Source organism: Lotus japonicus, chromosome 6 (genome assembly GCF_012489685.1).
Source record: "Lotus japonicus ecotype B-129 chromosome 6, LjGifu_v1.2".
Lineage (NCBI taxonomy): Eukaryota > Viridiplantae > Streptophyta > Magnoliopsida > Fabales > Fabaceae > Lotus > Lotus japonicus.
Genome location: NC_080046.1, coordinates 46502987 through 46646305, shown reverse-complemented (window position 1 = coordinate 46646305; position 143319 = coordinate 46502987). Strand labels below are relative to the sequence as shown.

At 34.7% G+C, this 143319-nt stretch overlaps 12 protein-coding genes, 2 long non-coding RNA genes, 1 other non-coding gene and 2 pseudogenes across 34 annotated transcripts; 3 read left to right on the top strand and 14 right to left on the bottom strand.

Annotated features, from left to right (window-relative positions):
• Positions 1–12720: 12720 nt before the first annotated feature.
• LOC130726754 (glutathione S-transferase F9-like) lies at positions 12721–14149 on the bottom strand. The gene is made up of 3 exons (XM_057578063.1): positions 13844–14149; positions 13670–13718; positions 12721–13382 (listed from the first exon to the last, which is right to left on the bottom strand). Exons 1-3 carry the CDS (start codon positions 13985–13987, stop codon positions 12928–12930), a joined length of 648 nt encoding a protein of 215 aa, XP_057434046.1. The 5' UTR covers positions 13988–14149; the 3' UTR covers positions 12721–12927.
• Positions 14150–25755: 11606 nt separating this feature from the next.
• LOC130723999 (transcription factor JUNGBRUNNEN 1-like) lies at positions 25756–28898 on the top strand. The gene is made up of 3 exons (XM_057575156.1): positions 25756–26058; positions 26636–26934; positions 28304–28898. The coding sequence occupies exons 1-3, from the start codon at positions 25854–25856 to the stop codon at positions 28700–28702; spliced, it is 903 nt and encodes a 300-aa protein (XP_057431139.1). The 5' UTR covers positions 25756–25853; the 3' UTR covers positions 28703–28898.
• Positions 28899–29883: 985 nt separating this feature from the next.
• Positions 29884–37128, bottom strand: LOC130723652 (uncharacterized). Its single transcript, XM_057574761.1, has 10 exons — positions 35410–37128; positions 35214–35321; positions 34801–34862; positions 34626–34709; positions 34483–34514; positions 34317–34398; positions 32633–32861; positions 31357–31584; positions 30899–31191; positions 29884–30568 (listed from the first exon to the last, which is right to left on the bottom strand). Exons 1-10 carry the CDS (start codon positions 35431–35433, stop codon positions 30253–30255), a joined length of 1458 nt encoding a protein of 485 aa, XP_057430744.1. The 5' UTR covers positions 35434–37128; the 3' UTR covers positions 29884–30252.
• Positions 37129–37586: 458 nt separating this feature from the next.
• On the bottom strand, positions 37587–40512 carry LOC130726473 (GDSL esterase/lipase At2g42990-like). The gene is made up of 3 exons (XM_057577753.1): positions 40055–40512; positions 38791–39283; positions 37587–37979 (listed from the first exon to the last, which is right to left on the bottom strand). Exons 1-3 carry the CDS (start codon positions 40436–40438, stop codon positions 37786–37788), a joined length of 1071 nt encoding a protein of 356 aa, XP_057433736.1. The 5' UTR covers positions 40439–40512; the 3' UTR covers positions 37587–37785.
• Positions 40513–46985: 6473 nt separating this feature from the next.
• On the top strand, positions 46986–53941 carry LOC130722411 (uncharacterized). Of its 12 annotated transcripts, none has more exons than XR_009013936.1 (11): positions 46986–47072; positions 47169–47273; positions 47382–47477; positions 47677–47751; positions 48196–48271; positions 48356–49289; positions 50041–50189; positions 50362–50416; positions 50497–50702; positions 51467–51605; positions 53610–53941. It is a non-coding gene; the product is annotated as an uncharacterized LOC130722411 (long non-coding RNA). The 12 variants fall into 12 exon arrangements; XR_009013942.1 differs by lacking the exon at positions 47677–47751 and adding an exon at positions 53370–53410 and having other exon boundaries at positions 51502–51605; positions 53610–53778; XR_009013935.1 differs by lacking the exon at positions 47677–47751 and adding an exon at positions 53370–53410 and having other exon boundaries at positions 53610–53778.
• A 7571-nt stretch (positions 53942–61512) lies between these two features.
• On the top strand, positions 61513–63792 carry LOC130722410 (protein ASPARTIC PROTEASE IN GUARD CELL 1). The gene has a single exon (XM_057573132.1). It carries the CDS (start codon positions 61887–61889, stop codon positions 63546–63548), a length of 1662 nt encoding a protein of 553 aa, XP_057429115.1. The 5' UTR covers positions 61513–61886; the 3' UTR covers positions 63549–63792.
• A 9892-nt stretch (positions 63793–73684) lies between these two features.
• On the bottom strand, positions 73685–75131 carry LOC130726181 (chalcone synthase 4-like; annotated as a pseudogene).
• Positions 75132–84766: 9635 nt separating this feature from the next.
• LOC130722103 (ERAD-associated E3 ubiquitin-protein ligase HRD1B-like) lies at positions 84767–91273 on the bottom strand. The gene is made up of 8 exons (XM_057572731.1): positions 91117–91273; positions 90219–90757; positions 89051–89227; positions 88607–88756; positions 88311–88519; positions 87672–87828; positions 85977–86235; positions 84767–85317 (listed from the first exon to the last, which is right to left on the bottom strand). The coding sequence occupies exons 2-8, from the start codon at positions 90749–90751 to the stop codon at positions 85153–85155; spliced, it is 1650 nt and encodes a 549-aa protein (XP_057428714.1). The 5' UTR covers positions 90752–90757; positions 91117–91273; the 3' UTR covers positions 84767–85152.
• Positions 91274–91985: 712 nt separating this feature from the next.
• Positions 91986–95789, bottom strand: LOC130722104 (uncharacterized). The gene is made up of 8 exons (XM_057572732.1): positions 95564–95789; positions 95372–95480; positions 95074–95189; positions 94511–94630; positions 94240–94329; positions 93727–93866; positions 92701–92959; positions 91986–92401 (listed from the first exon to the last, which is right to left on the bottom strand). The coding sequence occupies exons 1-8, from the start codon at positions 95765–95767 to the stop codon at positions 92249–92251; spliced, it is 1191 nt and encodes a 396-aa protein (XP_057428715.1). The 5' UTR covers positions 95768–95789; the 3' UTR covers positions 91986–92248.
• Positions 95790–96629: 840 nt separating this feature from the next.
• On the bottom strand, positions 96630–103024 carry LOC130726807 (uncharacterized). 4 transcript variants are annotated; one of them, XM_057578112.1, is made up of 15 exons: positions 102817–103024; positions 101886–102226; positions 101304–101408; positions 100889–101218; positions 100479–100747; positions 100321–100387; positions 99846–100246; positions 99563–99736; positions 99066–99459; positions 98878–98972; positions 98729–98772; positions 97798–97984; positions 97500–97644; positions 97196–97299; positions 96630–96952 (listed from the first exon to the last, which is right to left on the bottom strand). In XM_057578112.1, exons 3-15 carry the CDS (start codon positions 101347–101349, stop codon positions 96782–96784), a joined length of 2427 nt encoding a protein of 808 aa, XP_057434095.1. In that variant the 5' UTR covers positions 101350–101408; positions 101886–102226; positions 102817–103024; the 3' UTR covers positions 96630–96781. The 4 variants fall into 4 exon arrangements, with proteins under 4 accessions (XP_057434095.1, XP_057434098.1, XP_057434097.1 ...); XM_057578115.1 differs by having other exon boundaries at positions 98878–98897; XM_057578114.1 differs by having other exon boundaries at positions 100533–100747.
• A 982-nt stretch (positions 103025–104006) lies between these two features.
• On the bottom strand, positions 104007–109674 carry LOC130722670 (poly(ADP-ribose) glycohydrolase 1-like; annotated as a pseudogene).
• A 149-nt stretch (positions 109675–109823) lies between these two features.
• LOC130722671 (small RNA-binding protein 11, chloroplastic-like) lies at positions 109824–112241 on the bottom strand. 5 transcript variants are annotated; one of them, XM_057573480.1, is made up of 6 exons: positions 112092–112241; positions 111653–111776; positions 111319–111484; positions 110454–110522; positions 110268–110374; positions 109934–110157 (listed from the first exon to the last, which is right to left on the bottom strand). In XM_057573480.1, exons 2-6 carry the CDS (start codon positions 111707–111709, stop codon positions 110071–110073), a joined length of 486 nt encoding a protein of 161 aa, XP_057429463.1. In that variant the 5' UTR covers positions 111710–111776; positions 112092–112241; the 3' UTR covers positions 109934–110070. The 5 variants fall into 5 exon arrangements, with proteins under 5 accessions (XP_057429467.1, XP_057429466.1, XP_057429463.1 ...); XM_057573481.1 differs by having other exon boundaries at positions 112019–112209; XM_057573482.1 differs by lacking the exon at positions 112092–112241 and adding an exon at positions 111864–111986.
• A 2401-nt stretch (positions 112242–114642) lies between these two features.
• LOC130723333 (4-coumarate--CoA ligase 2-like) lies at positions 114643–116174 on the bottom strand. Its single transcript, XM_057574334.1, has 5 exons — positions 115970–116174; positions 115659–115804; positions 115482–115549; positions 115158–115260; positions 114643–115016 (listed from the first exon to the last, which is right to left on the bottom strand). Exons 1-5 carry the CDS (start codon positions 116157–116159, stop codon positions 114894–114896), a joined length of 630 nt encoding a protein of 209 aa, XP_057430317.1. The 5' UTR covers positions 116160–116174; the 3' UTR covers positions 114643–114893.
• A 1852-nt stretch (positions 116175–118026) lies between these two features.
• On the bottom strand, positions 118027–123895 carry LOC130726929 (uncharacterized). Of its 2 annotated transcripts, XR_009015054.1 has the most exons (5): positions 122640–123895; positions 122402–122515; positions 122233–122310; positions 120081–120145; positions 118027–118506 (listed from the first exon to the last, which is right to left on the bottom strand). It is a non-coding gene; the product is annotated as an uncharacterized LOC130726929 (long non-coding RNA). The 2 variants fall into 2 exon arrangements; XR_009015053.1 differs by having other exon boundaries at positions 122402–123893.
• A 2859-nt stretch (positions 123896–126754) lies between these two features.
• LOC130725426 (uncharacterized) lies at positions 126755–131421 on the bottom strand. Its single transcript, XM_057576654.1, has 6 exons — positions 131362–131421; positions 131188–131252; positions 129504–129732; positions 128228–128455; positions 127770–128062; positions 126755–127439 (listed from the first exon to the last, which is right to left on the bottom strand). The coding sequence occupies exons 1-6, from the start codon at positions 131419–131421 to the stop codon at positions 127124–127126; spliced, it is 1191 nt and encodes a 396-aa protein (XP_057432637.1). The 3' UTR covers positions 126755–127123.
• A 1817-nt stretch (positions 131422–133238) lies between these two features.
• On the bottom strand, positions 133239–136128 carry LOC130726609 (GDSL esterase/lipase At2g42990-like). The gene is made up of 3 exons (XM_057577915.1): positions 135706–136128; positions 134442–134934; positions 133239–133627 (listed from the first exon to the last, which is right to left on the bottom strand). Exons 1-3 carry the CDS (start codon positions 136087–136089, stop codon positions 133434–133436), a joined length of 1071 nt encoding a protein of 356 aa, XP_057433898.1. The 5' UTR covers positions 136090–136128; the 3' UTR covers positions 133239–133433.
• A 5428-nt stretch (positions 136129–141556) lies between these two features.
• On the bottom strand, positions 141557–141628 carry TRNAE-UUC (transfer RNA glutamic acid (anticodon UUC)). Its single transcript has one exon. It is a non-coding gene; the product is annotated as a tRNA-Glu (tRNA).
• Positions 141629–143319: the final 1691 nt, after the last annotated feature.

Genomic DNA, 143319 nt, shown 5'->3' with positions numbered 1-143319 from the left:
ATCTGGCACGACCGCTCAGCCCCTTTTCTAGCCGCTCAACGCCCTGTTACTTTAGGGATGAGTTTTCTTTAACCGCCTTGAAGACGCTCAGCCCCTTTCTTGGCCGCTCAACTCTTTTCTAACAGGATAAAAGGGGCTCAGCTGGTTTCTAAAGGGCTCAACAGTTTTTTCCCAAACCTTCCAAAACTCTTTATCTTCTCACCAAATCTTAATTTCTTCACTAGATTCATGTCCCTACAACAACAATTGAGATTGGATCTCTATTTAAACTCATTCTAATCAAAAGAGAGTCGATTTGCAAGATAATTCTCATGAATACAAAAGATAAGTGTCACAATAACAATTGAAAACATGGTCAATTAGACACTTATCAGTAATAGCTCCCTAAACTCCTCAGCACAATGATGTAGCTGATTGCTAATATGGTGAGACGCATGTTGAAGAGTAAAGATCTTCCAATAAAGTTGTGGGGAGAAGTTGTGTCCACAGCTGCCTATATCCTATATCGATGCCCTCCCAAGAAATTGAAATCCTTGACAACTGAAGAGGCTTGGACATGGATTAAGCCAATAGTGAAGCATTTTAGGATCTTTGGAGCGGTGGACAGGGATTAAGCCAATTCGCTCAAACTTGCTCTTTATTTGCAGTGAATAGGGCACACGAAGCATGAAGTAGAACAGGAAGAAAATTTCACATGTCTATTTTCCTAATCGAACCCAATCACAACCACATTCAACCATTGTCACCGCGCACCCACCACTCCGGTCATCTGCAACATACCAAGATCCACTACCCGCGACCAAACAAATTTAAGATAAGGGAGGATAAGCTTACGTTAACTTATTTAAGCTGAAAATCTTACTTGGGAGTCTGGGACAATATTCTATTTCTATGAAAAAGGAAACCGGTACAAGGCTGGCTTTGTCCATTTCTTCAAGATCGGATGCATTGTTAGAGTCTTCATGTCCGGAGGCATTGGTGGAGTTTAATGTATAATTTGTAGCCTCTGACTCCTCTGTAGAGTTAGCAGCTTCTAAAGGTTCCACCTACTCTTTAGACTTAGTACTATTGTATGTTTCCAGAAAAAACCAGAACCCTCAAATTCTTCATAGCCAGAGGCATTGTTGGAGTTTAATGAATAATTTGTAGCCTCTGACTTCTCTATAGAGTTAGCAGCTTCTAAAGGCTCCACATTCTCTTTAGACTTAGTATTATTGTATGTTTCCAGAAAAAACCAGAACCCTCATATTCTTCATAGCCGGAGGCATTGTTGGAGTATACTGTATAATTTGTAGCCTCTGACTTCTCTGCAGAGCTAGCAGCTTCTAAAGGCTCCATTTTCTCTTTAGACTTAGTACTATTGTATGTTTCCAGAAAAAACCAGAACCCTCAGATTCTTCATAGCCGGAGGCATTGTTGGAGTATACTCTATAATTTGTAGTCTCTGACTTCTCTGCAGAGCTAGCAGCTTCTGAAGGCTCTTTAGAGTGAGTACTACTGTATGTTTTCGGAGCAGAATCAAAACTCTTATAAGAAGAATTTGAAACCCTATTCTCTGTCCAGAACTGGAAGTTTTACATATAGTAAAATTATAATAAGCACAAAATAATCTTCCGGAAATTATATGCTTATTAATTTATTAGGAACTCTTTCCAAGTCCTTGTAATTAATTTTCTTTATTGCGTAGTTCATTCCATCCTTACGATTTTGGTACAACGTAACAACGCCATAAGCACCATGACCTATTTCCAATTCCAAACAAAATCTATTAGCAATCAAATAAAAATAAAACATTATTTCCAAATAAGAAGCTAAACTATAGTCATAAATTTTTTATGTATACATAACAGAAGTTCAAGAAGATCCTTTACCAAAAGGTTCGCATTGCTCCTCATATTCATGCAAATATTTACTTCTGAAAGACTTTAGGATACAAGCATAACTTTCATTTATGGTCCAAATACGTACAATTCCGTCTGAACAAGCTGTTAGGATATTCTCATTTTCCTTGGTACAAGGCTGGCTTAGTCCATTTCTTCAAGATCGGAGGCATTGTTGGAGTCTTCATGTCCGGAGGCATTGGTGGAGTTTAATGTATAATTTGTAGCCTCTGACTCTTCTGTAGAATTAGCAGCTTCTAAAGGTTTTACCTTCTCTTTAGACTTAGTACTATTGTATGTTTCTAGAAAAAATCAGAACCCTCAAATTCTTCATAGCCGGAGGCATTGTTGGAGTTTAATGTATAATTTGTAGCCTCTGACTTCTCTATAGAGTTAGCAGCTTCTAAAGGCTCAACATTCTCTTTAGACTTAGTATTATTGTATGTTTCCAGAAAAAACCAGAACCCTCATATTCTTCATAGCCGGAGGCATTGTTGGAGTATACTGTATAATTTGTAGCCTCTGACTTCTCCGCAGAGCTAGCAGCTTCTAAAGGCTCCACCTTCTCTTTAGACTTAGTACTATTGTATGTTTCCAGAAAAAACCAGAACCCTCAGATTCTTCATAGCCGGAGGCATTGTTGGAGTATACTCTATAATTTGTAGTCTCTGACTTCTCTGCAGAGCTAGCAGCTTTTGAAGGCTCTTTAGAGTGAGTACTACTGTATGTTTTCGGAGCAGAATCAAAACTCTTATCAGGAGAATTTTCAACCCTATTCTCTGTTCAGAACTAGAAGTTTTACATATAGTAAAATTATAATAAGCACAAAATAATCTTCCGGAAATTATATGCTTATTAATTTATTAGGATCTCTTTCCAAGTCCTTGTAATTAATTTTCTTTATTGCGTAGTTCATTCCATCCTTACGATTTTGGCACAACGTAACAACGCCATAAGCACCATGACCTATTTCCAATTCCAAACAAAATCTATTAGCAATCAAATAAAAATAAAGCATTATTTCCAAATAAGAAGCTAAACTATAATCATGAAATTTTTATGTATACATAACAGAAGTTCAAGAAGATCCTTTACCAAGAGGTTCGCCTTGCTCCTCATATTCATGCAAATATTTACTTCTGAAAGACTTTAGGATACAAGCATAACTTTCATTTATGGTCCAAATACGTACAATTCCGTCTGAACATGCTGTTAGGATATTCTCATTTTCCTTGGTACAAGGCTGGCTTAGTCCATTTCTTCAAGATCGGAGGCATTGTTGGAGTCTTCATGTCCGGAGGCATTGGTGGAGTTTAATGAATAATTTGTGGCCTCTGACTCCTCTGTAGAGTTAGCAGCTTCTAAAAGTTTCATCTTCTCTTTAGACTTAGTACTATTGTATGTTTCCAGAAAAAACCAGAACCCTCAAATTCTTCATAGCCGGAGGCATTGTTGGAGTTTAATGTATAATTTGTAGCCTCTGACTTCTCTATAAAGTTAGCAGCTTCTAAAGGCTCCACATTCTCTTTAGACTTAGTATTATTGTATGTTTCCAGAAAAAACCAGAACCCTCATATTCTTCATAGCCGGAGGCATTGTTGGAGTATACTGTATAATTTGTAGCCTCTGACTTCTCTATAAAGTTAGCAGCTTCTAAAGGCTCCACCTTCTCTTTAGACTTAATACTATTGTATGTTTCCAGAAAAAACCAAAACCCTCAGATTCTTCATAGCCGGAGGCATTGTTGGAGTATACTCTATAATTTGTAGTCTCTGACTTCTCTACAAAGCTAGCAGCTTCTGAAGGCTCTTTAGAGTGAGTACTACTGTATGTTTTCGGAGCAGAATCAAAACTCTTATCAGGAGAATTTGCAACCCTGTTCTCTGTTCAGAACTGGAAGTTTTACATATAGTAAAATTATAATAAGCACAAAATAATCTTCCGGAAATTATATGCTTATTAATTTATTAGGATCTCATTCCAAGTCCTTGTAATTAATTTTCTTTATTGCGTAGTTCATTCCATCCTTACGATTTTGGCACAACGTAACAACGCCATAAGCACCATGACCTATTTCCAATTCCAAACAAAATCTATTAGCAATCAAATAAAAATAAAGCATTATTTCCAAATAAGAAGCTAAACTATAATCATGAAATTTTTATGTATACATAACAGAAGTTCAAGAAGATCCTTTACCAAGAGGTTCGCCTTGCTCCTCATATTCATGCAAATATTTACTTCTGAAAGACTTTAGGATACAAGCATAACTTTCATTTATGGTCCAAATACGTACAATTCCGTCTGAACATGCTGTCAGGATATTCTCATTTTCCTTAAATTTTGCATCACAAACACAAGTTGAATGCTCTATGCTCATAACACAATGTAAAATTTTAAGATGAAAAAATTCATAGTTTCAAGCCACAAGTTACATAAGTTGCGCAAAAAAAGATAAGCAACAGATCATGTGAAGTAAAACAGATGCCTTTGACCTCTATAGCATGAAGCAAGATGTAATCAAGAGAATAATGATTCCCACACTTCACTCATGCATTAGTGAAGTGGAGGATGATTTAGAATAATGTAAATGAAAGAAAAATTGGTTTTGATGATTCCAATTTTGTGCATATAAGTATCTATGTATTTTCTGCTCAAGTGTCTCTTTATATAGAGATAAAACATCCCTTGGTGAAAGGAAATATCTCTTGGAGAAACTTCTGTCATAAACTGTTACATATTATTAATGGTCATCAATAGTCATGACCGATGTTGTAGTTCAACTGGCAACGCGTCTGGTACGTTATTAATAAGAGGTCGCGTGTTCGAATCACATCCACTAGACCAACTCACTATATTAACATAACCTAGAACATTAATTAATATAATACAATACATATTTCCAAGTATATATTTTGGAAATATTTCTTACAAAATTTACCTACTGTCATTTTTGATAATGATAAACTATTAGGGATGTTATGATATTTAGGTTTTATGCAACAATCATCTGAATTTTTTCTTTCTGATGTCGTTTCTTGATATGGTGGAAGAGCTGACAATGTGTAGAGATGTGGGAGATTCACAAGGCTTCAGTCCAAGTCGTTATTAAACTACCCACAAGTCATATGGTTACAAGTAGTTTATACACTGATAAATACTTTTTCTTTATTACTAGTGTCTGAGGAAGTAACCATATAGAATGCATCAGCATGCGTTCTCATCTTATTGTATATACACCTTCTATTTTCATAAATAATATTGAACGGTGTTAGACTAAATTAAGTTCGTTACCATCTAACAATTTTAGGTTCAACCAACACTACTTTAAAACTATGGGGCGGAAAATCTTGTTTATATACTTTTAAAAGTTGTTTGTTATGATAGAAAAAGAAGGGAAATATACCTTTTTGTATTTAAAAATACTTTTTTCTGGTAAATTTCAGCCGACTTGTAGCACTAGCACTGTCAAACAACTCGTAAAAATGATAAAAAAAATTCAAGTTAGTATAAATGAACTTTGGCGGCTATATAACGATTTCTAGTAGTTTTAGACCGCTAGAAAAATTACTCCCTCAAAGTCAGTGCTTAGGTTCTGGTCTAGACAAGGAACATGACATTTTGTCTTCTACGGTTGTCATGAAACTCTCAAGCAAAGTGACCCCACCCTTGGCATGGATCCCTTCGAACCTCACTTGCCACAAGAAGGGGCCGCATTCGACTATCACAATCTTAGTGTTGGATTTGAAAACTGGTAAGAAGCTCCACACCCTCAAGGGTCATCAAATCGCATGTCACTAGCATTGAATTCGGTCATGGGGATGTGGTTTCCGTTTCTGATGACGGGTGACCTTTTCTGCCTTGCTTTTAACATAATCAAACAATTTCTAATTTCCTTACCATCTTTTGTAATGCTTCTTCTTAACATAACCAATGTCTTATTTATCTCATGATAGTAAATTATCCATTAGAATATTTTGTTTCTAACTCTTGTTTCCTATCAACCAAATTGTTTCCATTTTGATCCATCTTTTGCAAACATTACTTACTGTCATATTTGATATTGATAAACTGCTAGAGATGTTAAGTTATTCTGGTTTTATGCAACAATGTGTAGAGATGTGAGAGATTCACAAGGCTTCAATCCAAGCCGTAATTAAGCTACCAACATGCGTTCACATCTTGTTGCGTATAAACCTTTTATTCTCGAAAATGATATTGAACGGTATTAGACTGAAGTAAGTTTGTTACCATCTAACAATTTTAGGTTCAACTGACACTACTTTAACGCTATGGGGCGGAAAAATTTGTTTACATACTTTCAAAAGTTATTTGGTATGATTTATGCTATGCTTCATTTTTCATTTTATTAATAATGTCAGTTATATAGTGTTCCTAATTATTTTGAGTTATATTCCCCCATCTTTTCTGATTTGGCACGTTATAAACCCTTTCTTCCAGCAACACTTGGTTGGAATATCTATGGACATATATCTTCTCTTTCTTAGCACTAAATTTGTTATTTATTTGATGGTTTGTTTATTTTGTCTTAGGCATCATCTACTCTACCACAATTTCGTAAATATGTAGGCTCAAATAGTAGATATTTGCATGATTTTGAGGAGCTAGACCCATAACCTCTTGGTATATGTTCTTCTTGAACTTCTTTTTGAGTTATATACATTTCTATGTGTGATTCTATATGTATTTTACCGTGGAGGTGGTTGAGTTTTTTCATTTTTATCTCAGCCAATTGAGTTCCTTCATTGCAAAGTTAACTTCCTCAATATTTTCATTGATTGTTCCATTGTGTCCATATTAGAGTAAGAGAGTAAGGTACCATGTACTAGTAGTTAGGTTTCCTTGTTTGTCAATTTCCTGTGGTTCTTCTTTCTTTTTCTATGGATGGTTCATAGTTTAAGTTACAATTTTTAGTGTGTATGTAAGCAAATAACACACCTATTTTCTTTAGTCTCCCCTTATATATACAAGAAATTTTAATGATTATCGTTTAGCTGGTTCTTTAGAAAGAATGTTTATTTCTATTTGATATTGTATGAAGTGTTTTGATGAGTATACTACAAGATAATTAAGTACGGTTTCTCATTTTTCTAATCCTTACTAATAGATGTTGCTTGGTTTTGGAAATCGGTTGTGGCGCTTATGACCTTGTTAAGTTGTGTAAAAATGTTCGGGATGGAAGGAAGTATGCAATAAAGAGAGTTAAGTACATAAGCGAAATACTTCCTGATAAAATATCAAGGTAGATTCATATTAGCTTGGAAGAAACTTATTGCTTTGGCAAAACTGTTACTTTAATGTGTGTAATTGTCACTAATGTAAATGGCTCGATGCATGAGTTTGTAGATATAGTCCATTCATTATTGCAATCATATTGATAAAGATTTGAAAATTTCACCTGATATTCTTCCTGTGAATGATCATTTTATTATTACAAAGTCGGATGTATCGTTCATCTTTTACTTTTAGACGTAACTCCTGCATGTTATGACCATGTTGTATGAAGTTTGATCCTTATTGCTCATATTATTCTAAGAAACAAAATTAATATTCAGCATAGGAAAGGCAGTTATGCCTGCAGTGTTTACACTTCAAGACCAATGGACTCGAGCCAGGATGCGTGTTAGAACGATAATATGGAAAATCATTTATGTGCCTTCACCCAACAATTTAACCATTTGAGATATTTGATTTATGAATGATACTTTTTTTCTGGAGCAGTTTAAGATTTTAGAGCTTAACCGTGTAATGTGATCTATATAACCAAACTCATTTAGTGAGATAAGTTTTTTGTTGTTGTAAGTATAAATCGAAGTTCAGTTTTTTTTTTTATTTGTCTTATCTCATGTTCTAATGTTATAATTTTTCCTTGTCAGCCTCCACTTGTTATTTTTTTTTTTGGAAAATAGAAAAAAAAAAGTAATTAATGCCACTTTTACTATTGCAAGTTGTGTCCATTTTGTTTTCTTTCTCTTTCGTGTATACTCGTTTTTTCATTCGCATTTATTACTTGTTTATCCATTTATCGCTAGTGTGAAAATCAGGGAAGTAAAAGCACTTTCTAAGTCGCAGCACCAACATGTGGTTCGATATTATCAGGTAAGAACTTTATTTTATGCACTTGTTGCTTATTTCTTGGACTTCCTAGTTTCTTATATCAATTTCTTTATTTCCTTATATTTTTACATTAATCCCACCCTTGTCTTTCACATGCTAACTTGTTGGGAATACTTTATTATTATATTCCAAAAGACATACAGTTTCTGGAAGAGTATACGGTTCTCATTTCCACTATATTTTGTGTCTATTATGATTTTAACATATGTAAAACTTCCAGACATAGTTAAAACATGGATCTATTTCTAATCCAACCACAGGTTGTAACTCTACATAAAAGGTAGAGCCTATAGATTCTACTGTAAAATTTACTCCTAAGGATAAATCTGCAAGCTCCAACAATGCTATTAGGTATGAAGAAAATGACAAACCATTGTGCCTTGAATCAGGGTACCTCTTCATACAAATGGATTTACTAGGTAGTATAGTAATGTGTATTTGAAATTATTCTAATTTTTTAAATAGAGATAATTTGAATGTGTCTAGCTTTAGCTTTGCTTCTTTAATGTTTCTCTTTTTGTTTTACTTTTTATTGTTTGTGTTTTCACTTTTTATCCTACATTAAGGAAGATTTTTATAGCATTTACCCTCTAACTTCTTTGGAATTATTCTCTTATTAAATTTCTTCATTGTATATAAAAAGGTCTTCCCATGTAGCAATTTATGTAGTATCATTGATTTCTAAGTTTTGGAGGTGATATTAGGAGCATTTACTACTCAACAGAAAAAATTTACAGTGTTATTGATAATTATCTAATAAAAAATCTTTCAAATTTTCACTGATTAAATCTTAGGTAGTTATATTTGCAAATCAATAACAACTAACAAGTTGAATCTAATTCTTTAGATAGTCATACCCTCTCAAATTCTATCCATTATTGTCCTTAACATTGTTCTCACTGCATTTCATTCCTTTCTCCCCTTTAGGGGCGATGTTGTTTGTTTTGAAGGACAACTGACAAGGTGTTGTTAGATGAATACACCACTATTGTTGCCGAAGAAAAGGCAAGGGATTGGTTTCACCAAATCGTGAAAGGCTTAGCGCACATACACACAAGGAGTGATTCACAGGGATCTCAAACCAAGTAACATATACTTCGATGGGTGTGGTGATATTAAAATAAGTGATTTTGGTTCAGGTAAGATCTGAATTTTTTAGTTCATTTTCTTTTTCATGAGTTCATATATGTTTCACCGTTGTTGTTTTTCAGCTAAGTTGTTGGCTGCGGAGGATACTCGAGTTTCTTGTAGTGACGAAGTTGGATCATTTTTCTACCTTGCTCTGGAAATCAAGAAACTATTAGTCATTAATTATAAGGTTTAATTTTTTTTTTTTAGCTAGTAGCTTTGATAGTGTTCAACAACATATTAATTCTTGTGTTTCTTGAGCTACAAGAGGACATTTATAGTTTGGGAGTAGTCTTTTTCAAGCTTTGGCACCCTTTTGAGGATTGAAGTATTAGCTGATCTAAAAAAAGGCAAAAATTCCATCTAAATGGGTTGATAAGTTTCCAGAAAAAGCATCATTTTTGTAAGGCTTAATTCCAGTTTGGGCCCCTGATGTTTCAAGAATGGGCGTTCTGTACCCCCCATGTCTAAAAGTTGCGGTCAAGCTCCTCTTTGTAACAAAACTGTGCTAACGAAGCCCTTCCGTTAGCTTCCGTTTGTTGACCTAACGGAAATGACTTACGTGTATTTTTAATTTCTCCTTCCTCCTACAACTCCATCGTCTCCATCTCTTTAATTAATAAAAAAAAAAATTTCTGATTAATTAATAAATAACCATACCCCTTTCTTCTTCCTCATCATCCTCACCAAGAAAACCCAGAAAATTAAAACACCCAAATAAACAAACCCACAAGCCAGTAATCCAATCTAGCCTCAGCCACTCATCACTTCCTTTTCTTTTCCTTTTTCTTTTATGTCTACCACCACCATGAACAAACATCGTCCTTGTTTCCATAAGAGGGGGAAGAGAACAAATATCGCCCCATTTCCATAAGAGGGGGAAGAAGTAACACTTCTGAAATTGGAGGAAAGTGGAATTCATAGTTAGGTTTTGGTCCAAAACCCCAAAATGGATTATGGCTGTCAATTTTTTTAGCATGAAAAAAGAAAGAAGTTTTGGAAACTCAAAAAACTCAGACCCAACGCAACATAACAAAAACCTTGTTAATCAATTACAACCTTGATTGAAAACAAAATGACAACTTCTTTATTTCATAATTTATTCTCACTTTAAACCCAGATCCACTACCAACCCAAATACAAAACAAAGAAGATAGAAAAATGGGGCAAATTTTAGAGCTCAGAGGATGCCCTTTTAGAAGAAGACGAAGGGGAAGAAGAACCAATGACAGAAGATTCAGTTTAGATCTAGACCCACTCTGAACAAGAGGAGGCGAACTATTCACTCGATCTAAAACCCAGATCTGGAGCTTTGGCAATTCTGGGTTGGTTCGAGGTCGGCGGGGAGGGTAGCTATGGCGAAGAGAGGTTTTGAAGAGAGAAAAGCATGAACCAGAGAGAGAAAGAGAGAACACAGTGGCAGGCTCTCCCCTTGCTTCTGCAATCACCCAAAAATCGAATCCATTACAGTGTCGGGTGAAGCAATAAGAGATGAAGAATGTAAATTAGTGTGGACTGTGGAAGCTTGGGGGGTTGTGATGGATATGTGGGACGATGGTGGAAGCCTGGGAGAGGTTTGGCTTGGTTATGGAGGTTTGTTGTGTAGAGGGAATTAGGGGTTTGGCTTGACTTAAAGAGGTAACCTTGTAATTCATGGATTCAAAAATGGGTGAAGGGGTGGAGACGATGGAGTTGTAGGAGGAAGAAGGAATTGGATCGGTGTTGATTTGGGTTAAAAATACACGTAAGCCATTTTCGTTTGGTCAACAGACGGAAGCTAACGGAAGGGCTTCGTTAGCACAATTTTGTTACAAAGGGGAGCTTGACTGCAACTTTTAGACATGGGGGGTGCAGAACGCTTATTCTTGAAACATCAGGGGCCCAAACTAGAATTAAGCCTTTTTGTAATGTTTACTATTAAAAAATCCTTCAGATCGCCCTTTTAGCATGGAATTTCTTCAGTAATCACATATGTAGTTGAGTTATTTGAAGACTATTATGGCCTTTATTGTGGCGGATCTTGGCCACAAGATTTTTCTTATGCACTTTCTTGATAGGTGGAAGAACTAGTCATGTATAGAGATGTAGGAGATTCACAAGGCTTATATCCAAGCCGTTATTAAGCATGCATCAACATGCGTTCTCATCTTCCTCTTTCAATTATGTATTTTTTTCCTGTGATTGAGAATATAATTTCTAACACTGATATCAAAGTTGATCTGGTGCCCTGAAAACCATGAATTGTTGAGTTGCGCATGAGGACATGAGAACCTTTAATGATTGGGAATATGAGCGTGAGGAGATGAGAATGCGATTTGGGTTAACGAGGAGCTATTGGCTGTGAATGCGGCGAAATTGAGGGTGGGACATGAATGAATCCAACATGCTCCCCATCCAAGCACTATATAAACCGTACCTGAGTGTAGGCCTGTCCAAAACAAACTGGACCGACCGAACCTGGTCAAACCGTGACTTTTTTATGAACCAGGCGGTTCGGCTCGGTTCACTAGTGGTTCGGTTAAAAAAGCCGGATTCAGGTGGTTTGGTCAGGTCGGTTTCGGTTTGAGTTTCAGACTGACCGAACCAGGTCTAAGAGAAAAAAAAACCGGCCCAGCCCAATACTAACCCTAGTCTCCTTTAGCCCAACCCACTATAAATAAACTCTTTTAACCCTCAACCTCTCAACTGGCCAACCCTAATTGCCACTCTCAACCTCAACCTCTCATCACTCTCAACCTCTTTCCCAACCCAAGTTGTTGTTTATCTCAATCTCTCATCACTCTCAATATCTCCAACCATAAACCCTAGCCGCCACACTCTCTCAATCTTTCATACTAACCCACATTTGTTCTTCTCTTCTCCTCACTCACAACATCAAAGATTCTAACTCATGACACATGTCAAAGTATTATTTAGCCACCTAATTGGATTTACCTAATATTTACCTTGCTTGGATGATTTAGACAAACTTCATTTTATTTTATTTTAATTCTTGTTACAATTATTTGATTAATTAATAATATCAACTAATATTTTATTTGACGTGAAAATTATTTTTAATATTCAATTTCATAAATTTAAATAAAAATTATTTGTAAATATAAAATTGAATATTGTTTAAGCTTAATTTTACTTTTAATTCTCTTTATATCTCGATTGTGTGAAGTAGGTCTATGTATTCTAAAACAAGTGATTGTGGTTGTTTGACATACACTTTTGCTCATTATGTTATTTCTCGGTCCAAAAATCAATAATCGTTATTACAATAATTGATTGTTTGAGCATCAAAAATTAGTATCGGCCGCAAGTCGATGTTAAATTCTCTATTTAGTGTCAGCTAAACAGACACAAAATTTCAAGTCGATGTTGGCGCCGACTAACGCTAATGTCACTAACCAATTTAGCATCACTCTACGTCCATATATCATTTGTGAAATTTCATTTTAACATTTCTTCCGTGACTAGATTTTGAGGACAAAATCAATAATACATTTTTACTGAGATCATATTTAGAATTTAGATTACTGCTGCATATCCAAATGCTTACGAGCTTTGAATTGAACAAACCAGCAAATTAGAAAGTAAACTATGGTTATGCATCATTTATTGTGAAAAACACTAAAGGCATTTCCCTCAAACCATATCTCTTATTGAGGTGGTTGTTGGAAATGTGATCATTGGAAAAATTTAGAGTTTGTTTCGATACCGATTGGTAAGTATGAAAATGAAAAATAACACATCCCGATACACTAATACTGGTTTCCAAGCTTGCTCTAAGCAGCTAGACAGGGTATTTGTAAAGCTGGAGCACCTTTTGCCAAGAAGGCCTGGTGCTAATATCATCCCACCAAGCACTCACATGCTTTCTCTCCCTCACCAAATTCTCTCTCCCAGTTTGGTTCACCAAATAATAACCAAATGGAAGATGACTCAGATCAGCAAGGCTGAAGAAATCTCCAGCCAAGTACTTGCTCTTTGACAATCTCTCCTCATATATATCAAGCACCTTCAAAAGCTTTACCTCACTCTCTTCAATCACTTTTGGGTCTGATGGAAAACCCCTTATTGGAGCAAACAGAACATGGAGAACTAGCTTGTGGAGTGGTGGATGAAAGTTTTGTGCTTCTACTTCAAGCCATTGCTCCACAAGACCCCTTTCTTCTATTGTCTTCCCCAACAACTCTGTCCCTTGGTTTTTATACTTCTCTGCCAAGTATCTATTTATTGCTCTAGATTCTGCACAAAAATTGTTACCAATTCAGTCCATTTCTAACCCACACAACTCAATAAATGTTTGTGAATCCTTCTAAAATCTATTCTGAAGTCAAAATCAATTCTAAAAATCTATGAATAGCTTACTAGCGGCAGAATTGATTTTAAATAAAAAGAAGCCAATCCAAACATACCTTACATCATTTCAAATATAAGGGCTCTCTACAAGGTAAATTGGCTACATAAAAAGACACAAGAAATAAATTGCAGAATGAGATAGTAAAAGTGTTATTAAGGGACTATTGACTAACCATAGAGTGTATAATCACCATCTTGAATTACAGGAATCTTTCCAAAAGGCTGCAAAACATAACAAATTTATGAGAAACAGGTGAATGAAAAGTAAACCCAATGAGGCAAAGGGGGTGACAAAGTAGAAGATTAAAAGGAACTTTTTTTAATAAAAAGAAAGTGAAAAACTGAACCTGAATCTTGAGGAACTCAGGTGTCTTGTTTTCCCCTTTGGAGAGGTCAACGGGCACTGATTCAAACTCAATTTCTTTCTCAATCAGACACATAACCACCCCTTTTGGAGCAGCATAGGTGGGACCATACACCTTCACCACCATATTTCCAGTTCCAGTTCACAGGAAAGAAGGTTTTGGAGCTTATCTTGTCTGTGTGTGTGTGTGTGTCTGAGCTAAGTTGTAGATCTTATACTGTCATTGAGGATGTGAAGTAAAGTTGTAGATCCTATACTTCAAAGGTCTCTTTTATTCGGATATATACCCTTCACTTTTTATAATGAAGTGTCTCACTGTCTATGAGTGTACATTTTAGACTGATGCAAATATTAAATCATACATGCCCTTATTCCACGCCATTCAATTATTTCAAAATTATTGTGGGGCAAAAATAGCTGAACTTATTATTGGTGATGATTTACTGGAATCTCCCTTTCCAAGACACTTTGAAATGAAATTTTATACAAATAAGCACGCACAGCACGATGATGGAATGACACCATTGGAATATTTTCCAAAAATAAAATTTATCACTATCGTAGTGATAAGTTTGAGAAATGAGTACAGAGAATAGAAAATTGCATCATCACGTAGCCAAGCTACAAGATGTAATTCCAAGCCTTCAATGATGATAATAATACTCAACGACAAACAAAGAATGTGTATATATCTTCCATTGTGATTTCTTTTACTATGCTGCAACCCTTGGGTTGCTTCCAGTTAATCTAGATGGTGATTATAATTGCACGTAGTTAAAAATGGCCAATTCAATTTTAATCTATCTCCTTCATTAATTCTGCAGAATCTCATTCAATACTGAGGTCCCAAGGAAGTGAAGGAACTGATTTGTTGGGTAACGAATGGAAGTTGAAGCCCACAACTTCTACCCAACAATCTTAACTTAGTGATGAATGTTCCGGTGGGCCCACTATTGGCCTTAATTTCATCAAACCAAAATCTGATTGAAGAGAGTGAAGAGCAAAACTCAATTTTATGGTATCTTCTATTAGAGTGATTACAGGTTTATTCTAACTATCTAATCCTTAAAATTAAGGACAGCCTATACTGCAGCTTTTTTTTTGGTCAACATATGTAGCTTCATCTTATGAGAGAAAACATTCTAGAATCTATAAACAAAACAGAGCAACATGCAAGCCCAGTTCAACAAATAGTTTTTCTGAGTTTGTTTGGGCCTATCTTAATGGGCTGGCCCAGTACTCTTGCTATCACACCACTAGTAATTTATAGTGTAATTAGTGATAAAAAAACATTGTAACTTGTTGACAAAAATAATTGTAACGTATCACAGAGTTTATGATAAGCTATATTTCTTTAAATCATAGACTACTTTTTGGATCAGATCATAGACTAGTTTATACTACAATAATGTGATTTTTTGGCTTGTTTAGCATCAGCTTTTGCTCATTTGCTAAAACTAACACATCATGAGATAAATATTTAATAGAGAGAGTATCAGCTCCCTGCTAGTAGTTGCATTCTCTGTAAAAAAAAAAACCTAGCAAAGAGGGGAAATCTTCTTCTATATATATAACCGCCACCTTGGGGTCTCCTTTCCCTCGTAATAGGTGTGCTCTCTACGTGGTTTTGCTATACTTAAATAAATGAGTTTTTTCGTCTTTTAGTATGAGTTTTCTCTATTTTCTCTCTGCTGCGACCACCTGATTTCTCTACCTTCACCCTGCCACTGCTACCTCTACCTTTACTGTCTCCGCCCTGACGCGTCTATCACCTCCGCCGTCGTCTCAACTGCTACCATCTCCACCACTGCTGCCACTAACTCCCTCTCCCTCCATGTTGTTTTTATGGTATGTGCTGAAGTCGTCTTCCCTTTTCGTGTTCTCAACGTTACGACTTGACTTTTTTCGATTTCGATGAAGTTGTGATATCGCCTTCTCTAGAGGCTATACAAATTGCAACTCTGATAGAGATGTAAGAGTTAGAGCTGATTTAAGAAAATGGAAAAATCTTTTCCGCTAAAAAGTCAACTTGTTGAATTATTAAATCTTGAGGTGCTTTAATTTATATGACTTTTAGTGTTTAGCTACTTATATATCAACTTGAGCTTGAGTAAGCATAATTTTTCTATCTGCATTTTAGAATCACTCTGTGGGGTTTTATTCCCACATGATATAAATGCCGCTCCATAATATCCTTTGGGTGGAGTACCCTTGAAAAGGAAAATAGAGGAAGTATCATGCAAACCGTAGATTTTTGTGGTATGTGTCAACGATGACTTACCTCTATAATTAGCAATCAATTTTCATAATTACAATTAACTGACACTAATTACGAAAAGGTGTGAAGAAAATGAATTGTCAAAATGAGATCAACCTGAAATCTTCATTGGTAGGTTTGTCCAGATATGAAGAACTAATTTTAACACGCAGTATGCTTGAGAGCAACCACTAGGTCCTGATGAGGTGATAGTGACGAAGTTGTGAAACATATACAGGTCAATTTGATCATAACTAGCATTAAGGAACCGTTTTATTCTATTTCAGGTGAATATAATCACAACTATTAACTAATATTGGTCACCCACTATATATGGGATCACATTTGGTTCAATTAAAAGTGTTAGGATTTAGGAAAAGTAAAGGATCAGGTCTTCCAAATGTTCACATTCACATTGTACCACATTTCACAGTATTGGTGGCTATATTTAAGGGACAACATGTACTTTGCAGGTTAAAAATTTGAATAAGATGACAAGATATTAAATTGCTATACAGTCTTTTCTTTTGGAAACCCACTCTTTAGGGGCTGGTACCCTATGTTTGGAGGCAGGATGAAGTAGAGAAAAGAAGAAACAGCCAAACAGGAGAGGAGAAAAAACTAGTAGGAAATATAGGTGTATTTAGATTAATGTTGCCATTGAGTGAAAATTAGAAAAGTTAAGTTTTCATTCAATTTGACTCCATCAAATAGTATGCATATCTATTGTTGGGAAGGAGAACACAAAATTGAATGTAATTACTTTGATTTCCAAATTACTTTTTTTCTCACCATTTCCAAATTACTTCTACACATCATTCTGGTAGCAAGTTAATTGGGCCATACAGAGCACCTTCTCACTTGAGGCCCAAGAGACTCAAACAAAACACAAATAATTGGATGCATTTAAATAGTTTCTGTTTTTTTGTTTTTTTTTTAATTGTTGAATTCTATGCATTTTAGAATATTTCCTGAGTACCAGAGTGCCGGTTAGGGATGACATCCATGCAGAGTGGTGGTGAGGAGTGTTTTTCTGCTCCCCGTCCCCGCCCTCAACCCTTGTTCTTGTAGTGAGGTGAATTTTTACCTCATTCTTGTTTCCCACTTCCTCGAGGATTCTTATATATGGGACTCCTCACTTTTCGTTATAAATTTAAATTAAATATATAAAATAACATAATTTTATACAATAAATTTAAGAGCCACAAGTGAGTGATAACACATTGTATATCAAATTCAATACAAATATATAATAAAGTTCAAATAACACTAACTAAAATTTAACTTAAAAAAAACATATTAATTAAAATTCATCACACACAATATGTCAAGTATACAAAATATGTAATTTGAAAAGTAAAGCTCAACAATCAACTCATCAAAAGTGTTAAGTCTAATACTCAAAATATTTTCTCGAGCGTTCAACTCATCCAGGTGAAGTCTTCATTGTAAGTAATTCATTTGTATGGGTATTATTGTATTTATATATATATATATATATATATATATATATATATGAGAAACCCCACAAAATATGAAGAGTGGTCTCAAACCCTACAAGAAAAATTCTCCATAATTAGTACCTCAAATGAGGCAATCCCCACGGGGATCCTCATCTTTAGAAGGGAATTGATATTTTAGTGTCAGACGCAATGGTTGTTCAAACCCTTGAGGTCGAAAGTTTGTTGATTAGGACCACCACTCTGAAAGAAACTTTTAGTTTTCACCATACTTAAATCACACAAAATTGCCTAAGTAAAAATTAAAAGACAAATATGATTAAAATCCAATAAAGAATATTTCCTAAGTGAGAATTGTGCCACTTTTTAGCCATTCTTTATGGAGATAGTTCTACGTTCTAACTATAAATTATATGGACGGATAGTAATGAAAATCACCTAGAAAATTGAGTTGCTGCTCTCACTTTTAATTTCTTCTTTTATTTTCTGCTTAGGCATTCTTAGTAAGTTCGCTTGCTAGAGAATTTCTTCCTATCACTCTCCCAAACACAAATTTATATTTTCAAACTTAATTTTACTTAGGCTTAAAGGGTCAATTGGCCCCTGAAATTGTAAAGGGAATCAGTTTTGGTCCCTGTAAAATTTTCGCATCAAATTGGGTCCTTTTAATTTATTTTTTAATCTAATTAAGGACAAAGTAGGTCAGCCGATGATGTGTCTTAATTTTTTCACTCTCACCTTTTCCACGTGGCTTTTTTATTTTTTTTAAATCTGAATAATGCCACATGTTATGATTAATTGAAAATCATTATCAATTCCTAGTTAAATCATCCCAGCTCCAATTAAGCCTTAATTAACTCATCTCAGCCCTAATTAAGCTCCAAACCCCACCTGCAAATACCACCAAACCCAGAATCAAACCAAAAGAACCCAAAATCAAACCAAGAGAACCCAGACGTTCCACACCTCATAAATCTGGATCGAACCCAGATTCTGTTTGCGGCGAAGGATTGAAGAAGGGTAACGAAACTATGAGACAAAGACTCTACACTTGAACCCATCTTACTTGGGTTCATATCTCTCATACTTAACATCATAGCTTGACTAATGTTTATTCCATTTGCCAAAGCTTAAGGACATGAGGCGACCCATAGTTAACAATCTGCTTAAATCTTAGAGAGTTACGCTCTTATATGTTTGTCTTGCTTCTACAAAATCATTTACAACTACCTTCTGCACTTCTGATCCAATAGAGTGGGGAAGTTGTCGTACAGTAGCTAAATACCACCTCAAAGCTTCTAAAGCTTCCACCAACATCATCTTCAACACATCATAATCAAAAAAAAAACCCAACCCAAATTTGCAAAGAAAAACTCAAATCTTCAAACAACACTGTCACACCACCCCCAACCCCACCCACACAAAGCCACCACCCCCAATCACCAACAATCCCCATAGAACCCCAAAACCCCATCTCAGATCTCCATGGTTGCGACGACGATGAAGCTTTTCCCTAGAGATAGAAAGCGAACACAGTAAGAGAGAGAAGGAGAAAGAGAAGAGGAGAAGAGTTTGGAACAATGGAATCGAAACCCAAAATCAATAATCTTGCTCCAGGCTGAGGTCGAGGCAGAGGCCAGCCGTGGTGGTGGAGATCAGAGGAGGAGGCGTTGATGTCGAGGTAGAAGCTAGCGGCGGTGGTGGCGAGATTACTCTCCTTCCCTTCTTCCTTCTCTTCTGCGTTCTTCTTTCGTCTCTTGCAGCTTTTTCCCCTTCCAGATTAGGTTAGTTAGGTTTAGTTTTAAGATTTAATTAGAATAAGTTTTATTTTTATTGAAATGAGATGGAATTAAAAATAAATGAATAACATTAGTTTCTAATTAAAGAAAAAGATAAAAGCCACATAAATTAAGTTTTGGAATTTTTCAATTAAAAAAAAAATAAAATACCACGTGGAAAAGCTGAGTAGGCTACACTTCAGCATCAAACACACTTTGTCCTTAATTGAATTAAATTTTTTTTATTAGGGACCCAATTTGATGCGAAAAAATTTCAGGCCCTGGAATTGATTCCCTTTACAATTTCAGGGGCCTTCTGATGTATTAAGCCTTTTACTTAAATGTAAAACAAATATATGACCCCAAGCTAGGCTCTAGAGTGCCAAACTGAAATTTCCTGGATGTTTCCTGGTGTCAATAATGACCATTCTTTCATTTTCATGGCTTTGAAATTTCTTTCCTTTTCCTTTCATTGTTATAAACTTATAACAATTGGCATACTAATGGAGGGAAGAAGTTGAGATCGCACATTAATTGACTCAGTCCCCACGCTAGAGTCCCTAAGCCAAAGTTCTAAAGACTTCAGTATTGTCAATTTCAGATGCTTCATTTTTCTTCCCATGGGTGATCTGTGTACGTAATAGTGCACTTTCAATAATGACAGAAAAATATGTGTTGGAAAACAGTTTTATTCCGTTATCATGTGTTCCCACCCATGTTAAGCAAACTGAAAAACGCGCAAAACAAAAACAAATTACAAACATTGTCCACAAGTATCTCTTCATCTAATATGTCTAATATGACCTTTAACCATATAATTTTCTTGCTCATTGTTGTATGCAAATAAGAGAAACTACCCTCAATTACCTTAGCTCATTTGGCTAAGGGACCAAAATCAAACACTTTTACAAACATAGGGACTGATATGACCTTTAACCCTATAATTTTTTTGCTCATTATCGTATTCCGCAATCTTATTAACCAATAAATTTTGTTGTTTGGAAAAAAACTATAAAATTGCTAACAAATAAAAACTATCACATAATGTAACATTTCAGCTGATGATAATGTCTAATGTGAATCATCTAGAAAAATGTCATAATTGAGGGTAGTTTTGAGATTTCTCCAACATTTAATTTTTTTTGTAATTTGCAAACAAGTCGTTTTGTCCCCACCACCTCCGACCACCTATTACACACCACTCAGGCCACCACGCAACGAGTTTTTGATGACCCAACATCATCTTCTAACACACCTAAATTTCCCCAACTTACGTTGTTTTGCAGGAACCTTCCATGTTGTACTTTGTTTGGCCAAACACTACATCAAATAGGGGGTGTCATTCACACTAAATGAACAAGAACCTAAAATTGTAGCGCAAGTTTTCACGTTTAGTGAATAATAACGCTGACCAAGTCAAAACCCTATCAGAAGTTAGAGTCATCCATTTCAATAAACCATCTCATTTTTATAGAGGTGTCTAACCCTAAATACATAAAATGGGCCTAGGTGCAAAATGTCTCATACAAACATAACCCACCCAAAAAAGGGAGATGGGATCACCTAAAACTAGTAAATAATACATGAATCGCCAACGAGGCAGTGAATATACAAAGACATGGAGGGATTGTCCACATAACAAAGAGGTCGCTGTAAGATGAGGAAGTGTTGGGGGAGACATGGGAGCCCAGGAAATCACTCGCCAAGTAAAGGAGACACTTCCCAAGTAGAGGAGTCACTATCCAGGTACCAAATAGTGGTGTTGCTCACCTAGTAGAGGAGTCGCTAAAGACTTGTCAAGTCACAAGCCCCCAAGAAATCGAGCCTGAAGCATGAAGGCGGAGTGTGTCTTTAAACTGGGTCACCTCGATCCTCTTCCTCAGGATTAGCTCACCATTCAAAAGATAAACACAAAGAAGAAAATATGCCGATTGAACTTTCCATAACCAAAGCATGTAATTCAGGCTAATTCTTTGAATTGAGGTAAAACTACAAGCACCAACCCAAAAACCATCAAGAAATAGCCTGAGCTCTAGCCTTGCTCTTATCTGCACTCTCCAAACTCGAGTGACTTTTCCCTCCTTGAATAGATCGGAGCACAACGTTGTCACAAGCCCCACTTTAATATTGCAACCTAGAAAATATTTTTCGTTTATACAATCTAACCTCTATCGATATCTCATTTCTCTTATTTCATGGTTGTCAATCTCTAGAGATTACCTAATCTCGTGAAGGGGAGGTAATCTCGTAATGTAATCTCGTAACGTAATCTCGTAAGAGATTACTTCGTGCAAAAATAATATTTTTAAAACCATAATAATGCTGAAGTCACACTAATAGTACTAAAAATATCCTAATCATTCAACAATGATAATTAGAATTAAGTATAAAATTACCAAATATTCAAATCTAAGGTACGTAAGTCATGACAAATTAACAAAACAGAAATACAAGTTATGATAAATATAAAACTAGAACAAATAAGTCACTAGAAGCCATGTGAGTGAAACAAACAATGGCTATGAATGCGAGAATGAGGATTGATTTTGCTGAAAACCCTAAATTGGTGGGTCAAATGTCTGAAATGTCTTTGTGATAATCATTTTTTGACATTTCTGACCAAGTAAGTTAATCTCGTAATCTCGTGGTAATCTCGCGATATTACAAGAGATTAAGAGATATCTCTAGAGATTACTCGAGATCTGAAAAAAAAAAAAAAGGTATTACCCTCTACTGATCTCGTTTTTGATACCTGATATCAAAATCTCGCAAGAGACCAAGATATCTCTAGATATTGACAATAATGCTTGTTTGAGTCGAAAATGTTCACATCATGGTAAAGTTAGATCTTTTAATGAGATTTTTCTTTGCATGGTACTTTAATCTGAGACCTAACTTAAGAAGAACAAATATGAACTACATGAGCCAGTCACCTATAGAGAGCTGTCAATTTGAGTTTCAACCCATTGGTTAAAATAAAGTTCAAACAGACCTTGGGCTAGTCTAACCCGTCTATTTACTTAACTTGCGAGTTAAGCAAGTTAGTCCGCGGGTTGGATTTTTTTTTTTAAAAAAGAGGAAATTGCTCTAAGAGTTATTAAATTATATTGGATTTGGATAATTTGGTTTTCACTTTACGCATTTAAACTATGTTGTAATGTTTACAATATTTTTTTCACCATTCTAAATTTTCCATAAGTAATCTTGTTTATCATTTTCAATTTTTTTTTCTTCTAATTTTTCCAATTTGTAGTTTTTTATTTTTTCTAAAACAAACGAGAGGATGCCCCCAACCCATCGATCGCGGCGAGTTGAGCCGTTGGTTCAATAATTTATGGCTCATTTAAATGCGAGTTGGACTGGATCAATCCTTTTTTTCCCAACCCCGATAAGCCGACCCATATGGACTTGACTGGCTTATATTGACAATTCTAATCATATTTTGGTAGTCTCTAATGAATTCTTCCATCATTGATTTAAGTGTTTCTAGTAGTGGTTTCCAACTAAAAACTAACTTACTAACTACTTATATGTGCCCTTTTTGTATAATAATGTGTGATCATGTCATTTAATGAACTTAATTTGTTATATGAGGCGTGTAACAAATCAAGTTCAATAAATATTATGTTAACACAAGATTGAATGATTTTTTTATACACACAAAGATTGAATAAAGTTTTACAACCACAATATGGGTGTAAATTAATGTAACTTTTTTTTAAACCTAAATTATGTAACTATTTGAACTCAAATCTCGTTCAATAATATTATGTCTTTTTTACATACGGAAAGAAATAATATTATATGTTTGATTAAGTTTATTTACTTTTCTCAATAAACATATTACCGGTTAGCTGTTTAGTGTAATGATTCAGTACTTCATCCCAGCATTTATCTTATAATATAAGCAATTCCATAAAGCTCTAGAAAAATTTTAAATTTCTACCACAGTTTTGATGTCTTTGAAAATATCCATTGACTTTTTCCCAATCGACAATGTTGTTACAATATTTTAATCAATACGTCAAATTGTCAAAATCTGATTGACTTTCCCAATTATCTCATTACTTTCCTAAATGGTATAGCAATGAAAGCTCAGTATGATTAAAAATGTCCAATGCCTTTGGCTCTTCACTTTCAACGCTTAATTGACTAATGATGCTCTCTCTATATATATTATTGTGAGTGTGAGAGAACCCCATATGCATCCTCCCAACCCCCAGCCACTTGTTAATTACTTTATAGTTTATACATATAATTTAATTTTATATCTTTAATTAAAAAAGTATCAACTAAGCAAAAAGTTAACAACTGAAATATAAAATATGACAATTCAAAAGAAAAAAATTATCATTGACATGTCATATTTTCAATTAAAAGGAAAAAAAGTAAACAAAAAATAGGTCATTCAAAAATCCCCTAAGAAGGGGTTGTCTAAATTACTCATGACAAAGTTTGGGTTAAATAACTCATCATTCAATCACATTGTGATTGAAAATAAGTGAGTTGAAATTTTTATATTTTATTTATTAATTTATTTCCAACTCATTTATCTCTAATGTGATTGGATGATGAGTTATTTAACCCAAATTTTGTCATGTGTCATTTAGACAACCCCAAATAAGAAACTTACCTTCAGGTTCAAATTAAAATAGGGAAGAGAAAAATAAAAACTTGATTATTGTTAGGAGAAAACTCTTGAGACCAACCATCTTAATTAAGACAATCCAAAAAAAAAACCATCTTAATTAAGGATTTGGGCCGGTTGGCATAGGGCATTATGTAAAGGTCACTCCAATAAGCCCACAAACAACAATGATATACATACACTTTATTTTATATTTTCTCTCTCTTACTTTTTCTTTTCTTCTTATCTCTCTACTCCTCCACCTCTTTCTACCTCATCTTTGAGGTGTGAATTCGAAGGTTCGCCCACAAATCATGAGCATTAACAAATTAAAGTGGTTTTGTTCTCGCACAATAACTTACTTCATCTCGGAACCAATACAATCAAATATTTTATTTTTGACATTAAATATATTTGAACTAAATGATAAGTGTTGTTTTTATGTATATTTAGATATTATTTTCAATGCTTATTTGACTTATATGTTTGCATTATAGATCATTTTATTAATTAATTAATTAATTAATTTTAGTATAAATATGTTTTTGTAAACATTAATTGTATAGAAATCATGTTTAATCACTTAATTTGTTGTAGGTTGGAAGCTTAAAAGAAGATCAAGAAAATTCAATCTTGAGAAAATGGTGTTGAGCGGATAAAAAGGCTGAAGAAACCTTGGTATGAAGAAAGCAGACGATAAGCACTCTAGAAAACCCAAGTCAGCATGAAGGGGGTTGAGCTCCATTTTTACCGCCCCAAACCCTATATAAGAGCAAGAACTTATTATTTTAGATCCTTTGTCATTTTCTCTCCCAAAACACTTTTGGAGGAGCTAGCTGACCTTCATGTAGAAGGATCGATCGTTGGCCTGGATTGAAGGAGTGGAGCTCCAGACCTAGGTTGGCAGCCATGGGAGGACCATGAGAACCTCTCAGAGGCCATGAATGACTTGGAAAGGTTTGTTTGGTTATTGAACCACGTCCATAAATCATGTTAGCTCGGTTATAAATGATGTACTCTACTAGTTTAAAAGGGATTAGGATCTTCTCAATTGTAAACTCTTTTAAGTTTTTTCAATTTAAAATTATGTGTTTATCTCTCTTTTTATATGTATTTAATAGATGTACTCGATCTTTAGATATTTATAAAGAGAGAGACGGACACAACGTTTTAATTAAAATTGTCAATTAATGTCAATTCACTTGAGAGGATAATCATAGGATATAATTGTTAGAGTCCCACATTGGCTAGAGATGTGGTCAAGCAATTGCTTATATATGGTTGTGCAAACCTTAACTCTTGAGCTAGCTTTTGGGTTGAGTTAGGCCTCCTTCATGGTATCAGAGCCAATGGTTGTTTGACCATGGGCCTAGGCCCCTATCCTAGATTCATTTGTTGTGAAGACCTCCCATATTTGGGTCACCTGTTTCATTCTACGCTCCAGATGTTCTACACTGGGCGTGAGGGGGTGTGTTAGAGTCCCACATTGGCTAGAGATGTGGCCAAACAATTGCTTATATATGGTCGTGCAAACCTTAACTCTTGAGCTAACTTTTGGGTTGAGTTAGGCCTCCTTCATATAATCCGTTTGAGGTAGTCTCCTCCATCCTTCTCCAAACAACTCATTGAGTTGTGTGAAGCTCAGCTTCAAGGTTCCACTGAGACCACGTATGTGTGTGTGTCTTAATCAAAATGCTTGACTAGACTTCAGCTGCATGCCAATTTACTCAACATGCACAATTGGACACATTAATATAAATATGTGGAAAGGAGGGAGGGTTGTTTACAGCACAAGAAACTTCTTATCAGTTTGAAAATCTCCAGTACTGCGGCTGGAAACAAATATTTCAAACAAAAAAGAAGAAGAAAACATGGATGTGGTTCAGTTACACACTCTATCTGAAACTGATGATAAGATGAAGGAAGAAGAAGTTGTGCTTCCTGGGTTTAGATTTCATCCAACAGATGAAGAGCTTGTTGGGTTTTATCTCAAGAGAAAGGTGGGGAAGAAGCCTCTCCGAATCGATCTCATCAAACAAGTTGACATCTACAAATACGACCCATGGGATCTTCCCAGTAAGATCTGCTTCCACTTATGCTCTCTTGTTAATTGTTATTTTAATTTCTACATACAATACTGAAATCTAAGTGTTTTCTTCTCCTTCTGAACTTAAATTTAATTTTATGAAGAATTTGCTTGATTATATGATTGATTCCAATAATTAAAAACTTGTCTCAGTAATTGATGAAGGCACGATTGTTGTAATTAATTAAATGAAACAATGAGATCGATTTCATGTAAAGAACTCTCCAATGAGTCTCTGTGTTGTGTTATGCAACTTATGCAACACACTACAAATTGAAAAGGAATTGAAGTTAGAGACTTGGAATGCATTTCAGGTCTAGTGCATTTTTCGAACTTTTTTTTATAGCTAGAGCTCAATAATAATTAATTGAGTTCTTATACACGGGAATACAAAACCTTCCGACACATTATTTTGCGGTAGTTTTTAACTCCACCAAAGTTAGCTGCTGTTAAAACCCCCGCTAAATGGCATGATCTTGCATATCTAAACATCATTTCCGTAATTATTTCAATGACTTTGAATATTTTATTTATTTATTTATTATTTTCTGGTGATTATGTTTGAAGAAGTGAATTCAGTTGGGGACAAAGAATGGTACTTTTTTTGCAAGAGAGGGAGAAAGTACAGGAACAGCATAAGGCCAAACAGGGTGACAAAGTCTGGGTTCTGGAAAGCCACAGGGATTGACAAGGTCATATATAGTGTTAAAGAACCTCATCATCAAAGCATTGGCCTCAAGAAATCACTTGTCTACTACCGTGGAAGTGCTGGGAAAGGCACCAAAACCGATTGGATGATGCATGAGTTTCGCCTTCCACCAAATAATCCACATGATGCTAATGCAAGCAATGACGTTCAAGAAGCTGTAAGTCAATAATTACCCGTTTAGATACACATTAAGGATTACTTAATTGTTAGAGTTTATTTACTGCATCTCTTAATATTATATAGATAAGCTTCAATATAATAAGTCAGTATCTAAACCGGCATATATATATATATATATATATATTGTTCTTATTTGCACCTTGCAACAAGAAATTCAATGTACGTAGTCCTTAACATATAGCTCTCTATATCATATATTTTATGTACAAATACATCATATGATACAACTCATACAAGTCATGGGATGACATAACACATTCAAATTATTACTGATTGATGATATTCTTGGTCAGAGAAATAAAATATGTTTCATGTTCAAGTAACTAAAAATTTACTATCAATAATGATTGCTTAGACATACGAATATTAATACACTTAATAGATATTTTATCATTTTCTTAAGATTTTTTTTTTATCATATATCACATTTATTATTTTTCTTTCTTCTCTTCATTTCTCACTTTAAATGTCCATTGGATGTATGTATTATATGTATATTTACAAAACAATTTTCGTTTACTATTCTATGTATAAACTATTCTAGATAGGAAGCATGACTAGACTACATATTAGGAGGGAAAATTCTAAATACCAATGACACACATTTCATAAAGTTTGATTTTTGTGAAGTTTAATTTGACTTAGATCTTTGACATACATATAGATGCAAACATTCGCCTCCACATGTACGGACAAAATTTTAGACTGCTCTGAAAAGTTGACAAAAGGTAAAATAAAATGATGCAAGCCATGAGTATGAGCTTTTAAGGCTTTTTTTGAATAAAAGATTCTAGATCACGGCCCTAGATCACTATGAACGGGTTAAAACCAAATTTACCAATGTATGGAACACTTCAATTAAGGAAAAAGTCAATTAGTGGTGTGGTGGTGTGACCCAAAAAGAGAAGGTGGATCAGAGGTAGGAAAAATGGTGGAGAAATTAAGCCCTGAAATGTTATCAGGTTGAAATAAATTGCATTTATTAGCTTGGTCCATGTCATGAACTTTAAGCATATGAGCCAAGTCTACTCCTTTAAATACCAACATTTTTGGCTGAAAGTAACTGTCATGCATGATATGCAAAATAAATGCACAAGGGCGGATTTTTTTTTGGTACATCGGAAAATACAAGGGCGGATTTGATTCTCTTTTTCAATTTTCTGTATTTAAAATAACTGTTTTGAAAAATAATTTAAAAAAGACAGTTCATATAAACGAATTTTTTTCTTTTTCTATTATAAAAATTGGGAAATTGTTTTTAGTACAGAATAGTAATCAAACATACCTCAACTCATTTAGAAGCAACCATTAATTGTAATTGTGTGTGTATCATTTATGTTTTGCAGGAGGTGTGGACACTCTGCAGGATATTCAAACGTATCACACCTTACAAAAAGTACACTCCAAATTTGAAAGACTCAGCAGCCGACACCAAACCAAACCCAGAAACTTCTATAGACTCTGACAATTGCAAGTCATTCATGCAACAAGTTGAAATGAAACCCATTTTTGGATTTGTTGATCAAAATAAACAGTTGCTTCTGGGCCAGTTTGGCTCTGTAGCTCTTCCTGGGGTTCCATCAACATTGCCTTACCCTAGCTCATGGAATCAGAATATTGTTGAGGATACAATATTTGCAAATCAGAACTGGGATGATCTGAGATCTGCAATTCAGTTTGCCAATGATCCATCCAAGGTTTATGATAATTTCATAGAAACATATATACCACCCTACTTTTCTTAGGTTGGAGTCAGAAACTAGAATAAACTTAGATTGACTTTGAGTAAACATATATATATAGGAGAGAGTTGTCACATTATATGTACACATTTCGTACGAGATATATATATCATGTAAAATTTTACATATATCTATCTATGTATAGATGAGAGACCTTACTAATATAAATATTATTTATAGGCTTAGTTGCACTTTTGGTCCCCTAATTTTATCCTTTATGCGAAAATCGTCCCCCAACTAAGAAATTAGCAAAAAGCATCCCCGAAGTTACCCTCCGTTAACACATTTGGTCACTTTAGTATTTTCCATCCAAAATCTAACGGTCTGAGGATCAAAAGTGCAATTAAGTGGACCAAATGGAAAATTGGAGGACCAAAAGTGCAGGTCACGGTGGTGAGGAAGTTGACTTAATTGTACTTTTAATCCCTCAAACCCAGCGGAGCCACGTTGAGACAGGGGAGGGCTGCAGCCCCCCCAAAGGTCAACCATTTCTTGTTATATATATGCAACAATGTATATGTTTCCTATTTGAGTTTGTTGTCCCAGTGGTTGGTACTTGTGCTTTTTCACTGTGAGGTACCGTGTTCAAATGCTCTTCAAGTCATTCCATTTTGACAAACTTATTTTTTCTATTATTTCACTTATTATTACTTAATAACTTTTAATTTATACAATTAATTATTATAATTTTATTGCAAGAGGAAAGCTAATAGTCTTTTTTTTGTTAAAAAAAGCTAATAGTCTTAGAGCATAACATTAATATATAAATGTCTCTAAAAAACTAATAACTAAAAGAATTATATTTTTTCAAGAGAAACATTTAAAAAAAATGAATCAAACTTCAACATTATTAATATAACTTATAATAACTCTTTAATGAGTATATAATTTAATCATTATTTTTTTGTGTATATATGAGTCCATTCCAATTAAAAAACTTTAATTTATATTTAATACTTTATTTTGGCCCCCTCATATTATTTTTTCTAGTTCCGCCACTGCTCAAGATTTTGGATGAAAAATACCAAAGGGACCAAATGTGTTAACAGATGGTAACTTCCAGTATGCTTTTTGCTAATTTCTTAGTTAAGGGACAGTTTTCGCATAAATGGCAAAGTTGGGGGACCAAAAGTGCAATTAAGTCTTATTTATACGTATAATTTGACATAGATACAAAATTCATATGAAAAAATCAAGTAAAATTTAACACAAGAATATTCATTCCCCACACGAAGAGAGAAATTTTACCCTCTCATTTTCCCTTTCCTCCCCTCAGTTTCTCTCTAACCAAACACTTGGTTGAGGATCAATCTGTTTATTGGTCAAATTTTACATGTATAAATAAACTTTGTATACCACATAAATAAATTTTACAGGTTTTCAGGGAAGGGTATGTACGATAAAACCTCATTCACTAGCCTAAAAGCTGAAGTGGAGAGGTTTACATGGCCACCCAACATAATGATGTAGTTAAATTCCCTATAACATAAAAATTCTGCATGTTGGAAGAATGTGGATTATATCAGGGTTTATTAAAAGTGTTTGCTCCTTGTTCACTGGTGATTGGTACCTTGTTGGCTAATCACAGGAATGTCCAAGCTGCTTACTTCAGATTCAGATGCAACTTCCCGAACATCAGCTACTCTTGCCTCTGTTGCCTGAATATCACTCCACTCATTGTCTCCAACAGGCTGAATGATCACCTGGTCTGTTGGCATCTGGACCACACACTCGGCCGCCGCCGGGTCAGGAACAGATCTAGAAACACTTAAGCATGCTTTATCCACATTCTCTTCAGTCAGGTCCACATGTTTTGTATCTGAGCAAGACTCCGTCTTCTCAAAAACTTCAGTTGAATCAATGTGTTGTCTATTAACAAGAAAATTATCTAGCATGTCAACATTGTAATTCAACACAGGCTTCAATTATCATAGTTCTCTCTGTTTTCATGATCACAATGCATTTCATAGCAAATAATTGACTTACAATACCAACTCAATCAACTTAACATCCTACATTTCATTTCATTCTCACGTTTCACTCATTGCCATGCTTAATATGTTGTTACCACCAGCATGTTTGGGTTGAGAACACACTCAGAAACAAAATAAGAAGCTTATGTTATATAGAAAAGCAAATTAAATAGAACCTAGTTAATGCAAATTTTATGCAATGCTGAAGAAGAAAAGATGCCTAAACCTTTGAAGTTGTGCTTTGAGTTTGTCCACATATGCAAGAAGCTCCTGCTTCTCGCTTACTGCTGCCGATTCTCCCTGAACCGCCTCCTTTATCTTAGCTTCAGCATTTGCCTCTGCGACCCTAACCTTTTCTTCTGCCCTTGCAAGAGCGCCTTCTAAGATCACACCACTCTCTCTAGCTTTTCCCAGCTCAGAGCGCCACATGTTTGCCTCCTGAGTAGCAGCTTCTCTCTGTTTACTTAACTGCTCTTTTTCTTTGCTCAAGCTTATGATCTTTACTTCATACTCTTTTAGCTACAAAAGAATAAATGTTATCAACAAAATGAACCGGTAAGGCGATTTCACTCGAAGTAATATTCATAATATCTGAGTGAAATGTTCATATTTATGTTACTGAGAATCACTAAAAATTCAATCAGCTCAAAAAATAACAATTTAAAAGGCACCATAATGGCACACCTTCTGAGCAGAAAGCTCTAGCTGCTTCTCTGAGTCTTTCTTCAGACTCTCAATTTCTTCACAGGCATTTCTCCATTGCTCATCTATAGTATGTGCCGCTGATGCAGCTGCCTCGGCAGCTTCAGCAGTCTCAGATAGTTTCTCAGCTATATCTCTTATAGTTGAATCCCGGGTACGAAGATCTCGAGCAAAATTCTGTAGCTCCTCATCCTTGACCAATAGAGTTTCCTGCAGAACAGAGGAATATCTTCAGAACCAAATCTCAATCGAAAAAAATGTAGGAACAAGAGAGTAAAACATCCACCTACATATAATTCTAGTTAAATACTTCCCTTCTCCATTTAAAACCGCCATCTTTTATTTTCTTTGACATCAGCCACCATTTTCTGACTCCAAACTACGGGCATAAAAAAAAGGAAGAGACTTCCCCTAGAGTACATAAACTTCCTTCGTCAGATCTAGCCAAATATTCCTCCTAATTTAGGGGTACCAAAATATATTCCATTATCACAATCTTTAGGTTCTGCTAAGAAGGGTCAAAGTCAGTGGAACCATATGAACTTCAAATGAAGAGAACACACTTCAGCTGCTTGGAAGTTTCAAAATTACAGGAAACTAACCCGATAACATCAACAAGACCAATGTAAGAAGGTTAAGGTTAAGATGTGGTAATAGTGTGGTTTCTTAATAAGTCCATTGGATATGCAATTCCTCAATGTTTTGCTATCTCGCTGATCCTAACATGATCAACCTGAGAGAGACACTTTTCTTTTCTTCTCTTTTATTTATTTTTGTTGGAAATACACTAGAAAGTCTGTAAAGGTAAGTAAACCAAACAAACAGCAGAGTTAAGGGTAAACTATCTAACCCTAAAAGCTTAATGAAAAATAGAGCCAGCCACTGATAATGTTATTAAACCATTGACAGAAAAGCTTGTATTGTTTAATATATGACAAATAAAGAGACAAAAATTATGTTCACCATTTCTTCATTAGTGATGTTTCATTTATTAGTAGATAATAAAGACTATTTTTATACCATCTTTCAAAACCCCAATCAGTGACAAAATTTAGATTTAATTACTGGAAGCAGGAACTTAGTGAAAGGAAGTATTCAAAAAGACCAGCCACCCGTTCCATAACGTTTCAAGTGGGATTCTGATACTATATTGTACAAGAAAGCTTTCCCCATGAAAGTGGTGTCCTCAATGAAAGCAGGAACATGTTTTCATTGATCTAGATAAAGGAAAGATGGAAAAGTACCAGTAAGAATATACCTTCATGATTGTTAAATCATCCATTGGACCATCAGTTGTCTTATTTGTCATCATTCCCAGAGTGTTCCGTAAAGATATTTGCATTGCTGCTTCAATTTCTTTAGAACATTCAACGGCCGTTGAATTGGCTGCGGCAACAACTGCTGCGACAGTTCCTAGTTTAGTGGAACCATTGCCGCTTAAGGAATCCACAGCCTCCTTGTGAGCTTTTAGAACCAATTGGGTTGCACTAATGTCAAATGGTTATACAAATCAGATACTGAATTAAATAATGCAAGAAAATTTGCAACAGAAGCAATCCTCAAATCATAGAAATTAATCTATTATAGTTAAAAGCAAAGATACCAGACAAAATTACAATGTAAGAAGAAACATTGACAATATAAGCTGAACCATACATTAGCTTTTCATTTTAATTTTATTTGAATCATCGAGTGGGGATCCATTTACTTCAAAAAAAAGTCCTGTTCAATTTATTCCGCTAAATAACTTCTTATGCCCGACAAACTTAACAAAGCAGACCGTTGAAAAATATGATATGAACATATTGATCACGCATGCCACATTTTTTATAAATTAGATATTCATGAGTATGTAATAGTTTTTGGGGTCTAAGACTGCAGGTATCCTAATAGAAAAGGAATTGGATCAGAAAACAGAACAATGTTTATTAATAGATCTCTAATACACTCCAGGTATTTGAGAGACCTGGAACTTTCCCCAAATGGCTTTGATTGCAATGAAATCCAAATACCCTACATATTCCCCCTCCCTCCCATTTATATCCTTTCTTCACTCACTCTCTAACCAATTCCCTTAACTAAGTACTACACTAAGTCACTAACTATCTTATCAAGGGGATTATCTACCACATGCTCCACCAGAGACAATCCTGATCAAGATTGATAGGACCACTAAAAGAGGCAGAACTCTCCCTCCGAGTATTAAACATAGCTACATACCCAAGATTCGAACCTGAGACCTCTGGTTAAGCTGGATCAACCCATGTCAGCTGATCCACGCACTCAGTGATTCATAGATATGTAATACATTTTATAACATAAGTAAATATCAAGTTGAAGAAGATCCGTGCAGAAAAGCAGGGTTCGGGTGGCCTGAGGCCTAGATAGGGACTTCCATCCGCAGGACCTGATTGTACTTGTTTGATCTCATTGCTCTTGTTTTCCGTTACAGTCTTAATACAAGGGAAATTCCGCCAGTTTGAAGGATGGAATCCATTGTTTGATTAATGAAGTTACTGTTTCTTCAGTTTCTATAAGAGCCACAGGCATGTCCAACACTCTCACAACAAATAAGATTCTCCAAGCATATTAACGTTCTTATTATTATTTTAGTAATAGGATCTTGCAATGATGATGATCAGAAGTATCTAAAATACTTAATATCCAACTTCAAATCAATCTAAAATACAAATAAATCTAACTTCAAGGAGCATGGCATGTAGTATTGTAGTATAACATTTAAAAGCAAAACCATTTCAAGGGCTTTTAGATGGAAGGTCTTAGATAAGAAAGAAAATTATCATAAGCAATAACACATTGCACAACAGTATAACTTATAAAGAACAAATAAAAATTTATTTTGCACAACAGTTGAACTTTTCATAACGAGAGAGCATGAAAAAGAGAAGAAAGCGGGAGTGTAACTAAACGAGAAAACATACTGTAAGGTTGACACCCAAGCTCTAGCTGCACCAGGAGTCTCAGCACAGAGGAAGTAATCCCTTTTCTGTGGTGTCCCAATATCTTATGGAGACCGTTAAAGAGTGACTTTTGCCCAGCTGTTAGTAATTTAACTAACTGTTGATTGTAAGTTCAGAAAAAGGATACAAATGCAGCATCCATCATACTTTGGCAATCCACTGACACACAGAAAGTTAGGAACATCATGTAAATGGGTTTACAAAATAAATTTAATCCACCAGAACTTTGTAACTGGACACTACTCAAGTTCAAGACATTATAATTCTTACTGGAAGTTCACAGGAGATACAGTAATCGAGCTATTCGCATCAAACACAATCGTTCCCTTAACAGTTGGTTCATTTCTTCTTGTCCTATTCCACAGAGAACAACATAAAAAGGTTCAGTAATCATTGTTTCCTGGACATAAAGAGAAACCAGAAGGAACAACGTGTATAAACCTACCTGTATTCCGTTCTCCCGGTTGTAGGGTCCAATATAACCCATCGTTCATTCCATTTTCTTAGCTGCAAACACATAAAAAATTGTCAAAAGCTAGTGAAAAAGACAGACAGAAACATCATTGCATCAAGGCATCTTCTAAAAGCATCAGGATTCAACTTTCAAGACACTAATCTACAGAAATTTAACAAAGACTAATCAGATGAACACGAAAAAACCCCTTAACATATTGGAATTATTATATAACCACTACCATCTCCAAGCGAAAAAATACAAACTTGGAGCTAAATTTGCAACTATGAACCAAAATCCAGAAATGGGTAACCAATGAAACTCCATATATATACACCCAATTGATCAAAACTCCAACATAGCTTATACCCAGAAACAAAAAAGTTAAATGGGGATCAAATTACTGTTTCAGATCGCTTGAGAAGTGGTCCTTGCAACAAGTTTCTACCAGAACCAGAAGCTAGCTGGCGCTTGATCTTCTCCAAGCTATTCTCTGTATCCGCAGCAGTTTGCTGTATGTAACATTCCATTTCAGCTGAATACTCCAACACACAAAAACACACACATAGAGTGGGAGAGAAGAAGAGAGAGATACCATACCAGAGAAGCACCATTGGAAGCCATAGGCGTGAAGATCAAGAGTTTCCAAAAAAATTTGTTGGTAGCGATGGAGTATTGAATAAATATTAAATTGTTAGAAATGAAAATTCTTAGTGCAAAATGGAGAAGAATGGCAGGTTTTGGAAACCTTTTATACGTTGAGATGAATGGACTTGTAGTTGGTCGCAGGTTATGCCATTGTCGGTGCAAATATAGCTATTTTTTTACAAGAAATATAGCTATTTTAATTATGGTTTTATAAATTTATCATTTATTCATATTAATTTTCAAACTCACATCCACATCACATTGAGAGCCTTAGTAGCCGCTTCTACTCGGGAGGGGATGTAGAGAAAAGGAAGATGCATTGGCTAAGCGGGGAGAAAATCACAATGAGGAAGGCAAAATGTGGTCTTGAGTTCAGGAGGTTCAAAAACTTCAACAAAGCCCTACTAGCAAAGTAATGGTGGCTTCTGAGAACAAATCCAAACTCACTCCTAGCTAAAGGATATCGACCTAGCTACACTTGGAGGAGCCTCTTTGGCATGACACTTGGCTAGCACAAAAGTTGAATGAGAGACCTGGGCAAAGAGGACAACATCCTCAAAGTCTCACATGGGTTGCAGACCTTATTGATAGGGACAAAAATTCATGGAAGACTAATATAATCTCATCGACCTTCTCCTACTACGAAGCAAAACAGATTCTGAAGATACCACTTCTCATCCATGCAAAGCCAGATAAACTGATGTGGGCCTCCTTCAAACAACCTGAATGAAGCAACCTCCTATGATGCCAACTCCAATATGTTCTGGACAAGACTATGGCGCGTGGAAATCCAACCTAGATGTAAGAAACTTATTTTGAGATCTGCCTAAAATTCGCTACTAGTGAAGCATAACCTACAACACCGGGGAGTAGAGATGGGTCAAACCTGTCCTATGTGTGGGGAAGCCCCAGAATCAGTTGGCCACGTCCTACTTACTTGCCTTGAAGTTAAAAAGAATATGGTGTTTGTCTCCTCTAGGCCTCCATATCCCCGTGAAAGATGTCTCATCATTCAGATGTTGGTTGGAGCTTATGATGTCAAGTCTACCTAACGAAGGCCTCCCTTGGCTTTTCTCACTCATATGGGCAATTTGGAAAAGAAGGAATTTGTGGTTGTTTGAAACCAAGAGAACTCCCCCTAACCAAGTGGTTCTACAGGCCTCACTTATGTACCTCCCAAGTCGGAGTCCAGAGCCCCAAACAACCCGAGCCTATGCCCCCCTAAACCCTAAACCCCTCCACCTCCCCATTGGCACGCTCTACAGGGAGACACCATCAAAGCTAACATTAACGCATCCATCAGAGCCTCAAGAGGAACGAGTTTGAGCGTTATTTTCAGAGACCATGAAGGTTTCTCCCTTGCTGCAGGTTGCAAATTTCTTCCCTCTATGCATGAACTTGTAATTGCTGAAGCACTAGGACTACGTTGGTTCCTTCTCTTGGCCTAGGATCTCGAGTTTCAGGATCTCGAAGTTTAAACAAACTGCATACAACTTTACCAAGCATGGACCAAACTCGTGCCTTTCAACAACTTCTTTGCTAGAATTGTGCAGGATTGCAAACTTCTTTCATCCTTCTTTAGGAATTTAAATTCTACTAACTGTCGCAAATAGTCAATGATGTTGCTGAGTTTATTGCCCATATGGCTTTTCACTATCAGGATCATGTTTTGGTAGAATCTGATCCTCCTAATCTGTTCAGCAGTATAAGATGCTATGTTTTGTACTAAAAATGGGGTTTCCACCTCTTGATTTATAAAATTATGGAACTTTAAAAAAATAAAAATAAAAAGTCAGAGTCTGTAGTACTGTACAAAAAATTATTATCGGTTGAAGTGACCATATATTTTACTGACTCATGGAGTAAGTGAATGTGAGTTGCATATATTGATTAAGTATCCCTCGCAACCAATACAGTAAAAATCTTGGAGTAAAAATGGATGTGAGTTACATAGAAAAAATTATTGGTTGAAGTGACCATATATTTTTCATTCCTCTTAAATAAGATCTATAGTTAATTTTATGTACTGAGTATGAAGAAAATAAAAAACGTCAATTGAATATTATGCATTCCATGTAAGATACTTGTGGTCATGCCAATAAAATTTATTCAAGCCATGGAAAAAAAATTAAATATGCAATTATCAATATCCTTATATTATTTTGATGTCAATTCGACATAGAGGGTTACATTTACAATGAAAATATTACATCAATGTATAAATGTATTACATGATTACATTCACGAAAGTGGTTTAATAATTGCCCATTTCCAGAACATCACAAGCATACCTATAGAAGGGGAAGGACATTTTGTCCCTGTACTAAATCAAAGAAATTTTGCCAAATGTTTTTCTATCAAATAATTTGAGACTATCTGACTTGTTTTTTGTGAGGGGTGGAAAGCATCCCAAAATACATATTTATTTGCATCTGTGCATGTAAATGGGCTTTTTGGGTCGCACATGTAACCCATCTCAAATCTTCCTGTTCCACAGCATCCCACTCCAGCAACTTCAAAACCTGCTAATTCAAAAATGTGTGGAAGTTGAAATTAAAAGCATGGAAGTAACTTTATCACAGTGCTGCAGTAAATCTAACCAAACTAATAACATGTGGAAGTTGAAATCAAAAGCATAGAAGTTTGCTGCATTTTGTGTTTGGAACTCTTTAGAGTGTTTATCTGTTGGTGGTGGTGATAAGTGGATTTTCTTAGCTTTTGTTTTAGTAATTTTGTGTGTGGTCTATAAATCTTGGTGACATATTCTTTAGATACTTTTTCATTGATTGATTAAAATTTAAGTGGAGCCTAATGAAAATATAAGACTTGCATAAATTTCGACCAATAGAATTTTAGAAATTGAGGGTTGCTAACACTCCTTGATCTAGAAGTTAGAGCAAGCGAGCTTACATTTTATGTAGAACTAATTACTTTAGAAGTGAATTATTTAATATTTTAAAAAGAATTTAATGTATGTGCACCGTCAGTTTGTTTACACAGTCACCCAATTAAATTCCGTCACATCAGCAAATATATTCTTGTTTTAATTAAAGTTTAAGGTGAAAGTTATAATTAGCTTACAACACTAAATTTTGTACAAAGTTGAAAAAAGTAAAAGCACATGTTCAATCCGCCTTTTTAGTTCGGTTGGCTTTTATGCTTCGAAATGTGCACGTTTAAAAAAACAGAGCTTAAGTAGTTTTGCTTTACAAAGTTTTGCTAAAACTAGAAGTTATAAATAAATTTCTCATCCAAATGGAAAGGAAATTATTTGAGTAACAAAGCAGATATACCTATAAAAACAGTTAAGCACAATCAATAAAAAAAACTTACCAAAATAAGAAGGCTGTGTAACAATTTGCAGCAGCATATCATATGCATTTGCATCTACTAATTGAAGCCCTGGAAGCTCCTTGTTCATCTTTTTCACTAACAATCCCAACTTTCCATTGAATTCCAAAGCCACATTGTTGTATTCTTCCGAACAACCATGGTGGTCCAAAATGTTGACGGCCCTCTCCAATGGCAGACACCCCATGGGTGGACACCCTGTAAGAGAAATTTTTCTTGCTCCAAGCTCATAAATTTGCTTGATGAAGTTTTCAGCAAGTCCAATGAGAAAATCCTCATACTGCTGAACAGAAGGGAATTGGCACCTTCTTTCTGGGAATGTGTAATAGTTCTCAAGAAAATCATTTGTTCCTATGCTGACCAAATACAAAGCCTCCTTTACTATTTCATTAGCCTTCTCATCACCAAGATATGCTACCAATTTCTGTCGGTAGTCCTTGTAGTACTCAACTTCTTTCCATAGAGGTATGACATCCTACCAAAGTATCAGAAAAAATAAAAATTCATGCAAGAAAGATCATTCAGGGTAGCAATGTTAGCATCATTTAGTGTCTGTTTGGATCAACGTTGTTAGAATTGATTTTGATAAAATTAATTATAATAAAAATGAACTGAAAGTAAAGTGATCTATGTTCGGATTTGTAAAATTGATTTGGTGTTTGTTTGGTTCCTTATTGGGAACCTCTCAGAATCAATTCTGAGTGGGTAAAATCGCTTTTAAATGGAAATTGTTTATGAAATTACACAATTGATTATGTCTTCCGCAGAAGTTACTCTCTCTATCTTCTTCGTATAATTGATTTTGAAACTAATATCAATTTTCTAAGCCGATTGTAAAGCATCTATCTATAACTAACTAAAAGTGATTATGGTGAATGAAAATTTGTTCCAAGGCTCCCAAACATGGTACCAACCGCAAACTCAACTATGTTAGTGCATCTTTGGATACACGGTAGATTTTCACTGAAGAACCATAATTGATTCAGGGAGACATGACACATAGTAGCTTTTGTGGGAGGAGAATTGATTCCAAAAGACTTGAAGATCAATCCAAACATGCACTACTCAATTAAGAAAAATGATAATTGCACATACTTAAATCTTTATCCTCATATATTTTCATGTGCCATGGGATAACATATTGATCTAATTTTTAACTTTTTTTTCAAAACGACCGAATGGTGTAGATGAGTACATTTGAAGATAAAGATGTGTTGGAAAAAGTGACTAGTTGAAGAAGACTTACAGCAACATTTGAAGTGCTATTATCATAGCCAGTTCCAGCAGATGCAAAGCAAACACCAGAAGCAAAATCTGATATGCTATAAGCAGGATCCAAGTAAGCAGGGATTGTTGGCTTAAGGCCAAAGGCCTCAGAAATGAAATCAGGAGCAATGCGGCCATTGGAGAAGCGACCAGTGGGATTTCCATCTGGAAAATCACGACCATAAGGCTCAAAGTTGCTTTTGGCCATGGTTGGAATGAAGTTGTTGTTACCTGAATCCACAGAGGAGTCTCCAAACACTATAATTGCAGGGACTTTGCCACTGCTTGATGTGGAAATATGTAAAAAGATTTCAATCAAAAAGAGCCATAGTGTGTACATTTTTTCCATTCTACTTGGCCTCATCACGATTTCATTAAAATGATGCTGCCAAGGATGGTATTTGAGTGCAGGCTGAAAAGGAGTTGTAACAAATACCCACACTATATTTATGGGACAAGTTGTCATGTCATGTACGTATGTATCCTCTTCAATGTCTTCATGTTCGGTTAACTCATGTTATTATAAAGTTATGAGAAATAAATAAGAAGTTAAGGGAACACTTCCAGCATTCGCTTCTGCTCCCTATTTGGAAGTGTTTGTTTGAGCTTATCTTATAGCATATTATGCAGGTGTTTGAGAGAGTTATGTAAATAACTTAGAGCGTACTTATAAGTTTTGAACTTATTTTGGTGATTTAGAATTTATGTTTATCTATAACTTAATTTCACATTATTTCAAAAAAAATTCTCAAACTTACTTATAAAAAAGTGCTAATGAACTTATTGTCATACGTGCTTCAAATGTCCACTTTCAGAACCAGTTCACTAAAAAAGTGTACATTTGGAACAATTGAGGCCGCACGATCCCAAAGATTTAGACCAGTCAGAGTAGTTTAGAGTGGATCAAGATTATCACATATGGATATTTAATATGTCACATGTGAGGATTCTAATTCATTTTTGGAGTACAATCACTTATGGTGGTGAATAAAGTGATTCCTAACAAACATTTATATGACAAAATTAGGTGCGTGGCAGTTCTAGCCATTAAGGACTTGTGATGCATGGAAACTTGACACCAGCAAGTGGGATTGACCCGGTATGTGGAAGGGGAACATGAAATGTTGCAATGCTTTATATTTCAGAGATCTTGGAAAACAAAAATTAGAAGGAGAACAATTACCGAGAAAAGTTAGTTAGAATAATAAAGTACTCCCCTTGTAAACAGATTACTTAAAAGACAAACTATAAAAACTGCATTGAAGAGTATGTCAAAATCACTGTGCTTTTAGCATTTTTTACGACTAAATTTGAAGCGAATTATAAAGACTGAAGGTTAACATATACTGCACACGAGACCTCTATGGCTGATGATCTTGCTTCAGTGTATTTAACACTACTGTTGCTGTATACTGAAATAAAGTAATTACAAGGATCTGATTAAGAAGGATGGTGACAGATCAACATAAGAGTTCTCAGAGAATTAAAACCTTGTGGGGCCCAATTAGGCAAAAGGCAGGTTAAGGAGAAGGCAATTCAATCATATAGATACATACTACATAGATATGGGCCACCCTGTGAATTGAGGTTGTTTCTACTTATACAGCTTATATATATATCTTCTTAATCTTCTCAATGTATTTATTAGCACCTGCAGACATTAAATTCTCTACCACCAATTAAAAAACAAAAAGACAAGTTAAACTACATATAATGCTTTATAGCAAGGTCAGAGTGGAGGGTGGTTAATTCATGGGTAGATGCTTGATTCTCCTTAATAAATTTTGGATTTGAGTTTTGTTTCAAAGAAGAAAAAAGAATTCCCTAAAAAATAAGTTATATCATACTACTTAAGTGAAGCAAAATGTGAAGAGTGGAGACCACTAATAATATTTAAATGGGGTTTATGAAAAATGATTATATGAGTTAAATCATCCTAGTTTTAGGTGCATCAATAATATTTTAGATAAATAAATAAAGGGATAATCTTCTACTTGGTCCCTGTGGTTGTGTGGCCATTTGAAATTAGTCCCTCCCCGGAAAATCTGAAAATCTAAGTCCTCGGGTTTGGAAAGTGTGTGAAAATTAGTCCCTCCGGCGAGGACCTGCTACACACACTTTTTCAAACGCGGGGACTTAGATTTTCAGATTTTCCGGGGAGAGACTAATTTCAGACGGCCACACAACCACAGGGACCAAGTAGAGGATTAACCCTATTAAATATGAAATTTGTAACCCGCCTTTTTTTTAAAAGTTATCTTAATTGTCATTGATTCATCAGGGATTGGTGGTTTAACTTAAATCATGTCTATGGTAATTTAGACAACACCAGTGTAAATAAGTTTTGCACTGACATCCAATAACATTATGTCATAAAAGACTTGCATAAATCACACCAAAGATGCATTAACCATTTTCTCTTTTCTCTTTATTTTTCATATTATCACATCACATCATTGTACATATCACATTCATTAAGTGTGTATTTGGATCAGCGTTACCAGAACTGGTAACGTTAGTTTAAGTTACGTGATACTCCCTCTGTTCCTATATGTAAGAACCAAACCACCAATGCACACCCCTTAAGAAAGTGGTTGGTAGTATTAAATTTGTTCAAATTTATCTTGACTTTACAAAACTACCCCAACTTATTTTTCTTAATTTCTACTTATCATTAATGACTTGTATAGTGGAAAGAAAGAAAAACCTCAATTAAATGAGGGTATTGTTGCCAAAATATAATTAATGCACCTTAAAATTTGAATTGGTTCTTATAAAAAGGACCAAGCTACACCCTTCATTTGGTTCTTATAATAAGGAACAAAGGGAGTATATGTTTGGATAAATTTTCTCATAATTGATTTTCGTAACTGATTTATAGTACAAATACACAAAATCGGATTAGAAAGATGGAGAAGCTACTCTAAGTCAATTCTGCCGGTTCGATCAAACTCCTAGAATCGATTCTCAAAATTAGTTCCCAAACATCTATAAAACGATGGAGATCCGCGTTTGAAGCTCTGGTCCACATTAGACTCAGATTCACATTTGAAATTTTAAATTAAACACACCCTAAAACTTATCTATCTTTTCTTCGTTTCTCACTCTAGATATATGCTGGTGTGTCTTTGCTATAAGATGTTTACATATCATTCTCCATTCATTTGCCGGTAAATATGTTGTGAGAAGAGAACATGCATATAGTAGGTAACATACTTGGTTCGGTTACATCGGTATGCTATAAATGACGCTAGCAACAAAATATAACGCGTTGGTAATGAGAGGACTTTGACATAAACCAACAAGTCTATAAGGAACATGACCACTCATGGATCATAGTCATGGGGTACCTCATAACAGGACCACTATATTTGCAATTGAAAAGCAGTCTAAATTAGGTTAGGTAAGACTTGTGATGATGGATCGAGTAGGAAATTAATCAAACCACGTTCATGTAGTTTAGTTTTGGAACCAAAATGTTTAACCCATAAGTGTGTGTCTTAATGTCTACTCATATAATTGTCAAATTAATGGTTATATATAATGTGGCTTCATTAGCATGATGGCCCAGTTTGGAAGAGCTTATTTGAGCTTATCTGACAGCATAAGCTCTTATGTCAGTGTTTGAGAGGGCTTATGCAAACAGCTTATGACCTGCCATAAGCTATTTTCAGCTTATTTTCGTAAGCTACTCAGGATAGCTTATGAAAAACAGCTTATGCTTATATACAGCTTATTTTTAATTTATTTCAATAAATTTTCAAAAATAGCTAATGAATAAGCGCTTATGTCATAAGCGCTTATGACCATAAGTGCTTAATATGACAATAGTCAAAACCACAAATTTATATGTTTATAACGAGGAGTGGTTTTGTGAAAACTATTACGAGTAGCATAGAGGAAAATGCTTCAGTTTGGGTTTGAGCCCAATAAAAACATATGCAGTTTATTGATTGGAGTAATAGCCCAAATACTCTAACCCGAAATAAGGGTCTAAGGCCCAAGATTCACCCATCAATTCTGCTTTCTGCATTATGAAATTTCCCCCTCTCTACCATCTCAAACGAATTCTCCGGGAATTAGATTTCCCACCCCTCATTTAGAATTGTCACCCCAGCATTTTTAAAAAAATGCTTGAACTACCCTCTGGGACTTAAACCTCTACACCAGTACCGTTGTTGATGTTTTGGACCCCGTCCGAGAGTTATACGTTCGGATGCTTTACTTACAGTTAAAATAACATGACTTTAGTCCAATTGCAGCAAAAATAACATGACTTTAAAATTGCAAAGTTACATAATCCAATTTAAACAAAATTACAATACATAATAAAAGTTAAGCATTTGAAAAGTGAAGCAAAATAACAATACATAATCTAAGTTAAGCATTTCAAAAGTTACACAAATAGTCCTTAATATATAATTAGTAAATAACTAATATTAATCTTTTGTTATGTTTGTGAAGCTTCCAGGTGGAGGTGCATTGTCCTTTGGAAATATCTCTATATTAACATAAAGGCTTAAAAGCACTTTTGGCCCCTGATGTTTTAAGTTTGTGCAAATTCTGCCCCTACTCTATTTTTGTCGATGTTTCTATCCCTCATGTTTTCAAACAGTGCACCGTCTGCCCCTCCGTCAGTCAGACGTTAAAAAAATAACGGAATGAGCTGATTTGGCTTTTTTTATATATTTTTTGGACCTGCCACGTGGAAATTACAAGTGAAATTGGAAAAATGAGGCATAGGAGACTCAAACTCAAGACCTGTAAGTAGCAAAACATGCATTTAAACAGTTCAGTTACATACATAATTGATATATACATCAAGCAAATTTAATTTATATCATTTCCTTGATCATCATCAACTTCATATACTCCTCTTCATCTCTCCAATCCACTCAGGAACCTCTTCTGATAAATCCTGACTGACGGAGGGGTAGACGGTGCACTGTTTGAAAACATGAGGGGTAAAAACATCGACAAAAATAGAGTAGGGGCAGAATTTGCACAAACTTAAAACATCAGGGGTCAAAAATGCTTTTTAGCCTAACATAAATGAATAATTGATATTGAGAACACATGTGTGAAAAGATTCAAATGCTTTATTGTAGATGTGGAAAGATCCAGGATTATAAGGTTCGGATCTCTCCAGGACTATAAGGTTCGGACTGGTTGATAATTAAATTTTCCACCCCCCTTTTTAAGACGTCCGAGAGTTGTTGAACTGGATTAATATGAAACTTCAAGATTCGGACCTCTCAAACCAGATACTGTCTCAAAAGGAAATCGAATTACCTCAGTGTCGCTTTTGAAACACGGACGATTCTTGGTCATTTTTGGTCGCGATTCTTGGTCGCTTTTGTCGCTTCTAGGTCGCTTCTGGGTCGCACGTCTTGAGAGCTCCAAGTGTTGATGTTTTGTTCTGTTCTAAAAGTGAATCTGAATTGAGAGATTTCTATTCTAATATTAACAGAGTCCGAAAGTTGAACATTCGGATGAGTCCGAATGTTCAACCTCTGGAGTAAAACACTGAGGGGCAATTTTGGTTTTTCCTCATTTTTAAATGGGTGGCAATTCTAAATGAGGGGCGGGAAATCTAATTCCCGAATTCTCCCCTTTTTTTTCACCTTAACCTTTTACATCATATTTTGGTATAAATCTTTTTTTTTGCCAAAGATGTTTAGATTAGCATATAAAGGGTTTTCCAATGCCACTTGTTTCATGTGAGAATATAAATTCAAAAAGCAAAATTGCAATGCAAATAGATAAATTAAGAACAATCTGCTACTTCAGTAAAAATTCAACTTCATACCATTGAGTCATTTATTTTGTAATTGATCTCCCTTGTAGAAGTTTCTGCAGAGTTGGCAGAACCTAAAAATATTGGCAATGAAAAAATGTGAAATACGAGATATAAAAAGAGGAGGATATTTTAGGATTTATTTGCTTGTTTTTGTTGAGTAGAATTTGTGAGCAAACATCTACTACTTCTTATTCTTCCACTACTGTAGCTAAAAGACCTCCAATCATGGCTCGCCACGTGTCCACTGCTTTAACGCAATTTTTTTTTCTCAGCTTCAGCCTTGCAAACGACGTCGTTCTGAACTCTTCACTGTTCCTCCCCTACCATGACGAACCCTAGATTGCTTTGGCATGTCCTCTCCCCCTTTCTACCAACTCTGAAGTACAAGTCACGCTCTTCTGATTTATTCATCTCTCTTCCAAAGTTTTCTTCATCTTCACTTCAATCCGAAACCCTAACTGTGATGCCGTGTTTTCGTTCAACTTTCCATCCCCTTTTCACCAACCCATCAATTGCGTCCTATCAGATTGATGTGATGATGGTTTGCTTTTGGCCGCTGGTTGATGTTTGCCTCACAATTTCTTTGCCGCCGTTTATGGTCTTACCATTCACATCTCTACATCTCAAACCATCCCATGTTCATGCGTCATCCCTTCTCCTGCAAAACCGAAATTGTAGGTTTGAATGCATCAACAAAGGTTGACTCTCTAATCAAATGGTCAATGTCAATCCAAGGCTCCATTAATTATCTCCATTGTGTTGTATATATTTTGTACTACTCAATCCTCTTATCTGTATTGTAGATTTTGTTTTTTTGAAAATCAATTTTTTTTAAAATTTATGTACTATGATTACCTCCATCTGCTAGATGTGTGGTTTTGTCACTGTAGTTTCAAATTTTGGCTATAAATACCCCATGTTGTGAACTCCTACTGATTTGTTTGATTTCTCTTTCAACCACACTTCACCTCCCCTTCCAGTTAGCTGGTCACTGACTCATGAAATTAATTCCAAATAGTTCATACTTGATAGTTCCAGATGATAATCTTCTATCTATTTTTTGTTTTCTCCTTTTATGTTTTCTGAATTACATACCTTGTGTTTTATGTAGGTGGTACTTAGAGGTGGTCAGGTTGCATCAGCCGTTAGCACTACTGATCATCATGCTGGAAATTTTGAAGCCAAATTTTATGATATGGTAAATTACCCCCCTCTAAATTTTGAATTCTGTAATGACTTGATTGTGTCCATATCTAGCTTCTTTAATTCATATTTGTTATTTTCATTTGTTTAGATTCTTCAAGAAGAATTTAGGGATGTGAAAGGGCATTCTGGACTGATTAATGTTATGGCCTTTATTCAGTTGTTGTTCAATTTTCTTCTTTATGAGTGTTTGATGGTGAGTTTAATTAGCACTGAGATACTAAAATGTAGCCTAAATATTGTGTTTATTCATTTGTCACTGAATGTTGTAGTTGTACCTACTCATGGTTTGTTCCTATTACAGCAATAATAGCTCATGGATCTCTCACAAAACAAGGAGTAGAAGCAGGCATTGAGAAAAAGCATTGTAAGGGAACTTGCTGATGATTTGAGAGCTCAGGTAATATCTTCCTACATGAGAGTAAGAAGAAAACATCTTTTCATTATTTTTCAATTTTCTTTTTGTTTATGGTTGTTATAAGATTGTGAAATAACTTTTCATGAGGAAACTAAATATTAAGCTTTGTAATTTGAAGATATATGCTTAAATTGATTTGTGTTTTTTCACTAAGTGATTGTGTATCATCTCTACACTACAGATCAAAAGGGGATTAAAGTGCAGCCAATTATCCATACAAATTGTTTAGTGCGTAATACTCAGGCATTTGGATATTGTATGGCATCCTTTCTTTCAAATTGGAGAACTTGCATTTGAAATTTAAAATGACTTGATATAAACAATAGAATGTTATACCTTATGATCTTTTAATTTTTCCTTTTTAATTGTTTTTTTGGATAAGAAAACTTTATATAAAAGGAAGTACAAGAGATAGAAAATAACAAACCAATACAGAAAACAGAATTGAGTTAAGGAAGAAAACCAGCTTGAGAGTAACGAAATCTACTCCTAGACCAAGCTAATCAGATACCCACAACCCATTTAAATCCAAATGCCCCTTTTCCCAGCCTTGGATCAGCAGTTACAGAAGCGTAAGAAACAGAGAAGGATGAATGTAACAGAATGCAAATTAAAAACTTGCTGGTTTTTCTGTGTCCTTTTTATTTTTCAAATTTCATAACCCCGTCATTTATATTAATTATAAACATAACTTTTCCAGATCATGGAAGAAAGACCTGCATTATCTGACCCTGCCAGTGATGGACATGTTTTAGTGCAGTTTTATGGAAATAATGGTATTCTCTATCTTTCTACATGGGAGTTTCTTGGATTTTCCTAACCCTGTACTGAATCACACTTTGTTGCTTTACACTTTACAGTGCTTGGATTGATCAAAGTCACAGATATTTCAACCTTTGAGGATACGAGTTCAATCCTGGTCTTGCAGTCTGCTTTTGCAGCTATAAGTTCAGGGTGTCAAGAAGTCTGTAGTTTATATATACATTTTGATAGCATTTAATATCTGAGTAAAGCCATGCTAGAAGAGGGAGTAGATAGAATACCTCATCCTCAACCTAAAAGGAAGAAAGAAGAGGGCAAAGAGAGGCTTATTTTGACTAATTTTAATTTTGCTAAGATGTTGCTCAGCAGTTTGTCTCCCAACTTCTGTATTGGACCATCAAAAAAGTGTTATAGCATGCAATTTAACCACAGTTTTTAGATGCATCATATATGCTGCTTATCACCATATGCTGGAGTTGGAAAAGATGAGAAACATTACTTATAAGTGTTTCTTAATTAATGTTCAAGACCCTTCGTTTATTGTCTTGATAATTTTTGTATCCATGAGATTGTGTTAAGGGATTTTAAGACTTTTCCAGATTTTTCATGAAGAATCTACAAATTAGAATAGGATAATCAAGGGTCCAATCACTCTCAAGGCATAAACAATCTGTATTAAAGCCATATTTTGAAAGGATCATCTATGGTCTGTTTGTTTTTCTTAGCATTTGCCTGACCTGCAATCTATTTGTGGAGCCAAGTTGTTGGGAGCAACTAAGATAATTTGGATCGGCAATAATGAGATGAAGAGAGAACGTATAGTTCTTATTTGAATTTTTATGGTTCTTATTTTTTATATGACAGGGATTGTTTACCAGGAATGGACATTATGTGTCTTTCACTCTAAGGAGTTGCAATGTCAAAATAAAATTTTGATTTGTTAAGGGAAGATATGGTGACAAAGAATGAAGCAGATTGTAGAAAACTAAAGGCGTCGTGAAAGTCCTCAAAGTTTTGGGAACTGCATAGAAGGTGCTCTTTTCTTTAGGCATCTTTAATTATTAGAGCTTTTGAAAGATGTGTATTTTTCTGTTGGACGTGGAGCATATGTGATCTGTTTTGTCCTGCTTGATTGATTCAAAAACAGGATAACTATCTCAATTTGGTCCCAAATATGATGCTTTTTCATTGTTCCATTATAATCTATCTAGGGGATCATTGGAAAATCATGCTTTAGAGTGTGGTTGTTATATCAGTCTTGGTAGTGTTACTGAGTGCATATGAAAATATTTACTTTTGTTATATGTGGTGATGTTGTGTTGATCTTATATTCAGGGAACATTAATTTTATCTGTGTGGAGTACTATGACATTACCTATCCAATAAGAAGTTTGTTCTGACAAAAATAATTGAGAGTCTCTGGTTTAAGTGCTACTAGAATGGTGCTCAATTGCAAAAGTGTACCCATTCATCTTCTCTACTCTGGTCTTTTGTTTTATGCTATCATGAAATGTTTTGATTTATTTTTCCTTTTCTTTTGGTTATGCTTTTAGAACTATGATAAAAGCAATGGAACAAGAGTTTTTTAATGGGTTAAATTTTCTGCTTTTAACATCTACAAAATAAATGATTAGGATGAATAAGTTTTCTGCTGTTAAGATGTCAATAAGTTGAGTGTCAGGCTTAAGCTTAATGGATTACTTTTTATGGATTTGTCTTACCCATTGTCCTTTTTGATGTGGATCATATCTAAGATGACCTTTACCTCTTAAACTAATTTCAGCTTCGAAGAAGGATAGGCAGTATCTTCGCTACCAAATAGAAGTTGAGTGAAAGTTAAAAGATTTAACATTTTCCAGTGAAAATGAGATGCTTAAAGACACTGCAATCTTCTCAAGATCATAATTGTCATCTCAAGTGTTGATCTTCAAGGTAATGGCCCTGTGCTTTTTGAATGCTTGAAGCAAATTGAAATCCTATTCCTATGGACCATGCAACCAACATGTTTTAATTATGGGTTCAAAATTATGGGTGACGTATTCTTTTCAATCAGTTTTAATTATATTTTTTGTTGAATTGATTATTTTATCGATCTATTTTGTAGTCAGTTTCTTCTGAAAACCATGCTCAAATTTGGTGTTAGATTCCTTCTCTTGAAGGTAAGAACTTAAAAGAGTAGCCAGCTGAAAGTCATTGAAGGATGAAATCTTAGGCCTATCTGCTTGCTTTGTCTTTGCAGGCTGCATATAATGTTCCATTTCTGATGCGTAGAAATACTATACCCAAATTGGAGCTTTCATCTCCACCCAAATCAAATATCATTCATTCCAATCACCAAACGACATGATGGCCTTCTTGCTGGCTCTGAAACAACTGCAGACTTTACTTCCTCAATGCATTCTCTTCTTGTGAATACAATGGACCTCACTAAGCCTAAAATTTAAGGTTGTCTAAGAGAGCAAAGATCTCATATGGTATTTTTTTATTTCACATATTGGTTACCTGCATTAGCATGTAGTCACAATCTTAATGGACAATGATATTGAAGTGGGTCAAGAAGTGAAAACTATTCATGCTAAATGGAGATAATTCTTGCTTAGTAAGGGGCTTATTCATGCTAAATGGAGATAATTCTTGCTTAGTAAGGGGCTGGAAAACATTTATCTTAATGGTTCAGAAATTGCATAGTTTGCTCAAATCTATTGTGATTTTTATTTGTCTTTATTTTTGGATTTCATGTTTAAGCTGGATGTGTATAGATAGTATACAGAATGGACTTGATTTTAAAAAGAAACTAGGGAAACTAAGAATCCATTGAAACTCTATACATTGATTTTAAAAGGACACAATAGACTTAGTATTTGAAACTATGCTGACACACGTGTTATTTGTTTTATTAATTTGTTTAGTAGACAAATCTAATTTTATATTCTGATAATTTTTATTATGCATCTCCATGTTTCTCATTTATTAAACCTATTTGGTTGACTGATTACATAATACATATGACATTTTTTTAGATAAAACAGAACCTGAAACCAGCTCTCATGTCATTATGAATGAGATTTAAAGGTTTAACTCTTAGTTTTATCCATATGAATTAGGGGTTGTGGTTAGTTTATTCAAGTCAAGCGAAGAAATTTATGATTTTTGTGCCCCATGAACATGCTTTAAATACTATTTAAAACTAATTTATGTGCTTATTACAGAAATGATGATGGTGACCTTTCCATTCATTTAACAGCAATGGTTCTAAACCATATAGGTACGCTACTGTTGGACAGAATGACAAGACAATCACAATCCAAATGCAACAAATAACTACATTTTTTTTTGCACTTATCACAGGTACGGTTATAACAGCATGCATGCATATATATGATTTGAATTTTTGATGAACTTTTTTAAACTCATTAAATGGATGATTTGAATTAATATAAAGGAATGAAACATAATGAAAAGTTCAATGATATATCCTTTCAAGTTTCATCTATTGTATATATACATTAAGAAATGAGAATGAAGATTGATTAAATATTGATAAACTTGCTCAGAAGATTTGTGTGTGTATTTATTTAAATTTTTGAAGAACTTATTCAAACTCATTGAATGTATGATTTGAATTAATATAAAGGAATGAAATAGAATGAAAAGTATAATGATATATCCTTTCATCTGTTGTATATATACATTAAGAAAAGAGAATGAAGATTACTTAAATATTGATAAACTTGCTCAGAAGATTTCACTATAGTCTTTCATCTTGAATGTAGAAAGTTATAAGGGCCCTGCAAATTGCTGCAGCACTAGAATAGGACCTATCAAATCTTCCATTGAAGTTTTTTTTTGAGCTATTAAACGTTATTAGTTTCAAGTCTTGGTTAGCAGAATCAGATAGGCTGTCAAAATTTCCATTAAAAGATAATTAAGGTTGGTACTTAGTACTTCTATTGATTGATTATGATAGCCATGCCAAAGATTGATTTAGCATGAGGGTAAGAAAAACTGTAATTGTTAATATGAAGGTCACCATCTTTGTAGGAGTCATTGTCACGTCTCTTTTCCCATTTTCCAGGAGTAGGTTTTTATACCCTTAGAATTAAAAGATACTAGGAGGTATGGTTTTGCTTTTATGCCTTAAAGACTTTCTATTGATCTCAATTGTGTGCCTAGGCCTATAGGGAGACTTTCGCTGTCTTAGTTGTGGATTGGTGTTTGCTTTTGAAGATTAATAAGTATAGAAACTATCTGTGTTTGATTTATGAGAATCTGATGTAAACCAATGCAACAGTAAACTAGAATTGATAAGTGGATGAAGGAAAACAGATTGATTTGATTAATAGAATTGAGAAAAGAGATACAATAGTCACTACTACTCCAGAGCTAAGCTCCTATAGAGAAAGCATTTCTCTATTCTCTATTACAACAATATGATTCTCAGATGCCTCTCTCTAGCTAACATAAATTCCTCTTTATACACCTGTTCCCCTGATTCCCGTAACTAACTTCCTTAGCCCTCTTTCTCACACTGCCAGCTCATTACATTCTAGGTGCTTCTATTCTTTCCCCTCCTTGGATACACGCGCCAAACCTTGGGCCTTGGGTTAGCTATCTCAGCCCATTCCTGACTTGGGGGCCTATCAGAATCTGACATTCTTAATGTTTTGTTGGAGCTGATATTGAATCATGGGTGATGCATCTATTTTTTCAAGAACTAAAATTCTTACATTGGGATCCAATGTAAAAATATTAACAACTCTTATTTTAAAGGCTCAGATCTCAAATCATTATAACAAATTGTATAATGGTTGCTCTGTGCGTACGGGTTAACACTTTTTTGCATAGAGAATTACTTGGAGATTAAGATATGAGAAATTGAAGGGTCTTGGCCAAATTAAGACTCAATACAAAAATGTGTTTCTGTAATTATGTTAGCAATCTCCTTGGTACAAGAATTCATCCAGAGTTATAATCTGGCTCAGGAATTAGCCATAGTTGTTTATAAGCATGATACTCTGGAAAGTATTTTTTTTTATTTTTGAGTGTCAAGTCATGCTAAGATGAAAACCAAGCTTATGTGTCCTCAGCTTGAAATGATATATATGCTTACAGATACATCAAAGGTCGCACATAGAAGAGTCATACTCTTACAAGTATGTATTCATGTTTCAAAACAATTTATAAAATTCATTTTCTTCTATCCATGATTACTTATCCATCTTATAGCATTTAAGTCCAACCCTGCACATAGAAGAGTCATACTATTGCAAGTATGTATTCATGTTTCAGAACGATGTATAAAATCCATTTTCTTCTATCCATGATTACTTATACATCTTTTATCATTGTCAGCAACCTACTGCTCAAAGGAATTTCAACCCTGCAAGAGAATTGTATTCAATATTGTGGTATGGCTTTAGCACGATGGAACTAACACATGGAAAAAAATACAACCTAAAAGCGCTCCTCCTTTTACGGCTCTTTTTGTTTTCACAGTCTAGATCATTAGATGTGAAAGAAAATATTTGCATTATAAAATGTAGCCCTGAATCACTTATCAAGCTCTTAAAGTACTAAAAATTCAAATTTGACATCACTATTTTATTACTGTAGTCCTTTCCTAATGATACATTGATGAACGAGAAAGAGTATCTATGTCCTAAAAGTAAAATTGGTTATTGTTATTATGTCTTTTTAATTTGAAATTAAAAAGGCTCCTCAAGAACATTGTCTTCAAGGAAGTTTTCCAAAAAAATTACAAGGATTAGTTTGTATGATTTCCTAATTTTTTTCTCTAAAGTTGGGTGCTAATTCAATTAACCAACATTTGAGCAACATATATTATATACCTTATTCGTACCTCTTTGTATTTATTATTTGTTTATCTTTTACATGTAAGATTGCGCTGGAGATTACACCACAAGTTCATATTAACCGTAAAGGGCGAACCAAACTTAATATTGTAGAGTTATCCAATTAATGTCCATAAGTAAGATGAAATATCGAGACAAAACGAAAGATAATAACAAGTGTTTTACTAATTAAAATTATATGTTTTAGTAAATATATCATATTATTTCATATATATCAAACACTAAGTAATTAATTAATAGTCAAAAGAAAAAACACACAATGGTAATAATTAACAATTGATTTGAGTAAAAATTATCCGTGCATCGCACGGACAAACGGGTATAAAACTAGTATTATATATTGTTGCATTTTAATGTGTAACATTGTGATATTGTTCTTTTGCACTATTTAGATTTTTTTTTTTGAAAGTGCTTTTGCACTATTTAGATGGATCCTGTATTTGTTTGATGTAAGTCTCGTTTCATTTGGCAACCCCCTAATGTGCACCAGGTTTTTTTGGGAATAATTTTACACCACCATTTTGACCCTGCTATTGACTTGCTATTGTAGGTTTTAATTTTTTTTTAAATCATATAATTTAAAAAACATATTTAATAATAATAACATTAAATTTCATCCTCTTCAACCCAATTATTCATCATCTTTAACATTTTTTATTCATCTTCCAACAACAAAAACCCAGAAATTCTTTTTTTTTCAAACAACATCCAATCAAATAACATAATCATGTCTTTTGTTTTTTTGGTCAAGAGAGCACATCCTGTCAAAACTGAAGTTTTTAGAGACACTTGAACATGGTCTAATGGTTTCCCCTTGTAAGTAGAGGTTGTTTCATTATTAGAAACAATTTGTCTTTGCATATTACTCGTGTACTCCCAGTATAGCTCGTGACTAAGAATCAACAACATCTGCATAATTCTTCCAAGGTGACAATGCTGCTTTACTTCCTGTATCAAGTCCTTCAACATAATCACTAGACCAAAAAACACACACTTCAAGCATTTCACCATCAACCCAGAACCCACTCTCGACCCACCCCTATCCCAGAACCCATACTCTACCCACCCGCCATCATCACCACCATCTCTCTCCACGCCAGTACGCCACCACACGACCTCATCTAACCTCTTCAATATTCTAAATCAGATCTGAGATTTGAGAGAGAAGCAGATCTGAGATTTTCACTATTTGTTCTTCATCTGGGTTTTGCAGTTCATCTCAAACGTGATGGACTTCCTGTGCATGCTCAAATCAACTGAAAACTTCTGGTTCCATCCACCACTGGCTATCATTGTGGCGTGGGTGGATTCCGGCGGGCAGGTGGTTGTTGCTGTTGCCGGATTTGTGACACTAGTTGAGGATGGTGGTTTTGATGGCCAAATTGGGGATTACAGTGGAGAAATCGGGTTGGGTTCCGTCTTGGAGTTTGGGAGGGTTTGCTAACCCCCACCCACCGCAAACCAACCAGATCTAAAGAAAAGATAAAAAGATCAAAGCTTTTTCGAATCAGCTTTTGCTTCGCCGGCCATGGGTGAGAGGGTGGACGATTTTTGGTGGGTGAAGAGAAGAAAAGGAAAAGGAAAAGAAACGAAGGGAAGAGAAGTGGGTGCTGAGATAGTGGTGGCAGCTCTGGTAGAAGAAGGGTTGCGGGATGAATATGAAGATGAACAGAGGGTTAGGGGATTTTTTGATTCTCAAAGGGTTGGGGTATGAATGAAGATAATGGATAATTATTAGTCTAATTTTATTTCAAAAAATAATTTTTCAATTTTTAAATTTTTCAAAAAAAAAAAACCGGGGAACCCACCATAGCAGGTGGGATTCCCTGGTGCAAAATTAAAGAACCACACAAGTGGTGCACATTAGAAGTGCCTTTAATCAAAACTATCTATCATTGTCAAAAGCCCAAAAGAAACTCTTAAGGGGTAGTTACGAGATTTTCTTTTTTAAGGAAATGGAGGGAGGGGGAGGGTAGGGTAGGGTCACTTTAGTTCAATAGTAATTTCTAGTTTACTAGTGTTCTTTACCCGTGCGTTGCACGGCGATTAAATTTATTGTAAAGATGAATCAGTAGTAATGTGTTTTAACTTAGTTTAGGCTCTTTTCAATAAGTATAAAAGATATGGAACCGAACATATGTTACAAACATGTAGATGAATATAGCACAGTAAATAGATTAATTTGATGAGGTTGTAGATACCTGACTATGTCAACACTTGAATAGTAATAAAAAACAACTTTTTAAGTAATGCATTACATTGAAATTAAAATAAGATAAACATAACAATGACAACAACATGAACCCTTATTCAAAATTGTAGTCCATGATTAATGATATAAACTTCATAATCGTGCTTGTTGTCAATAAGCATATTTGAGCTATAGAACCTTGAAAGGAAAAAAAAATTATAAGTGTAATAGTAACCAATACAAATATAAACAATGTATAATTTGAAAATGATAAACTAACCTTATAGAAACGTCAATAAACCTTCAAATTAGATGATCAATAAACTGCTTGATATATTTTTATGCTGCCAACAATAAAGAGAATAACCATATCAGTTTTCCTATTTCTAAAATTTAAATTCAAATTAATTGTAAGATAAATCAGCACTTACATGTCAAATATTATCAAAGACTTCTTGATACACTACGTTGCGTGTAGTGTTAGATACAACTCCTTCGTCATCAATGATGAGCATCTTCAACATTTTTCTAGATTTAACTCTAGAAAGTGCAACATATAGCTGCCCGTGAGTAAAGACAGGCCTTGACAAATACAGTCCAACATGAGATAAAGATTGTCCCTGACTTTTATTTATAGTCATCACAAAACATAAAGTAACAGAGAATTGTCTGCGCTGGAATTTGAATGAAATGTCAGAATTAGATGGAGTTAAGCTCATCCTTGGAATAAATGTTGTTTCACCCATCTTGTTTCCATTTAAAACAGTAGCAACAATTATATATTTAGTCAATGCGTTGATTATCATTCGAGTGCCATTACACAACCCTGCAGCTTGGTCTATGTTTCGAATGAGCATGATAGGGACACCAACTTTCAGTTTAATTGCATGGTTTGGTATTTCAGAGCATTTGAAATCATTTAAGAATTCAGATGTAAATCATTCCGCATTGTCACCTGAATCTTCGTCTGACTTGCACGGAGTATCACAGCTCAAATATTCTGTTTCATCACCAGGAATCATTGCTAACATAAAGTTGATTTCCTCTAAACTTTCAAGTGTTGGTGCAAGGATCGCTCTTTCTTGAAAGAATGAACTTTTTTGCAAATTATGTGCAAGTTTCGGATATGCAAAATTAACTAATTCAAGCAACGGTTCCTTACACTGTTCAATAAGAAGATCTGGAGGAATCTCAATAAGTGTTTCTTCCTCATCAATCGTTTTAACTGTACCATCTCCCACTTGAAGCAACCAATCTGCAAACTCTTTTATTTCTGCTGCTGAAGAAGTTGATGTAGCATTTTGCAATCTCATATTAACAGTCAACTTCATTACCTTGCAATGCTTCCACAGATATGAAGAATTGATAGCTGAACCGACAATTTCAGAACGGCTTCCTTTGGAAATAACTGGAAGTATTTGTCTAAAGTCGCCTCCCAGTACCACAACTTTACCTCCGAATGGAATGTCATAACCATGGGTAGACTGAGTCTTCATAATGTCATTTAGAGATCTGTCTAAAGCTTCAAAGCAATGTTTGTTTAACATAGGTGCCTCATCCCAAATAATTAGGCTTGCTTTTTTCAATAATTCAGCTTTTGGGGAACTTTGACGAAGATTACAGGTTGATATCTCATTTATTGAAATAGGAATAGAAAACCTTGAATGAGCAGTTCTATCTCCAGGTAACAATAGCGATGCAATTCCGCTAGATGCGACATTTAAGACGATAAGACCCCTTGAACGCAAAGCAACATATAATATATTCCCAACAAATGTTTTTCTAGTTCCTCCAAAACCATATAGAAAAAGGAATCAATTGTTATCAGACAAAACATCGTCCAAAACATTCTTATAAAAAATCTCTTGCTCTGAAGTAAGAGAACTGACCAATTCATCACGAATCTTTACCATTTCAGCCCTATTATAATTCAACTCATCTGCAACGAATCTATCTTCAAAATTATGAATTTCTGAAAATTTAGGGTATGGTAAACATGGAAATTCCTTGAGTAACCTTTCATTGCCTTGCAATATTTTTTCAATCTCAATCATACATAAGTTCTGTAATCCTTCATCCTCTATACGAAGATCTGAAGGAAATTAAATGAAATAAGCAAAATAAATCAAATAAGAAAATTAAATTAAATGAGAAATATTGAGTTTTAATTTTTCCATTTTGAGAAAGAAAATGAATTTACACAACTTAAATTTTTCCTTCTAATAAGACTCGCCATATTTTGATAATGTCAAATTTGAAATATTTTTAAAAAAATTGTATTATTTTAAACGTGATACTCAGGTATAAAACTTTAAAAAAAAACTGGACACATTTATTTAGACAATAGAACCTCTGATATAGATTTTTTTTTTAACCTGCAACAAATAACAGTGAGATTTGTAGGTGAATCTTTGTTTTTTTCTATTGAGAAAACTAATTATAGGTTAATTTGAGTATAAGAACAAAATATCTCTATAAAAATTAGAAAATAGATATGGTATATAATTATGATATAGTAGCTGTCCAATCTCTTAGGTTGTGGCGTACTTTTTAAAATACGGTAAATATTGTTGGGTTCAATTAACATATGGAAATAAATAGTAATAGCCATGGACAATTATACATGTGAAAAAATAAACGCATACTAATTCATAAGGGAGAAAAAAGTAAATATTACTAATTGTGTCCAAAAAATCAATATTGATGAAATATCTGGAATGTTGAGTGCTTTTCTTCTGTCATATAAAATCTCATCACTTAAAAGAGTCCAAGACTTTCTCCAAACTTCTTGTGGCCTGGAAATCAAGTTTGTCATAAGCATTCTAGTAAATAATTTCCTTAGCTGAGATCCGGAACCAAGTTCACTTGCAATTGAAATTCCATCAACATACTCCCGGTCATCCTCCATTAATCCCATCGCTTCGCATGCATCGCAGAATGTGGGATAAACAACACCCTTAACAGTTCTTATGCTTTTAAAACTGTCACAATCTTTTTGCCTAGTTAATAAAACCCGCATGTAGTAATTTTCTCCCATTCCAGGAGCAATAAATTGCAATCGACCAAGAGAAAGGCCTCTTTTCCTAGGAACCCATATTGTTGATTTTTTGTTTTACACAAACTTGGAATCAAATTTTGCATATGTGAGATTTCAGCTCAATGTTCTGTATAAAAATTAATTAACATGGACCAAATTTGAAGGCTGCACGTGAATTACTCATCAGAATTTCCTATTATAGGAAAATAGGATATACAATTAACATGGTCTTAATACAGTTAAATAGGAAATTAATTAATATGTTAAAATCGTCGTGCAACCTTTATGGTAAATAACACTAAGTTCATTAGGTTTGACTTGTTTTGCAAACAGCATTAACATGGTGTTAATGCTTGAATGAAATTCAACCGTGACTTCCTCAACAAAAATAACACCATTTTAATTCTTGACTTTTTTTAAGCAAAATTAACACTATTTTTTTGCAATTTGAGTTAAACCTTTTTAATGAATGGCCTGACTTTTTTTCCTTAATTAAACACCAATTTTCGTGGTTTTTATATTTTATAAAAAATCTGAATTAATACATTTTTTTTTCAAATTTTGATCTTTGCTTGATTTATTTCAAATAAAAAAACGGAAAATTGTTAAAAATAGAGCTAATTGAATTAATTCCTCCATTTCTTTTAAAAATCCATAACCGCAAAATTGTTGGAGATTTTAAATAAGGAATGTTTTAAAAACCTATAATGGAATTTTTTGCTCCTAATAAATGGTTTATACAAAAAAATATCCGTTTTAAAAACATAATGAAAATTCAGTTTCAAAAACTTGAATGACTTTGAATAATGGGCCTCCATAAAAAAACTGAAATCAAAATGGGCTTATACTATATTGGTCCAAAACAATAAGACGGTGACACTTGTCAAGTAAAGAGGGGAGGTGGGTGAGAGCCATTCTTGGAGTGCCAAATCATGAAGGTGGGGCTCACAACCTTCCTCTTTTCTAAAGTATATAGATTATTAAAAGCAAAGTTTAATGTTTATGCAATGACAATGTAAAATAATTTTGGTAAATTCTGTGATACCCTTAATTTTTATTGGGTATGGTACCCCCATTAAGTAATTCTATAGATTATTATCATGTTATTCAAAGTAAATACTATATTTTTAGATTTTACTTTACTTGTCAATTAACTTTATCTCATGAAATTCATTTTTTGATTAGAAATATACGAGTGGTGGAAACGAATGATGGTGATAGAGATGCGCGTAAAATGATCATGGTAGATGGATGCATAGAGCTCAGAAAATACAACTTTCAAATCTCACGTCCCTAAGAATGAAACGTTGCATTACTACGATAGAACACAATCAAAATTTTAACCGGTACATGAGTCTTTATTGTTAAACCAGCTCATTTTGGGTATCACACCTTATCTAGCTTAAGGTACCACAGCAAACACTAATAATTTTATACTAATTGAATGTCACATATTCAAAAAAATTACCTTCTTTTTTAAAAAATGCACTTCCTTCTCACCCCTCTAAAAAAAGAGTTCTTTACGCACATGGTTGTACCAGGCTTTCAGCCTTTGGGTTAGGCCCAATTTCAATGGAATATAATCCATACTATTCAGACCAAAAAAAAAAAGAACCTCGAACTGTTTCTTTCTTTTTTCACTTTAATTATTCAAAAATCCTTTTCCTCAACTTGGGCAGTAGAGTGTCATGCGAGTGTCCATTTGTTTGTAGTTGTTATCGTACCCATTATCAACGTTCAATTTCAAAAGACTAGAAGAAGTCAAGATTATCTAACATCCATTTCAATGACCTGCGTTTTAGTATCTTACTCAACATTTGGTCTCAAAAATCCAAAAATAGATCACATTATTAATTAAATGAAGTTATGAGGGAAAAATACTTATCAGGTTATAGTCAGCAATGGAGACAGGGACATGTTCACAAACTCTGACCAGTGACCAGTGACCAGTGACCACACATTTCCATTTTTCACTTTGACTTTTTGTAGTTGCAGCCAATGTAGGAAACACTGTACCTACTTGTCATCCAATATTTCAAGATAAAAAGTTAATTATATGAATTATTAAAAAGCTAAAGTGCAATTAAATTCATGTACTATGGATTTTGTGAAAGGTTCATTTACAAATGTGTCATTTTCTATATGGTAAGGTCTAAACCTGTGTGATATGGGTTTGAAGGAAACTGAGAGGAAAATACACTGCAAGAGTATAAGATTGGAAGACTAGTCATTTATATATATTCCCATTAAAAGTTTGATTCTTTGGGGAAATACACTGCAAGAGTATAAGATATGGCTTTAGCATTTTGGCTTCCTTCAATATAATCCCTCTAGGCCTCTACCTTCATTTTTCTCATTCAAAGTTTGATTCTTTGGGGAATTTTGCAATTTCTGATTGGTTTTGAGATTGAATTTTGACAACCCTTCCTGTTTTTTTTTTTTTCAAAGCTCAGAATTGTTGCAAGTTTCATTCTTTCTGGATTTTGCATCTACCTTTCTTTTTCAGCAAAGAAGACCTCATCATACCAATGGTTTTGAAGATTTTTCCCATTCTGCTTCTCCTTCTTTTGAACTCCTGCACTGTGGAACCCATTTCAGAGAATCACAATCACAATTGTCTCAGTAAGAATGGCTCTTCTCTTGCTGCAATCAAGTTACCTGAGCCATCAAGCTTCAATTCTGTTTCTTCTTCAGAAGAAACTGGGTGTAGCTTCTCAAAGTCAGAGAAACTGGGGCATTCTGGAGTTGATGATGATGATGATGATGTTGAGGGAGAACCTTTTCTTGCAACAAAACAACACAAGCAATCTATGAAACTCCACCTGAGACATCAGCCAATGAGCAAAGAAGCTGAGGCTAAAAATTCTGTAGCTGAATTTGCAGTGAGAGACTTGATCAGAATTCAAACCCTTCACAGAAGGGTCATAGAAAAGAAGAACCAAAACACCATTTCCAGGCTTCAGAAAGCAAAAGAACAATCAAAGAAGTCCTATAAGCCAGAGGTTTCTCCTGCAGAATATTTTGCAGGAAACAGTTCCAATCATCTTGTGGCAACCTTGGCTTCAGGAGTGAGTCTTGGCTCTGGAGAGTACTTCATGGATGTGTTTATTGGAACACCACCTAAACATTTTTCTCTGATACTTGACACTGGCAGTGACCTTAACTGGATTCAATGTCTTCCTTGCTATGCTTGTTTTGAGCAAAATGGACCATACTATGATCCCAAAGATTCCACCTCTTTCAAGAACATAACTTGTCATGATCCTCAGTGCCAATTGGTGTCATCCCCAGACCCTCCTTACCCTTGCAAGGCTGAGAATCAGAGCTGTCCATATTTCTATTGGTATGGTGATAGTTCCAACACAACTGGGGATTTTGCACTGGAAACTTTCACAGTCAATCTTACTGGGAATAAGCCTGAGATGAAGCTTGTTGAGAATGTGATGTTTGGTTGCGGTCACTGGAATAGAGGTCTATTTCATGGTGCTGCAGGGTTACTAGGCTTAGGGAGAGGACCATTATCATTTAGTTCTCAGCTGAAATCACTATATGGCCATTCCTTTTCCTATTGCCTTGTGGATAGGAACAGCAATTCAAGCAGCAAGTTGATATTTGGTGAGGACAATGAGCTTCTCAGCCACCCAAATTTGAATTTCACTTCTTTTGTTGGTGGGAAAGAGAAAGAGAATCAAGTTGACACATTTTACTATGTTCAGATAAAATCTGTTATGGTTGGTGGTGAAGTGCTAGAGATACCAGAAGAGACTTGGGATTTGTCAGAAGATGGCGGCGGCGGTGGTGGTACAATAATTGATTCTGGCACCACTCTGACATATTTTGCTGAACCTGCTTATGGGATTATTAAGGAGGCATTCATGAGGAAAATTAAGGGCTATTCAATTGTTGAAGGCTTTCCTCCTCTAAGTCCATGCTATAATGTGAGTGGAGTTGAACAAATGGAGCTTCCTGAGTTTGGGATATTGTTTGCTGATGGAGCAGTTTGGGACTTTCCTGTGGAGAACTATTTTATCCAGATTGAACCAGAAGAAATTGTTTGTTTGGCTATTTTGGGGACTCCTAGGTCTGCTCTTTCAATAATTGGAAACTACCAACAGCAGAACTTTCACATCTTGTATGATATGAACAAGTCTAGACTTGGCTATGCTCCAATGAAGTGTGCTGATGTTTAATGGAGAATAGGAGAATAACTTTGAAATGGCAATTCTGAATTTTTTTTCTTGGGTTTCCCATAGATGGAAAGTGATATATACAGAAGAAAGAAGAGAAATCAAGTTTTCAGTTTGTTCAGGTGACATAGAACTAGGCTTTAGGTCATTATAGGAACATGGTCATTATGAACACAAACATTTCATTGTTTTGTACACATTTAAGTGCTTCAATTTTGAGTTCATTGTCTCCTTCAATCTGATATTATATTGTCAATGACTATTGTTTAAAGAATCATCTTATTGTTCATATACTGTATTCTCAAAGGAAATTTGTTCCTTGCTTAAAAGAAACCTGGCTTCATTAATTTGCAATGGCAACATTTCTATACTAAGTCTCTACTCTCTTGATCAAGTAGGAACTGACATGTGATTTTCTGCATATCTAAGTGTACAACACTCATCAAGTGTAAAATTAAAAAAATAATTTTTAACAGCTTAAACACCTCGCTCACACGACTTAGATGCTTAGCTAATAAGTTATATTTTATATTTGAATAACTTTAAAAAAAGTCAACTTAAATTAAAAACAAATATATAATTTGACAAATAGTATAACAATAGGTCACTCTATACTCACTATCTGACTTTATATAAGAATTTCACTTATTTTCTTGTTCAATACCCTTCTAAGTTGTACCACACATATTGTAGAAGTACACAAATTATATTAAGATGTTGGTGTCTTATATATACAAATAATATTAAGATAATTAGAAGAAAAAAAATAATAAGATGTTGGTGTCTTATATTTTAGACATGATACATATCAGTATATCAGTATCCATGTCTGGTTTCCGTATCTGTGTCGGTGCTTAACAGGCTGCAAGCCTGCAACATGTTATTAGTTTACTTTCTCGTGGACCATTCTCTATAATTAACTAATGAACTTGCTTCTTATCTGAAATCATATTTTCTCTTGAATAAAAGGTCAAATGGAATATGGTTGTTTCCCATATGTGACGTCAACATATTAGTCAATTGTTCTTCTGGTAGGTATGCCGCATGATTTTAATTCGAAACAAAGAAAATCTGCACGCAAACAAGGACTATGGCTTCGTTTGGTTGGAGGGAAGGGAAAAGAAAGGGAAAGAAAACACGGGAATCGATGAGTGAACTTGGATTAAACCTTAGTCCAAATTCACTCCTCAATTTCCGTGTTTTCTTTCCATTTCTTTTCCCCTCCCTCCAACCAAACATAGCATATGTCAATACAATGAGTTAGTTGGAATAAAATAAATAGAGTTCAACTATACTTGACCCGTTTAATTGAGGGATACATGTGCACACGGCACCAACATCTAGGAAAAACAGAAAGTTCTATATCTTTACCAAAGATGTACTTTTGTTAGAATTATCAAACATTTCGTGGGCAACAATTAATTATATATTATTTTATTTTATGAAAATTTGGTTAATTTATTATTATTTTGATGGGTGCATAGGTAGGTTATCTTGTTATTATTAGCTCTGAGAATCTATAATTTGATGGGTGTGGGTTGAAGTGTGGTTCGTAACTCTTAAATCCATAATGAGTTGGGATAAAAGTTATAACTGATATGACTATATCTCATTTGTAATCGTTCGATTAGAAAACTAAAGACTCCACATAGCTCCATTAAAAGCTGTGAAAGGGAGCTAGTGTGAGATACAAATAAAGATATGATCGCTCAACGTTGGAGGTATCCTGAATCAAGAACAATAATTATTCTTCCACAAAATCAGGTCTTCAACAAGTAAGTTTTGGTGTTGTAATTTCATATAATTGACCCATGGAAAGCTAAGCGTGTTGGTAGCTTATATGTTTTGCAAGGGTTGGTTGTGACAGGTTTAGCAGCTTTATCATCTATTTTTCGCTTACACTATTTCACTACAATTTTTTAGGGCAAATTTTCAATTAATCACTAGATTTACGTGAATTTTGCTAATAGTATTTTAACTCAGACCGATCATTAGTTCGGTTAAGATATCGAGTCAATGGGTCACTACTCACTAGTTCGAACCAAATTTTGTGATTTAATATTATAATTTAATTTTGTGAATCCTAACATTATTAAAGGGAGTTATAAATATAAACGATTGCACTGTTATATATAATTTGGATGAGCATGTGTATTTGGGTATATAGGCCATGCTAGAAAGTCGGTTGGCTTGGCCCATATGTATTTAATGTTATATATAGAAGGGTGGTTGCACCAAGCAACACACCTCTCATTCCACAATATTACTTGTCCAAATCTTGCTTCTCGTTTCCTCTCTCACTCCCTCTCCCTTGTATAGTCTTCATTTGATAACATTCACAAATTTAAACAAAAGCTACGGTGGCATATAATAAGACTCTGGACTGGATCGAGTTTGAGCTTGAGTTATGGAGTTCAATTTCCCACCTCAACACTCAAATTCTCACCCCACCTCAAATTGGTACAATACTTTCCTATTCCGAGATAAGTTATATTCCGAGTTTTGTAAATCCGGGAAGTGTTTTTTGACATTCTAAGATTTAGAACCCTAGATGTGAAAACATAGATATCCCAACAAATCAATGCACCCTATGTTGAAGAGTGAGAGTGAAGTGAAGAGTAAGAGTGAAGGGAAAAGAGAGAAAGGTTCAGGGTTTATTTTGCAAGATGAATATTTTGGGGTTTATTATGTTTGGGTAGGGTGTTAAATTGGGTGATTGAGGTGAGAAATTGAACACCCTTTGAGTTACTGAATAACAAGTAATGACCGAACTGATAAACATCATGACCAAGCCAACAATACAAACAATTCATATAAGAAACCGAAGTGGACGCAACAAGCGGAGTTTGCATTTTGTTAAAAGGGGGACCAAGATCTATGATATATAATTTATAACGAAATTTAAATTTGCACGTATCTAATATGTGCTACAAAATTGATATATAACTACTACTATTTTTTGAAGAAAAAATAGAAAAATTATGATAACATTCATTTTCACACTACTTTTCCAACATTCTCTCATTCATTCATTAAAATTCATGTGGAGTCCTCACAAAAAATATAGCATCAATTCAGTGGAAAAAACATAAATTTCAACAATGAAATAGTGTTTTTTTTTTTGGAAAGGCTAAATTTCATTGATACTGCACCAGAGGTGCCAAATAATGTACAGGGAAAGAAATATAAAACAACATCAGAAGAGGAAAGAAAGAAAAGACCAGCAAGGGAATAGTGTTAAAAAAAGAGGGTTAATATAAGTATTGTTTTCACTAATAAAAAAAGAGGGTTATATATATGCAGCACTAGATAACTTATATTGCTCGTGCTTTTGCTTCGTGTTACATTACCACTAATGCTTTTGTGATTTTTTATACATCGAAAAATAATGCTTTTTTGTTTTATTATATTCATGGGAACATGAGGAGGACTCTACTCACTCCAAGAGTAACTTTAAAGAGTTACTCTTCTTCCTCACCCTCACCGTTAATTTTATTTAAGATTAACGGACTTGATTACATACTTATAAACCTCACGTGAACCTGGATCCTGCTTGCTTAGCGCATCTTTCTTCTCGAAACAGAGTGGCTATCCTATGTTTGCTTCTCTGGGTGCACTTTGGCCATTCTCCTTTTTTCTTACGCTCACCTTCTCAAATCACCTTCCAATCATTTCTTTCATTTTTTAAATTCAATTGATCAAGCTTATTGTAATGAATTTTCATGACAGAAATTTCATAATATGTTGGTCGGGCTTGTGATTTTCATTTAGTTCCAAATTAAACCAAAACCTTTCTGTTTCTTATGGTAGTGCTAGTGCTAGATTCAATTAAAGGACACTCATGCCGTCGGAGGAGGAAAAGTCTTGGGGCTGGACTCTAAGTCAGATTCATTTGTGGCCAAATACAGTATGCTGGGAATGAATTAAAGGCAAGATCAGAGAAAAAACACGTTATGATAATCAAGATTGAATTTTTCGTTAAAATACTATCATCACAACAAGCTTCCCATCAATCACCAAGGGGAAAGAGGCAACAGAGGCGGCCATCAGGCTTCGTTTGGATTGATGGATCATAATGGAGCGGAGCGGAATGGAATATAATGGAACGGAATGGAGCGGAGCGGAATGGAATAAAAATTTCATTCCATTGTTTGGATATTTTATGACGGAGCGGAACAAAGTTACCACTGCGTTGTTTGGATAATGAACGGAGCGGAATGAGTTATAATTTTTATTATTCCTATATTACCCTTATTTTAAAATAAAAGACAAGCTGAAAAAACAGTTAAAAATTGGTAGCCAATGTTCAATATCTTAAGATCTGGTGTGTCTAAAAATTGAACATGAATGCTCCTATTAAGAGGCCAGTAACCAGCAACGTACAGACAAGGACAAAAATGCAGCAACAATCACCAAAGGCACCACCACTTGGACAAAGATAAGAAGTCACAATGCCACAACGTACACCACCAGCCATTGAAAAGAGAGATGCACACTAAGCAGCCACAAGAACCACGTAATTAAGAGGCCAATATCACTAGCAACCGTACAGTTGCAAACATTTGAAGAGCAACTATACTTGCAGAGTGTAAATAAACGTATATCTATCTCCCTGTCCTCACAAACATTTGCTGCATTGTTGAAAGTTAGGAGAATGTCACAGCAGAAGCTCATGGAGAAAACATAACTCTAAACAGACTATTACGAAAAAGAGATTTATGGGCTCATTACCATAAACAATATGCAATGCAAAACATGCATCAACTATTCAGATCTGTAGGCAGTAATGCAACAGCAAAATTAAATATAATGACTTAGTAGGATATGAATAATGAGAAATAATTAATTCAAACCATATTTCATAAATAAAAGGGATCCAAATAATTCATAACAGAACCAATTTAAGTATAAAAATAAGGTCAAGACATAATAAAAAGCATGAAATCCTACATGAATAAAACATAGATGAGAAAAACTATAATTGCATTATAACTAAAACATAAAACTCAAGAAGCTAATAATTAGGATAATAGTTTGGCACTAGACGATGCAGCAACTCCTTGCGTATTTGAAGTGGAACTCCATTAAAAGCTTTCAGATCATCAGGATTTTTCACAAGGTGCACATACACATCAAGCAAAGAAGCTGGTTCAACACCTATGTCCACCAATTGTGCCCAAATATCCTCACCACCAGTATTATTTTGTTTCTTGTTAAGCTCAACCGTGTTCATTTTAAACACCTCGACCATTTCTAGAATAGATTTCCCAAGATCACTCGTATTTATATCATCCTCCTCAACTCTTTTTGCCCTTTTCTTAGGCCTAGAAGAGTTCACAACCTGAGAACGGGCAGCAGAAGGCCTTATAGGAGATGGCTCAAGAGGAACTCCATCATCAGCTTCAAATCCCTCTATACTAGCTTCATTGGCGGATACCAAATTGTCAATGTCTTCTATGGTGATTCCAGTACGTGTAGCTCTTGCTCTAATTTCAGCTGCTGTTTCTGCGTCCTCTCCAGTTGCTCGATCTTTTCCAAATAGTTGTGCTAGTTTATCATAAAATAAGGTAGGCTTGGTTCTCCATTCCGCAGCTTCAGGTCTAGCCTATAATAAAAAAAATTAAATCAAGTATTAGCTAGAAAATGACCAAGCTAAAATAAAAATTATCCATTACTTTATATTTTCATTTTAAACTACTGAAAATGAGTACCATTACTTCCTCCACAGTCTTATATATACTACCAAAAATTTCCTTCTTTCTATCAATCAAACAAAAAGAATAACAACTTATTCCAATGGATCAATCAGTGCATTTATATCATGTAATAGTTACTTGAAGGACTTGTACTGTTAATCTAACTTCTTACAAAGCTGCGATAAATTCTATGGAAAAAGAGTTTGAGAGTAAATCAATCTGTATCACTTGCATTCACAATTTAAGGGCACATGAAAAGATTAGTTTATATTGTCATTTTAAGTACCTCAATAAGCTTTTTCCACACTTCAGGTTCAGCAATCCACATGCTTGTTATTGGATCCCATGCAAATCCACTTAGACCATTCTTGAAGAGATCATAACAAGAAGTGAACTTCGATTTTAAGTGCTTCATGTGATCTTTTATCTTTTCTTTAGAAATAGGCTTGTCTGGAAAGTGGTTCTGTAGTTCTTGTAGAATGATGTCCATTGCATTTGTCGTCATAGCATTGCCATTTTTATTCCCCAAAGTTTGTTGATGCAAATATGCATCAATTAAAACCTCGTTCATAGCCGTTGTCCAACTCAATACTACAGCAGCTTTAGGTTCCCTTGCCTTCTTTTTATTGGCTTCCATATCTGACTTTATTAAAAATGAATCACATATAAACCAACAAGATAATACACAATTCAAACTAAATAATGAACACAAATAAAATAGTACATATTTCAAATTAAAAATCAATCCCAACATAATAAACAAAGGTACGAATAAACAAAAACTAACAAAAGCATACCAAATTACATAACTAGAAAACTTAACAACCAATGAAAACAACTTTTTAGTAATCTCGCCACATATGTCCGGCAACATTATCTCTAATTAACTCTCCTCTAGCTGAATCATCATTATCTTCTCTATGAGTTTGGTGACCCTCTTGAAAACCACTTCCACTTGCAACTTCGCGTTGTACCTCATCTATTAAATTCTCATTGGGATCTACACCCATCAAATAATTGTGTAAAATGCAGCAAGCAAGGATGATTTTTTTTTGAGTTGTAACACCAAAGGTGGGTTCAGTTGCACTCTGTATGATTGGAAATCTCTTCTTCAATACTCCAAATGAACATTCGATGACCATTCTTAATGATGAGTGTCGATTATTGAATAATTCACGTGCATTCTGTGGTGGGTTTCTAGAGTATTCTTGTAAATGGTATCTTTCCCCCCTATATGGTGTTATGAGACAAGCCTTTAAAGGAAATCCAGCATCAGCAAGATAATATTTTCCTAGAAAATACAAAAAATATAATTAATGAGTTAATTAGTTTGGCCAAAATAGAAACTTCTAAAATGTTTATTGTATTTTCATTACCTTGTGGAACTTTAAGAGCGTATTCACGGGTCAATGCACTTTTCACTATTCTTGAGTCTGATGCTGTTCCTTCCCACCCAGGCAAGACATATGTAAATTTCAAGTCAAAAGAACATGCAGCAAAAACATTTTGTGTGGGGTACTCTTTCCTTCCACGATACCTAGGAGCATGTTCTACTGGAACTTTAACACGCACATGTGTACAATCAATTGCTCCAACACAGTCCTGACATTCATTTATCTGATTAAGCATGTGTGATATCTACTTGTTAATGAAATATTAAAGTATAGCCTGAAAATATATGTGTACCTTAAAATATGGGTTAAACCTATGGTTGTCAAGTATCTCTTGAGGAACATGTGTTCCATCTGGCTGTTTCAAATATACTTCTTCCAACTCTATCACAGCTTGTAGTACTCTATGAAAATGACGACTAACAGTTTCTCCAGAGCGTCTAAAGAAAAAGGACATTACACGATTTCTTACATTGTGCCCTACTATGTACAAAAATTTTGCTACTTGCTCTTCTATTGTCGCTCGTCGTGTATGCCGAAGTCCACCTTGCTCTCTTAATATTGTGCACAAGCTTAAGAAAGCTTGAGGACCCATACGAAGGATATCACGACATCGATCATTGCCTACAATTTGTCTCATGATTTCATCTCTTACTCTATCTCTATGCTCTATGATTCTAGAAGGTATCCGAGATCTTCTAGTCTTGGTTTTTAGTGCACAAATTAGGATTATGAGGCATACCATTACCATTTGAAGCAACTGCCACCGTTTGGATCTTATATCTTGATTAGTCATCTATGAAAATGTACGTAATAATAAGTCAATTTTTTTATCATGACTACAAAATTTAGAACTCTATTACAATGAAAAAATTGGAAAAAAATCAATTGTATCCATAACAGAATTTAAAGAGAAAAAGAGCAATACATGCTCTATACTGCATCAAACATGAAAAAGTAAAGGAACAAAGCCAAATAGCTAAAAGAACAGAAACATAAATTATAATACTTCTTGCTATAGCTCCCATCATATATCTGTGCAAAAGCTATAAACCAAAGACAAGTCACCTAGGCATAATGCGACAATACTTTTCATTTTTGCCAAAGTTAGATGACAATTAAATGGCAATTTCCCACACAATAATCCATCACAACACAACAAAAGACAGGGTCTTTTGTTTTGTGCCTTGATCAGCTGTGTCTCGCCAAGATCGATTTCAATTTAGGAGTATTGAGGAGTGCTTGGATGCTGGAGGCTTTTGCTCTGGAAGATCTTTTCCAGGTGCTTACTGGTTCTGTATTGGATGGTGGTGTTATTTGTACGTCGGAGGGGTTGAATGAGGTTTGTTTGGTCCCTCCCCTTGTTGCTGGTGGATGCCATTCTGGGGTTGATTTTCCAGATGGGGATCCTGATGCTGTTGTGGTTGGGGACTCTTGTGTTCCTAAGCGACGGGGTCGTCCTAAGAAAGATAGGGGTTGCGGCCTTAATGGTTCTGCATCTCGTTCCCGAGGGAGGCCTAGGAAAATTAAAGCTAGAGACTCAGTTTTGGAGGATGGGGGATCTTCGTCACTTATTCCAGGAACTTGTGAGTTGGATGATTCTTTGTTATTGGATGAGGGCTCTGCTTTGGTCAATCCATTGGCTTCTTCGTCAGTGCCGGATTTGGGAACTGTTAGCAGGGGGCGTTTCTTCACGCGAGCAAAGAAGGCGTGGCTTCTCGGCAAGGTTGTGGGTATGGTGTTTGAAGGGAGCGACATCGAGGCTATACAGGGTCTCGAAAAGGTTTTTGAGGAACATTTCGTGCCTTGAATCTTAGGCTGGTTTTGTGCCTCATTTGTTGTCTCACGTTTTTTGGCCTTGGTTATTGCTTATATAGCTCTGCTGATAGCCCGTGGGGTTGTTTTTTGGGTTCCCTGTGGGGGATGGGTATTCTTTTTTGGGTTTTCCCTTCGAGCGGTCCGTGCGTGCCTTGTCTGCCTCTTTTTTCCGGCTTTGGGGGTTCTGTCCTCAAGGTCTTTTTTTTTTTTTGTGGATAATAATACAATCCTTTATTTTTCAAAAAAAAAAAACACTTTTCCACTCAATACTTTTATACTTAAATAGTCAAAGATTAAATGGCAAGTGACATATTTGTGTAATTCATCAATCTCTCTAGCAAACCAGATTCATAATTCATCTATATTGGACTCCAAGATTTTTTCTTTTTGTAAGCTAATGTTTCTTTTACGGCCAGTAGTGGGAAACAAACCCAAAATAACAAAAATAATAAGTTAATAAATTGCCACCCCACCACAGCCTTCACGAATTGCAAGCTCAAATACCCCATCACAAACTCCGTTCAACTGGTGAGAATTCAACATCCAGATAAAGGTGCCTCACAACAATCTATAGGAGTATCAAAACCAAACAGAAGAGCAAGGACAGAACAGCACAACTATGATCCAAGGATGCACTAACAACACGACTAAAAGCAAAAAAAACATAACAGAGACAAGATCAGAAACAGATCATACTCGCAGGAAAAAGACTCACCTTGCCAAGGGAAAAGATTGCAGCAGAGACCAATTGCAGGGCAGAGGGGAAAGCCAGAAGGAGCAAACAACGATGGCTGCAACTGAGAATGAGTGAAAGAGTATTATCAAGGTAAAAGGCGGGAAGCTTTTTTCATCTGCCGCCAGATTTTGTTACGTGATGGGAGAAAATTAGGGCACCAACTAGGAGAAGCTATGTATGGAGGTTATCATGGGTAGAATGGTATTTTCATAATTTAATTAAGTGACCAATTTTCCTTTCCATTCATTTCCATCCAATTTGGGGGGGAGTAAATATGATGGAATGTAATGGAGCATGATGGATGTTGGACCATTACTTACCACTCCCTTCCATCCTATTTTAAATAAACCAAACAATGGACCCATCCCTCCCTCCCCTCCCTTCCACTCCACTCCCTCCTCCTCCATCAATCCAAACGAAGCTTGTAAGGTAATCATTTATCAAACAAATGAAAAGAATAAGGCAATTAGCCATTCATTATTTTAATTTGAACGTACATAATCAAACTCAATATGAGTATATTTCCTTTCTCACAGATACAAAATCCAGTGAGTTTAAGTGTTACAAAATAACAAAATAATCAAGCAAATTATATAGTCACGCTACGCAAAACAACAGTTTCAATGGTAAGTCCTGGTCCAAAACCGAATAACACACCCCATTCAAGTCCTTCACCGGTAGTTTTGAGTCCATCCTGAGCTGATTTCTTTCTCATTTCATCTAAGATGAATAGGACACATGCACTTGACATGTTACCATATTCACTTAGCACTTCTCTAGTGGCCCTCATCTTTTCAGGTTTCAAGGCCAACTTCTGCTCAACTTGGTCAAGAATTGCAGGGCCACCTGGGTGTGCAATCCAAAAAATTGAGTTGTAATCAGATATGCCTAATGGTTGGAAGGCCTCAATTAGTGCTTTCTCAATGTTTTTTGAAACAATCCCAGGAACATCTTTAAGGAGATGAAATGTCAATCCAACTTCACGAAGGTGACCATCAATGGCTCCTTCACTATCTGGAGCAATTGTTTGTGCAGTCCAAACTAACTCGAACAGAGGTTTCTTAACTTCTGGTATCGGATCGGAACCCACAATTAGTGCAGCGGCTCCATCTCCAAACAATGCTTGCCCAACAAGGCTGTCTAGGTGAGTGTCACTAGGGCCACGGAAGGTAACTGCAGTGAGTTCAGAACAAACAACTAGCACACGAGCACCTTTGTTGTTCTCAGCCAAGTCTTTAGCTAAACGAAGCACCGTGCCACCTGCAAAGCACCCTTGTTGGTACATCATGTACCTTTTCACATAAGGGCGAAGACCTAAGAGTTTGGTGAGTTAATAATCAGCACCGGGCATATCCACACCACTTGTGGTGCAAAAGATTAACTGGGTAATCTTGGACTTAGGTTGACCCCATTCTTTGATAGCCTTGACAGCAGCTTCTTTGCCTAGTCTAGGTACCTCTACGACCACCATGTCTTGCCTAGCATCCAGAGAAGGTGCCATATAAGCGCACATGTTGGGGTTCTCTTTCAAAAGATCTTCAGTCAAGTGCATATATCTCTTCTTGATCATTGACTTGTCACCTGAAATGAATTACAAAGAAACAACATTAGTACAACAAAATCAATCTGATAATGACTAGTCTGTCTAGCAATGTAAATGAATGTTATATAGAAAAAAATGGAGCTAGAGAGAAAAATATAGAATGCTTACACATGCGCTGAAATTTCTCCTTAAGCTCTGCTTTGTGCTCACTATTGGTGACTCTGAAGTAGAAATCAGGGTAAGTGCTTTGATCAACACAGTTGGGAGGGTTTGCAGTGCCAATAGCGAAGATGGTTGCAGGGCCTTTAGCTCTTTGAGCCTTGCGAATGTCAGCTACACTCACCATCTTAAAATCCTTTGTTGTTGATGATATCAAGTTTGTAAGCAAGAAGCGAATGAAGAAGCGTTGTGTTGTGGAAACTTGAGTGGGGAGATAGGCTTTTATATGTGTGTGTGTGAAGGTTGGTGGATTGGAGTTTGTTTGGTCAATGGCTGGCTCTGGCTGCGGACTGCAATGACCGAGCTTACTAAGCTTGGTGGAAATGCCTTGTCCTCTTTGCTTATTATTTTATTTAGTTTCATTGTATGTTTACTGTTAACCAGCCTTCAATATGATCACTTGTTCTAATTTCTAAATCATGGCAATTGTCTATTGTGTATGTAATATCTTTACACTAGAAATTAAACCCGTGCGCACGGGTTTGTTTTTAAGTTATATGTCTATTATTTGTAAAAATAGTTTATGTAATATGAAAAATTATTGAAGAGTAGATAATTAAGAATATGATAAACATATGTAATGTAATTACATTAATGAAGCTCAATATAAATTGTGCACTAATTTTCTAGATTTTTTTTATAAACATTAGGTACCGGTCACCCTTTGAATATAGCGACAGATTCGAGATTTAGTCACAATTGAGGTTCTTCATCCCTCCCCTATAGTTTATTATGTGGGGATCAAACTCGAGGGCTTTTCACACATACTCAGCCTATGTTGCCAACTGAGCTACCCCTCTTGGGTTAATTTTTTAGTATATTAAAGCACATATTTTATATTTTATGTTTCTTTAATAAAATTAATTTTCAACTTATTTGGTGATTATATGTTTAACTTATTCGATAAATTTTTATAGTTTTATAGAAAGTAAAGAATTATAAAACCTTATAAGACAATTTGAAATAACAAATCGTTCAACCTAATGAATATCTATTACAATTTTTAAAATTAACTCTTTGAATCTTTGAGATTCATTCCTTAAGGAATGCACTTTATGATACACTTGAGTAGAACATGATTCCTTCAGTAGATGATACATGTGGTTAATACAAATAAATTAGGGTTAAATGTGTTCTCCGTCCCTGAACTTTGACCGAAATCTGATTTCCGTCCCTCGCCGGAAAATCTTCCTAGCGCCATCCTCAAACTCAATTGTTTGTACGGAAATCGTCCTTGTCGTCGATATAGCTCCGGCAGCCGTGCACGTGGCCATGCCACGTCATTTAATGAAATGACATGGCATTTAAATAAAAAAATTAATTTTTTTTGTTTTTTAAATTTTAATTAAGCCCTCTGATTTAACCCTAATTAAACTAAATAATCCTAAAACTAGTTAACCAAAAAATACAGTAATATCATCTTCTTCATCTTCTTTCACACTCCCCACCTTTTCCCCTTTCCAAACTAAAACTAACACAAACACAATCTTCCTATTCTAACTTTCTCTTTTCCTTTTTTTCCCTCAAAACTAGACGATGAGACCGAGACGAAGCATCTGCAATCTCTCGAAGGAGCATCCACTCGCCTCCGCCTTTTCCAGATCGATCTCCTCCGCTACAACACCATCTCGCCGCCGTCAACGGCTGCGCCAGCGTTTTCCACCTCGCCTTTCCTTGCATGGTCGACCAAGTCCATGACCCTCAAGTACTCTTCTTCTTCTTCTTCTTCTTCTTCTTCTTCTTAAATTTCAATCTTTTCCTCTTTTTCGTGGACCCATTTCGGATCTGAAGCTATTGGGTTCGTGCAGAAGGAGTTTCTGCGAAGGAAGCAGGAGTCGGTGCGTGGTGGTCTTCCATCTCCGCGATTACCCAGTTGGCCTTCTGATGTTGTCAAGAGAGAGGATTGCTGGACTGACATTGAATACTGCAAGCAAAAAGGGGTTTGCAATTGCATGCATTTATACTATGTTTGAACGAAACTGAAGCTATGAGAGGGTTCAGGTAAGGATGAGCGGCCATGGGAATGAAGAAATTAGACCTCTTCTCTGTTTTGGGTTTGCAGTGTTTGGTATGAAGAAAACATCGAAAAATAAAAATGAACACTTTTGACACAAACCCATTAACCCAGATGAAATGAAGAAAATATTTTAAGAGGAAAGTAACAATTTTGACACATGCCCATCACCCCAGATGAGGGAAACATTAAGAAAAGGTGCGTCCTTGGTGGTGTTCGATTCTGGTGCCAGTGTTGTTACTTGGTTTTGGGGGGAGGAAGAAGGGAGGGGAGTGTTAAAGAAGATGAAGAAGAAGATATTTACTGGGTATTTTTTCTAGAATTGAAATATGAAAATCAAAAGAGATGAAATGAGGTTTTGATCTGATTTTATTAGGAGATGAAATTAGGTTAGTGTTAATGTTAGTTTTAGGGTTAGAGTTTTAATTAGCTAAGATTTGAGGACTTAATTTAAATAAAATTATTTAGTTTTTATTTTTTAAAAATTTACACATCATTTCATTAAATGACGTGGCATGTCCACGTGCACGGCTGCCGGAGCTATATCGGCGGCAAGGACGGTTTCCGTACAAACAATTGAGTTTGAGGATGGCGCTAGGAAGATTTTCCGGCGAGGGACGGAAACCAGATCTCGCTCAAAGTTCAGGGACGGAGAACATATTTAACCCAATAAATTATAAGAACTTAGTTAAAAAGATTCTTAAACGCGTGTATCATAATTAGGTGCAAACGAAAGTTGGTTAAGAATGATTGTTATTTTTTTTATCAATGAAGAAATATTGTAGCTACATCAAATATAATTTCCTTTAGGAAGTTTATTAAATACTTCATTTCATACTACATTTTTAGTTTATTGTAGATGAGTGCAACAATGATAAACCTCATAGGAAGTTATAAAATCATATTAGATTTTATTTGAAAACATATTTTAAATCAAAATTATAACTATTATCGACCAAATTTTTTAAAATTAAACTATTTTGACAAATAAATTTAATTTAATTATTCTATTATTTTTTATAACTAACATGACATGCATAACATATTTAATATATATCTCCTAATTTAATTAATTTAGTTTTTAATATATTTAACTTATTTATCATCATATATGTAGTTAAATAGAAAAATTACTCTATGATAATTTTAACTATCAATAATTACTTAATAACTAATATTTATTAATTTTAATTCTGTTTTATATTAATTAATTAATTATAAATACTATTTATAATTAATTAATTTTAATTCTTAATATTTGTCAGCTCTAGTTATTTTTTAAAATTATAACTATTATTATTTAATATAGGTATTTTTGTGAATATTTAATGTAGGTAGTTGAATAGCTTTTGATAATACAATTTGTTTTTTCAGTTTTTAATCTTATTATTTAATATATTTATTACAAAGATAAATTTTTTATTACTTAATGCATTATAATACATGCAATATTTACTAATGTATTTAATGTAATGGTTCAAGTGTGCTTTACTTATATACTAGATATTATACCCGTACGTTGCACGGGTTTATTTACGATATTTTTTAATATTATATGAAAATTATTATAGTGTAATTATATAAATAATAAATATTAAAATATTTCTTAAATATAAATATAACAGAAAAAAAATTATTGTGTTTAGACATCGAAATAGATAGTATTAGAGTTTTTTTAATGCATTAAATTACTTAGTTAGAGTTCTCTCTATGTAAATAAAGGATCCTAGAAATTAAACTCGTGCAACGCCCGGGTTTGTTTTTAAGTTATGTGTCTATTATTTGTAAAAATAATTTTCGAATATGAAAAATTATTGAATAATAGATAATTAAGAATATGATAAACATATGTAATGTAATAACATTAATGAAGCTAAAAAAAAAATTTATTGTACACTAATTTTTTCGTAGTTTTTTTTATAAGAATTTGGTACCATCACCATTAGGATATACCACAGATTCGAGATTTAGTCACAATTAAGGCTCATCATCCCTCCCCCAGAGTGTACTGTGTGGGGATTGAAACCGAGAGCTCTTCATTCACACTCAGCCTGCGTTGCCAACTGAGCTACCCTTCTTGGGTTAATTTTTTAGTATATTAAAACACATATTTAATATTTTATGTTTATTAAATAAAATTATTTTCAATTTATTTGGTGATTATATGTTTAAATAGTAATGCACTCTCAATATTAAGTAAAATGATGAAAATATATAATTAGAGCTGAATAATTTAGTCCGTGTTTGTGTAAAATCATCTATAAAAGTAAAAAGACTTTTATAAAGTGGTATTTATATCTTGCTTTCATGTTTTGGCCAAGAAAAGTTGTGTTTTCAGTTGAAACTCTATGGTAAGTGTGCTAATAAAAATTTAATGCCGAAACATATTCTTAGTCACACATATAAAAATTATACTATTTATTGCATATGAGTATTTAATTAGTTAATATGCAATTTGTAATTTGTAAGAGCATATATTTTTTAACTTAATTATGAATTAGAATAATAATTTAAACTATTCGATAAATTTTTATAGTTTTATAGAAAGTAAAAAATTATAGAACCTCGTAAGACAATTTGAAAACACAAATCGTTCAACCTAATGAATGTCTATTACAATGGTTAAAATTAACTCTTTTGATCCCTGAGATTCTGTCCTTAAGGAATGCACTTTATGATAGATCTTTAACTTTCACTACACTTGAGTAGAACTTGATTCCCTCAGTAGATGATACATGTGGTTAGCACAAATAAATTATAAGGACTTAGTTAAAAAGATTCTTTAACTCGTGTACCATAGTAATGTGCAAAAGTGAAAGCTGGTTAAGAATGATTGTTATTTTTTATCACTGAAGAAATATTGTAGCTATATGACTATATCAAATATAATTTCATTTATGAAATTTATTAAATACCATTGCATACTACATTTTTAGTCTGTTGTAAATGAGTGCAACAATGATAAATCTCATAGGAGGTCATAAAGTCATATTATATATTATTATAAAACATATTTTAAATCAAAATTATAACTATTATCGATCAAATATTTTAAAATTAAATTATTTTATTATTTTTTATAACTAACATCACAGGCATAACATATTTAGTATATATGTCCTAGTTTAATTAACTTATTTTTTAATTTATTTAATTTATTTATCATCATATATTTAGTTAAACAGAAAAATTACTCTATGATAATCTTAACCATCAATAATGATTTAATAACAAATATTTATTAATTTTAAATATATTTTATCTAAATTAATTAATTTTAATTCTTAATATTTGTCAACTCAAGTTATTTTTAAAAATTATAACTATTATTATTTAATATATGTATTTTTGTGAATATTTAATGTAGGTAGTTGAATAGCTTTTGACAATACAATTTTTTTTTCAGTTTTTAATCTTATTATTTAATATATTTATTACAAATGTAATTTGTTATTACTTAATGCACTATCCGTGAAACCCGCACTTTTATTTTCCAATCATCTGCAGTGGAAGATAGTTAACTAAGGAATGTGAGTTTTTTGTTGTTGTTGATGACCTTTCTCCTGAAACAAAGAAATAAGAAATGAGTAATAAAAAAAATAAAAGTTTTTAAATTTGCTAATGTGATGGAACATGACATACTTGTTGAAATAGCTTATGACAGTTGCCATTCTTTTTCCTGTAGGATGCTGGAGTCTAAGATATGCATGATTTGAGTGTGAGTGGTTTGTTTATATAGAGATATGGAGTAGGGCCTGATTTAGTCCACTACATTGCATTTTTTGAATTTAATGTTGGTAGATGGATAGGTTCTTGACATTGCCAATTTCCACCATTTTTAATTTTATTTTAATCTTTGTGGTGCTGCATACAAAATGTAACTGAATTTTTTTAATTGAAATGATTTTATTTTTTCAAGTGAATGTTTCAATTGTATAGTGTTATTTTCAATTCTAACGTAATGTTAATTTTAATTGCAACTTGTGCAACTTTTCTTCAAATACCTTCTGCCCGTAGGTGTTGTGCTACTACATACAAAAAGTAACTGAATGTGTTTAATTGCAATCATGCAATTTTTTCAAGTGAATGTAATTTATTGCAATGACACTATTTTTTCAAGTCTGCTTTACTAATATATATAGATATAGATTTTTTTTTGTTACATATGTAATACCTTTACATAATAATTGTGAACACATAATTTTATCCTTACTTAATAATATTAATTTAATAAAAATAGCATTTAAAATTATGATAATAATATTTAATTAAATAATTTCGAAATTTAATATTTATTAATTAAATAAATCCTAAAATAATAAATAATTAGATAATTCTAGAGAATAATTTCTTATTCTACTTAAAAATGATTTCAAGGAATATGCTGTTTAATTTAGGAAATGAGGAAACAAATATAGGGTGAATCAAAGAGACTATAGACCAAACCCTAGGTACACAACTATACATAGAGGAGAGGTTCTTGGTGGTAGAGGCAAGGTTCAAAATGAGGGAGAAACTGAGTGATCACTTGTGAGTTGTAGTTCCATTCTTGAACTTCAATTCTAAAATAAGAGATATCAAGTATGAGACTGAATTTCAGGTGACAAGTCTATTTGCAGGATCATCAAGTCCTAATTTGTCTTGTTCTTCAACCAGGTTTGATAACATGATACTCTTTAACATGATTATCCTTTCTCTTTGCTAGATAACATGGTTATTAATATTTGCTATTGATCAATTGCACGTTGAATGTGTTAATGGGTAAATCTTTGAACTTATAAACTTGATACGAATTTGTGAATTTCATGATGATGCTATGCCTATACGTTTGTGAGTTCATACAAATGTATTCTAATATGATTTTGTTTGTGATATAGAAACTATTTCAATAAGATGTTATCTCTGCTTTGCCTCTCCTCTGAATGCATATTGGAATTTGGAAAACAAATTGTTTTGTTTTTTAAAGTAATGATTAAGATTTAAGACCAAAGGGCTACACAGTAAACATCACCCCTCGTCCCCCTGTCTCCACTGCCTGAACCACCAGGCCGCCTCCATCCCTATTGATCTATGCCCGTGTCGCTCCTCTCTTTCCCTTTTTTCGTTTCTTCCTTTCCTGGATATAGGATTTCTTTAATTAATTAGATTCGATTCTATAATAGAAGATAATAAAAACAATAATTAATTTGTTATATTTACTTTTTTTTTTGAAAGTTGTTATATACTTATATTTACTTAAAAAGCACCGTAAATTGGGTCTCAGACCCTCCAAATTATCAAAAAAAAAAAGCACCGTAAATAATAAACCCAAATCCATAAGATTTTTAAAAAATCTGTTGAAATACTTAAATAACAATAAAATATAAAACATAACAAACTATCAAAGGTATTTTCCATGTCATTAAAATATCATTCCAAATTCTAGGAGATCTCTTTTAAAATTCATAATAATAACTTCTCAAAACTCCCAAAATATTTTATTAATCCAAGCTTCTTCGAGCCTTTCAAATTCAAACTCCGGCTTCTTCAAGCCTTTCGAAATCAAAACACCCTTTTTCAAGCACTTCAAATTCCGACTTCTTTAGCTTTTCAAGATCGAATTCCAACTTATTTAAGCCTCTCAAAATCAAGCTCGGACTTCTTCAAGCCTTTGGTAATCGAGCTTTCTCAAGCTTTCCTTCAAAACTACGTTACCTTGATGCCTCTCTAAAGAGAATACGTAGGCCGAGACACGATTCTCATCAGGCACCTTGAAGACCCCTTCGTTGAAAGGGGGTACGTAGGCGCAATCTCCAAAGCTTGTTAGGCCTAATTTATAAATTATCTATTTTCCCTCTATTAATTAAATTTAATATGTATAAATAATAAACATTTTCTTGGGTGAAATTAAATAAGCATTTTAAAAACTAATATATTTTACACAATTAATTAGAGCCCGGATCCACCTCTGATCGCGAAGATCATAACTTTACGGGTTTTCTAATGTTTTCCCGCTTTAAATATATTAGTGAACACCTAATTTTATCGTACCTTAATAATATTAGTTTAATATAGATACATATCTAAATATATAAAAATCAACACTCAAAATTATGATAATAATATTTAATTAAATAATTTTTAAATTTAATATTAATTAATTAAATAGTTCCGAAAATAGTAAATAATTAGATGATTCTAGAGAATGATAAAAGATCAAACATTTCTTCTACAAGAATGATTGAGAACTATTCCAAGGAATATGTTGTTTAATTTAGGAATTGAGGAAACAAATCGATGGTGAATCAAATGGAGGTTAGAGACCAAACCCTAAGTAGACATCTATAAATAGAGGAGGTTTTTGGTGGTAGAAGAGGAAGAGAGAAAACAGTTGAGTGAGCACTTATGAGTTGTGGTTCCGTCTTTGAATCACAATTCTAACAATTGAGTGTGAGAGCGTCTTCCACCTTTATTTCAATCGTGTGGAAAACAACAAATGAAAGTGAAGGAGAGTTCATTTTAGTGTTGTCTGAATACCATTACAAGTGCAGTCATGTTCAACTGGTAAACATTTGATTACAAGTACATTTTGTAGTGTAAATGTCCATAGGATATTGCTTGCATGCTTTGGGCATTCTTAACAAAATGTATAGTGATCAAATGATTACGTGTTGAACGTGGCTGCACTTATTATGGTATCTAGACCATACTAAAATGATCACTCCTTCTCTTCCACTCGTTACTTTCCACACAATTGAAACAAAGATGGAACACGCTCTCACACTCTTTTGTTGGAATTGTGATTCAAAGACGGAACCACAACTCATAAGTGCTCATACAACTGTTTTCTCTCTTCCTCTGAACTTGCCTTTACCACCAAGAACCTCATCAATTTATAGTTGTCTACCTAGGATTTGATCTCTAGCCGCCCTCCCTTTGATTCACCCTTGATTTGTTTCCTTATTTCTTAAATCAAACAGCATATTCTTGGAATCATTCTCAACCATTATTGTAGAGGAAGAAATGCTTGACCTTTTATCATTCTCTAGAATTACCAAATTATTTATTATTTCGGACTTATTTAATTAATAAATATTAAATTTCGAAATTATTTAATTAAATATTATTATCATAATTTTGAGTGTTAATTTTTATATATTTACATATGTATCTATATTAATATTATTATTATTATTATTATAAAAAATATATATATTAATTTAAGGTAGGAATAATCAATTTTATTTCTAAAACCACCACTTAGTTTTTAGAACAACATTAGTGTCCGCTTAGCATTTTTTTGGATTAAATATGTGTACCGTCAATTTAAACTTTTTTTAGTCATCAATTAAGTTGTCACATCAAAAAATATATTATTTTAATTAAAATTTAAGATGACTGTTATTATTCCACCTACGTGACATGTTGTAATTGATTGATTTTACACTTACAATGCATATGTATTAAACTCTTTTTTTAATCTAAAGATATCCATCAACGATGACAAATTCACTTTTTTTAATCTAAAGAGATATCCATCAGCGATGACTAATTCATTTGTCGTAGGTGTTAGCATTAAACGGTAAACAACTGACCACAAAATATACTTCATTCCCATGATCAATGATCAAACCTTCAACCGCAATGCTTAAGGCATAGGGTGCAATGGCTAAATATATTGCAAGCTGGAAATGAGTGGTCTCCAAATTTGACAAAATAATTGCACAATGATAAAATCATGGAACTACCCACATCGCTTCCCAGCTGCTTGAATGAACATATGCAATTTACTTATAACCGAGCCAGACGGAAATTGATAACAAAATTGCCAAAAAAAATTCCAAGCTAAATTTCTTTTTGATACCTAAAATTTAGGGTAAAGAGATGGTGCCCTAGTACAAATAAGGAAAACTACGAGGACTCAAAGGCACTTACTACATTTACCTCACTTCAAAGAGACAAATGATGGCTCAAACATACATGTCAGATACTAGACCTGTCTGTGTCATGCTTCCCTCGATCAACCCTTTGCCGAGGTTTCAAAGCTAATCTAAACGCATTTGTTTCATTAGAAAAAGGAGGCCTGAATCATATTAAGGGGCACTGACAGTGTGCATTTACAATGTTAAAGCAATAGTGTCATTTCGGTATTCTCCTCTTCCTAATCCTATATCTACATTTAGCTGTGTCCTGGATATTTGCCAGCCGATTTTAGGCTTTCCCATCTTGAATCTCCTCATCATGGTGAACATGACCAGAAACAGATGACGATGAAGTAATAAGCTTGCCTCTGCTATCTGATGATGATGTGCCGTCATCTACACTTCTGTCATCAGCTTTTGTCTCTGGAAGATTCCGTAACTGCTTTTCCAAAACCTGTTCAAAATTGAGTAATTAGTGGATGGTGTAGCTTAAAATAATGTAATTCAATCTCTACCAAACATTCAACTGTACAATTAAAGAGATCATGCATGCACTGTGCACATTGGTGCAGACGCAGATTCGTGCATAATATTTTAGAATGCTAGAATCAAATATGACAAGCTCGAAAAAATAAGAACCAATTTGCATGCATTCATTTGGCATGAACTTATAACTAAATTCTTATAGAACCCTAATTGATAGTTAAGATAATACCAGTAGATGTCCCTCATTGGGATGACAGAACTGAGAGGACAGACAGTGAGAAGGAACCTTCATATTTTTTAAAAGCCAACACAACAATATTATTAAAATTGAGTACATGTACCCAAAATAATTACATCAGTGAACATACACGTCAATAAGATCTAAATCTATAGCAAAGCCAACATTATCGAAAAGATCAATATCTTCATCCCAAATATCATCTTCTGCACTAATTAAAAGCAACAAGTAGGATTTGACACCCATCAAAAGAAAAGAATAGTATAAGGAATATTCATTTGATGGTCACCATAATCATGAAATGTGACTTTTAATATTCAGGTAAAACCAAGATGTGTCACACAACACTTACTACATGGAGGTAAAGAAAAAAGAAAGCACAATTGTACCTCAATCTGCCATCGGAGAAATTTTCTATGAGCTTCCAGCTGAGAGCTTGGGATGTTTGGATCATTTCCAAACGCTTCTCCATAATTCACAGGGGCTGCAAACGTTTGGGAAGGCAGAAAATTGTAGTGTCCCATTGGAGGAAAGGATACATTTGTTGGTTGACCAGGGATAAGAAACTGCTTTTGTGCTTGTTCACTGGAAGCTTGTTCTCCATTAAATCCAGTACTAGAAGGGGTATAAAATGCGTGCCCCGGAGAGCTGTGAATTTCAGCACACACTTAGTTATTTAAGCACTTCATATAGTATTATCAATTTTTCAAGCGACGTTTAAATATAAGAAGAGTAAGACCTTTTCCTTGTTAATCAATCATCTCAGCAAACAGGTGCATTAAGTGGAAGAATAACAAGTGAAAATGTAATGTAGCATAGTTCGTGATACTCTGATGCAATATATTCAACCAGATTTAGTCAATAACTGTTCACCACCAAACTTTTATGCCAAAGCAGCAATTCATAATTTTCAGATTCTATATTTTCCAAAATCTGTAAACTTTATTGAATTGAATTCAATCAGAAATCCAGCAATCAAGGCAAGTTTGATTGCCAAACTTGAAGATAGTTTTATTTTAAAAAACTAAAGTCTAAACCACATAAAAAGAACCACCTTCTATTTTTTATCTGATTAGTTGATAAACTCGTCCTCCATAGTATACTTTTAGAGAAGAACATTTGTTCTCCATAATTTAGTCGTTTGGACTTTCATTTCAAACCAACGCTGCCACCAGCCCCAACATCACACCTCTGCTCCCACCATTACCACAACACCCTCATCATTATCACCAAAGTATCCCCATGATTTCAAAACTTCATTGAAAAATGGAAAAGAAAGTACAATGAAAAATGTTTTTTAAATATTTTTATTCTGTGAAGTAATTCTATGAAAAAAAAAGTTTAATTGACAAGAAAACAATAATAGAAACAAACAGGCCCTAAGATTTCAAAAACAAACTTTCAATTCAGGAGCTCATAAAATGCAGATAAAGTCTTGAAATTAAAAAGGTTCAACTTGTTCTTTCCTGCTTGAAATACGCAGGAAAGAACAAAACATAAGACTGTTAAAATTTAGGAATAACTTGTACAGTTTCAAAAGAATCAGAAATTCAGAATTCATATGTTCTCAAAACCCAGCTTTGACAAATTAGAATTATGTCTCAAACTGAAAGAATAGACTAAAACAACCAGACAATGTTCTCATCAGCTACATGAATCAGAGAACACCATGTGTTATGTCAAAAACCAATTCCCCAGAGCTGTCATTTTAATCAACTCTATAGGTTATTCTCAATATATTCAACTCTCGAACCTGCCAATTCTTCTAAGTGTAACTCATTTACTTTTCTATTTCACTTGCTCTCTTTAATTATCTTATTAGTCCCACCCCACCAAGGGAAGGCACCTACCCACCCCAAGCATGCGCCATATCTTAGAAAATGCCATGATGAAGTCCACTCAACATTATTCGTATTTTAGGAGTTTCAAAAATAATAAAATTTATCCCATGTTGAATTCTATCTATCAGTGTATATGCAATGGTCTTAGAAGATGAGTTATTATATCGATAACCAGTAATATCCACAGCATAAAACTGATTTCATAAACAGATGAAGAAAATGAGAGATATTGTCCAAGCATACCATACAGAAGATGATGCAGAGGGATAAACATAAGACTTCTCATATATTGAAGCTGCAGCAGCAGCAGCTTGGAGCCTAGCTTCATGCCGACTCAAACTATCAGTTGCCATCCCGCTGCCAGCTTCATTTTGAGCTGTGCTTCCAGCTGTCCCAGTTCCTGCTCCAGGTTAAAATAATCAATATTAAACGATACAGTGAATAAACATATATACAAAGCCTGGATGTTTAAAATGACAAGAGCATCAAGCTATATGCTTATATAATTTTCAAGATATTATATTCAAAATATCTTAAACAGTATAGTTGTGTTGGACTCAAAGAGGCAACATAATCACCGAAACAAGGTTTTGGAAGTTAACCAATATATGCAAGAAGTTCTATAATAGCATGTTTGGGAGCATCATATGAAACGAATGAGAAAATTTCACAAATGCATACAAAAGAGATAAGTATTTGGTGGAAGGTGCAGATTGCAAGAGTTGTAACTAAATTCAGGATCAGACTTCCAACTCTGGTTTCTTTTTGCTTTAATTTTAAGAAATTGTGTCCCTGGAAATAAGCTTATGACATCTTGCACATTACTGATATATTTTATAAAAACTATCTACCTAGTCCTAGAGTGAGTTGTGATATGATTACCCTGCCGGTGACCATCTGACTGTGATCCTTGCTGCCCTCCAGCAACAGTTGTTCCATTTTCTGGTGGCACAACCAAGGCTCGGCAGGTAGGGCAAGTATGCTGCCGCTCCAGCCATGATCGGAGGCAATGAACATGAAAAAGATGTCCACATATAAGTTTCTTGGCTGTAGTCATCTCTTCACGACAGATTATGCAGGTTGCGTCACTTCTGCAAGGCCATTTAAAAAATATATATTCAATATCATAAATATTAAATTAATAAGACGAGATGTTATTTTCCAAGTTTAGAACTAACGCATTAAGCTCTTCAGGTGTGGCATCTGGAAAGCGATCATTCATATTTGAAGTGATCTTACGATATCTAATGTAATCTGCAATACGAACTTTGAAATTCCTAAATGTCTCGTACAGCTCCCGTATTAGGTGCAGGGGAATACCATAGTTCCTAATAGATCAACTTAAAGTTAGTAGGCTAAATAACCAGTGAATGTTAAACATGTAATCAAACCAAAAATAAAATGAGTATGCGAAACAAACAAACCAAATGTAGACATGTTATGTAACAGAAAATATAAGTGTCAATATGATAGCCAATTATGAAGATATATCAGATTCCCCAACGGCTAATTGAGTAACTGTTGATGACACACGCAAAAAAACAGAGACTATGACTTCCATTGTGCATGCATATGTGAAGGCTACCATACATATAAAAAAGAAGAATTGACTGATCACTTACACAAATATCAAGAAAAAGAAGCACAGATACATAGACAAGTGAAGCAAGTCTCTGATAAGTTCCAGGTAAAATGTGAAGACTGGTTTCTTTTCCCACTGTCCCTCCATAAGCATGTCACTGACATAGAAAATATATTTTACAAAAATCGAAACTGTTGTTGTTGCCAATATCATGTACCTGAGACAAAAACAGATTTGTCAAAAAAAAAATCAAGTATTTACCATTTCAAATATATATATGTGTATATATATATATATATATATATATATATATAATGCAGAAAATAGCAAGAACATCTGAAACTACAAATTATAATAACAACCAAGCCTTTTCTCACTAAGTAGGATCGGCTACATAGATCACACTATGTGGAAACCACAAATAAAAGACGAAAGCGTGTAGAAGTGTTGTGCCTGATCTATAGCTCATGTAGGCATTATGGAATTTAATTATTTAGTAAAATAATTAAGTAAAGTAATGACGCAAGTTATTATATGAACTAGAATGCAGTCCCGTGCAAAAATGCTCAGGGAAGTAAAAAAATAGTCAAAAATGTTTTTCATTTGGAAAAACTGAAAAGTGAAATGTACGATAATTAGAAAAGGAAAAATTTGAAAAAATCGTTCATCAAAAGACACGAAAGAAATGAATAAGGAGTTGCCACGTAATGGAAGACTTGGAAAGATTTATTGTATATGGAGAGTTGCAGACAATAGCAATAGTAGTATGTTAAGTTGAGCATCACAAGTAAAATCCACTTTATTTGATGCGATAAATATTCATAAAGAAAATAATACTACCAGTGTCTCAGTAATGAAGAATTTTATGAACGTATAATTCACAATTACTGTCATAAAGTTTAATGAATATTCAGATAATTCTTTTATTCCCTCTATGCCAAACAACTGCGATGGTATCATTGTAGGATAAAATTTCCTTTCTCATATTTCATTCTTAACTACGTCATGATATTCCCAGCAATGAATAGCTTGATTAAGAACAGGAAAATTAAAGTAGTTAATCACAATGTGAAATTTCACACAACAACATGACCTAGTTGGGTTTATGTATAACTGAATCAAAATGGAAACAAATTTAAATAAAAAGTAAAGGCTGAAATTCAGCTGCCATACTATTTTGGAGGAGAAAAAGGAATATGAAAACTTACTCGAAAGAAAAGAATAGTGAAACCGAAGCCTGCCACGTTTCTATCAAATGTTTCATAGAACTATATAAGAAAATGCTATCCAGAAGGAGGAGGAAACCCATAAAAGATACGATTCGAACATGGGATAGCCAAGTCACCGAAGGAGTGGTCTCGATGTACTCGACTCTCTTCTGTGCCAACCAATGCAAAGCCTTAATCAATAACAGCGCGGTGACCATGGCAAGGAACGTAACCGAGAAGTCCTGCCGGAAAATAGTAATGGCAAAGAGGATTTCCATAACCTCCCTCCACGACTGCTCATTAAGCCTCTCAACCTCCGCCTCCCGAAGGGAACCCAGGAACAGCTTTTTGGTCAATTGCCAAAGAGTGCACATGATAACCAAACCCATGTTGAGAAGAAGCACCAAACTGATCTTGGAAGTCGAGAGATACACCATCGCCGGATAAAACTGACCCCTACTGTTAAATGCATGATATGTGATAGCCAAAGTTGCTATCAAGCTCAGACCAGCATATGTTTTCAGCCTCATCATTCAGCTCTACACAAAGAAACAAAAATCATTCAATCAACATCTGAAACCCTATATAGTGATTCAATCCTACAATATGCATTTGGATGCTCCATGAAGAAGAATCAAACAAACGAAATAAACATACATACAAGACCCTAAATAATTGGTTCCTAGAAGAAATATTAGAAATGATTGACCTAGTAATTCATTCAACTTCAGAAATTAGCGAGAAATTTAAACCAATTGAATGAATCTGCATATTCAGATTATGCAGATAAATCACCGAAACAAGATAAGCCATGGACTTGGATTCAGATCAATATGAAGTCAAAGAAATTTGAAAAAAAAAAATCAAAAGAAAAGGTTTGATTGAGGAAATTAGGTACCAATTGAAATGGACGGTGAAGGTGAAGGTTCGGAGTTGAAACGGAAGAAGAAACTGCGTCGGTGGCGACCACCCTGCTCTGGTTCTCGCGGTGGAGTTCCGATTTGTTTCTCTTATACAAACAATAAACTTCGTTTGTGAAAATGATGTAAGTGTGTCCAATGAGATTTCGCCACGTGTGCTGATGAATGGACATGCCAATTAAATGTTTTAGTAGTAAATATTATTCCGTATTGTTTCCCAATAATTCTAATTCTAGCGATCTAGATCGCTAACATACTTGTTTTAAAAACATAAATCTAATTAATATTTTAAGTGTATGATTTTTTTTTAAGGGAAATTACATTTTTATGAATAAATATAGTCATGTTTCATTACATTTTGATGCTGCATATGACATTTCTCGTGGTGCTAGTGTCGCGTTTGTGGCTCGAGGAGAAGACCTTCCCTTGGCGGTTTGTGGTCAATGACTCATGCATCATCCCCTCTCATGGCCGAGGCTCTTTGTTTTAAATGATTCTACTATGTTTCCTACGTATTTTCAATTTCCTACATGCTTGCTAAAAATTATGATTATATTAGAACTTAAGTTTCTTTTAGCCCAGAGTATTCGCCGCTGACAATCGTGACTAATCCCTTAGCAGCAAGTGCACGCACTAAGCGATAAATGGCTAACCACAAAATGAGCTTCATTTACATGGGTGATGATCAAACCCCGACCTCATGATTAAGGAACGAGGTGAGCTAATCATCACGCCACAACATCTTGTGGATTTAGAACTGCAGTTTTGATGGTGCACCACGGTCCACATTCCAGCATTGTCCGAATTTTTTTTTGCAGCATGTTCATTGCTCGAAATAGAGAAATGCTAAAAGAATGAATCTACACCCAACATAGAATAATACTGACCCAAACCTTCACACCCATCATAGGCTCACTAAACTACAAGAGCAATATTACACCGTCAAAGGTGAAAAACGCCAAAATTTTAACAAATAAATATCTTCTAAATTTAACAGCGCTGACAAAGTGAGTTTCATACACAAATTTAATAATTTTGTATCAAAAACAAGATAAATCTAGGAACGCAGTTACATAGATTGTCTTGAATCTTTCTGCCTTTGATAAGATTTCACCTCCTAAACATACCCGATTGTTGAAGTGTTCTGCAGTACTCCAACATCGTTGGGGAGTTTTTTACCTGTTCCCATATCTTGGCTGAATTTTTTAACCATTCACGCTCAGACACAGGTCTAGTGAAAGATGGTGACTTCATGGATAATATCTGTCAAACAAGAAAAACATATCACAATGAGTCAAACATTTTTTTCTCACAAAACTTGATAAATCCTACAAGGGTTATTTTTTTATCTGTATAACTTCGTATTAGGATAAGAATAAAAAGCACAAAGTTCCTATTGAAAAAGAAGATATTTATTACATAGGAAATAGAAATGCAGTAAATGCTTTGATTTTTAACAAAAACTTTCAATTTTGGTATCCTTATTCAGGCAATGTTCCATGAGTTTGAAAATCTGATCCTATTGAGGAATTCATTTGAGTGCATGAGCAGTGGAGAGAGACCTGATCCCGTAATTTCCATAGTGCTGAAATGTAACTTCCATGCTGAGCTCTCGGATTTTCATCCTTTTTCTTAAATGGGATTGCAAACAAACTTGGCACATTAGAATCCATAGGACTATCATGAACCATAGAAGATGAAATATGCTCCTCGGGCTTGTGTTCGGCATGTTCCCTCACAAAAGAAGACGGTTTGAAGTACTGTATGAGTGTCTTCCTCAACTGTACAAAATTTTTAGGAGTAAACTCTTGATCATGCAGCCTATAGTCAAAACAGAGTACAAGTGAGTCCTTCACTGTGCAGCAACCTTATTTCAATAAGGGGAAAAAGTAGATACAAGGCAACACCGAACAAATGATAATTATTAATTTGTTATACAATTTTCAAATAGACTGCATATTAAAGTCAGCACAATTGTGATGGAAACACCACGGTTGAACATTATACAACATAAAGTTCATTCTAGAGATTCTCACTTCAAAGAAAGCACATGTGATGCATAATATCAGTACTGTGTCCATGTGTTAGGCTAACGCTAGCATCAGCCTGAGCCTCTTTTGTAATTATTTTTCTTTTACCATTAGTCAGTATCAGCACACCATTAAAAACTTCTCCAATCTTTGGTTCTTGGTTTTTTTATATATTTTAAAATATATAGTGACACACGCATCAGATAACATAGACCTTAATTTAAAAGGTTATTTAATTCATTAAAAATCAATTGACACAGAATGACAGACTAAGAGGGAATTTGGTTAATAGCAAGTGGCTAATCAAGCTGTAAAATAAGTGAACCGTTCGTCAATTCTAAGTACTAGTTCCCTCCGAGTCTTGGCTAGGCTTGAATTTTTTAGAATTCTACTTTTCATTAAATAATTAACCAAAAACAAGAGCAGCCAAACAGTTTGGAGCAATCATGATGCATCTTGGAGATTATCTTGGCTGTATCACAATAATTACAGCATGTGATCACTCATTTATGCCAACTATTTCTTGTCAATGCGTGAAGTTAGAAAGATATTTCTTACTTGGTGTGGACAAAAACAGGAGTAGCCATGTATTCACGTCCAGAAAGTTTGTTATCTTTCTCATGCCCTGAACTAGAGCTCTGTGAATGGGATGAAGCAAGTAAGGATGGGTCTGGAATGCCATGCTTCAACAAGTCAACCTACATGATAACAAGTGCAGCATGGTCAGTCCTCTTTCAACACATCAATAGGTTTTGCTGACGTTACTATATAAAATTAAGTGCAGAACACAAGATCTGTAAGAATTTTAAATTAAACAAGGAGGCCCAGAAAAAACTTGTCTACCAAATTGCAGGCAATAAGATGCTACCAGAAAATGATATTTCTATTTTTTCAGTCAATAACATCCTATACATGTTATTAGTAAGAGGAGAAGCCAGAAACTTCAAATGACAGAAAAACTATGATATAAGAGCTGATACCAATACCATATTATGTTCAATAAATGCCAACAGCTTCCAAGATACCAAACACTTCAACACGATATAAAGTCGCAATTATTCAAGCACATACCGTCAACATCAAATGCCACATGCAATCATCATGGACTCCCTCTGACACCACCAGCAGAATATGACATACGGATGCTAGAAGAACAGCAAGCTACAAAGATTCCTTGCAGCATCCCAACATAGTCAATTTCATCAGATACAGCAGAACAAGTAAAAGAAAGGAAAAAAAATCCACTCATGATAAGGAAAGCTAGAAAGTTTATACCCAGAATTATATTTTCATTAAAAAACGAAAAAGAAAAAAAAAACTATGCTTGGGAGTTGCTGTGTACCTGAATACCCATAATTTCATGAGCCAATTCAGCTGACATGGATTCTCCACTTAGCACTGAAACTGTTGAAGAGCCATCTGGTCTCATCATCTCAGCTAAAACAGAAGCACTAAATACAGGCTACAAGTATATAAATAAATAAATAAATAAGTACACATGTAAAACTGGAAATCCCACAAATCATAAGATAAGAAAGAGTAACACTGGAAGCAATGGAAAGCAAACAAAACCCCAAACAAAAATCAAGAAAATAAAAGAATGAAGGGGAAATTATCCCTTATACTTCTACATGGTTAAAAAAACTTTTTGACCAATGAAGTTACTATGGGCAGCCATCCTCACTTTCAGAAACCAACAACATTGACACCTACATACACCCCATTTTTCCCATATTTCTTTCTTTGTTACATCGTGTACCCGTTTGGATGAAAACCAAAGAGTACTTATTGGAGCTTATTTAGTGCACTTTTGAGCGGGCTATATATCGTATATCATATCTATCATTTCTCTCTTTTCTCTTTGTTTCACTCTTTCAAGTATAGGTGTCAGTCTAGCAACATTACCTGAGTATCAAGAAGAATAATACGTTCAGCAGATATCCTCGGTTCAATGCCCGTAGAACAATGCCTTGCCATTGCTCTATTCTCTTCAGACTGTGTAGCAAAAGGTGGTAGCATCCCTGCAGGCTCAGACATCAAAGTTACAAATTACTTCACGATTTGCACATAATCGAACCCACATTCACTCAGAATCTAACACTTGTAGCTTCTAACAGAACTAACTCTAAAGCATTTCATTTTCACCCTAAAAACTAAAAACAAAAACATATGCTAACAAATTAAACAATGTGAATAAACTCACCAGGGGAACTTGAATCAAAGCCATAAAGTTCATTCATTATAGTGGACTTGCCAACTCCTGGTGGCCCAATCACTCCAATCACAGTGAAGTCCGTGTTTTCAGTCAAAAACTGCAGAGTATTGAAAACCCAACTCAACTGCGATTAATTTCTATGGAGTTGAGCGAAAAATTGATTGGAGGGAGATTACTTACGGGGAGAAAGCGATCGATGTGGAAGTCCCAGGAATCGGAGAGAAGGTTGAGGGATGCGACAGAAGGGAGACGAGAACGGTGCTGGGCGGAATCATCTTCGCCGGCGGCGCCGCGGCCGAACTTGCCGGCGACGGGGCCTCCGGTAACGAGACCGGGCTTTGCTAGAAGGATTTTTGGAGAAGGAGAGGGCTCAGAGCCCGCCATTGTGAGTGAGTGAATATGGGTTTTACGAGTGTTGACTATTTCTCTTGTATCTTCGTGCTTCCAATAATTTGGGTCATTTTTTTAAATAATTTAAAAAATAAACAATTTACCGACTTAGCGACGGAAACTAAGGACGACAACGCCGTCGCAAATTCCCTCTAATATTCTGTCGCTGTGTCAAACTCGATTGCAAGAAGTTTGTGACGAATTTTCCCGCGCGAACTTTAGTGACGGATATATTCTTCGTCGCAAATATGCTCAATAAGGTTTTGTGTCTGATTTAGTTTCCGTCGCAGACTCATTAATTTTGTGACGGGTTTGTCTACCGTCGCAAAGTAGCTGGTAGGGCTTCTGTCACGGAACTATATTCCGTCTCAAATTCAATGACTTTGTGACAGTTTCATTTTCCGTCGCAAGTGATCAATTTTATAATTTTTTTTGAAAAGTATCAATTTTATAATATTGGAAAAGCCCCGAAGTATTTTGCCCTTAAAAAATTGACAAAATGTATTAGAAAAATTGACTATTCTTTTTTCCTTATTAACTTTTGCATTTTATAAATATGAAATAAAAAACCTATTATTTATTTTTAAAAAAATAGTCTTAATTCAAAAAATGATGAAAAACACCACCTTTGTGGAATGAACTACATTCTCATTTTCCTTAAATTTTATGGAATGAAAATAATGAAACTAATTTTTTTTTATCATTTTTAAAGGGCAATTTGCCAACGCATAAAGAGATAACAACTATCCATTTAATTACCAGGGTGCTATTTGAATAGCTTTTCATGGATCATATTCTTTGTAACTACCAAGATTGGAAAAAAATCATATCATGAGTAACCAAGATTGGAAAAAAATAGGAAATAAATGCCCAGGACCTTGATTATAAAAATCAAAAGAAGTGATCTCGTGAATATCAGTAATTAAAAGAATTTCCCGTTACAACAATAATCACATTTCACATTAAAAAAATTAAAACACAATGGGACCATAATACTACTAGTAATCATCAAAATTCACTTGTATAAGACCATATTTGAGAGTAATCCTCATCATCATCATCATTATCAGGTTGCTCTGGATCATGAATTGCTGCAGAATCTTCCTGATCTTTAACATTGGTGTCCTGCTTAGTTGTTTCAACATCGTCAGTGTCCTTCTCAGTTGTTGCAACCTCCTCCTGCATGCATAAAATGAGTTTTGAAAGCCAATTAGGGGATAATATACTATTCAGACTTCAGAAAGCTACTAATATGTGGATTTAATCATTTTCTATTGAAAAAAATAGGAGAGAACAAATAATCAAGGCAATTTATCTTGGTGATCTGATAATTATGGCATTTATAAGAAAATTAGCATGAACTATGTACACCAAAAGAAAGGAGGCATCAGAAGATAAACTAAATGGGCAGAAAATGCATACATTAGTTTCAGGTGTTAGGTCCTCAACATCTTCATTGGCGTCTTGTTCAGCCTTGTCAGAAGCTTGTTGCAACCGCTCAATCACCTTTTTAAAATGAGACAGATCTAGCAGAGGAAAAGAATAGATATTCAGTAATCATAGAGTATATGTGAAGAACAGTAAACCATTAAAAACTTATTTTTAGCCATGATAAAGTAAAGAATAAGTCATCAAAAGAAATGAATCTTGAGGATCATTTCTGGACTCTGCTTAAAGAGTAAACACTGTCTGAGAACAATACAGAATGGTAAATAAAGAGTTCAACCTTTTGAACGACTATTCACAGCATCGGATAACTGTAAAGGATGCTGCCGCTCTTCCTTCTTGTACTTCAACTTAATTTGATGACGTGTTCGATCAGGGAAAAGCTGTTGAATCATAGAAAAATCTGTGCCAAACTCCCTAACAGCCTGTGTTTAAAAAAAAATTAGTTAATTTACTAAATAAGATTGCTCCTTCTCTCATTCCCATTCCCCAAATCACAAATGATATAATTGGTAGGTATGCAGCTGTGTTTAAGAGAAATAATAACATCATAAATCTTGTGAGAATTATGCAGATACCTCATAAAACAGTTCAGTGTCTTGTTTTGACCATTTTCCCCTAGGTGCCTTGTCCATGAAGGACTGGTAATTAATTAAAGCGGTAGTGTCTGTAACATTTTCAGTGTCTTGATTATCATTTGGGTTTTCTGAGCCAAAGAACCCCTCTTCGTAATTGGCACCGGCTTCATAAAAAGGATCTCCACCACTGCACACAAATATTTTGCAAACTAAAATCTATTTACTGCACCACATAGAACTTCGAAGTGACAGTGACAATAGCTAGTGGATAATATGGAGCGCATTTTATATTATATATAATGTTTCCCTATACATTTCTGTTCTCCAAATACTGAGAGGAAGTAGTGATCCAAAAGCATGAGTGCCTTGACGAACACCAAAAATACAAGGACCTTCAATTTGTATCCCTAAATTGTACTGACTACATCTCATTGTGGACGCAAGGAAAAGCACCACTATCAAATCTATAGCCCTCTTCCTGCCCCAGCCCTCAACCCAACTTAGGCCAGCAAAAGTGAAAACAATGCACTTTATTGACAGCATTACATTCCATTCCATTCAGTTACAGACCATTTTGATAATTTGATGGAGGAAAGTAATTGAATCGTTAAAAGAGAGAAGAATAACTTCAGCCATATGATGGTTATGTCCAAGTACATTCACTTGTCTCCAGGGAAAGAAAAGAGAAGGAATAAAAAGCATTTCCTTTATCAAATAAGTTTATATACATTGTCAGATATAACTTAATTCAATAGTATAAGATTGTAAAAAAATACAAAGAATTGAAGTAAATAAGATGTTTACAGCAGTTAATTTTCCAAATTAATTGATTTTGCAGTGTACTTATTCTACTTTCATATTAGACAAGGATTAACAGGACCAGAAAATTAAATAAAATCTAGATATGCACTGTTACTAAAGTTGAGTGTACCTTTGATTGGTGGAAGATGTTTTTGAAGTTGTTGGGTCCTTTTTCTACATAGAGAAACGAACAGAACAGTTGGTGAAAACTTAAGCCATCATGCAATACTAACAATTGTTGGGCATTGTAATACAGGGATTAAAATTGAGAATCCACACCGCCAACCGCTCCTTATATTCTGCAAGTATAATAATATCCTTTATAGGCATATTTCGAGGATCCCATTCATCTTCAGGAGTTTTCAGCAGATCCTCTATAAAAGGAAAACACTTATAACAATCATACAAGATAAAATAAACAAAACAAAAAAAAAAGTTAAAAACACAAATAGTCTTAGCAAGTTTACCACATCGTTTTCTTCGTAGGGTGGAATGAGAGAACTTTTTCAGAGATTTTTTAGTAGTATTTTCTAAATCATCATTAGACTTCTTACGCTTTTGAGACGTTTTTTCATTTTTAGCCACAGATTTCTTCTTTGAACTGGTTGATGTTGTTTTCTTCTTGGATGAATAATCTAGTTCGTCTTCATCATCATTTTCTTCTAGTTCATCTATATTATAATTATACAGAGGGTCAATGTCACCATCATCATCAACATCCTTATTCAATGAGCTGTTAGCAGGTTCTCGAGCTGCACTTTTTCTCAGCTGCCTTGCGGTTTTACCCCCTTTGTCCTCCTCGCCAGCAGTAGATCTTCTGCGCTTCCTCAGGGAACTATCCTTCTTTCTTCCATTGGCAACCTGAGAAACATAGTAAATGAAATAAAAGAAATCATCAACAATAAGATTCATAAAAAGAAAAATGAAAATAAATACACGATAAATCATAATAACCGATATATACTTCTTTTTCTACAGTAACATATTTATGCAAAACATCAGCCAACGTGGGACAATCTGCAGCATTTGTCAATTCTTCATTCACTGGAATTTCAGAAGTTGGATCTGTGGCAGAATCTATTGATTGATAATCAAAGACGCCACCATTTGAGCAGGCAGTATTCAAGTCCACAACTTCCTGACAAAAATAATAACCATGATCAATTTTATATCAAAAAAATGATCAATTAATTATTTGGCATATTTTACAGGAAACTATAATATTTTTGAAATCACACAAATTTCACCTCTGTTTCCAACCTTCTAATGTTAGTGTGAGTATCATCCTCCTCGAAGACTGCAGCTTCATTTAAGGTTAATGGATCTTGGGTGGTAAGATTATCAGGAGCTGGTTTTCCAAAACTAGAAGCCGAATCTCTAGTTCCATCATGAGCTGTAACCTCCGAAGGCATAGCATTCAGGGAATCTGGTTGGGAAGGAGTAACTGATGCCAGGTTTCTTTTGTCTTCAGAGAATGTATTTTGCCCACCAATGCCATCACCACTAAACTGAAAAGATTGAACTTCATTTGTGCAAGAAACATGCAACTGAGTAGACTTTTCCATCATATCACTAGATGATGCAGAAGCGATAGCCGGTGCAATGCTTACTCTAGGTCGTGGCTTAATCTTGGGTTGAAACTTACGAGCTACAGTAAAACAAACACAGGTTTACCTTTTCAGTTATATGAAGCACATTTAGGATAGCAGGGATATTACTAACCATTCCTAGTGCCAGGATCAGGGAGGGCGTCGCTGAAAGGATTCCATTCCGATTCCCCAGACACTGCCTGAAAACAAAAATTTGCTCCATAAGTTTATTACATCCATCTGAAGCAGTAGAACTACATGGAAAAAAACAACGAAAATTCAAAATTGTACCTCTTGTTCTCTTCCAGAGTTCAAATTTGAATGAATATTGCTCTCAAATGTTACAGCATTATTCTCCAAAGCACTCTTGAAGTTTGCATCTGGGATAACTGGCACTGAATTATCAATATGTTCCAAATTTTTGTTGCTATCAGGAATTGAACCTTCCCCACTTTTAGGTGGTTCTTCCATCCTACTGATGGATGAGTTAGTTGTAGATTGAGCAGCCACAGTATTTTCATTTTCTACAGCATTAGCAGGGTGGATTGGTTGTTTTGCCCCTAAACCAAATAATAAATACCAAATGGATCAGACTAACTTCAATCCAAGTGAAGTCTTATGCCTTGTGACACGTGAACAAGTTCAACCTGAAGCAAAGAGACTTCACAGACACAAACAATGTGAAAGCATAACTAACTTACCATTATTGAGATTGGTCTCAGGAATAGAGTTAGTGACTAAACCCGCCTCAAGGCCTTCAGATGCTGATTTTGTGGCATCCTCCAAATTTGAAAGTTCTTCCTGTGGTCGATGATTGGACCTGATAGAATCTTCAGCTGATGTACTTAAAGTTGAAGCAACAGCATCATGACATTCATTCAAAATTCCTCCTGATTTTGTGCTTGTGGCTGATGAAGCAACAGGCACGTTCTCTCCATCTTTAGATGAGGTCGCGTGTTCTGATGCAGATATTTCCTTTTGAGGAAGCTGTTTCAGTTTGGCCTTTGGCATAAACTTGCTACCTCGACGAGCTACAAAAGAATAAAATATAACCACGTGACACGAACATGATAAAAATAAGAAGCTTTCCCAGTATCTTTTGAGTGTAGCACTTACCACGTGGAGCAGGAGCTCCGGATAGAATATCATCAAAAGCATCCATGAGGTAATTAATGAGGTTGACTATACTAGCTAAAGCTGGAAAACCATACAAGAATTATCCTGAAAAACAGCAGATTGTAAGTAGCAGATCAGGCACACCTATCAAACAGAACTTAAATATCAACGCAACTAAGTCAAAAAATGTATGGTTTTGAACAAAATTGCAGCCACCCCACCATCCTTGCCAGAGAGCTTAGACTAGAATATCAATTCGCCATTTCATAGCAGACAAGGTTAAGCTCGGAAATAATATATTAATATGACTAATTATTTAAATAACAACAAAGTCAATCTCCACTGAGTGGAATCAAGTATGTATAGTGCATGAATCAAATGACATTATAGTGAATGAACTGTGACAGTTGATATTATAAAAATCACAAGTTGAAACAATTGAACTCAAAATGTGATAATGTAATTCCTTCACCTATAACTCTTGTCCATTCCTAACATCAAATTCCTATTCCAAGTTCCATAACAATGAAGTTTCATACATCCCATATGATAAATAAGAAGAAGAATAATGACATCATGTACCTGTAGTATACTGATAACAACCATAAAGACGATCACCAGGACTAAGAAGGAGACGTTGTGGCCAGAGACAAAGACGTCGTTGTTGCTCTCCTCCTGCAGGCACGGTGGGCTCGGAGCGGACTGGGCGAGGTAGCGAGCTCGTGCAGGCGAAGTGAACCAGTTGCGACGGCGATGAAGCGGTTGCGACGTCACGTAAGCAGAGAGAGACAAGATTTTAAGCCGTGAGGAGACCTAATCTGTCAGTCTTCTAAAACGCATCCTTTCCGTGGTTTTTTTTAAATGGTCGAACCGGGTTCGACCAAGCACGAGCTTTTAAATACCGCTTAAAAGGATCCAATACTCTAAATTGACATAGATGTGTTATGCTCAAGTGAATCAAGCATGCATAGTCCTAAAAAGTGAATCCTAATTCTCCCAAAAACTATAAATCATGATGCTGAAGAGGTACACTCTATTTATAGTTTTTGGGAGAATTAGGATTCACTTTTTAGAGTGTACCTCTTCAGCATCATGAATCCATAGGACTATCATGAACCATAGAAGATGAAATATGCTCCTCGGGCTTGTGTTCGGGCTATTTCATCTTCTATGGTTCATGATAGTCCTATGGATTCATGATGCTGAAGAGGTACACCCTAAAAAGTGAATCCTAATTCTCCCAAAAACTATAAATAGAGTGTGCCATTTACATACAAAAGCTCCAGAACGGGACAGGGAAAAAACAATAACAACAAGCTTTATTGTGCCATTTACATACAAAAGCTCCAGAACGGGACAGGGAAAAAACAAGAACAATGAAATAGTAACAAAGAAACAACAACAAACGAAGAATAACAAAAAGAAATAGGAAAAACTAGCAAAATAGAACAGCAACAGGGAGACGAAAACTGAAATTTGGAAGAGGAAAACTAAAATAGATAGACTCACTTACCAAACTGAAATAGAGGAAGAGGAAAGTGAAGACTGGGTGGTGAAAACGGATGTCGTGTGGAGGCGTGGCGGTGGTGGAACCGTGACGGCGGCGATGGTGATCTGTGAGCTGGCCGATGGTGGTGGTGGCCGATCTGGTGGATGCTCACCAGCGTGACTGCGTATGGGACTTGCTAGGGTTATGGGTGAGCGTGACTGGGAGTCTGGGATATCAGATATATATATGAGTGAGTGGATGTGGTTAGGTTTATGTTTTTTTTAATAAGTATTCATATATATTTATTTTTTTAAAATATTTTATAAATAAATATATGTCATCGGTTCGGTTCATCGGTTCATTGGTTTTTAATTTTTCAAACCGTGAACCGAACCAATCTTCGTTGGTTTTTATCTATTTGGATCGGTTTTGAACCGAATGACAAAAAAAACCGATCCAATTGCTTTGGTTCGGTTCGGTTTGTCGGTTTCATCGGATCGATCCGATCCGATCCGATGAACACCCCTACACTCAGCCCATGCTTGAACCAAATAAACTAATAAAAAATAAATAAAAACCTAATGATTTTTTTGTTAGATTTAGCGCACTTATCTAATACAACGCTTCTTATCACTTCGTTGTTTTACCCCTATGCGCCGTATCTGACTCTAGATCTCAAAGAGTTGCCTCACTCATGATCTCTTCCCCACGTAAACGAGAAGCTCTTATATGGTAACTGAATATCAAGAAAACACCCACTTTAAAACTAATACTAATTACTTTTTAAATAGTTATCATATATGCTTAAATGGTTATTTCGGAAAATACATTATTAATTTTTTTCAATTTTGTGATCAATATTTTGATTTATTTTAATTTATTCAATCAGTGAATAATAACGATAATTACTTTTTGAAAAATCAATAATATTACCTTTCTAAATATAGAGTCATTGTCTAACTAATCAATCCGCAAAACCAAATTAATATATTTACAAATTATCACTAAATTATTCGTTCAAAAAAATATCGCTAAATTAGTTATGTATCTTTCTTTCCTCTTGTGACAAAAAAAAATTAGTTATGTATCAATTATCAATTAAAGTAATTAAAAAATGTATATTTTCTAAAAATATCTTGTAAAAGATACTTAAAAAGTACAAGATCTGACGAAGGGAATTGGCAATCTAGTTATACTTATATGCAAGAATGATAAAACTCTGTGGTCCCTAAATCACACTATGCATGGTATGTACAGTTTTGAAATTAATAATTTTTTCACAGCTCTTTTTTTTTTAATGTGATTCACAAATTTTCTTCAAAGAGAAGAAACCTAGACAAAGGTCAAAGACAATCAACAATAGATTAAGGTATATTTGAAAAGTCCATCCCAGCATCATCATACATTGATGGCAGGACCCATTGCAGGAACCCAACATTAGTTTCTCCTTTTGATCTATTCATCGAGTACTCAGTTAGCATGTTCCATAGGTCTCCAACTGTCCATCTGTGTGACAAAATCCAATGAGCAACCTGCCACAACATCAACCAAACTCTCCAGTAAGAATTTTTCACAGCAATAAAAGTCCAAGTTGAGTGATAATATTCCTGGTATTTGGCTAAATGAAGATAATTGATTCACAGATGTTATTACCACTAATTAGTGAAATGAGTTAGGAAGGAGGTAATGCAGATAATGGTGATATTCAGTAGTAAACCAAAGTAAGTAGAAAATAAAAAAAATATCAGATTGGATAGTACAGTAATGCTCAATGTTAAATGAAAAATAAGAAAATTAATAATGAGATTTTCAAGTTACCTTGTCGATGTTATGCAATGCCTCCAAGCGGAATGTGTAGTATGCTATGAAAGGTCTAAGAGCCTGTAGGGAATGAACCAAGACAAAATTTAAGGTCTTCAATTAACCATGCACGCATTGATGGGTAAACATAAACACTTCTAACTAATTTATTCAGATAACTACACAATGATGACTGCCACATATTCATGTATGTATGGTAAACATAAACACTTGTAACTCATTCAGATATCTTTACAATGACAACTGCCCTATATTCATGTATTCATGTACCTGAGAAGCTGCAAGCCACTGAATTATTGTCTTCACTTCAGGATCTCCTCCAAAAGCACCACATCCCCAGTTTCCAGTTGCAACCCCAATATTGTTGCACTGTTCCATCCTGTGATAATCATTTTGAGAATCTCTGATTTCGTGATTTGAACATTTTCCTTCACTTGTTTCCATAGGTGTTGAGGTGGCAGCGTCAAACTGACAAGTAGCAAAGGATGTTCAAAAGAGATAAATGAGCAAAGATAAATGCAGATGGCAGAAATAGTTAGACAATTAAGTAATGCTAATTGAGAGAGAGAGAGAGAGAGAGAGGTTCATATTGAAACGCTGTAGCTCAACCTAATATCCAGTTTCACTGTTTATAGAAAGACATGACAAAAACCAACCAGTGTAGATGGGCATCCTTTCTCTTGCAATATTTTCTGATACAGTTGATGTTTAGATCCGTACAGAAAACCACAGAATGCCTTATTGATCTCACTGCAGTAATGAACAAGCTAAGGTCAGAGTATGTTATTATAATTACTTATGAGCAAAAAAAGGTACAAATCTATGGATTACTTTTCCTTCCATTCAGAGAAATTAGATGGTTGCTTGCTTATTTTAGGAAAGATTACATACAATGCATGCCCTAAAAAGTATTTCCAATTTAGGAACAATTGGTGACTCAAATAACTAATTAAGTCCATTCGTGGTTACTCGACCCCTCCTCCCTCCCTAGCCCTCGCGCATTCCAGGAGCTTTATAGCACCATGTTTGCCCTTTAGTGGTTACTAATTAACCACTTAGAACATCAGTAAATAGTTAAATGGTCAATTGTTATTAAACTGGAAATATTTTTCCTATAACACCTTTTGTGTAACTTTCTTAATTTATAGGTATAAAACAGACCAAACACAAAGAAAAGCTTGTTTTAATGAAAGAAGAAATATTAGTTGAAAAGAAAAGTGAAGCATGGCTACTACTGTGGCTGCCATTATAGCTACACATTGCAGTAAATCAGGCACATTTCTGTAGAGGATTTAGAAAAAGAAACTAAAAGCAACTCCAAAACGGTTTCCAATTTGCAGGAAATGCATGCATGCAAAACACACCTTATGAAAAATTACAAATTTCAAAGGGAAAAACCATCAAAATGTATGTTAGATTATACCACAATAGTAGCCACTACGCATCCTAAAAAGCAGTAACCACATAAATCAAGATTAACAAACCGGAGGAGAAACTTTGGCCTGTATTGTCTCATCCCTGGGCTACATAATGCATCAATTGCAACAATCCTGGTTTTACGTCTTCCAAGGGTGTCTACATCTCGTTCATCCACATAATTACCAGAAAATCGAAATGATGATGCATACCTAAAGAAATCAGGGCACAATCATCAATAGGTTACAAAGGAAGGGAGCAAGCAATTACAATAAGCATAAACAGCTGAAAAAAAATATAATGTGAAATCACATCAGATGCATATTTCTAAATTTAGTTCACCCCATTACATGCAATTATGCATACTGAAAAGAAAACAAATAAAAGGAAAATATCCATTTTTTTCTAATCTTGGGAAGATACATTATTTTGTATTAAAAAGCAGTTGTAGCCAGGTGCACAACCAGGAAAGAATGAGAAGAAAATAGACACGCAACCTAATTTATTCAAATTACTGCAAACTATAGGCCAAACACAGGCAAGACAGGAGAAAATTCACCATGCTAAGCATTAATAATATTCATTATTAATTGAAATTTTAGATACGCTGAGCAATGCTAACCCTGTATAACTTGAGAACCTTTCAACACCAACAATCTCTATAGCCTCATTATCCGCCATGGATGGCAAGAAGAGCATGTCGACAATCAACTCTGGACTGATCATGAAGCGGATTTCCTCCTATATATCAGATAATTACAAGCAAATTTAATGAACATCTTGGCTGAGATTTCAAGTGCTAAAAAATATCTCAGCCTACAGAATCTACAAAAGGACCAAAGGTGCTTATACAAAATGAACAACAAACTCCATGCATATGCCTATAAAACACATCAGGAACTATGGTATGGAGAAGCACTACCACAATTTCCAAAAGGTCATAGACAGAAATAAAAACATATTGCACCTGTACGCAGCCCCTGCGGAGAGCACCACCACCTAGATATTCATTTGCAAAATCCACTTCAACAGCTTCACTCAACTGATCTTCTATAAGTCCTGAACTGTGAACCTATTAAAATCACAAAGCATCACCCATCATAAACCAAATGGATTATTAAAAATAAAACTAAAAGAAATTAGTTTTGTGAAAAGTCGAAAAACAAATTCATTTTAGTTACCTCAAATCTGCATAATGGTATAATAGAAGTGCTCCAAACGTCAGCATTTGGGTAAGAAATGTGAATATAATCATCTTCCAACGGAAGTACTTTTCGCTCGAATGAAACAACACCCTGAGGCATATTAGAAGTTATCCTTTGAAAATAGTGAATGATGCATTGAATCTTACTTTCCTGCTTTTGACTGTAATAATCATACAAACTCCTGAAAATGCAGAAGCATAACTGATCTTTTGGATTTCAAGAAACTTTGCAATGACATGAAAGAAGACATTAAGTAAACCTTCAATGTTGACCCAGAACAATGTCAATTCTATCTCTCTCTCTTAACTCTCACACACAAACAAGCATCTTGACCCCACTAAGAGAAATAAGATGATAAGTGAACAAGAATACTTGGAGATCAAAAAATATAGCTTAAGATTTCTTACCCAAACAATTCATCAAAGTTAATCGACTGAAGATGTTTCCCATATCTCTCATTGACCGGGAACAGACAAAAAAATGAGCACACAAGAAGAGCGGCAATCAACTCCTGAAAAGCAAGAAATTGATAATGTTAATTATGACCATCATCACAAAGCAAGTCACACACATGTATAACACAACGGGAGCGGAAGCAATTTTATTTAAATCCATTTTATAATAACGGAGGTGGTGACACCATAACAGTAACAGTCAAGTTGTATTATTTTGAGCACCTATACAGCAATTTTGATATTTGCTGCAGTAAAAAACACATAGAGTGCAAGAGGTTAAAGAATTTAATTTTATTATCAATTTTCAAGTAGCTATATAAACCATCTTCCACCATCAAAAGATCAATCCAGATTTTTAGACACCCCGTCAGTCTAGATACACCTCATTTTTCTCTCTATCTCTCTTCCTATCGCATCACATTGTATATCAAATCTATCACTTATTTCTCTTCTTTTCTTTTCTCTCTAATTTAATTTGAGTGTATAATAAATCACACTAGTATCAAACAATAAGAAAACAGAAAAGCTGTAATAATAACAAGCAGAAACCTGGCTAAGGAACACTATCCCCGGCTCCTGCGAATCCAGCAAGCGAAGACCGGTTCTGACTAAACCTCCATCTTCATCTAAAACCCTGTCAGCATTTTGATAGTGTGCTTCCAACAAAGAGGGCAACCTCAGAAGCAAAATTCCCAATGCTGGAACCACCTCTTGAAACCACTTTCTAGATTCCTCTCTAGACATCAACTGAAACACACACGCAACATTTTGTAAATTGAAATCAATTGAATGAATGCATGGCAGTGAGTGTATTGAAAGAATGAATTACATCGTCGAAGAAGAGGGCGTATCCGTCTGCAGCGGAAGGGGATAGAGGTTCGGAAGAGAGGGAAAGGGAGGTTCTGAGGTCGGAAATGGCGCGGAACAGTTGGTGGCCGGAGTGATTCGACGACTTGGGAAGGCCAGAACAGAGAGGAGGAACGCATCACGAGGGGTAGATATGGAAGAATCGATCTCAAGTCTTGTCTGTTTTCCATTCTCTCGAAGCAGTGAAGTGAAGTGAGAACTCAAGAAACAAGTTACAGTGCAAATGTTACTTTGACACTTCTCTGAAATCATCACCTTCTTCAAACCGATTAATTCAAAATCTTCTTCAATAAATCAAAAATTAAAAAAACCAGTTTTTTCTATTTTGAAACATTTTAAAAAATACATTGAGTTTAATGGGGATACACTGACAGTGTAAAGCCCCCTTTACACGGACATCCAATTAAAATCATATAAGCTTAGATGAACATATATACTCTCATGTTTTTTCATTTTAATTAAATTTAAAATTTACTTTTTGACATAACAAACAACCATAGCCATTAGATGATAATGTACAAATGAGTTTTTCGCTGAGAGTGTGTGTATATACATTAAATTGTTGATTTCATATGAAGTGTTAACATTGACAACATAAAAATATGATCAATTAAATTTAAATTGCATTTAAACATAAAAAAATATCAGAAAAGCCACTTATTTATAGGAACACTATATTTGGCCGAATAGGTGAAAACATCCGTAAAAAATAATATGTGGCACTTGGTAATTAATCGACGACTTTTGAAAAAGCAAAGCTTTTTCTTTTTCTTTATTTTATCAAAGGTGATTAGATTAAACCTAAGAAATGAACCAAACAACACTTGTATCAGATAAATGAAAACTTCATAAGAACAATGTCACAATTCATCACATATTAATTCCTACATCACAATTCGTCTCTTATTAAACACTACATCACATAGAGTTAAGGGTAATTGCAGGTGAATGTTCAGGGTTCGAACCCTGAGAAAGGATATTTTATACGAATTTACCAATAGCTTGATTGCTAGAGGAGACCAAATTTGTTGCAAGCAAATATTCAGCAAAGGCAGTTCTAGATCCTCTTCCAATGCTGGGACTAACTAGAATATATCAATCTCTCTCATCTTTTTGCTTGAAATCCTTTACCTTAAAATTAGTGCATCTAAGAGACTTGCAGTGTTTTTGTTTGATGTTCAGCTATCTTGTCGTGTGAAACTACATGGAACTTTGCATGGAAAACCAAAATGCATTTTAAGACATACGATTTATACACTAAGGAAAATTAAGAATCAAGCAAATAATTATAACGATAAGATGACACACTTCTTCCTAGAACTGATTCTAGCTTCAAAATCAACTATAAAAGGGTTTCCAAACATGCAAAAAATCACATGCTAGTTAAATCTATCTATTCATTAGTGGATCTAAATATTGTACTTTGAAAACAAGATGAAAATATCAACTAGAAGCACTTGGAAACAAGGTGCAGTCTTCCCTTGCGTATCTGACTGTTTACACAATATTGAGCATCAACTATCAGTTGCCCCCTCTGAAATAGATTTCTTATGCTTGTCAGGTGGTTCCATGTCTACGTACAGAACACGTCCATGTAATATCTGGAAAAAAAGTGTTGATTCATTTTCTGAATTCTGGTACATAATTAAGGCTATGTTTGGATTCATAATGAAGGTGAACAAAAAGAAAACTGGAGTTAGAAGATTCTGACTTTTCTATTCATGCCAATCTGTGCCTTCTGAGCATCTTCCTCCTTAGCAAAAGTCACATACCCAAAACCTTTGGATCTAGTTTTAGCTCTATTCAAGACTATATCAGCTGGGGAAGTGAAAAGGTAGATGTCTGAGAATTTTAACCTGGAAGATTTTAGTCTTGTAATGACAACAGAGGCACAAACCTTTCAGGACTTTGCCGTATTGAGAAAAAGCTTCAGCTAATTTATCCTCTGTAGTAGAAAATGCTAAACCTGCATCAAGATTGTAAGGTCAAAGTAACAGTTACAAGTTTTAGAGCAAATGAAAATCAGATTACTAAACAACATTAAGGCATTAGTTTTGAGTTTTCAGTGTTATACAGCAAGAAAAAACCCAGAAAAAGAACCCATTTGTAGAGAAAATGTCAGGGCAAAAGAAAATAGTTGAATTGCACAAAAATAAACATTTTTCACAATTTCAAGTAATTTAAGATTTGGATCGCAAATAACTTGCACTACATTAGCTGTTCTTACATCAGGCTACATGATAATTAGAAGAAAGTATTCCGATTTCCAATAACTAAAATTCATGATAGGAAACAGTAAATGACCGTATGAAAACCAACTGGCAAACCTCATAATCATAACCCGTTAAATACCTAAAGAACCTTCAAAATGATTCTAGAGTCTGTTTTCATCTAATCAAGGAAGTGCCCTTTTGAATCTATGTAAATGCCATTATTTTCTTTTTTGAAATCCGAATTTGCTTCCCTTTTATTCAGACATACACATGGCTTACATATGGATTCCAGTAGAGCCAGATCCTCTAAAGTAACATAACCACTAGATAGAGATTTAAGTAGTTCAATTTCATATTTTGAAGGGTTTTCTTATAGTATAAGCTAGCAAGAGCTTCATGATCACATGCCATATAAAGAGGTTGAACAAACAATGTTCAATTAAGTCATGGGTTTCTTTTATTCATATGTCAAAACAAATTTGAAGGCAATAAATAATTAAAATCCGACAACAAAGAGAAGCATGAGATAGCAGCAAAAAAAAGTGTTACCCTTAACAAAAATCTTAGAAGTCATTGTTCGGAGGAAGGGAAGTTGAGAAGGTGAAGCATGCTGCAATTTTGAGAGAGACATTAAGGATCCACAAATTTCTCGCACAGCAGCCATGTGATGTAAAATGTTGGAGATGAAGAAGAGAAGATAACTGCTCTCAACTAACTGTCAAACAAACACAATTTTTCATGGGCCAAGACCAAGAGCCCTCGAGGCGTAATTGGGCTGCGCAGTGGGAACCTCTTGAGAAATGTCAATCAATTGCTAAAATTAAGGTGCTACTATGAACTTGAAGTTAGAAATGGATGATAGAAATCAGGAGGTAGAAGCTACCCTAGAGGGCGGTGCAGTCACGAAATATTGCTCTTCTTCCGTTGTCGCAGGCACCATTCTCTTCCTCCCACTTCGCTCATTTCTTCAAGCTAACCATGACAAAGGCCATTAATACTTGCTATTACTGCAAATTAAACAAGAGTTTCAGAACTTCTTCATCTATATTTTAAAGATCACAACTACAGAAATGAAGAAGATAACAAATACATGCATTTGCAAACTCTCATATTCTCATCTGAATTGGAAAGGGTCAACTCAAAAAAATTTCAGAGTAATATGAAAATTCTGTTTTCCTAAAGAACAATCCAAAACCCACACAGAAATGATAAGCAAGTATTGAAACGATGATGAAGGAAACAAACGAACAGAAAAAACGCTGCAATTCACAGAGAAGATTGAGCAAACACGGGATTGGGATTGGGATTGGGATTTGGCATACCAGAATTACTTCTCTCTGCTCGCGAATGGAATGTCCTCACTCGGAGTCGGATCAGAGTACCCAATTGAATCTCGAATCACGCCTCAAGTTTTTTGTTTTTTTTTTGTTTTGTTGAACGTACCTCAAATTAACCCTTTTGCTATGTTTTATTCTATAAATAAATTAGTGTCTTCTTCATTTTAGTGTGGGGTGAGCATATGAAACAAGTATGTGTAGGAGAGACGTATTTACTTAATGTAATCTTAGAACTTCGAAAATTAGTTTTATGGTTGTCGGTTGTCGGATATCTTAAAAAAAATATATATATTTAATTATAACAATAATTGCATAAATGCGTAGACATTTTTTACTATCTATAGTAATTCAACTTTTGTTATTATTATTAGATTTTTTTAACGAAACACCATACTGGTATTAAACCAGCAAAGAAGTCAAAATGTCAGCGACTACGAGAGAATCAACCTCCAGAGGAACCTCCTCAATCAACACTAAATCGATGCATGATGAGGAGGTATTGCTGGCAAAAAAGTATGCAACTGAATTGCTAGGACGACGAACAAAAATAACATAAAAGAAATCAAAACGACGAACAAACGAGAGACTATCGTGAACAATAGTAGATAAGTAATTACTCCAATTCAAGAGGTTTCTTCCACATGTGGAAGAGCACCGAAGAGCTAGAGACAATCTATCTCAAAACAAACTCACATATATCCCATATGTACAATATATGTTCGTTCATATAATTTACATGTTTCAATAATGAAAAATTTATGAGTATTAATTTACTTACAAATTCTCATGACTGTAAATTAGACATGTAATTCATATGACTATCACATAAAATGTGTGTTCCTTTATTATATATAGTTATCTAATTCAAAGAGGGTTATGTTTATATTTTATTTACTTTTAAAAAAAGTTTAAATTTTATTTTATGTCTATTACTTTCAATATTTTTAAAGATGAACAGTTTCAAAGTAAACATCGTAAAAATCTTTCCAAAAATATCTTAATTTCTTTAAATAAAAAATAAATAATTATTTTTTTTTTATATTATTTTACTTGATCAGACAAAATGAACCCTTGAAGACGAAAGAAATTAGTCTTTGAATAAATATCTTCATAATCAAAGGGTAGAGCAAATCAAACCCAAATCAAGTGAAACAATGTTGAACAATGTTGAATAAGTGGGTGTACTTTGTCTTTTTCATTATCCAATTAAGAGTCCTTCTTGCTCTGGCCATGAAAAAAGTAATGGGTCTCCAACAACTACCACTCATGTCTGTAACGGGTCTACCCTTAACAAAAATCTTGGAAGTCATTGTTCGGAGGAAGGGAAGTTGAGAAGGTGAAGCATGTTGCAATTTTGAGAGAGATAAAGGATCCACAAATTTCTCGCACAGCAGCCATGTGATGTAAAATGTTGGAGATGAAGAAAAGAAGATAACTGCTCTCAACTAACTGTCAAACAAACACAATTTTTCATGGGCCAAGACCGAGAGCCCTCGAGGCGTGAGTGGGCTGCACAATGGGTAACCCTCTTTGCTTTGCTTTGGCAGAAGGCTGAGATTCCCTCACCACCGTCATGAAATATTGTTCTTCCTCCGTCGTCGCAGCCACCGTTCTCTTCCTCCTTTTTTTTTTTGGTCAACGTTCTCTTCCTCCTTCAGTTCTCATCAGAAAGCTCACAAGTTCATGGGCTAAGACTGTGAGCCCAAAGCCTTATTGGCTACATAGCTGCTTATAAGCCACTTTAGAAGTCTCAATCCCTAGAAAGCTTGGCCCAATGTTTGTGATAGAATCAAAAACTTTTTTTTTTGACACAAAATACCAACAAAAAATATTGTAATGTTTGGAATAATATATTGAAACTTTAATTTATTTTTAATAATTTTATGAAAACCAAAAAAGTAAGTTAATTAAAATATATGGATCTCTTATTTTGTCTAGAGAAACAAAATAACCAAATTGGCTTATGAGCGGCTATTATCCTTTTTACAAAATGCTCCAATCAACATAACTCATCCGGAGTTGTAGACTGTGCGGCTATCGAGAAAGCTCATCCCATGGCTTTAGCAACATCGATAAGAGTCAAATTAGCAATTCTGAAAATATGGAGAGAAGATGAAGGCTTTCGTAGGTCCCAAACAAACAACAACATAAGCTAAAGTTGAAACAACTAACGTAGCTGATGGAAACAAGAGGGATAACAGAATCTCATCAACTCTTAGTAGTGAGACTTTTGTTGCTCGCATGATGATTGAATTATCTTAAACACAATTTGTCTTTTTTTTAATGCATTTTATTGGTTCTTACATTCATTATTTTAATCATCTTAACATTTAAAAAAGCGGTTGTTTAAACCTCTAGACCTCTTTCAAAAAAAACCTCTAGGTCAAAAATCTGATCCTTAAATGTCGTTTTCTTAAGGAGACACATTTGACTTTCAGTACATTCGGCTCAGAATTGCGAGAGCAATTTGATAAAAAAAAAATAATTAAAATTGAAGATTGTCATTGGGGAGTAAAATTATCATGGCACACAAGGATTTGATAATAATTTAGTGATCTCAAATCACTTCACATTACAAGTCCAATGGACATAGAGAAGCTCAAGCAATTAATGGACAAAAAATTACAATGAAGGAGTATGTGCAACTACAATACAATGACTTCTCGGATTGGCTTTGTGCCGTGAAGCCTCAATACATATATTACGATGAGATCTAGAATATAAATAAATAAATGATGAAGATTTATTGCCACAAAGAGAGCAAAAAAAAATGTGGGCTTCTAGCCTCTATGGCTTCTGATTTCCATTTTCTAGCTTTGCTCTGAGGTCTTTCCTCAATATCTTTCCTGATGGAGACTTGGGAATTGCATGAACAAAGTAAACCTTGTGCAGTCTTTTATAAAACACCACCTGCTCACACAAAAAGTCTACATGTCAGTCAAAGTCTTTTTATATTTTTATTCTAGCCAAATTATATGGAAGCTAGAATATGATTTTTTTCATTACCAAATCACATAATTAAACTATTGTCACAATGCATATGTGACATACCTGTTTGGATATGAACTCCTTTACAGCCTCTTCAGTTAGATCAAACCCATTTGATCTCACAACAAAGGCAACGGGAACTTCACCAGCAGCAGCATCCTTTTGTCTGTTAAAAGTCCCAACGATGAATAGTCATGTAATTACAATTTATATCAGTAGCTCATTATATAGCATGTTTAGTTTCACGATAAAATACTCTAAAATCACTTATGGTCAGAAACTACAAGTCTTAGCTTCTGAGTAAGTGCTCCTAGGATCATATGCAAATCGTGAAATCAAACATGCTATAAATTAACCATCAAAATTGAAGTTGGATAAGAAGCTTACGGGACGACAGCTGCATCTGCAATTGAGGGATGGCTTACGAGAAGGCCTTCGAGTTCAGCTGGGGGCACCTGCCACAACACAAGAATTAGGAGGATTAGTGATTGCCATATTTTTTCTCTCCAAAAGTTTATTAGGCAAAATTTAAATGTCTATAATTTGATCATAAAGAATGCATACTTGGAAGCCTTTGAATTTGATGAGTTCCTTCACCCTGTCAACTATGAAAATCTCATCATCATCATCAATGTAACCAACATCACCGGTGTGAAGCCAACCTTCCGCATCGATTGTTGTGGCTGTGGCCTTCTCATCGTTCAAATATCCTAAAACATTTAAATGTTTATAATGTCAACATAAGATTTTACATAAAAATTTGATCTGTTGAAGAATTTAATAGAATGTAGCTAGGTAGCATTTTTATCATGGATATTAAGATGTAGCATATATGCAAGCATTGCATACATATCAATGTATCTATATATATGTACCTTTCATGATCTGTTGGCCTCGGATGCAAATTTCACCGGGTTGATTATAGCCAAGAGAACAACCAGTTTCAGGGTCAAGAACCATGAGCTCAGCATTTCTCACAACAGTACCACATGAACCTGACTTTGTGGGGAACGGTTGCTTTGCAAATCCTAGGGACATGGACAGCACCGGCCCTGCCTCAGTCATTCCGTATCCCTGAAAATTCAAACATGATCCAAGTTTAAAAAATGAGTAATGATATATACACACCTCATTTTTAAAACACTTCATTTCCATCTCTTTTTGTTTCTATCTCTCTCCTCTTACCATCTATCACATCTCATACTTTCTCTCCCTTACTTTTTCTTTTCTTCCTATCTCTCTCATCATTCCACCTCACACACCTCAAAAGAGAGGTGTGTGAGTAACATTATTCTTAAAAAATTGATTCTCAATGGATAAATAATAAGAATATTAAAAGGAAAACAAATAAATAGCACATGTTCATGTTCATAAACCCTGCTTAGTGGCATCAATTTCGTTCATTTTTAACTTTGCATTTATGATTTGCTTAAAAGCTGATACAAGCAAAGTCAAATAGAATTTTTAAAATCAATATTAACCTATGGTTTGTACTTTGTATAAAAGAAAAAGTTCAAAATGAAAATCCATTCTTTTGAAAACTTTGACTGGTATAGCTTGTGTGTTAGGTGGCATTGCAGCACTCGCCTAGTCAACCAACCCAGCTACAACGAAAATTATCATCATGTTGTCAAGTTTGACCCCGAACATGTCAGCAAAAGTTGAGCCAGCTCAAGGTGTAAGAAAACTAGGATATAACCCGTTTGTTCGTGCGATGCACGGATAATGTTTTACGAACTCTACTGTTAATTACAATTATTGAATTTTTGATATATATGGAATAATACAACGATGTATTTTCTAAGGCATACAATTTTAATTAGTCGAACACTTACACATATAGATTTAATTTAACAAATGAATTAACCAACGCTTTGTTTTTTGGTTGAGCTTAGGGTTCTTGATTGTTGTATATCTTTTTGGTTTGCTATCTTGGGGACCGTCTTATGCTGTGGAGTGATTAGCTTTTTATTGTTACTAATCACCCTGCTTTCTTTATCTCCCTTTTAGCTTGGTTTTCAAAGCTGATATTAATACATTCTTTTACTTTCGAAAAAATAAATTTAACCTACGCTTTGCAGTTTGGCCTCATGGTCTTTTTCTCATTTGATTGTTTACAGTTTTTCATAAAATCAGGGAACAATTTATTAGCCATTTATTTGAAATTTTTCTAAATTCACTAAAAAAAGAATATCTCTTATTATTTTTTGAAAATAATATATATATATAGGGTTGAGAATCAACTCTGTTAATATGTACGGAATATCTCTTGTATAAGATTTTTTCTCGTCTTTAACTCTAATAAAATAAACAAATAAACAAAAAAAAATTATTTTGTAAAGCATTTGAAAGAACTATATACAATCAAATGCATCTAAATTTTTCCTGCATAGATGCTCTTCTAAGAACCATTTGCACTAATTATGCATCAACAATAAAATTACCAAAACATCCCTCTTTTCTCTCTATGAGGAACCAAGAGCAAGCATCAGACCATAACTCCTCAATCAAAGACCAATTTATTGACTGTATAAGACAATAAAATTTTGCTAACTGTCATGTAATAGACAGTGCTTATGCTACACATTAACATAAAAAAGAAAAATCTTGGCAAAACAATCAGAGAAATCAACCAAGGCAAGGAGTAGAACAAATAAAAGTTTAACCATGTTGATAAAAAAACATCCTAATCTCGTAACAAAAAGAAAGATATAAAAAGGTTAAAGCTTTAAATATAACTTTAAATATAAAATGAGAAAGCAGAGCAATATATACAGTCAGTTCGACGACATGTGAGAACTACTAATTAGATGTATATACTGTCAGTTCTAAAAATACCCAAGTTTTATTCCTTGGGTCTGCATTAGATAGGCAGCAAACTTATAGTGTAGAATACACACACAACACAACAAATTTATATGAAATATGAAGCTCATCAATGTGTGATCATATTCTGCACTAAATATTGTACACAAACTTAAATAGCAATTATCATGCCATTTAGTAGCCAGTTATTTGGCAGTTTAAAAAGTTCTAGAAAATAAAAAAACAAATAGTGAAAAGGGATAGGATACAATGATGATTTACATGCAAATTGGTTATTTGGTGACTTGATTTGCTTCATATGCCCATCATCTGAAGATAATCCAGATGCTAAGTCAGCATCACATCCAAAGCGTACATAATTTTTCTTCTTTTTAGTTTATGTGGCTGGCCAAGGTCTAACTGAAGCTGCCTTCTTTTCAGTATGAAGGTATACTTCCTTGCATTTAGTCAAGGCTCAAGAGTTCTGTTGAGTGTATAGTCATAGGGCTGCAAATAGGAGGAGCAGGCTAGGAATGGGGAAGAAGGATATCATATCATAAGATTTGTTGATTTGCTGAAACTGCACCTCACATTTGCTCCTTTGGTACTGAAACACAATAAAACACCAAAATCAATATTTTTTGTCTTCTAAAAAATAGTACCCCGCTCTTAGATTAATCCAATGATCAATCTGCACATATTTGTTTTGGAATGATTACCCGATCAAAGTACTATAGTCTCACTATATAAATGTGGGTTTCTTCCCAAGAATAAGTGATAAAAAAATGTATTATTTATGCAGATATCGTATAAAGACACTAATATCTATCACACAAAAGCTAAAGGACTATTCTATGGTTCAAAGTTCAACCCAAACACAAAACAAACATATATGGTTGACATTCTAATGTGAGAAAACGGAGCCCTAACTGAAAAACAAACATATTTGAACTAAGTTTTGTTTTCTACCTCTACCCATGGGAATATTTCCAAATGGTGAATACCCTTTGCTGGTCATCTTTAAACTACCTAAGATGAGATTTTAGTACCTTTAATGAGAGTTAGCTTTCTATCCAATGGTTGAACAATTGAACAGGGAATTGTTATCATTGAGAATGTCCTTATGGAAGTGATTTTTTCCCACTGAGAATAATTCATTATGGCTGCGAGTTTTACAAAATATATCCATATTTGTAATTCTAAAGTAATTATATCTTACCATCCAAATTAAAATTTCTTTTTCAAACTTACAGTAACATTATCAAAATACATTCTTTTTAAGTTAATACTTCCTAAATTAGTTTATATTAAGATATTCTACTCAATTCTAAAATAGACCATAAAAAGTTGGGTTTACCCATTGTGAGTCAACTCATATTAAAAGTTAATTTTCTAATTGTGTTGAATTGAACTAAGTCATTTAAATCCAGCTCTATCTGACAGTCAATCAGTTCCTTTTGACAACTCAACTGAAAAGGGAGAGTGATCACAATCGTCAAAAAATCAGCATATTCTAATTAAGAGTTCACCCTAATCAACACGTTGGGCACATTGTAGCTATGTAGTTCACCCTAATCAACACCATAATGGTAATCCTCTTGCCAAGAGAAAGATGTATCTCTTCTCTCATAATTATCAACTTCACTAAAACGCCAAATACTAAAAATAATTAAGAAAACCTTAACAGTTTCCATTCAAGATGAACACACATCTCTCACAGAAACAATAGAATTAGAAAAAATAACACAAAAGATAAAGGTCCAAGAGAAGAAAGAGAACATTCATTGTCAAAACATAGAAAAAATAATGAAGGTAGGAAAAATTAAACTCAGTCAAGCAGATGAAAAAACTAAATTAGCAGAGGAAGGAAGAACTGAATGGAAAAAGGTAACGTGAAGGATTGACTGTTACCTATACTTAATTCCATATTCCCAACATTAAATCAGACATTTATAACAATTGAACCATTTTTATGATTTGAATAAAGTCATAATTAAATTGATTGTCATTATCTCACAGAAAAAATTAAATTAGCAGAGGAAGAAAGAAGTGGCCAGCCACCTCATTGCAAATAAAATCAACAAAATCGCAAACAAACCATGATAAGCATATTTATTCAATAAACCAATGCAAAACATTGATATGTAAAATTGCTCATGTAAGAGGGGAAAACTTCCTAACCTCTTAGATTGATCCCTTTTGGCAGAACATAAACCAACTTGTGAGCATAAATCATCAACTCGTACCTACAAATCAAAATCAAACTCTCATTTAGATCCATGAGCAAAGTGAAATAGTTTTAAAATTCCTCTGTGCTAATTGAAGTAGTTGAAGAATAAGAAGTAGTAGATGTCTAGATTTCGCATCATTCCCCCTAAGGTGGGCTTCTTTCTCACTCATCAAGAAGCAAGTAAGTGTTAAAAATGCTTTCAAATATAGCGTTCACAAACTATGAAAGAGGCAAGTATCATCAAATATAGCCTTCACAAACTATGAAAGAGGCAAGTAAGTGTTAAAAATGCTTAAAATGCATTTGGATAAATGAGTTCAGTAGAAATTATTTGGATCAGAATAATCAGCATTCCAATTAGTCAATCACCATCAGTATCATCTAAGCTTTTTCCCACGGCTGGCTATATGAATCACTTTAGCCATAATGCTTTGTCATATATTAAGTTTTTGCACAGGTCATTTACCTCTAAATTCCTCTTAATGACTTTGCCTTAATTTTCCCTAGGTCTTACTTTCCCCCTAATGACTGAGCTCTCTATCATCTAATCAACCCTAATTAGAGATGCTTCTACTCCACACGTACCCAAACTACCTAATACCAAACACTACCACCTTTTCTAGTATTGAAGCTATTCCAACTCTCTCTCCCACTCTTGTTATTTCTCTAATGATTGTATTACTAATCCTATCATATTTCGTATAACTACTCATCAAACAACTCTTAAGAGTAGGACCTTCATCATGTTCTTCTCCACTACATAAATAACAACTACATCAAATCCATGGTTAAATTATCATCTATATTCATCAAAATACATTCCCCTAAATGATAATAAGGTATTGTGTGTATCAAAAATGAAAGACAAATGCAAAGTATGATAAGAAGATATTGGTGAACCGGATGTGGAGATTAAAATTAATTATATTTCTTTTTTGAACTTGTTACCTACCTAAAGCTGTTCATAATTTACAACAGTATGAGATTGACAAAACCAAATTAGCAACAAAATTAAACAACTTGGAAACATGTCATACAACTTTAAGGAGATTAGAAATAATTATTCTATCCATTAAGAATCAGTGTGTGTGCCAGCTCTTCTTTTTTTAAAAACTCAAATGAAATTAACAAAATTTTTATTTGAGCTAAGAAAGCTTTGATGTCTTACAAAACTATATACCAACACTAAAATAGCTAAAAAGATTTTATCAACTACAATTCATAACTTCAGACCCCTAATTATCTGCATAAGTCAAGAATTTTCACCTCCTAGCTTTTGTTTTTCTGCCATTTAGACACAACTGGAAATGAAGAATAACTGGCTCTGATTTGTTTTTTAAATGGATTTTCAGTATTAGCTTCAAAAGAAATTAGTCACTCTCTTGATCCGAATGTATTCTTTTAATACTCCATGTTTATATATATTTTCCTCCTCCCTTTCTTTCTCAATATTGGGATGAAACTTTTTAAAAGGCTGTCTCAATATAGCTTCAAACCTGTTACTGTCTAAGTTGAACAGTTCTGATCAAACATTGTTCCTAATGTTGCACATAAAGAATCAAAGTTTGTGTTAACCTATATACTTGGCTTCCTGCAGATCCAGTTAGTTGAGCCCTGCCCTCATATAACTTATAGGTTGATTTATGGTATTCTTCCTCTTGTTGTTCACATTCTTTCTTTCATTTTTTATGTAGTGTAATTGTTGTGTGAGGCCTAGTTGTTTTATGCACAAATCTGATGAATTGCTTTGTTATCATATTTAGTAATCTCCAACTGAACTAAAAAAATCCTCAAGATTGGGAGCTCAAAACTGGGGAGTGTGAGGTGACATAGCTAGTTAAATTGTGATGAAAATGAAATTATCTATGTCATACCATACCTTTCACCTTTAAATCCAGATTATCTTCAATCACTTGCTTCATACAATTTAAGTAGGTTTATAACATAAAAAAAAGGATATGACTGAATCTTGGAGGATATATAACACACATAGAATCATCTATGTATGGAGATATAAAGCAAAAAAAAATGAAACAGACCAACAACTCATGCATTGAAGGATGCAAAGTATTAAATAACATTCAAGATTTGGAAGATTCTCACCATTCAGGGGGCGTTTCATGTTGCAGAATGTTCAAAGAGAGGATAGTTAATCTGGAGAAGAAATTACTACTGCTACTGCTGCATGATTATGGTAGAGGCAGGGGGAGAGTATCAAATTAGAAACAGAACAACGAAAAAGGGGAAACAGGGTGGTACAATCAAAACTTACAAAAACGCATACAGGTTGCCCCTTCATTCCCACGCAATTAACCGCCAACACACACAACCCAGCCAGAATTGCTTCAAACTCCATCTACTCCTACCACGCCAAGCCAGTAGTCCACTACAATAGAAAAAAGCGCACAAAGAAAAGCCAGTAACAAATAAATGTCTACAGAGAAAGCAACAAACACATATGCAGGATGGGGAAAAAGTAAAACCATGAGAGTATTTATAGGGAAGCTAACCTGTTGATATGGCTCCACCAATCCATGTCGTGTGGTACTCAACGAATGTGAACCGGCGGCAGGCGACGCATCTGATGACGAAATCACAGTATTGAAAGAATGACGAATGAACAGTGGATAGTTTGAGATGTAGAACCGTGAATGGTTCCACCGTATACAAATCGTCAGGCAAACAGTAACCGGCGGCGGAGAGGAAAGCCTCATCAGATCAATCGGAAAGGACGCAATTGATGGATTGGTGAGAAGTGGGTGGAAAGGGTATGCCAGCTAGGGTTGATTGGAAGGAAGGTGATGAAGAAGGACGACAGAGTGGGTAGAAAGGGAAGGAAAACACGCTAAGCATGGTACGGCAGCGTGGGTTGATTGGAGGTGGAAGAGGATACACGCGAAAGGGATTCATGAGAGATGAGGAGAAACTCAGAAACGACGTCGTATTGAGTCTGGTAATTTGAAAAAAAAAATAAAAAACAAAAGTAAGTAAAAGCAGGACACGTGGCGAGTTGCGATTGGAGGTCTTGTAGGAATAGTAAAAACCAAACTCAAGAATAAGAAGTAGTAGATGGGAATGAAAAAATAAGAATGAAATACAAAAGGAAAAACTTAAATACTCCTATCCCTATCATTGATCTACTTTTTATATATATTGTTTTTCGTCATTTTTTGTTTAAAATTTATTTTTCTTTTACCCATTTTTTGTGGTCCATGCAAACCCACAGAGTTTAATTAGATCAACCACAAAAGGAAAGAGCCAGGGCGTCATCAATGCAATGAAAAGATTGCCCTCATTGAATTAATTTAGCCTCATGTCTAGTTGCATGGCAAAGTTGGACCACTTTTCTTCTTTGTTCATATTTTTTTACCTGAAAGTTATTTTCTTTTTTCATTTTTACTATAAAAAAATTAAACCACTAATCGTATTTAGGAATTCTCTAAATGACCCACACAAAGTTTAAATTTAATCATTCTAATTTTCATGGACCAATAATATTAAAATAAATTGGTTAAAAAATTTATATTTATCGCTTATCTTGAATATGATTGGTATAATACTATGATAATATTGTTTTAACTGTTTTCATTGAAATGACAGAACACCCTGGTTTCAATTAATTTGGCTCCATAGTTGGTTGCATGGAAGGGGAAAGTTGATGAAAATGAAAGAAGTAGAAGCTAGAACAAAATCTTGGTGAGATATTAAATGAAATGAAAACCAATCATCAAATCATATGCAATTAATATAATTTAGATTAATTTTACTACTAATTACTCATAAATCATAATAACTCACCTGTCCCAAAACATTGTCACCGCGCACCCACCACTCCGGTCATCTGCAACATACCAAGATCCACTACCCGCGACCAATCAATAATTACCCGTTTAGATACACATTAAGGATTACTTAATTGTTAGAGTTTATTTACTGCATCTCTTAATATTATATAGATAAGCTTCAATATAATAAGTCAGTATCTAAACCGGCATATATATATATATATTTATATATATATATATATTTATATATATATATATTGTTCTTATTTGCACCTTGCAACAAGAAATTCAATGTAGTCCTTAACATATAGCTCTCTATATCATATATTTTATGTACAAATACATCATATGATACAACTCATACAAGTCATGGGATGACATAACACATTCAAATTATTACTGATTGATGATATTCTTGGTCAGAGAAATAAAATATGTTTCATGTTCAAGTAACTAAAAATTTACTATCAATAATGATTGCTTAGACATACGAATATTAATACACTTAATAGATATTTTATCATTTTCTTAAGATTTTTTTTTTATCATATATCACATTTATTATTTTTCTTTCTTCTCTTCATTTCTCACTTTAAATGTCCATTGGATGTATGTATTATATGTATATTTACAAAACAATTTTCGTTTACTATTCTATGTATAAACTATTCTAGATAGGAAGCATGACTAGACTACATATTAGGAGGGAAAATTCTAGATACCAATGACACACATTTCATAAAGTTTGATTTTTGTGAAGTTTAATTTGACTTAGATCTTTGACATACATATAGATGCAAACATTCGCCTCCATATGTACGGACAAAATTTTAGACTGCTCTGAAAAGTTGACAAAAGGTAAAATAAAATGATGCAAGCCATGAGTATGAGCTTTTAAGGCTTTTTTTGAATAAAAGATTCTAGATCACGGCCCTAGATCACTATGAACGGGTTAAAACCAAATTTACCAATGTATGGAACACTTCAATTAAGGAAAAAGTCAATTAGTGGTGTGGTGGTGTGACCCAAAAAGAGAAGGTGGATCAGAGGTAGGAAAAATGGTGGAGAAATTAAGCCCTGAAATGTTATCAGGTTGAAATAAATTGCATTTATTAGCTTGGTCCATGTCATGAACTTTAAGCATATGAGCCAAGTCTACTCCTTTAAATACCAACATTTTTGGCTGAAAGTAACTGTCATGCATGATATGCAAAATAAATGCACAAGGGCGGATTTTTTTTTGGTACATCGGAAAATACAAGGGCGGATTTGATTCTCTTTTTCAATTTTCTGTATTTAAAATAACTGTTTTGAAAAATAGGCTTAATACATCAGAAGGCCCCTGAAATTGTAAAGGGAATCAGTTCCAGGGCCTGAAAAAATTTCGCATCAAATTGGGTCCCTAAGAATTTTTTTTAATTCAATTAAGGACAAATGTTGCCAGACTTCAATTTTAGCCTAGTCAGCAATTCCACGTGACTTTTTTTATTTATTTTTAAATTATAAAAATTATTAAAAAATTATTTTTAATTCCAGTTCATTTATTAAGTCAGAAAAAAAAATTTAAAAAACTTAATAAAATCCTAATCTAATAATCTCTTAACAAAACAATTACATAATCTAAATAATAAACTAACCTAATAATCTAATTATAACCAATCCCTGATTAAATCCTTTCATCCCCAAATTGAACCCAATTACAAAACTTCCCCATCCCCAAATTGAACCCAGACAAGAAACCAAGTTCTCCTTCCCCCTCCATCACTAAGAACAACAACCAAAAATAAAATTCCAGCAAGAAACCAAAAATACCCAGACAATACTCAATCTCTCCTTCCTCCTCCATCACCAAGAACAACAACCAATCTCAAAAAACCCAAAGCAAAGGTGGGTTCTGGAGTTTGCGGTGGAAGGTGCAAGGCATGGTGGTGGTCCACCGTCTCTCGATCTCGCTTCGCTGTCTCTTGGCTCCTCGCACCGCGCCTCTCCATCCCCCCTCCGTCTCGATCTCGATGGAGGTTGGGGTGTGAGGTTTCTATCGGGGGTTCTCTGTCTCTCTCGATCTCTTTCCCTGGATCCCTCCTTCTCCTTCTCTTGTCTGTTTTTCTGGGCTCTGTAGAAAGGGTGAAGGTTGTGGGTTGTGGTGGTGGAGGCTGTTGTTGCTGTCTGTGTTCATGAAGGTTGTAAGGTTGTTGTGTTGCTGGGTTTAGGGTAAAGATTGGAGATGCAACCGTAAACTTTGGATCTACGAGAAACCCTTGCCTCTGCTGTTTCTGCTTCTCTCTACCGTGGGTTGCTGCAAAGGAAAGATGGAATTGGAGCTTGGCTGTGATGAAGCTTCGATAGTGGAGGAAGGGTTTTCTTGTGCTTTTGTTAAAGAAATCCTCCGTTTAGATTAGGGATTGATGAAAGAGAGAAGAGGAGGTGGTGGTGGTTCTGGATTGCTGGGTTTGATGGAAGAAGAGGAAGTGGATGATGAACAGAATGAAGATGAAGATGTGGGTGGAAAATAAATTTTGGGGTTAGATGAGTTAATTAGGGCTGGATTGATTTATTAAGTTTTTAATTTTTTTTCTGATTATTTAATTGAGCTGGAAATAAAAATAATTTTTTATTATTTTTGTAATTAAAAATAATAATAAAAGCCACGTGGAATTGATGATTGGGATAAAATAGTCTGCTGGCACACTTTGGCATTAATTGAATTAAAAAAAATTTCTAGGGACCCAATTTGATGCAAAAAATTTTTAGGCCCTGAATTTGATTCCCTTTACAATTGCAGGGGCCTTCTGATGTATTAAGCCTTATACGTATAATTTGACATAGATACAAAATTCATATGAAAAAATCAAGTAAAATTTAACACAAGAATATTCATTCCCCACACGAAGAGAGAAATTTTACCCTCTCATTTTCCCTTTCCTCCCCTCAGTTTCTCTCTAACCAAACACTTGGTTGAGGATCAATCTGTTTATTGGTCAAATTTTACATGTATAAATAAACTTTGTATACCACATAAATAAATTTTACAGGTTTTCAGGGAAGGGTATGTACGATAAAACCTCATTCACTAGCCTAAAAGCTGAAGTGGAGAGGTTTACATGGCCACCCAACATAATGATGTAGTTAAATTCCCTATAACATAAAAATTCTGCATGTTGGAAGAATGTGGATTATATCAGGGTTTATTAAAAGTGTTTGCTCCTTGTTCACTGGTGATTGGTACCTTGTTGGCTAATCACAGGAATGTCCAAGCTGCTTACTTCAGATTCAGATGCAACTTCCCGAACATCAGCTACTCTTGCCTCTGTTGCCTGAATATCACTCCACTCATTGTCTCCAACAGGCTGAATGATCACCTGGTCTGTTGGCATCTGGACCACACACTCGGCCGCCGCCGGGTCAGGAACAGATCTAGAAACACTTAAGCATGCTTTATCCACATTCTCTTCAGTCAGGTCCACATGTTTTGTATCTGAGCAAGACTCCGTCTTCTCAAAAACTTCAGTTGAATCAATGTGTTGTCTATTAACAAGAAAATTATCTAGCATGTCAACATTGTAATTCAACACAGGCTTCAATTATCATAGTTCTCTCTGTTTTCATGATCACAATGCATTTCATAGCAAATAATTGACTTACAATACCAACTCAATCAACTTAACATCCTACATTTCATTTCATTCTCACGTTTCACTCATTGCCATGCTTAATATGTTGTTACCACCAGCATGTTTGGGTTGAGAACACACTCAGAAACAAAATAAGAAGCTTATGTTATATAGAAAAGCAAATTAAATAGAACCTAGTTAATGCAAATTTTATGCAATGCTGAAGAAGAAAAGATGCCTAAACCTTTGAAGTTGTGCTTTGAGTTTGTCCACATATGCAAGAAGCTCCTGCTTCTCGCTTACTGCTGCCGATTCTCCCTGAACCGCCTCCTTTATCTTAGCTTCAGCATTTGCCTCTGCGACCCTAACCTTTTCTTCTGCCCTTGCAAGAGCGCCTTCTAAGATCACACCACTCTCTCTAGCTTTTCCCAGCTCAGAGCGCCACATGTTTGCCTCCTGAGTAGCAGCTTCTCTCTGTTTACTTAACTGCTCTTTTTCTTTGCTCAAGCTTATGATCTTTACTTCATACTCTTTTAGCTACAAAAGAATAAATGTTATCAACAAAATGAACCGGTAAGGCGATTTCACTCGAAGTAATATTCATAATATCTGAGTGAAATGTTCATATTTATGTTACTGAGAATCACTAAAAATTCAATCAGCTCAAAAAATAACAATTTAAAAGGCACCATAATGGCACACCTTCTGAGCAGAAAGCTCTAGCTGCTTCTCTGAGTCTTTCTTCAGACTCTCAATTTCTTCACAGGCATTTCTCCATTGCTCATCTATAGTATGTGCCGCTGATGCAGCTGCCTCGGCAGCTTCAGCAGTCTCAGATAGTTTCTCAGCTATATCTCTTATAGTTGAATCCCGGGTACGAAGATCTCGAGCAAAATTCTGTAGCTCCTCATCCTTGACCAATAGAGTTTCCTGCAGAACAGAGGAATATCTTCAGAACCAAATCTCAATCGAAAAAAATGTAGGAACAAGAGAGTAAAACATCCACCTACATATAATTCTAGTTAAATACTTCCCTTCTCCATTTAAAACCGCCATCTTTTATTTTCTTTGACATCAGCCACCATTTTCTGACTCCAAACTACGGGCATAAAAAAAAGGAAGAGACTTCCCCTAGAGTACATAAACTTCCTTCGTCAGATCTAGCCAAATATTCCTCCTAATTTAGGGGTACCAAAATATATTCCATTATCACAATCTTTAGGTTCTGCTAAGAAGGGTCAAAGTCAGTGGAACCATATGAACTTCAAATGAAGAGAACACACTTCAGCTGCTTGGAAGTTTCAAAATTACAGGAAACTAACCCGATAACATCAACAAGACCAATGTAAGAAGGTTAAGGTTAAGATGTGGTAATAGTGTGGTTTCTTAATAAGTCCATTGGATATGCAATTCCTCAATGTTTTGCTATCTCGCTGATCCTAACATGATCAACCTGAGAGAGACACTTTTCTTTTCTTCTCTTTTATTTATTTTTGTTGGAAATACACTAGAAAGTCTGTAAAGGTAAGTAAACCAAACAAACAGCAGAGTTAAGGGTAAACTATCTAACCCTAAAAGCTTAATGAAAAATAGAGCCAGCCACTGATAATGTTATTAAACCATTGACAGAAAAGCTTGTATTGTTTAATATATGACAAATAAAGAGACAAAAATTATGTTCACCATTTCTTCATTAGTGATGTTTCATTTATTAGTAGATAATAAAGACTATTTTTATACCATCTTTCAAAACCCCAATCAGTGACAAAATTTAGATTTAATTACTGGAAGCAGGAACTTAGTGAAAGGAAGTATTCAAAAAGACCAGCCACCCGTTCCATAACGTTTCAAGTGGGATTCTGATACTATATTGTACAAGAAAGCTTTCCCCATGAAAGTGGTGTCCTCAATGAAAGCAGGAACATGTTTTCATTGATCTAGATAAAGGAAAGATGGAAAAGTACCAGTAAGAATATACCTTCATGATTGTTAAATCATCCATTGGACCATCAGTTGTCTTATTTGTCATCATTCCCAGAGTGTTCCGTAAAGATATTTGCATTGCTGCTTCAATTTCTTTAGAACATTCAACGGCCGTTGAATTGGCTGCGGCAACAACTGCTGCGACAGTTCCTAGTTTAGTGGAACCATTGCCGCTTAAGGAATCCACAGCCTCCTTGTGAGCTTTTAGAACCAATTGGGTTGCACTAATGTCAAATGGTTATACAAATCAGATACTGAATTAAATAATGCAAGAAAATTTGCAACAGAAGCAATCCTCAAATCATAGAAATTAATCTATTATAGTTAAAAGCAAAGATACCAGACAAAATTACAATGTAAGAAGAAACATTGACAATATAAGCTGAACCATACATTAGCTTTTCATTTTAATTTTATTTGAATCATCGAGTGGGGATCCATTTACTTCAAAAAAAAGTCCTGTTCAATTTATTCCGCTAAATAACTTCTTATGCCCGACAAACTTAACAAAGCAGACCGTTGAAAAATATGATATGAACATATTGATCACGCATGCCACATTTTTTATAAATTAGATATTCATGAGTATGTAATAGTTTTTGGGGTCTAAGACTGCAGGTATCCTAATAGAAAAGGAATTGGATCAGAAAACAGAACAATGTTTATTAATAGATCTCTAATACACTCCAGGTATTTGAGAGACCTGGAACTTTCCCCAAATGGCTTTGATTGCAATGAAATCCAAATACCCTACATATTCCCCCTCCCTCCCATTTATATCCTTTCTTCACTCACTCTCTAACCAATTCCCTTAACTAAGTACTACACTAAGTCACTAACTATCTTATCAAGGGGATTATCTACCACATGCTCCACCAGAGACAATCCTGATCAAGATTGATAGGACCACTAAAAGAGGCAGAACTCTCCCTCCGAGTATTAAACATAGCTACATACCCAAGATTCGAACCTGAGACCTCTGGTTAAGCTGGATCAACCCATGTCAGCTGATCCACGCACTCAGTGATTCATAGATATGTAATACATTTTATAACATAAGTAAATATCAAGTTGAAGAAGATCCGTGCAGAAAAGCAGGGTTCGGGTGGCCTGAGGCCTAGATAGGGACTTCCATCCGCAGGACCTGATTGTACTTGTTTGATCTCATTGCTCTTGTTTTCCGTTACAGTCTTAATACAAGGGAAATTCCGCCAGTTTGAAGGATGGAATCCATTGTTTGATTAATGAAGTTACTGTTTCTTCAGTTTCTATAAGAGCCACAGGCATGTCCAACACTCTCACAACAAATAAGATTCTCCAAGCATATTAACGTTCTTATTATTATTTTAGTAATAGGATCTTGCAATGATGATGATCAGAAGTATCTAAAATACTTAATATCCAACTTCAAATCAATCTAAAATACAAATAAATCTAACTTCAAGGAGCATGGCATGTAGTATTGTAGTATAACATTTAAAAGCAAAACTATTTCAAGGGCTTTTAGATGGAAGGTCTTAGATAAGAAAGAAAATTATCATACGCAATAACACATTGCACAACAGTATAACTTATAAAGAACAAATAAAAATTTATTTTGCACAACAGTTGAACTTTTCATAACGAGAGAGCATGAAAAAGAGAAGAAAGCGGGAGTGTAACTAAACGAGAAAACATACTGTAAGGTTGACACCCAAGCTCTAGCTGCACCAGGAGTCTCAGCACAGAGGAAGTAATCCCTTTTCTGTGGTGCAAATATAGCTATTTTTTTACAAGAAATATAGCTATTTTAATTATGGTTTTATAAATTTATCATTTATTCATATTAATTTTCAAACTCACATCCACATCACATTGAGAGCCTTAGTAGCCGCTTCTACTCGGGAGGGGATGTAGAGAAAAGGAAGATGCATTGGCTAAGCGGGGAGAAAATCACAATGAGGAAGGCAAAATGTGGTCTCGAGTTCAGGAGGTTCAAAAACTTCAACAAAGCCCTACTAGCAAAGTAATGGTGGCTTCTGAGAACAAATCCAAACTCACTCCTAGCTAAAGGATATCGACCTAGCTACACTTAGAGGAGCCTCTTTGGCATGACACTTGGCTAGCACAAAAGTTGAATGAGAGACCTGGGCAAAGAGGACAACATCCTCAAAGTCTCACATGGGTTGCAGACCTTATTGATAGGGACAAAAATTCATGGAAGACTAATATAATCTCATCGACCTTCTCCTACTACGAAGCAAAACAGATTCTGAAGATACCACTTCTCATCCATGCAAAGCCAGATAAACTGATGTGGGCCTCCTTCAAACAACCTGAATGAAGCAACCTCCTATGATGCCAACTCCAATATGTTATGGACAAGACTATGGCGCGTGGAAATCCAACCTAGATGTAAGAAACTTATTTTGAGATCTGCCTAAAATTCGCTACTAGTGAAGCATAACCTACAACACCGGGGAGTAGAGATGGGTCAAACCTGTCCTATGTGTGGGGAAGCCCCAGAATCAGTTGGCCACGTCCTGCTTACTTGCCTTGAAGTTAAAAAGAATATGGTGTTTGTCTCCTCTAGGCCTCCATATCCCCGTGAAAGATGTCTCATCATTCAGATGTTGGTTGGAGCTTATGATGTCAAGTCTACCTAACGAAGGCCTCCCTTGGCTTTTCTCACTCATATGGGCAATTTGGAAAAGAAGGAATTTGTGGTTGTTTGAAACCAAGAGAACTCCCCCTAACCAAGTGGTTCTACAGGCCTCACTTATGTACCTCCCAAGTCGGAGTCCAGAGCCCCAAACAACCCGAGCCTATGCCCCCCTAAACCCTAAACCCCTCCACCTCCCCATTGGCACGCTCTACAGGGAGACACCATCAAAGCTAACATTAACGCATCCATCAGAGCCTCAAGAGGAACGAGTTTGAGCGTTATTTTCAGAGACCATGAAGGTTTCTCCCTTGCTGCAGGTTGCAAATTTCTTCCCTCTATGCATGAACTTGTAATTGCTGAAGCACTAGGACTACGTTGGTTCCTTCTCTTGGCCTAGGATCTCGAGTTTCATTATCTCGAAGTTTAAACAAACTGCATACAACTTTACCAAGCATGGACCAAACTCGTGCCTTTCAACAACTTCTTTGCTAGAATTGTGCAGGATTGCAAACTTCTTTCATCCTTCTTTAGGAATTTAAATTCTACTAATTGTCGTAAATAGTCAATGATGTTGCTGAGTTTATTGCCCATATGGCTTTTCACTATCAGGATCATGTTTTGGTAGAATCTGATCCTCCTAATACAGCTTTGTTGATCAAATAAGATGCTATGTTTTGTACTAAAAATGGGTTTCCACCTCTTGATTTATAAAATTATGGAACTTTAAAAAAATAAAAATAAAAAGTCAGAGTCTGTAGTACTGTACAAAAAATTATTATCGGTTGAAGTGACCATATATTTTACTGACTCATGGAGTAAGTGAATGTGAGTTGCATATATTGATTAAGTATCCCTCGCAACCAATACAGTAAAAATCTTGGAGTAAAAATGGATGTGAGTTACATAGAAAAAATTATTGGTTGAAGTGACCATATATTTTTCATTCCTCTTAAATAAGATCTATAGTTAATTTTATGTACTGAGTATGAAGAAAATAAAAAACGTCAATTGAATATTATGCATTCCATGTAAGATACTTGTGGTCATGCCAATAAAATTTATTCAAGCCATGGAAAAAAAATTAAATATGCAATTATCAATATCCTTATATTATTTTGATGTCAATTCGACATAGAGGGTTACATTTACAATGAAAATATTACATCAATGTATAAATGTATTACATGATTACATTCACGAAAGTGGTTTAATAATTGCCCATTTCCAGAACATCACAAGCATACCTATAGAAGGGGAAGGACATTTTGTCCCTGTACTAAATCAAAGAAATTTTGCCAAATGTTTTTCTATCAAATAATTTGAGACTATCTGACTTGTTTTTTGTGAGGGGTGGAAAGCATCCCAAAATACATATTTATTTGCATCTGTGCATGTAAATGGGCTTTTTGGGTCGCACATGTAACCCATCTCAAATCTTCCTGTTCCACAGCATCCCACTCCAGCAACTTCAAAACCTGCTAATTCAAAAATGTGTGGAAGTTGAAATTAAAAGCATGGAAGTAACTTTATCACAGTGCTGCAGTAAATCTAACCAAACTAATAACATGTGGAAGTTGAAATCAAAAGCATGGAAGTTTGCTGCATTTTGTGTTTGGAACTCTTTAGAGTGTTTATCTGTTGTTGGTGGTGGTGATAAGTGGATTTTCTTAGCTTTTGTTTTAGTAATTTTGTGTGTGGTCTATAAATCTTGGTGACATATTCTTTAGATACTTTTTCATTGATTGATTAAAATTTAAGTGGAGCCTAATGAAAATATAAGACTTGCATAAATTTCGACCAATAGAATTTTAGAAATTGAGGGTTGCTAACACTCCTTGATCTAGAAGTTAGAGCAAGCGAGCTTACATTTTATGTAGAACTAATTACTTTAGAAGTGAATTATTTAATATTTTAAAAAGAATTTAATGTATGTGCACCGTCAGTTTGTTTACACAGTCACCCAATTAAATTCCGCCACATCAACAAATATATTCTTGTTTTAATTAAAGTTTAAGGTGAAAGTTATAATTAGCTTACAACACTAAATTTTGTACAAAGTTGAAAAAAGTAAAAGCACATGTTCAATCCGCCTTTTTAGTTCGGTTGGCATTTATGCTTCGAAATGTGCACGTTTAAAAAAACAGAGCTTAAGTAGTTTTGCTTTACAAAGTTTTGCTAAAACTAGAAGTTATAAATAAATTTCTCATCCAAATGGAAAGGAAATTATTTGAGTAACAAAGCAGATATACCTATAAAAACAGTTAAGCACAATCAATAAAAAAAACTTACCAAAATAAGAAGGCTGTGTAACAATTTGCAGCAGCATATCATATGCATTTGCATCTACTAATTGAAGCCCTGGAAGCTCCTTGTTCATCTTTTTCACTAACAATCCCAACTTTCCATTGAATTCCAAAGCCACATTGTTGTATTCTTCCGAACAACCATGGTGGTCCAAAATGTTGACGGCCCTCTCCAATGGCAGACACCCCATGGGTGGACACCCTGTAAGAGAAATTTTTCTTGCTCCAAGCTCATAAATTTGCTTGATGAAGTTTTCAGCAAGTCCAATGAGAAAATCCTCATACTGCTGAACAGAAGGGAATTGGCACCTTCTTTCTGGGAATGTGTAATAGTTCTCAAGAAAATCATTTGTTCCTATGCTGACCAAATACAAAGCCTCCTTTACTATTTCATTAGCCTTCTCATCACCAAGATATGCTACCAATTTCTGTCGGTAGTCCTTGTAGTACTCAACTTCTTTCCATAGAGGTATGACATCCTACCAAAGTATCAGAAAAAATAAAAATTCATGCAAGAAAGATCATTCAGGGTAGCAATGTTAGCATCATTTAGTGTCTGTTTGGATCAACGTTGTTAGAATTGATTTTGATAAAATTAATTATAATAAAAATGAACTGAAAGTAAAGTGATCTATGTTCGGATTTGTAAAATTGATTTGGTGTTTGTTTGGTTCCTTATTGGGAACCTCTCAGAATCAATTTTGAGTGGGTAAAATCGCTTTTGAATGGAAATTGTTTATGAAATTACACAATTGATTATGTCTTCCGCAGAAGTTACTCTCTCTATCTTCTTCGTATAATTGATTTTGAAACTAATATCAATTTTCTAAGCCGATTGTAAAGCATCTATCTATAACTAACTAAAAGTGATTATGGTGAATGAAAATTTGTTCCAAGGCTCCCAAACATGGTACCAACCGCAAACTCAACTATGTTAGTGCATCTTTGGATACACGGTAGATTTTCACTGAAGAACCATAATTGATTCAGGGAGACATGACACATAGTAGCTTTTGTGGGAGGAGAATTGATTCCAAAAGACTTGAAGATCAATCCAAACATGCACTACTCAATTAAGAAAAATGATAATTGCACATACTTAAATCTTTATCCTCATATATTTTCATGTGCCATGGGATAACATATTGATCTAATTTTTAACTTTTTTTTCAAAACGACCGAATGGTGTAGATGAGTACATTTGAAGATAAAGATGTGTTGGAAAAAGTGACTAGTTGAAGAAGACTTACAGCAACATTTGAAGTGCTATTATCATAGCCAGTTCCAGCAGATGCAAAGCAAACACCAGAAGCAAAATCTGATATGCTATAAGCAGGATCCAAGTAAGCAGGGATTGTTGGCTTAAGGCCAAAGGCCTCAGAAATGAAATCAGGAGCAATGCGGCCATTGGAGAAGCGACCAGTGGGATTTCCATCTGGAAAATCACGACCATAAGGCTCAAAGTTGCTTTTGGCCATGGTTAGAATGAAGTTGTTGTTACCTGAATCCACAGAGGAGTCTCCAAACACTATAATTGCAGGGACTTTGCCACTGCTTGATGTGGAAACATGTAAAAAGATTTCAATCAAAAAGAGCCATAGTGTGTACATTTTTTCCATTCTACTTGGCCTCATCACGATTTCATTAAAATGATGCTGCCAAGGATGGTATTTGAGTGCAGGCTGAAAAGGAGTTGTAACAAATACCCACACTATATTTATGGGACAAGTTGTCATGTCATGTACGTATGTATCCTCTTCAATGTCTTCATGTTCGGTTAACTCATGTTATTATAAAGTTATGAGAAATAAATAAGAAGTTAAGGGAACACTTCCAGCATTCGCTTCTGCTCCCTATTTGGAAGTGTTTGTTTGAGCTTATCTTATAGCATATTATGCAGGTGTTTGAGAGAGTTATGTAAATAACTTAGAGCGTACTTATAAGTTTTGAACTTATTTTGGTGATTTAGAATTTATGTTTATCTATAACTTAATTTCACATTATTTCAAAAAAAATTCTCAAACTTACTTATAAAAAAGTGCTAATGAACTTATTGTCATACGTGCTTCAAATGTCCACTTTCAGAACCAGTTCACTAAAAAAGTGTACATTTGGAACAATTGAAACCGCACGATCCCAAAGATTTAGACCAGCCAGGGTAGTTTAGAGTGGATCAAGATTATCTCATATGGATATTTAATATGTCACATGTGAGGATTCTAATTCATTTTTGGAGTACAATCACTTATGGTGGTGAATAAAGTGATTCCTAACAAACATTTATATGACAAAATTAGGTGCGTGGCAGTTCTAGCCATTAAGGACTTGTGATGCATGGAAACTTGACACCAGCAAGTGGGATTGACCCGGTATGTGGAAGGGGAACATGAAATGTTGCAATGCTTTATATTTCAGAGATCTTGGAAAACAAAAATTAGAAGGAGAACAATTACCGAGAAAAGTTAGTTAGAATAATAAAGTACTCCCCTTGTAAACAGATTACTTAAAAGACAAACTATAAAAACTGCATTGAAGAGTATGTCAAAATCACTGTGCTTTTAGCATTTTTTACGACTAAATTTGAAGCGAATTATAAAGACTGAAGGTTAACATATACTGCACACGAGACCTCTATGGCTGATGATCTTGCTTCAGTGTATTTAACACTACTGTTGCTGTATACTGAAATAAAGTAATTACAAGGATCTGATTAAGAAGGATGGTGACAGATCAACATAAGAGTTCTCAGAGAATTAAAACCTTGTGGGGCCCAATTAGGCAAAAGGCAGGTTAAGGAGAAGGCAATTCAATCATATAGATACATACTACATAGATATGGGCCACCCTGTGAATTGAGGTTGTTTCTACTTATACAGCTTATATATATATCTTCTTAATCTTCTCAATGTATTTATTAGCACCTGCAGACATTAAATTCTCTACCACCAATTAAAAAACAAAAAGACAAGTTAAACTACATATAATGCTTTATAGCAAGGTCAGAGTGGAGGGTGGTTAATTCATGGGTAGATGCTTGATTCTCCTTAATAAATTTTGGATTTGAGTTTTGTTTCAAAGAAGAAAAAAGAATTTCCTAAAAAATAAGTTATATCATACTACTTAAGTGAAGCAAAATGTGAAGAGTGGAGACCACTAATAATATTTAAATGGGGTTTATGAAAAATGATTATATGAGTTAAATCATCCTAGTTTTAGGTGCATCAATAATATTTTAGATAAATAAATAAAGGGATAATCCTCTACTTGGTCCCTGTGGTTGTGTGGCCATTTGAAATTAGTCCCTCCCCGGAAAATCTGAAAATCTAAGTCCTCGGGTTTGGAAAGTGTGTGAAAATTAGTCCCTCCGGCGAGGACCTGCTACACACACTTTTTCAAACGCGGGGACTTAGATTTTCAGATTTTCCGGGGAGAGACTAATTTCAGACGGCCACACAACCACAGGGACCAAGTAGAGGATTAACCCTATTAAATATGAAATTTGTAACCCGCCTTTTTTTTAAAAGTTATCTTAATTGTCATTGATTCATCAGGGATTGGTGGTTTAACTTAAATCATGTCTATGGTAATTTAGACAACACCAGTGTAAATAAGTTTTGCACTGACATCCAATAACATTATGTCATAAAAGACTTGCATAAATCACACCAAAGATGCATTAACCATTTTCTCTTTTCTCTTTATTTTTCATATTATCACATCACATCATTGTACATATCACATTCATTAAGTGTGTATTTGGATCAGCGTTACCAGAACTGGTAACGTTAGTTTAAGTTACGTGATACTCCCTCTGTTCCTATATGTAAGAACCAAACCACCAATGCACACCCCTTAAGAAAGTGGTTGGTAGTATTAAATTTGTTCAAATTTATCTTGACTTTACAAAACTACCCCAACTTATTTTTCTTAATTTCTACTTATCATTAATGACTTGTATAGTGGAAAGAAAGAAAAACCTCAATTAAATGAGGGTATTGTTGCCAAAATATAATTAATGCACCTTAAAATTTGAATTGGTTCTTATAAAAAGGACCAAGCTACACCCTTCATTTGGTTCTTATAATAAGGAACAAAGGGAGTATATGTTTGGATAAATTTTCTCATAATTGATTTTCGTAACTGATTTATAGTACAAATACACAAAATCGGATTAGAAAGATGGAGAAGCTACTCTAAGTCAATTCTGCCGGTTCGATCAAACTCCTAGAATCGATTCTCAAAATTAGTTCCCAAACATCTATAAAACGATGGAGATCCGCGTTTGAAGCTCTGGTCCACATTAGACTCAGATTCACATTTGAAATTTTAAATTAAACACACCCTAAAACTTATCTATCTTTTCTTCGTTTCTCACTCTAGATATATGCTGGTGTGTCTTTGCTATAAGATGTTTACATATCATTCTCCATTCATTTGCCGGTAAATATGTTGTGAGAAGAGAACATGCATATAGTAGGTAACATACTTGGTTCGGTTACATCGGTATGCTATAAATGACGCTAGCAACAAAATATAACGCGTTGGTAATGAGAGGACTTTGACATAAACCAACAAGTCTATAAGGAACATGACCACTCATGGATCATAGTCATGGGGTACCTCATAACAGGACCACTATATTTGCAATTGAAAAGCAGTCTAAATTAGGTTAGGTAAGACTTGTGATGATGGATCGAGTAGGAAATTAATCAAACCACGTTCATGTAGTTTAGTTTTGGAACCAAAATGTTTAACCCATAAGTGTGTGTCTTAATGTCTACTCATATAATTGTCAAATTAATGGTTATATATAATGTGGCTTCATTAGCATGATGGCCCAGTTTGGAAGAGCTTATTTGAGCTTATCTGACAGCATAAGCTCTTATGTCAGTGTTTGAGAGGGCTTATGCAAACAGCTTATGACCTGCCATAAGCTATTTTCAGCTTATTTTCGTAAGCTACTCAGGATAGCTTATGAAAAACAGCTTATGCTTATATACAGCTTATTTTTAATTTATTTCAATAAATTTTCAAAAATAGCTAATGAATAAGCGCTTATGTCATAAGCGCTTATGACCATAAGTGCTTAATTAAGCTGTTTTTCCAAACGGGGCCGTATTGGTTGTATCAGTTTCTTCCATTTGATTAATGAAGTTTTTTTTGTTAATGATGTGTTTTTTTCTCATCATAATTAATCTCACCCAATGAATTTTCAATATTTGTTAAGACTATATTTGTAAATGAAATAGCCATGGATTTTAGGAGTCTTAATATTTCATAAAGAGTGTATTCCTAAAGCACAAAAAATTTCTTGAAACGTGTTTAACTGCTTATTAATTTATTTTTGGGGTTAAATGTGTTCACCGTCCCTGAACTTTGAACGAGATCTGGTTTCCGTCCCTCGCCGGAAAATCTTCCTAGCGCCACCCTCAGACTACCTTTTTTGTTTGGAAACCGTCCTTGCCGGCGATTTGCCTTCGGCCACCGTACCCAACCGTCCTATGTGGTCATGCCACGTCATTTAATGAAATGACGTGTTAATTTAAAAAAAAACTAAATATTTTTATTTGTAGTTAAGCCCCCCCCGAACATTCCTAATTTAATTTCTAAACTCTAAACTAAAACTAACCCTAAATCAAAACCCTCTCCATCATCTTCCTCCTTCAGACCCAACCCATAAATTAGGGTTCTTCCTTTAGTTCGATTTCTGGGTTTTTCATTATGTTCATCACTTCTTCATCTTCTCCAATTTTTCCTAGAACCTCCATCTAAGAAAAACCCAAAAATTTGAAGCGTGAGAAGATAGTGAACTACATAAAAAATTCAAAACATGCACAAGATGACACACCAGAGAATAAAACGATATTACAATGGTTATACTAACAATCAAATGGCTTTACAGACAAACCCAATTTCATCACGGTTTGGTAATTTTAAATTGAAAAATTACTAAAGTCCTAAGAATACAACCTGGACACTAGATTCCTTAGCTCTGGTGAGAGGGAACCACAACCTGTACACTAGAATCCTCGCTGAAAAATGCTTACAAACCCAGATTCGTGATATAAGATGAGATGCAGTGGAGGAGGTGGAGTCTTCGCTCCGGCGTCGGGGATTGGGGATCTGCAGAAACCTTAAATCTCCACCTGTTCACCAAAACCCCTAAAACCCCCAATCTCCAGCACCAGAATCTCCAGCGCTGCCACCGGTTCTGCGTTCTTCTTCGCCAGCGGAGAAGGAAAGGTGCGATCTTTAATTGTCGGGTTTGGGTTTGATGAGGGAGAGAGGGTTTTGTGGCAACAAAACAACATGGGAATGGAAGTGGCTGGAGAGAGGAGAGAAAGGGAGATGAAGGTGTGGCAGATCACCGGCGGCAACGCTGCTGAGGCGCATCCTCATCTCCCGGAGCTTCTCGGTGGCCAAGCCTAGAGTAAGCTTGTGGCAGTGGCGCTGGTCCTTGACGTCGTTGATGGAGCGGAACGTCTGTGCGACTGAAACGTAGAAGATGAGGTGGGCGAGGGAGAGGAGCGTGATGGGGATCCAACAGTGGCGTCGTGGCAGCGCTGGAGGCGCTGTTGGTGGTGGTGGGTGTCGTAGTCTGCCATTGATGGACAAGGAAAACAGAAAGAAAAGAGAAACCCAGATCTGATTTTGTGCTTTGATTTTTCACAAAGCACATTCTTTCATATTTAATTTTTTTTTATAACCGTTCTTTTATTTACTGTTAGTGTTAGTTTTAGTATAGATGAAAAACTAAAAAGGACCCAAAAAAAAAGTTTTAGTTTTAGTTTTAGGGTTTAGAAATTAAATTAGGAAAGATTTGGGGTTAGCTAAAAATCAATTATGTTATTTCTTATTTTATTTTAAAAAAAATTACACGTCAGCTCCAAAGTGACACCTGGACACGGCGGTCGGAGTTTCATCGACGGCAAGGACGGTTTCCGTACAAACAATTGAGTTTGAGGATGGCGCTAGGAAGATTTTCCGGCGAGGGACGTAAACCAGATCTAGCTCAAAGTTCAGGGACGGTGAACACATTTAACCCTTATTTTTGTGAGACAAGTTAAGTTTGACTATTGAACCTAAATTAATAAAAAAAAGTTCCATTGCCGGGAATCAAACCCGGGTCTCCTGGGTGAAAGCCAGATATCCTAACCGCTGGACGACAATGGATTTGATGACAATAGTCAAAACCACAAATTTATATGTTTATAACGAGGAGTGGTTTTGTGAAAACTATTACGAGTAGCATAGAGGAAAATGCTTCAGTTTGGGTTTGAGCCCAATAAAAACATATGCAGTTTATTGATTGGAGTAATAGCCCAAATACTCTAACCTGAAATAAGGGTCTAAGGCCCAAGATTCACCCATCAATTCTGCTTTCTGCATTATGAAATTCCCCCCACTCTACCATCTCAAACGAATTCTCCGGGAATTAGATTTCTCATCCCTCATTTAGAATTGTCACCCCAGCATTTTTAAAAAAATGTTTGGACTACCCTCTGGGACTTAAACCTCTACACCAGTACCGTTGTTGATGTTTTGGACCCCGTTCGAGAGTTATACGTTCGAATGCTTTACTTACAGTTAAAATAACATGACTTTAGTCCAATTGCAGCAAAAATAACATGACTTTAAAATTGCAAAGTTACATAATCCAATTTAAACAAAATTACAATACATAATCAAAGTTAAGCATTTGAAAAGTGAAGCAAAATAACAATACATAATCTAAGTTAAGCATTTCAAAAGTTACACAAATAGTCCTTAATATAGAATTAGTAAAGAACTAATATTAATCTTTTGTTATGTTTGTGAAGCTTTCAGGTGGAGGTGCATTGTCCTTTGGAAATATCTGTATATTAACATAAATGAATAATTGATATTGAGAACACATGTGTGAAAAAATTCAAATGCTTTATTGTAGATGTGGAAAGATCCAGGACTATAAGGTTCGGATCTCTCCAGGACTATAAGGTTCAGACTGGTTGATAATTAAATTTGCCACCCTCCTTTTTAAGACGTCCGAGAGTTGTTGAACTGGATTAATATGAAACTTCAAGATTCGGACCTCTCAAACCAGATACTGTCTCAAAAGGAAATCGAATTACCTCAGTGTCGCTTTTGAAACACGGACGATTCTTGGTCGCGATTCTTGGTCGCTTTTGTCGCTTCTAGGTCGCTTCTGGGTCGCATGTCTTGAGAGCTCCGAGTGTTGATGTTTTGTTCTGTTCTAAAAGTGAATCTGAATTGAGGGATTTCTGTTCTAATATTAACAGAGTCCGAAAGTTGAACATTCGGATGAGTCCGAATGTTCAACCTCTGGAGTAAAACACGGAGGGACAATTTTGGTTTTTCCCCATTTTTAAATGGGTGGCAATTCTAAATGAGGGGTGGGAAATCTAATTCCCGAATTCTCCCCTTTTTTTTCACCTTAACCTTTTACATCATATTTTGGTATAAATCATTTTTTTTTTGCCAAAGATGTTTAGATTTGCATTTAAAGGGTTTTCCAATGGCACTTGTTTCATGTGAGAATATAAATTCAAAAAGCAAAATTGCAATGCAAATAGATAAATTAAGAACAATCTGCTACTTCAGTAAAAATTCAACTTCATACGATTGAGTCATTTATTTTGTAATTGATCTCCCTTGTGGAAGTTTCTGCAGAGTTGGCAGAACCTAAAAATATTGGCAATGAAAAAATGTGAAATACGAGATATAAAAAGAGGAGGATATTTTAGGATTTATTTGCTTGTTTTTGTTGAGTAGAATTTGTGAGCAAACATATTATATATTGTTGCATTTTAATGTGTAACATTGTGATATTGTTCTTTTGCACTATTTAGATTTTTTTTTTGAAA

Coding starts and splice junctions, on each gene's coding strand:
- LOC130726473 (XM_057577753.1), bottom strand. CDS start 40,438: ATGAGGCCAAGTAGAATGGAAAAAATGTACACACTATGGCTCTTTTTG. Junction 39,284..40,054: donor ATAGCACTTCAAATGTTGCT/GTAAGTCTTCTT, acceptor ATACTTTGGTAG/GATGTCATACCTCTATGGAA. Junction 37,980..38,790: donor TACACAGCCTTCTTATTTTG/GTAAGTTTTTTT, acceptor TTGAATTAGCAG/GTTTTGAAGTTGCTGGAGTG.
- LOC130726609 (XM_057577915.1), bottom strand. CDS start 136,089: ATGAGGCCAAGTAGAATGGAAAAAATGTACACACTATGGCTCTTTTTG. Junction 134,935..135,705: donor ATAGCACTTCAAATGTTGCT/GTAAGTCTTCTT, acceptor ATACTTTGGTAG/GATGTCATACCTCTATGGAA. Junction 133,628..134,441: donor TACACAGCCTTCTTATTTTG/GTAAGTTTTTTT, acceptor TTGAATTAGCAG/GTTTTGAAGTTGCTGGAGTG.
- LOC130725426 (XM_057576654.1), bottom strand. CDS start 131,421: ATGCATCTTCCTTTTCTCTACATCCCCTCCCGAGTAGAAGCGGCTACT. Junction 128,456..129,503: donor ATGATTTAACAATCATGAAG/GTATATTCTTAC, acceptor TCTGTTCTGCAG/GAAACTCTATTGGTCAAGGA. Junction 128,063..128,227: donor TAGAGCTTTCTGCTCAGAAG/GTGTGCCATTAT, acceptor ATTCTTTTGTAG/CTAAAAGAGTATGAAGTAAA.
- LOC130726807 (XM_057578112.1), bottom strand. CDS start 101,349: ATGGATGCTTTTGATGATATTCTATCCGGAGCTCCTGCTCCACGTG. Junction 99,737..99,845: donor TTAGAAGGTTGGAAACAGAG/GTGAAATTTGTG, acceptor TATTTTTGTCAG/GAAGTTGTGGACTTGAATAC. Junction 98,773..98,877: donor AATATAAGGAGCGGTTGGCG/GTGTGGATTCTC, acceptor TTCTCTATGTAG/AAAAAGGACCCAACAACTTC.
- LOC130722410 (XM_057573132.1), top strand. CDS start 61,887: ATGGTTTTGAAGATTTTTCCCATTCTGCTTCTCCTTCTTTTGAACTCC.
- LOC130722671 (XM_057573480.1), bottom strand. CDS start 111,709: ATGGTGCCTGCGACAACGGAAGAAGAGCAATATTTCGTGACTGCACCG. Junction 111,485..111,652: donor TGACTGCACCGCCCTCTAGG/GTAGCTTCTACC, acceptor TTTGTTTGACAG/TTAGTTGAGAGCAGTTATCT. Junction 110,158..110,267: donor AGATTGGCATGAATAGAAAA/GTCAGAATCTTC, acceptor CTTTTTTTCCAG/ATATTACATGGACGTGTTCT.
- LOC130723652 (XM_057574761.1), bottom strand. CDS start 35,433: ATGGCTTCCAATGGTGCTTCTCTG. Junction 34,399..34,482: donor GTATGATGGATGCTGCATTT/GTATCCTTTTTC, acceptor GGTCTCCATAAG/ATATTGGGACACCACAGAAA. Junction 30,569..30,898: donor CTCAAAGCACAACTTCAAAG/GTTTAGGCATCT, acceptor TCTTGTTAATAG/ACAACACATTGATTCAACTG.
- LOC130726754 (XM_057578063.1), bottom strand. CDS start 13,987: ATGGTGGTGAAGGTGTATGGTCCCACCTATGCTGCTCCAAAAGGGGTG. Junction 13,719..13,843: donor CTGAGTTCCTCAAGATTCAG/GTTCAGTTTTTC, acceptor TATGTTTTGCAG/CCTTTTGGAAAGATTCCTGT. Junction 13,383..13,669: donor TGGTGATTATACACTCTATG/GTTAGTCAATAG, acceptor ATTTTTGTGCAG/AATCTAGAGCAATAAATAGA.
- LOC130723333 (XM_057574334.1), bottom strand. CDS start 116,159: ATGACTGAGGCAGGGCCGGTGCTGTCCATGTCCCTAGGATTTGCAAAG. Junction 115,805..115,969: donor AGGCCAACAGATCATGAAAG/GTACATATATAT, acceptor TAAATGTTTTAG/GATATTTGAACGATGAGAAG. Junction 115,261..115,481: donor GCAGATGCAGCTGTCGTCCC/GTAAGCTTCTTA, acceptor GACTTTTAACAG/ACAAAAGGATGCTGCTGCTG.
- LOC130723999 (XM_057575156.1), top strand. CDS start 25,854: ATGGATGTGGTTCAGTTACACACTCTATCTGAAACTGATGATAAGATG. Junction 26,059..26,635: donor CGACCCATGGGATCTTCCCA/GTAAGATCTGCT, acceptor TTATGTTTGAAG/AAGTGAATTCAGTTGGGGAC. Junction 26,935..28,303: donor GCAATGACGTTCAAGAAGCT/GTAAGTCAATAA, acceptor TATGTTTTGCAG/GAGGTGTGGACACTCTGCAG.
- LOC130722103 (XM_057572731.1), bottom strand. CDS start 90,751: ATGATGAGGCTGAAAACATATGCTGGTCTGAGCTTGATAGCAACTTTG. Junction 89,228..90,218: donor TCACTATTCTTTTCTTTCGA/GTAAGTTTTCAT, acceptor TTTTTGTCTCAG/GTACATGATATTGGCAACAA. Junction 88,757..89,050: donor TTCTTTTTCTTGATATTTGT/GTAAGTGATCAG, acceptor TTGATCTATTAG/GAACTATGGTATTCCCCTGC.
- LOC130722104 (XM_057572732.1), bottom strand. CDS start 95,767: ATGGCGGGCTCTGAGCCCTCTCCTTCTCCAAAAATCCTTCTAGCAAAG. Junction 95,481..95,563: donor ACATCGATCGCTTTCTCCCC/GTAAGTAATCTC, acceptor AATACTCTGCAG/TTTTTGACTGAAAACACGGA. Junction 95,190..95,371: donor CTTTGATTCAAGTTCCCCTG/GTGAGTTTATTC, acceptor CTGAGCCTGCAG/GGATGCTACCACCTTTTGCT.